This window comes from Helicoverpa armigera, chromosome 15 (genome assembly GCF_030705265.1).
Source record: "Helicoverpa armigera isolate CAAS_96S chromosome 15, ASM3070526v1, whole genome shotgun sequence".
Taxonomy (NCBI): domain Eukaryota; kingdom Metazoa; phylum Arthropoda; class Insecta; order Lepidoptera; family Noctuidae; genus Helicoverpa; species Helicoverpa armigera.
Window position 1 is genome coordinate 2,743,228 of NC_087134.1, and position 117,879 is coordinate 2,861,106.

At 36.9% G+C, this 117,879-nt stretch overlaps 7 protein-coding genes across 10 annotated transcripts; 4 read left to right on the top strand and 3 right to left on the bottom strand.

Annotated features, from left to right (window-relative positions):
* Window positions 1–5,177: 5,177 nt before the first annotated feature.
* On the bottom strand, window positions 5,178–10,093 carry LOC110371306 ((2R)-3-sulfolactate dehydrogenase (NADP(+))). Of its 3 annotated transcripts, none has more exons than XM_049845028.2 (9): window positions 9,963–10,093; window positions 8,246–8,404; window positions 7,843–8,031; window positions 7,295–7,410; window positions 6,941–7,039; window positions 6,583–6,669; window positions 6,192–6,300; window positions 5,831–5,991; window positions 5,178–5,500 (listed from the first exon to the last, which is right to left on the bottom strand). In XM_049845028.2, the coding sequence occupies exons 2-9, from the start codon at window positions 8,394–8,396 to the stop codon at window positions 5,336–5,338; spliced, it is 1,077 nt and encodes a 358-aa protein (XP_049700985.2). In that variant the 5' UTR covers window positions 8,397–8,404; window positions 9,963–10,093; the 3' UTR covers window positions 5,178–5,335. The 3 variants fall into 3 exon arrangements, with proteins under 3 accessions (XP_049700985.2, XP_063894388.1, XP_063894389.1); XM_064038318.1 differs by lacking the exon at window positions 9,963–10,093 and adding an exon at window positions 9,420–9,492; XM_064038319.1 differs by lacking the exon at window positions 9,963–10,093 and adding an exon at window positions 9,187–9,319.
* Window positions 10,094–17,142: 7,049 nt separating this feature from the next.
* LOC110371277 (uncharacterized oxidoreductase YjmC) lies at window positions 17,143–22,967 on the top strand. The gene is made up of 9 exons (XM_064038167.1): window positions 17,143–17,309; window positions 19,592–19,745; window positions 20,117–20,305; window positions 20,398–20,513; window positions 20,761–20,859; window positions 21,414–21,500; window positions 21,645–21,753; window positions 21,964–22,124; window positions 22,575–22,967. The coding sequence occupies exons 2-9, from the start codon at window positions 19,595–19,597 to the stop codon at window positions 22,737–22,739; spliced, it is 1,077 nt and encodes a 358-aa protein (XP_063894237.1). The 5' UTR covers window positions 17,143–17,309; window positions 19,592–19,594; the 3' UTR covers window positions 22,740–22,967.
* A 397-nt stretch (window positions 22,968–23,364) lies between these two features.
* LOC110371276 (uncharacterized oxidoreductase YjmC) lies at window positions 23,365–27,220 on the top strand. The gene is made up of 8 exons (XM_021327436.3): window positions 23,365–23,784; window positions 24,041–24,229; window positions 24,324–24,439; window positions 24,978–25,076; window positions 25,644–25,730; window positions 25,819–25,927; window positions 26,108–26,268; window positions 26,802–27,220. The coding sequence occupies exons 1-8, from the start codon at window positions 23,634–23,636 to the stop codon at window positions 26,967–26,969; spliced, it is 1,080 nt and encodes a 359-aa protein (XP_021183111.2). The 5' UTR covers window positions 23,365–23,633; the 3' UTR covers window positions 26,970–27,220.
* Window positions 27,221–28,062: 842 nt separating this feature from the next.
* On the top strand, window positions 28,063–94,102 carry LOC110371215 (probable beta-hexosaminidase fdl). Of its 2 annotated transcripts, XM_021327350.3 has the most exons (5): window positions 28,064–28,696; window positions 45,268–45,320; window positions 57,915–57,976; window positions 89,760–89,955; window positions 90,150–94,102. In XM_021327350.3, exons 4-5 carry the CDS (start codon window positions 89,780–89,782, stop codon window positions 91,858–91,860), a joined length of 1,887 nt encoding a protein of 628 aa, XP_021183025.2. In that variant the 5' UTR covers window positions 28,064–28,696; window positions 45,268–45,320; window positions 57,915–57,976; window positions 89,760–89,779; the 3' UTR covers window positions 91,861–94,102. The 2 variants fall into 2 exon arrangements, with proteins under 2 accessions (XP_049701001.1, XP_021183025.2); XM_049845044.2 differs by lacking the exon at window positions 57,915–57,976 and having other exon boundaries at window positions 28,063–28,696.
* On the bottom strand, window positions 55,118–78,705 carry LOC110371217 (uncharacterized). Its single transcript, XM_021327354.3, has 5 exons — window positions 78,557–78,705; window positions 77,472–77,878; window positions 70,437–70,569; window positions 56,957–57,043; window positions 55,118–55,813 (listed from the first exon to the last, which is right to left on the bottom strand). The coding sequence occupies exons 2-5, from the start codon at window positions 77,597–77,599 to the stop codon at window positions 55,709–55,711; spliced, it is 453 nt and encodes a 150-aa protein (XP_021183029.2). The 5' UTR covers window positions 77,600–77,878; window positions 78,557–78,705; the 3' UTR covers window positions 55,118–55,708.
* Window positions 94,103–94,279: 177 nt separating the features above from the next.
* Window positions 94,280–111,019, bottom strand: LOC110371214 (golgin subfamily B member 1). Its single transcript, XM_064038249.1, has 20 exons — window positions 110,971–111,019; window positions 110,333–110,458; window positions 106,170–106,384; window positions 105,662–105,890; window positions 105,289–105,386; window positions 103,748–105,170; window positions 103,221–103,676; window positions 101,665–103,131; window positions 101,251–101,592; window positions 100,410–100,739; window positions 99,451–100,041; window positions 98,983–99,372; window positions 98,437–98,910; window positions 97,088–98,268; window positions 96,487–96,741; window positions 96,311–96,404; window positions 95,935–96,197; window positions 95,700–95,816; window positions 95,136–95,252; window positions 94,280–94,771 (listed from the first exon to the last, which is right to left on the bottom strand). The coding sequence occupies exons 1-20, from the start codon at window positions 111,017–111,019 to the stop codon at window positions 94,724–94,726; spliced, it is 8,265 nt and encodes a 2,754-aa protein (XP_063894319.1). The 3' UTR covers window positions 94,280–94,723.
* Window positions 111,020–113,156: 2,137 nt separating this feature from the next.
* On the top strand, window positions 113,157–113,951 carry Datp (Diadenosine tetraphosphatase). Its single transcript, XM_021327355.3, has 3 exons — window positions 113,157–113,410; window positions 113,486–113,571; window positions 113,649–113,951. Exons 1-3 carry the CDS (start codon window positions 113,299–113,301, stop codon window positions 113,874–113,876), a joined length of 426 nt encoding a protein of 141 aa, XP_021183030.1. The 5' UTR covers window positions 113,157–113,298; the 3' UTR covers window positions 113,877–113,951.
* The last annotated feature ends 3,928 nt before the right edge of the window (window positions 113,952–117,879 follow it).

Below are 117,879 nucleotides of genomic sequence, written 5' to 3' on the forward strand. Positions count from 1 at the left end.
CATAGAGATATAAAATATTTTCCTGTATATGTTTTAACATGAAAATCTGCGAACTCGAAGCGGAAGATGTCCTGGATAGTGCGAAGTGGAAGAAGAAGATACAAGAAGATAAAGCGGACCCCGTCACAAGACGGGATAAACGTTAAGAAGAAGAAGAAGTTTTAACATGGAGCTAAAAGTTTCCATAGTTTATTAGTGAATTCTTATTTAAAAATATTCAGCAAGTAATTAGATAAGTACAACATCATTCATGAGCAATGTCAAAAACATTTCCATTGATGCCCTTGCTGTTAAATTAAAAAAAAAACTTAATGTACAGTAAAAAGTACTTCCATTTAAAATCCTCCCATTTGCTACTAATGTTCCTAATGTTCCTTCGTGCACGACTTAATTGTATGTAAAATGTTTTTTTTTTTGGGAAATGAAGCCCTGATTGTAAAGATGTCATTAGTTTTTTTTTACTTACTACATACATAAATATTAACATACTACCTACCTACACCTTGTAGTAAACACGTGGATCCGGTTCATATGTTGATACACCTAATTAAAATAAATCATTTACTGATATGTATACCTAGTTATCTGTACTAATATAATAAAGAAGAAACATTTTTTGTGTGTATCCTTAAGTTTCCGAAACTATTAAGTAAACCATTATGAAAAATTCTTTCACTGTTGAAAAGCTTCACTATTCCCGACAAAGACCATAAAACCACGAGTAACGTACATATTTTATTCCGGTATGGGCTATAGTTCCCAGTACGCGGGTGAAACCGCAGGAAAACGGCTAGTTTTTACATAAAATGAGTCACTATTACTTCAAAATTCGTTTCAGTCTCACTTTTGTCTTCAAAAAAATAAAAGCTTAAAAAAAGTTGTCACATGGCCTGAAAGAGATCTACAGTTTGGCAATTCAAAATATAAAACACTTTAATTTGATCAATTAAAAACTATGAATATTAAGGAAAAGGAAGTAGATAAAACCTCAAAATCTTATGCAAGATCTATAATTGATATCTAATAACATTGTTAGAACTAAGTTATGCAGTCAGAACTAGAAGTTTCCTCTTAATTAACGTGCCACACAACTAAACGGTTTGTAGGAATCCCAAGCGTTAATTACTTTAATGTATATTACAAAAAACATATATTACTTATGCATTTATTATTGCTAAAGTCATAATCTAAGAAAAATACAATGTAATGTATGTTTGTAGCTAAATTAAAATCACAGCTTAAAGAGGTTTCACACGGCTCTGCTTGTCGCTATGAGACTTTTTAGACTTACAAATTGATGTACTTACGTAGTCCTTATCGACGCCTTAGAGTGAAAACCTCGTAAATGCAAAAAATAAATTTTCAGGAAAAGGATTAGTATTCGATATTTTTTACGATTTATCTTCCGAGAAATGCAATAAAAAAATATTGAAAAAAAAAATGCATTTCCGAGGTTTTCATTCTAAGACGACGTTATGTGACCTTATGTCCTTATGTGTGTGATGTATATTGCTCAATAACATCTCATAAATCGCAAAAAGTTCCTAAACAGAAATTTGAATTGTAATGTCTTAAAACCTATCTAGCTTTACGTATTTTTCACGCTCGAACCTACAGTACCCTATCTTAGTTAAAAGAAGCTTTTTTACGTCTTCCTTTCTCCGAGCCTTTTTCCCAAACTATGTTGGGGTCGGCTTCCAGTCTAACCGGATGTAGTTAGGTAGCTTTTAAGCTTTTTTACGTATGTTGCTTAAATTATTCGGTGCGTTGTGTAAGCTGCTTAACTTCAAAATAAAACAGACGATCATCTAAAAATTAAACAGTCCATCAACTTATTTTAGAACATAAATAAAACACTCCAAATTACAAAAATAACAAATTTAGACATAACAAAGTCAGAAAAGGTTAATTAAGTTATGCATTTATTAAAATAATTAAGTTTTATGACTGTAGTGCCTCAAGTTCTAGATGTCTGATAGAATTGGTCTCAAAGCCTGTTAGCTAAGTACTTGTAATCAGTCTTTGTATCCAATAAAATAATCGTAAAACCAAAATAAATACTAAGATTAATTTGGAAACTTAATTTTAAGTCAGAGTTGCATGAACATGAGTTGCATGAACTGACATTTTGCATATGCAGCAAAAACACTTACGGAGTGGTGAAGTGTGGGCATTTTTGGGGCTGTTATTTGTAAAAATGCAAATTTTCAGCCTACGTTTGATAAATGTCTTTTTATCTCTATCATTCCGACGCGTAATATAACCTTTTCTCCGGTACACCAGGTGCAAATTCCCACAAAGTTACCGTACTACTAATTACTCTAGTAAATGGTAAGTAAAAGGCAAAAAGCGACAGTATAACTGACAGTGAATAAAGACCTAACGTATAAAGCCATTGCCAAGAACATGTAACGTGCGCTGAGACACGATAAATGCGTTAAGTACGCATTCGATACGCGGCGCTGTCATAGATAAAGATCACAGATGTGAGAAAATAAAACTATTTCAGCTTGAGATTGCAGCTCTATGTTATTGCCTGCTATTGGATAGAATTTTCAACCAACATAATTGTCTTCAGTTTATATAAGTAGGTACCTATATTTCCAGGACGGCCACAGCTCCGTACACAAAGGGAGCAAAAAAGGAACTTGATGGGTTTTAGTCAGTAAGAGTCTGACACTTCCTCGGGAGCGGTCAATTGATGATTTTCTACCAAAAAAAAATCTGTATATGTCTATTATAGCGATATAAAAAGAACATTCATAAAACATATTCTAGATACAAAATTTTGCTGTAGGTAGGTATATAGTTACCAACTATTTATAAAAATATTGACACCACATCGGAGAAGCGTCGAAGCCCAAAAGGAAGTTGTACTGTTTATAGCTATCAAAGCAGCAAAAAATAGTAATTTGTTTATAAGAGTTATAATTTAATTTCAAAGACTTAATTGCTTATTATTAACAATTATTTTCGGCGAGTCTATTTCTCACGGAAGTTTTAAATTAAAAATAACTGTGGATATTATTTATTTGATTTTGAGTTGGTATTTGTTTGGTATGGTGAATTTAATAAATCCTCATTATTACGCCTTTGTCGATCAAGTGTAAGGGACCGAGCCCTTCCGAAAGACAATATACCTTGCTGACCTTCAAGATATTGATATGCAAACTTGGACACAGAAGCAACAATAGGTAGAGTTAAATTATGTATTTGTTAATTAATGCGTTCGGCTAAGTATAAGTAAGTAGCAGTAAGCATATTTTTGCAGTGGGATATATGTAGCTTACTCCCAGAGTGTGGGACCATCACATTCTTAGTACTTGATATTTGATATTCTACTATTTGATATTTGATATTCAACAATTTATTTGCCATATCTTACAACAACTACCTCTACTGACAGTTCTTTTATCCGCAACTATTCCTGAAATGCTATATCTGAAAGTTCGACTTACATTTTTCATGAAACCTTAGGAGGGTTAGTTAAATCCAAGTAGGCACAATATGTGAATCCCGACATGCCGCAAGACGATATTCCAATTCTGTTTCATACTTGGTCTCTGTGCGTTGCGAGGTGCATTAAATTGCGTGGAATCTAGTCGGTCTAGTCTGGCGGCATCAAGGCGAACACCAATGTACACTGGTTCCATTCCATCTACTTAACACATTAAGGAGGAGCTCTCTCCTTCATTGTTTGTTACCCTTTAGTTGGAGACAGTGGAAAATCGCTTCTTTTTTCCCGCCATAACTCGGAAGTGGTAAAGGGGTTGCTGTCCTTTTATTATTTTGAGGTGAAAAAGTGCTGAAAACTAGCCTACTTTCAATAAATGTTTTAGATTTTTTAGTAACGTGGGTTTTATATGATGATGAAGAAATGAAGTAGTACGTGCTTCCGAATAAACATAGTTATGTCGCCTTAAACATGAAGTAAGTAATTAACCGTGTAACTTTTTGCTTCATCTGATGGTAATAATCATGTTGATATTTAGCATATCGCTGTTTCACCTCCGTCCAGGGAAAACTTCTTCTTGCTGTCTTCACCCGGATAAGAAAAATTGATTGAACAATTTTAGTGTGATTCCGCTTTAGTATTTTTAAGTATTTTTGAGGAAATTGCCATAAAATATAAATCAAAAAAAATTTATAACTTATTTCAGTTACCTAATTATAAATGTACACAGTTCTCTATAATTTAGGTATTTGTAGATGATGATGTAAATTGACTTCCCAACCATAAGTTTCTTAACATACATAACACATGATTCAGCCATACAAAAGCACCTAAGCTAAGAGAATGGCAATGTAGCTACATTTTCATTGCTCTCTATAAATCAGAAGGCATTAAAAACTTATAGCTTTAGCGTTAGTGGTGGACTTCCCATGAGAACCGAGGGCCTAACCCTGTGGTATCATTGGCTTTTCCTATGGATTTGGATTTCCATCTAGAAATGATAACTTAATTAGGAAATATGTACCTAAAAAAGATACTAGCACATCATTTGCAAGTTTTAATGGTAATCTCACTTTAACTTGTTGCTCGATGTCATGGATTTGTCATATCTATAGGTAATATAATAAGAAACAGTTCGAAAAGTGATTTTAATAACCTTCCCCATAGCGACCGGCTCCGGCCGGTGCGGTGGTGGCACGGTGTAGCGTGCTTCATCTTTTAAGTACCCAACTTTCAAAGAGCAGTCAAAATGACATCATAAAAAACCTTCCGTTTACTTTCGCTTCTTTATAAAACAAACCAAAACTGTGCAAATGACTTTAATCTGTATAATCTAAGATTATGAACAATTTAATCCGGTTCGATATACGGTCTCTTTCTGAATCGACTCATCCAATATGTTTTACGCTGATGATCTCAGCAGGGGTAGGTACTAGGTAGGTAACAATACTGTTATCTCTTAACAGGAAAAAAACAAGAAGACAAGGGCATTGTTAAGCCGCAAAACGATTATCAAAGGATCAGATAGCTGCTAGAAACTACCTAAAGGTGTATTGCATGTTATTAAACTCTTTATCGTGGCTAATTTACTGATCAGAAGATTCATTGCGTAATTTTATTAGGACACTCGCACGCAAATACAATGTTAAGAGTGTGCAAAAGGCAGGCAGTTCTTTCTCTGTAACTTAACTGCTAATCGTAGAAAATACTTAAAAAACATATATAGTTTTATTAATAGAATTCAACATTTTTCTATACGTCCTTAGATACTACCGTACCGTACTACCTTATACAAGATTACAAGATTTAATAACTTAAGTAAATACAGTATTACTTAAATATTAATTTTAGTCATCCAAAAATTTATCTAAAATCTTCTATCTAGGCAGAAACAGTTTGTATAGGTTGGACTCCGATCCTCTCAGCCATCACACGCATAGCTTCAATTTGTTTCTCTGGATAGTTGATGGTCCCTTTAGCTAATGTCGTCTTGCCAATCTTGTCTTCCTTATCTCCCGGAGCTAATACAGGCAGTGCAGGGTCCACCTGAAAAGGAAGTTAAAAAATACTCTAAAAAGACCAAATTACACTTATACTGAAAGGTTCGTGATGTCATTGATGAATTCCGACCAGGTTATCATATTCGTTCAAGGACTACATGCAAAATAATTCTGGATTAACTCATAAATAGGTAGTAATACCAGCAATTAGTCTCTTTTCTAAACTTCTAGTGTCAGGACACAAAAAATATATAGTTAGATAACGTAAACATTTACGATATTTAAATATATTTCCCAATGAAGATCCCATTGTTTTGTTACGGTCATTAACAACTTCAATTACAAATACAAAGGGTGATGATGATGATAAACATACCGGTTCCAAACTCCTATATGTGTTAAGACAATCAGCGACCCTCTCCGCAAACCCTGGAGCGAAGCATTCAGGGTCTATCGCTGCAAAGCACTGCCCCAAGTCTGGAGGTCCTTGGGTGCTGGTCAACTCCCAACCACGGATGTTGTGCGTAGATTTTGACCCTATAACGTGGAATCAACATTAGAAGAAGAACAAGTGTCTACAAACAATTCTTCAACGTCGACCAAACGAATAACAACAATATAATGACCATATTATTATTTATTATTAATCACCAATAGCTACCTGCGTATCTCTTCTTCTTACCCAGATTCCATTTATGATAAAACAATAAAATTGGACAGCTTCTCAGCATTGATACCTGATAATCCACTGCAGAACATCTCCACCATAGCACTGAGGGCATATCCTTTGTATCCACTAGTCTTTTCTTCTCCACCCAGAGGCATCAAACGACCCGTACTGAACGCCTGAAGAAATAAGAAGAAATTACCCTTCCGACCGCCGTATGTACCTCCATCCAGAGGAAAGTACTCCCTTCATCCCGATAAAAATAAAGAGTCAGGTACTTTCCCATTTAAAAATAATGTCAGTGAGGTCATTGCCATAAACCTTGACTTTGACTTTGATATTAATTGACTTTTCAATCTTAAATTGTTTCATAATATCCCATAAAAAACACCTAAGCTATAAATAAAAGCTGGCTAACCCTAAGATTGCACTTAATAAATGAGTAGGCATGAAAAACTTACAGCCTTAGCATCAGTGGTGGTCTTCCCATCAGGACCGAGGGCCCAACCCTGCGGTATTGGCTCTTCCTTATGGATTTGAACTTCAATCTGGAAATTATTATCTTATTAGGACATTAGCACATAATGTATGAGTGAGAATCCTGATAATTTGACTTTTATATGTTTGATAATAAATAACATAATATTATCAGTATTGCCGTACCTATAGATAATAAATATAAGATCCGGTAAGAGAGTTATTAGATCTATATACGTCCAGAAATTATTCGTGCTATGACCAAGCACAGGGGATTTTCCCATATTCAGCTCACTGGCATGCATGTTGGTGAGATGATTATGATTATGTGGCTATAATTACCTTCCCCATAGCAACTGTGGTAGTGGCCATATCGACCACGAGCTTGTCGCCGCCAGTAGCCGGGGCTGCCATTGCTATAGGATTTGTACCCAACGCCCTCTGAAAATTTTAAGATTTATTATAGTAGGCAGTTTGTTAAACCAGGAACTGGAACTCATAAAAAGACATTGTAGGTATATAAGCTACGAATAACAAATCAAGAATACATTATCCATAGTAGGTATATAAATGTGAGGCTGAAGTTCTCTTATTTCAACATTTAAAAATTCTAACGTCTGGAAGAGTTAAATCAATTTTTAGGTACACCAGGTAAAAACGATATATAAACTCTTTACTTGCAGTGAAATAACTTACTTGTTTCGACCTAGTAGGAACCATGATAGGCGATGAATTAGTGAATGCCATGCCTATTAGCCCCTCACGTTCCGCCTTCAGAGCCCAGTAGCCTGCCATGCCGAAGTGGTTGCTTCCTGGATATCATGACAAAAGTTGGCAACAGACACCTTCAATACCTCAGAATCAAGATTAGAGTACCTATTTAACATTATGAGTTGCAATAAATATACCCTGGCTATCTTAAAAGAATGTATCTATTGACAGAATTTTTAGATTATCTATATTCTTAGAAGATTATTCCGGGTTCTTCCTGGCAACATTTTATGATCGTTCTAAAAAACCATCTATATAGATTTAAAAGAAAGGCGTGTTAGTTACACTACTTATAATTCAAGCAAGGCTGATCCATCTAAGCTAAAAATTATAGAGAGGAAGCTGCTTAGACCCGGGAGAAGGTCATAGAATAGTTTTTGTCACCATCTGGCTACTGGAAGCAGCTCTCGGAGCGCGAGGAAAACCCATAGCGGAAGATAATTCTGAATAAAAATGGATCGTAACAAACTCACGTTTAGTAGAAACCCATCCGACTCCACAATCCTTAGCTTTCCTGATGGCTACGTCCATACAGAAGTTGCCGACGGTAGCCCCGAGAGCATTATGTCCGTCTACCCAGGCCGTCGCTCCTGACTCCTTAAGAACTTCAGGCTTGGCTGTAGGTACACACGCCCCGGATTGGCAGTCGTTTATGTAGAATTCTGTACAAAAATATAAGTAGTATATTAGTAGTCATATGTAGTGTATCAAATTCAAAAGGTGTACTTAGGTACTGCATTTTATAAAACATTTAATGGTGGCTAATTTCGTGAGCAGAAGAGTCTTCTGCTCACGCAAGAGATGTATTTTTGTCGCCAAACCATCAAAAATTTCGAAACTAGTTTCACGAAATTCCTCAAATATTCCCAAACTTACCAAGTCTATTCAAGCCATGGCTGTAATGTCCCACAGTGTCTGCGTGCATCAGCAGGTCAGCGTGGGCCTTCGCTTCCGACTCCGGAGTCCCAACTGCCTTCAGGCTGTCCTCCATGAACCGGCGCACCTCTTCTAACTTTACCTCTGGCATGGCTGTGTCTATGGCACCATTTGGAAAAAAAAGTTATAGAACACCAAGAAGTCAATATACCAAAATCAATTAACATACATACTACTACGTACTGGAGTACTTCAACGAATGTGGGATATATTTAACAAATTACAACTATGTCGGGAAAACTGGCTAGAACTGTATTATTTGAAACTAATATGTGTGAGCAAATATGAAGATAATAATGATATGATGAGTAAATGAGAAAATGTGAAGCAGTATTAAGAGCGCGTTTGTAAGATGCTAATGTTGTTGACGACTGAACAATATTAATGTATGTCTTGTGAAGAAAGTTCCCAGTAATGTAGAGCTGCTACTGAGGTTTGTATGTGGTTGATAGAAAGTGCGAGTAAATATAGGGTGTTAGTTAAACTTCCCAAAAGCACATCAAAGGAAGAGCTTGTTACCAAAACTTTTCCTTAACAACACAAAATAAATAATAACTTAATCTATCTAATTATTGCTTTATTGTTTATGATGACATTCTATCATATCATTAATAATGATTATCATCCATTACCGTAGGTAAGTGTAAGTCGCCATATAAATAAAAACTTTTTAAGTCAATTCATATATCTTATATCGAATGGCTGGACCAATTTGGTTAATTTTGGTTCTGAAATGTTCGTAGATGTCCAGAGGAGGTTTAAACGATACGAAGTTTGTTGGGTCAACTAGTAGGTAGGTAAAATAAATCTTGCTAAGTTTTCAATATTTGTTGATGTCTCTTTTAATACTACAGTATCACATTTATGAAAAAAACACTCACTTCAGGTTCGTTTTAACAACACCTTTTACACTTATAGTAGACTACGGTATCAAATTTCTTTAACACAAGACGCTAGCCACTGAACTATAGAATAGGGAAAACGCACCGTTTTATATTGTATCAAGAAAATAAACAAAAAATAACACAAATCTTCTGCACTGAACCGCAAAATTATTGGAAAAAACTTTGCACAGAAAGCTTACATTGATTGGGAAATAATTGAGTTTTCTAACCTACGCATTGTGTGTCGACCTCGACATTTTGGTGAAATACGAGGAAATCAATCAACATCAAGTACGTAATAGGTAAAACTTTTTTTGGAGTATTGTCGGGAAAATGAGGCAAAGTTATCCGGAATCAATTTGACCGTTCACTCTCCGAATTTTTGAAAAATCACCTGAATAGTGGGGTATATATGTTTTTCTTTTTTGCGAAAAGCTGTAATGATCAATGGGAAATAACCTCTAGTTGATGTTTGAACTGAGTTTCAGCAGAATTTTGTAGATGCTCAGATTTTAGTAGAATTTGGTATTGGTAATATAAGGACGCGATTTTTCACTGATTGAACGCCGAAGGAAAACATCTCGAGTAAACTTGGACTATAAAGTCTGAAGTCACCAACTCGCATATAGCAAACGAGGTGATTAACGCTCAATTCTTTTCTGTATGAGAGGAGGTCTATGCCCAGCAGTGGGACGATAAAAAGGCTGATGATGATGAATATAACGAGGTACGGTACTTTAATAAACTGTTAATGTATTTGCTGTTAATTTTACCTTTTTACAAGTTATAACCGAGAAATATAACTGATATTAAGACGAGCACTACACAAACGTATAAACAATAAACTGACAGTTATCTGAATACAGTTTACTCAAAACGGTATCTATGTAAAAACAGTGATAATTATACACTAATTATAATAGTTACGCTTTTCAGTACATAATAACACATTTGGCCAAAATCAACGACCCAGCTCATAAGGTTAAAATCTCCTGTTACATATCATACATTTATAGAAAAATCTCAACGAAAGTCGAAACATAAAAACGTAATTAGGAACAAATCATAGCATATGTATCTTGTTACAGTTATCTCACATACTTATCATTAATATAATTATGTAGGTTAGGTATACAATACACAATTGCGCATTGTTTTATTATATGGAAATAGCCTGAAATTGCCTTTTCTTTCAGTGTAATTTACCTATCTCTTGTAAGTAAAGTAAGCTACTTTTTTCCAACCCGGCCGAACCTATCTTTAGACGTCAGACTAACAAATGTTTACTTACAATTCATAAAGATTAATCTGTACTTCATATTTTGTTTACGATTCCGCTGAAACATCTTTTAAAATTAAAGAGCTTCCAAGAATTTTTTTACATAGTGAAAAATTACAAAAACATAGGTATATTAATAAACAGATTTTATCGGTTACTTTTAATATGAACTTTCATGGAAAAAGTTAATTATGCATCGTTTCTTTTACGAAAATTTTGTAATAATTTAGAGCGAGCTTGTAATAATTTTTATGACTATCTTAACGATGATTCAAAGTCCAATCAATCAATTTTAAAAAACAAAATAACAGCTGGTACTGTAGAATCAAGAAGGAATCCCGTTATCAAAGAAACAGATGTAACCTTGACAGTTTCCAGTCAAGGTGAATGTCGATATAGGTACTGTGAATAGTAACTAGAGAAACTATGAATGCTCGAACTTGGCGGACACACTGCCGTGTGTCTAGATCTACGTGACAATAAGATCGTACGCAGATAATTAGCATAAAATGATAGTACGTTGACTTTGTTGTACATTATTTTTGTTCTAGAATGTTGAAACGTCATTAAAATTTAAGAAATAATCACTACATAGGTAGTATAAAACAAAGTCGCTTTTTCTGTCCCTATGTCCCTTTGTACGCTTAAATCTTCAAAACTACGCAACTGATTTTCATGCGGTTTTTTTATAGATAGAGTGATTAAAGGGGAACGTTTATATGTATAATAACATACATTAAATAGTGTCTAATAAAATTATTAATTATTATACATTAAATAATCCTATTATCCCGTGCGAAGCCGGAGCGGATCGCTAGTAGTAGGTATATAAGATGATATTTTCCTCAAACGTAGAGATAGCAATAAAGCACATGCAAGCAACATCTCAGGATTGCAGCTTCATAGGACCTTAATCTTTTCACGTTTCGATTACGACATGCATTTTCTCGGTTTCTCACCCTAGCTTAAAAAGTTTGGATATGTTAAATATAACTCATCCTAGCAAAGACTGTCTACATGCTAAGTAGCATGCAAGTCTGTCTGGATTAAGTCATTGATTTTATCATCATCAGATTAAATGAGTTGCTTCACTTATCTTAAATGTATTCGTCAATACTTCAATTTTTAATCGTACCTACCACTTTTATTTTTAGTGTTGATGAATTAGGTACATCATCAGCCTATCGCAGTCCACTGCTGGACATAGGCCTCTCCAAGTGCACGCCACTGAGATAGATTTTCGGCTACTCGCATCCAGCTCCTGCCAGCCGTCTTGCGCAAGTCATCACTCCACCGTGCCTGAGGACGTCCTACACTACGCTTGCCGAGGCGTGGTCTCCACTCTAGAACTCGTTTACCCCAACGGTTATCGGTTCTTCGGCTAATATGGCCAGCCCACTGCCACTTCAGCTTGCTGATTCGGTGGGCTATGTCGATGACCTTGGTTCTCTGACGGATTACCTCATTTCTGATGCGATCCCTCAGAGAAATGCCAAGCATAGCCCTTTCCATAGCCCGCTGAGCGACTTTAAACTTGTGGACCAGCCGTACCGTCAGTGTCCACGTTTCGGCTCCGTAAGTCATGACAGGTAGGACGCACTGATTGAAGACTTTCGTCTTTAGGCACTGTGGGATCGACGATGTTAGGACTCGACGTAGCTTCCCAAATGCAGCCCAACCCAACTGAATTCTCCTATTCACCTCGTCCTCAAAGTTGTTTCTACCTAACTGCAATGTCTGCCCGAGGTATACATATTTCCGAACAACTTCGAGAACGGCGCCGTGTATCGCAATCGGTTCCGGTAGAACATGTTCATTGAACATGACCTTGGTTTTGTCCAAGTTCATCCGTAGGCCGATGCGTAGAGAAGATTCAGCCAGGTCGTTCAGCATTTGTTGTAGGTCCTGCAGCGTTTCTGCCATGATGACGATATCGTCAGCAAATCGCAAGTGAGAGATGTGTTCGCCATTGATGTTGATGCCACGTCCTTTCCAGTTCAGCGTCTTGAACATATCCTCCATTGCATTAGTGAACAGTTTCGGGGAAATAACATCCCCTTGTCTCACTCCTCGATGCAACGGTATGGGCCTTGTTTGCTGATTTTGTACTTGGACGGACATTGTAGCGGCTTCGTAGAGACATCTCATCACTTGGATGTATCGCCAATCTACTTGACAACGCTGCAGGGACTCCAGAACAGACCAGATTTCAACCGAGTCAAAGGCCTTCTCATAGTCCACAAATGCTAGACACAGGGGCTGATTATACTCTTCGGTCTTCTGTATAATCTGCCGCACTGTGTGGATGTGGTCTATGGTGCCGTATCCGCTCGAAACCCAGCCTGCTCCGGTGGTTGGAATTCGTCGAGTCTTCGCGCAAGTCGGTTCGTGATCACTCTTGAGAACAGCTTATATACGTGGCTTAGGAGGAAATGGGTCGATAGTTCTTCAGCTGGGTTTTGTCTCCCTTTTTGAAGAACAGGACGACAACACTCCTACTCCACGCCTCTGGAGTTCTCCCTTCAAACAGGACGGCATTAAAAAGCTTCTGGAGCTCCCCCAGTACGGGCTTTCCTCCTGCTTTTAATAGCTCTGTTGTAATGCCATCCTCGCCAGGGGCTTTTCCATTTTTGAGCTGTCTCAGAGCGATCTCGATTTCGCCACTGCTGACTTCTGGCAGGTCTTCGGTGAAATGGCGCGTTAATGTGGCTCTAGAATCCTCATTTCCGGGATCAGGTCGAGATGCATGCGATGCGTATAACCGGCCATAGAAATTTTCCACTTCCGAAAGGACTGCCGGCACCGAAGAAACGACTTCTCCACTTGTTGTGGTCAGCTTCGTCAAGTGGCTTCTTCCAAGAGATTGTACAAACACCTTTGACCCCCGATTCAGCTCAATTGCTCTTTCAATGTCAAGAGTATTGGAGCACCGGAGGTCGCGTCGTACGTGCTTGTTGATCTCTTGGTTTAGAGCCCGCTTAGCTGACGAAGTGACAGGCGGGTTTTCACGTCGTCTCTTCATAAGCCCTAATGTCTCTTCCGAAAGCTTTGATTTCTTGCCCTTACGCTGCATGTTACAGAATCTCGAACCTTCCTCCTGAGGATCCGAACCACATATTCGTGGTTCTGGTTAACGTCTGTTGTGGTTTCCACGGCGGCAAATCGGTTCTCCAAATTTGACTGGAACGTTTCAGATCCTGTCATGGTTTGGAGCAGTGTTGGTCGGAGCCTGGCCTTCATCAGACGGAAACGTTCAGCCTTGAAGTTAATATTCAGAGAGCCTCGGACAAGTCGGTGATCGCTACCGGTATTAAACCTATTGATCACGGAGACGTCTCTGAATATGTGCTTCTTGTTCGTCATGATGAAGTCAATCTCATTTTAGTCATAGTGTCGGGGCTTTGCCACGTCCACTTCCTTTGGGGCTGCTTTTGAAAAAGAGTTCATCAAAAGAGCCCCTCACGTTCGAGGAAGTTGACGAGCATTTGCCCCTATGATTCCTGCTTCCAAATCCATGGGATCCTACTGCCGATTCGCCGCAAATCTGTACTCCCACTTTAGCGTTAAAGTCCCCCATGACAACGGTGTAATGGGTCTTTGTAGTGAAGTGGAGGGCCCTTGATATATCATCAAACATATCCTCCACTTCATCGTCTGAATGTGTCGAGGTCGGTGCGTACACTTGCACTACCTTGAGGCTATACCTGTTGGTGAGCTTTAAGATAAGGTACGCTACCCTGTTCGACACACTAGACACCTCCACAACGTTATCAGCTAGGGACTTATTAACCAGAAACCCAACGCCACCTTGGGATTGTTGGTCTCCCTCTCGGAAGTACATTAGGTGACCTGATTCGAGGGTTATGGTGTCCTCCCCCTCTCTTCGAACTTCACATAACCCTAATATGTGCCACCTAATCTTCCCAAGTTCCACCTCGAGTTGCGCCAGATGCGAGTCAAGCCGTAGCGTGCGGCCATTGTACGTCGCAAGAGTCAGTTGTGTTTGGTGGCCTCCCGTAACCCGGAGATTCTTCGCACCCCCTGTCCCACCGTAACCACGGTCGCCACCGTGACCAGAAATAGCGGGACTGCCGGGAACTAGGGGCCGTGGCTTTTTTGTGCTGCTCATAGAGGTATTTAGCCTACTGCTATCACGCTGGCCAGACGGGTTGATAGAGGGTTTTTTCCGAGTTTTCCTTCTCTTGCACTGGTGTTTGGTGCATTTTATACTCCATTAGTCGACTTTTACGACACCCACTGGAAGAAGGGGTAGCGACATATGTATTCTTAAGCCGTCGCTACACGGCAGGTATTTAGTACTTAGGTATTTAGTACTTACTTAGGAATTAGGTACGCATATACCTATTTCCTCTTAAAAATTTTCCGAAAAATAATAAAAAATTTACATAGTTACTAGAAGTACTTTTTTTATTGCTCGCAGTCCCATAAATACACTAAGCTACAAGAAGTAGGTAGGTAATAGATTTATTACCTAGGTACAAATTTTAAATAATACATCTAAAGCTTTTGCTATTAATTTACCCAGTTATAGCCTACCTACTCTATCACCAGAAACACCAGACCATTACCTTCATAATATTTCCTTAATTGCTTACCACATTACAGGAGAGAACAAGTAGAACAGATAAGGAAAATAATCCGTTGAAATACATAACAGGTACCACTATAATGACCAAGTAGGTATTATATTTACGTACCTACTCCTATACCAGCGGTTCCCAAATGGGGTTCCGCGGAACCCTGAGGTTCCATGACAGGCCCTCAGGGGTTCCGCGGAAAATTCAAGATTTTCATATTTCATTTTCAATTAAATTGTTTTAAATATTGCATTCCAAAATTCCATTTAGGCATCATGTAGGTGGGTACCACTCGGGAGTGTAAGTCTCGTACTTTCGCGACAAGTGGCGGGGGAAGGGCACGGCAGCAGATAATTTAATTCCGTTTTTTACAAATTGTAGATTAACTTAATACCTCCAGGTCTTCGGCAATCGACAAAAGTATGTAGCGAGTCGGCCAAAAATCACCGCATTTTTTTTGGGCTTATTTCTATTATTATACGTTTTCATACATTTGACAGGACGGGAAATGACACGGTTTACGAGTATTTCCAGTGGCTATTTTTACCATGGATCAAAGTGTGACATTATTTCCAATTTTTGCGCCTTCGCGAATCGGAAAATTTCGCGCTCGCTTCGCTCGCGACTCCATGTTACGGGTGATGCTTTATGTTCGTTTTTGCTCAAGTATCCAACACCGAAAATTTTTGCGCTCTTCCGTCGAGGTTTCCTTTGATGTTTATTTTTTATTCCTCTGGTTCAGAAAAAGCAATAGCGCTTTCTTTGCTAGCTGCTTATTCATTTGCATTGCTTTTTTGCGTGGATATTGTACTTTTTGAGAATTTATTAATTTACAGTGGTTTTGTTTATTTTGAGTAGGTACTTAAACTAAAAAAAATTCGCGCTCGCTTCGCTCGTGATACTAGCTACCACTGAATGTCTTTCAATGCTGGCGGGTGCTTGGAACTTCTTTTTTTAGTTAAAAAAAATTGCGCTCGCTCGCCTCGCACCTGTACAAACCCAATCTATTTCTTTTTGCATTTACTTTGTCAGTCTACAAACTGAAAACTATTCATATAATACACAAAGTCAAGGGCGGCTAAATTGTTTTCTGGCCCGTGTGGCAGATAGCCATGATACGCCTGAGTATACTGAATATGTCTCCAACCATATAACCATTTGGTGCGCTACCACACGCCACGAGCCTTACCTAAGTGTATTTACGTCTTACTTAAGCTAAGGTTCCGCCGAAAAATTGTGAAACGAAAAGGGTTCCGAAGCCAAAAGAATTCGGGAACCGCTGTCCTATACTATGACCCATGTCATTTTGTCTACGGTGTCACTGTACACTCACTAACTTGCTTTAAGCCTGTAGTAGTTATTATAGGTATAGCAAATTCTATTTATTAACTCTAGAATTTCTTTTGCGTTCTATTAAAACCAAAGTGTATTTTTCCTGTAAAGAAAAAAATATTACACGTACCTATAGAACATCAATTTGCAAAATTATTAATTGTTTTAGACGCACCTTCTTATTGTGTTAGCAAATTAATTTAAGTTTCATAATATTAATAAACTGTCTTTTTTCTTTGTGTATAAAGAATAATAATAATTTAATTTAACTAATAAGTTAGTGTTTGAAGGCTAAGGAGACTGAATGAGACTGAATGAATATTTTCCTTTTAACTATTTTTCTTTCATCCCCGCTTTTCCGTTCTTGACTTGTTAATATAAGAGATAAATTGTAGTAATATTACCATCTCTGTCAAAGGAAACCCAACAACACTTAAAATGATTACAATAAATTAAAATCATGTTCAAACAGAACTAGAGTTTACCAAAAAGTCCACATCAAACTAAACGCAGTAGGAAAGCTAACAAAAATAAATTCTTTTTTAAGTTTCGTATCATCGTGAATCTAAAAAGTTGCGTTTTAATAATCAATTAACTCTTTGGTCAGGCCACAGTAGACTCAGAGATGAGCAATAATATTTACAAAAATATAGCCACGGTTTCCTGGAACATCATACCCCATACATGCACTTATAAACGTACGCCAATTTTATTAATAGTATAAATACCTAATTCTCTTTGCAAACATTATCTAACCTAACAACCGGCTTCTTAAATCAGTTTACCGGCCCGTGTCGTCGCGAGCGCACGTATTTATAACCTGTGTGTGTAACACTTGATTTAAAACGCGATTAAACCAAAAACAATACATAAAACAGGTTTATTTCGAAGAAGGGCGCCTCTTTAGTTATGTAAGTATGCTAATTTTACTCTATCGATTGACAAATAGGTTATGAGGGCGTGTTTTGTTTGTAAATATTAGATATACAGATACTTACACACACATGTACCTATGGAGGTATATTATCAGTGTTGTCATAATAATATTGGGTGATTGGGGACGGGCCTCGTTTCATAACAAGGGACCCAATTCTTGTTGCTGTTAAAGAATTAAAACAGTTAACAGAGTTCTTCGGCGTCAATTAGCAGACGATTATTTAAGTAAACAGCTCAGTTATGCGTCATAGTCTTTATTTCAAAGTGCTTAAGTTTCATATTGACAGAATCTTTTTTGCGTTTGTTTCTGGAGTCAACGACATGTCTGTCGTGCGTTTGTTTTTCTGTGAAAAGTAAAGTATTTAATACATAACTCAGTCTGCAGAATTCTGCTTGCTTTAGCAATAAATAGCCTGCCTATAAAAACAGTCTGTCATTTTTGTGTACTCTATAGGATAAACATGCAAAAACCTATGCATTATGCATCGCGTGATTTAGTGGGATTTAATGGCTTTCATATTGATTTTCCAGCCTGTACCACTAATGCTTTGAACCTTGAATTTGGTTGACGTCAACCATAACGTAATAATGATTCTTATTTCTGCAGTTACAGCAATAAAATGCACGCAGTGTTTTATTATGGCTAAACGCCATCACAATTACTTAAAAATCTATATGAATTCAAAACTAAATTGTGCATAGCAAGAACACATATTACAAACCTTGACCTAAAATCAGAATAATACAATAAACTTATAAATAAATTAGCCATTTACATATAAAGGAAGGAAAAACTGTAAAAATCTCGTACCAAAAATATAGGGAAACATGTATATTAGGTACTTACTTGCCGCACAAAATTGATGATGTCAAAAACAATTGAATCGAACTTCGGAATTCCAATGAATTTAAAAAAAATGCGTCATAGAGGAAAGACCGTATTTTGCAGCGGTCATATGGCGCGCAAGATCAATTTATGCAATTTAGATTGAGTAATTCTGCGAAACACAAAGTACATCCACAAAAATAAAACTGCGCTTTTGAAGTCGGATACCATTTTCCTCATTAAGTTTTCCTCTGAAACTGATCTAGCAAACCTCTTCTCTCATTAGGTACCTATCTCCGTACATTTTATACTCATAAATAATATTGCGCTTTTGAATTCGGATAAAATTTTCCTCATTAAGTTTTCCTCTGAAACTTATCTTATAAACTCTTATCATTCATTAGGCATCTCCTTTTATGCTTACCTACGAACCATAAATGTATAAAAACCACATACAAATAAATGTTGATGATTTAAATTGTATGTTTCTGTTACTCCATCAAAGTACGATTTGCTGAATATGTAGTTTTCCTCTTTTCAGAGACCTATTATTCTTTATGGTTTTAACGAAACATATCCTCATTCGTTTGAATATCGTCTCTCTGTTAAAATTTTTCGTAACGTTTTAAACATACTAACTATGTACATACATATGTATGTAACTGTAGAGATAACGTTAACCTGTACTACGCTCTAATTAGGTACTGGTCCCCGTAAATGAAGAGATACAAATAGTACCTAAGTTAACTTTTCGCTAAAGTCACAGTCACACTGTCCTTGGATAAGTTTAACTTTTCGCAAGAACATAAACCAGCATTCGGCATCAATCCTGTAGCATTTTCTTTCTTTTCTTCAAATGCCTTTATATTCAGGCTGCATTGGCCCATAGATATATACTTTACTTACCTTAAATACTAACAACATACATAATCTATTATACAAAATTGACACCTAAAGCACGAGGTGTTCTCGCTTGATTGACTTGAAGAGAAAATAATGAAGAATTCGAATTTATTTATTTGCTTGAAGACATAATTGCGATCCCCTCGCATACCTATAATTTACTTATGTACTCTTACATCCTTGTAACAGCTTACATTTATATTGTTTTATAATATGACGTAATTGAATGGATTGTTGTGTTCGCGACTTATCTCTTAATACAAACAAACTGATAAAAGAAATGATTTTGTCAATATTGTTTGGCTTAATGACTGATAAAGCTAAAAAATGATATCTCCCAATTACGAAAGTTGTTACCAACTAGTGATTGCACTGGTGAATCCTGAAGTGTACTTAAAAGTCTCTCGCTAGCAAAACAAGCAATCTCCGGGATTCTAATTTAAATCGCAAAAAAACTTTCATTCATGACCTACTGGAAAATGATGATGATTATATTGAAAATGCGTCTATACCTACTTGTAATTTCAGCAAATGGGTAAAGTGGCAACATCAGAAGCCCTGAGGTTCATGACGGACTGTCTGAAGGCAGTTGGGGCAGCGGCCAGGGCAGCTGAACAGCAAGCCGAGCTACTCATCCAGGCTGACAGGTTCGGTCATCCCAGTCATGGCCTTAATAGGCTAGGTGAGTACAATGCAGTCTTAATAAACTTGAGAAGAAGCTCAATCCTTACCTGTGTGATCAGACCTGTACCCAGTGGCAAGAGTGTAAATAGGTCCATAACCAGAAAGATTTTTAGGCCCCATACAGTTCAGGCTTAACTGATACCTACCAAAAAAAACCGGCCAATAGTGTGTCCGTGTACCGTTTCTCGTCCGTCACAATAAGTGTCCCCACTTAATGATGGTTGATCCTGTGGTGGAACCTGTCATGCGTGATTTTTTTCGTTCTTTGCCATCCTTGGTTCATAGCTCTCTCAAATACTATCAAACGAAACTCTTGATCCGCTCAATACGAACGTCCACAACATTACAAAATTGTTTAATAATTTCCAGAGATGTATGTAAACGACATCATAAGCGGTGCGTGCCAGCCTAACAACGAGCCAACGGTGCTGAAGGAGACCCAGTCGACAGCATGGGTGGATGCCAACAACGTACTGGGAGCGACTGCCAGCCATTTCGCTATGGACATAGCTATCAAGAAGGCCCAAGAAACCGGAGTAGGGTGGGTCTCTGTAAAAGGTAACAAAACAGAGAAAAATTAATCAGATTTCCTAAAAGTTCAACCACTGTTTCACCTTCTTGTTTCTTAACAATTCATGTATTCGTTTCAGGTTCTAATCACAACGGTATGGCAGGATTTTGGTCTCAAAAAGCAGCCGATAAAGGCATGATAGGCATGGCTTTTACAAACACGTCACCCTTGCTAGCACCTACAAGGAGTAAACAGGTCAGTTACCTACTAGTAAACTATATCCTCACTCAAGAAATGATGTGACCGGAACCGTCTCGCCAGCTAAGTAAAGAAATTGCGAAATGCGCTAGTCATTTTTAACCTCCTTCAACACCAACTGTGACATTGAGTGCCTTTAGAAAACCTATCAAAAATATTTCCCCTTTATTTAGCTAGCCTTTACCCCTTTAATTTACATTTTTTAGCCCTTTAATTTATCGAGCATTATTTTCTCCGTTTTCAGTCGGCGTTGGGCACAAATCCTCTGTCGGTAGTGGCACAAGCATCGCAGGGCGAATCCTTCTACCTCGACATGGCTACCACAGCAGTTGCAGTTGGAAAGGTAAGCGGACAAAACATTGCAACGAAGTACGAAAGTATTTTCATCATCCCCCTGCCCTTATCCCTATTTTATTTGGGATCGGAGCAGCATGTTTTCTCCTTCCATACTCTTCTATCTGCCGTCATCTCACAAGTAACATTCTTTCTTGCCATATCTACTTTCACACAATCCATCCCTCGTTTCTTTGGTCTGCCTCTTCCACTATATCCGTCCATATTCTTACTCATCATCTTTAAAGTATTTTTAAATAAAGTCATGCCAAGCTCTTTCCCTAAGTTAGGGTTCGCTTCCCGTCTACCGGATGCAACTGAGTCGGTGAACCAGAGATTTACACGAGGCGGTCTCCTACATCTGATCTCTTCAATCCAGTTACCCGGGCAACCTGAACCAACAATTTGAAGCTCCTGTTTAAAAAATAAATAATGCTCTCGGATTTCTTTTTCTTGTTGATAGATAATCTAAAAAAAAATAGCTAAGTACCTATACTCCATTGATCGTCCATTGATTGTCCTAGATTGGCATTGCAAATTTTTTTATCAAATAAAAACTTTTAGATTGAGATGCAGCGTCGGAAAGGCGAGCCGTTACCGAGCGGTTGGGCGCAGGGACCTGATGGCAAAGAAACCAAAGATGCTGAACTGGTGAGTTATTAATGTACTGATACTTAGATATATACAGATACATAAAATCTCTTCTGAAGTTAGGTGCAAAGTGTCATCAGTTTTTGATCCAACAAAAATTGTGCTTGATACTATTCGATTCCGATATCCGATTTTGATTTTCAGGGCTTCAAAACAGCATGTCTTATGCCTCTTGGCGGTGGTGAACTGACATCAGGTTACAAAGGATTTGGACTAGCCGCTATGGTTGAGCTGTTCTGTGGAGTATTATCAGGTCAGTACCAACATCAACATTGTACCAATGACATTGATGTCTAGTCGTCTCCGAATAAAGTATTAATTATGATAGCAAATACGAACAAACTTAGATGCTATTTGATGGAGCGTCCAGGTCTGACAACTGCATGATCAAACAAAAATAAGGAACAGCTAAACTATGTACTTGCAAACATAAAGTAAACCTCCATTCTCTTCAAATTTACAGGTGCTAAATATGGCCACCATGTGCGATCGTGGTCCCACGGTGGAGACGGTGGGCCAGCCAACCTGGGTCATTGCTTCGTGGCTGTCAACCCAGAGTGCTTCGCCCCAGGCTTCGGAGACCGTCTCGCTGACTGCATACAACATTGGCGGCAGTTAGAACCTGTGAGCATATTTTTATGTTTTTTAGTCTGGTGCCGTCCTGTATGGATCTACTAAGAAACGACTAGTTTGTCCTACCTTCTCGACAATTTGTACAGGTCACCTCTCAACCGAAGTAACGTATTCGAGAACGCTTACAATCTCTATTCTCCTTACTCCGGGCAGTAGCTACTACTAAAAAGAACTTAGCAGCAAATCAGATACGCAAAAGTATGCCCATGTAAGGCCATGTAGCTGTCCTTTTAAAACCTTTCAACGACTGTAGACGATTTGATCGTTGACCTCACTGCTAGCTTTACTAGACAATGTATAAAACATTTTCACAACTAGCCAGAGTTTTGTTTATTACCAACCGTTAAGATACAGTTATGTACCTCCCAAAAAGAATTGCATCGTCTTCGATCCCCTTAGTATACGCTTAGTAGTTATTTATTTCTTCCTTTTTCTTTTCAGACGGATCCCAACCTGCCAGTGCTGGCTCCAGGAGACAAGGAAAAGAAAGCAGCGGCTTTAGCAGATACTACAGGCTCGGTGTCTTATGTCAAGCAGCAAATAGAGTCCAGTGCTGCACTGGCAAAAAAACTCAACGTTAAGCCAATGGAAGTGTCACTCGATTAGTTTGTGGGACAACTTCATTTATTTTGCTATAGTCTTAGGAGTAGGTAGTGATATCCATGTTCGGTATCACTCTGCTGACGTACAGTTGCCATCGCGCATTCGGAACCTGGAAACTGTCAAAGATGTTAATTATATCAAGGTGCCTTCTAAGTTAAACATAAGTGAAAAATTGTGAAAAATGCCATATTATTTTTTTATATACAGAATATTAAATAAGTATTTACAAAAGGTTGTGTTTTGCAGTTTTCTATTTCGACCTATCATTGATGAATAGTAAGCAAATAATCAATCAACATTTTAAATAAACCTTTACCATCCATCTAGCAACGTGACTGTAGAGAATGCAGTGCGTTATAAAAAGAAAGTGCCTTTAAAATCACTACTAGGGAAAGAAGATTATGAAATAGCATTTAATATATTCCTATTACTTGAACCAGCAATAGCTCTTCTGCAGGGATGTCTCGACTTGCTGAGGCCAGATACCAGTGAACGGGAGCATGATAATCACCTTAAATTCAAACTGCGCAAAGTGAGCGCTAAACTAGCAAACTATGGACAATGGACATTCTCCATTTCAAATAGTTTCATCATAAAGGCTACACTTTCATTTTGACAACTATTTGTCAATACCATTTAATGACTGCTGAAAATCATTATTTTCATTCTATCATAAAACCAAGAAATATTGTAGCTCTATCTCTGAATTACCGAAATTGTTACTAACTAGTGTATAAACTGGTGGTGATCCTCAAAAATATACCTAAATGTCCATCGTTCAATACCAATAACCAATATCAGCTCGGAGATTCAGATCACAAATAAACTTCAATTCGGGACCAGCTACAAAAGGCTTGTTATATACAAAATGCGTCAATACTAGTAATTTCTGCAATCATGGTTAGGGTGGCAACATCAGAAGCTCTCAGGTTCATGACAGACTGTCTGAAGGCGGCTGGAGCAGCCGCGAGGGCCGCTGAACAGCAAGCCGAACTACTCATCCAGGCTGATAAATTCGGTCATCCTAGTCACGGACTTAATAGGTTAGGTGAGTACACTACAGCCTTATTTTCGTAAAACTTGTATGACTCTAACTAAATAGCTCTTGCACCCTTTAGAATACCGTGGTTTAGTTACCACCTACGAAAACAGAGCCCGAAAATTATATACCTCCGAAGGGTACATATGCAAGAGCTTCTCCCTTTTATGCCATCTTTTGTTCATGTTGGTCTCTGCGCGACGATCCCCTAGAATGTTTAATTCGCCCCTAGAAACCGTCTACATTTTTTAAAAATAATTTGCAGAGAAATACGTCAATGACATCATGAGTGGTGCGTGCGAGCCTAACAACGAGCCAACGGTGCTTCAAGAATCTCAGTCGACAGCCTGGGTTGACGCCAGAAATGTACTTGGAGCGACTGCCAGCCACTTTGCTATGGACATAGCCATAGAGAAGGCCGAAGAAACCGGAGTAGGGTGGGTCTCTGTTAAAGGTGACCAAACAGACAGAAAAACTAATTTCCTAAATGTTCAACCTTTGTTTCACCTACCAGTATCTTAACCATCTCTTCATCTTACTCGTTTTAGGTTCTAATCACAACGGTATGGCCGGCTTTTGGTCTCAAAAGGCAGCAGATAGAGGAATGATAGGCATGGCTTTTACAAACACATCGCCTCTGTTAGCACTAACGAGAAGTAAACAGGTCAGTTTCTTCTAGTAAAAAAATGTTATAGATACCTATAGTCGATCCTCTAGCTAGGTCACTGACCTCTATATTTACACACTGGACCGGCTGTTCCGTACGTTTTACAGCAATTTTTTTGTGCCCATTTGAAGCGCCAATATCGTCTAAGCGAGTGTCCACAGAACTAATTTTGACGTATAATTTTAAATGGCTGTGAGAGACGTGTTTGTTCATTGGTTTCACTGTAAAATAATTTTAGTACCACGAACACTCGCTACGTCTAACAGCGCCAAAGTGGCGATTATCAAACGGGCACAAAAGCACGTTGACAACAGCCTGTCCAGTGGTAAATATAGAGGTCAGTGAGCTAGGTCCTCAAGAAGTGTAACTTTCAACATCCCGAGTCAAACCGAGACGCTTGCTAAGTGAAGAAAAAATGCGAAATTCGCTAGTCATTAATTACCCTCCTTCCACACCAATTGAGCCATTGAGTACTTTTAGAGAACCTGTCACAATTTATAGATATTCGAACAAGCCTTATTTTCTCCGTTTTCAGTCGGCGTTGGGTACAAATCCTCTGTCGGTAGTGGCGCATGCGTCAGAAGGCGAGACCTTCTACCTCGACATGGCTACCACAGCAGTTGCTGTTGGAAAGGTAAACAGAGAAAAGGTTATAACAATACACAAAAGTATTTTGGGAATATTTTAATCCCGTTCTAGGTTTACTTTTTCTTGGATATAGATAAAGAAAAATAACTACTTTTATGATTACTTTAAGATACCTACATTATAACTAGTCTAGTTATAATGTAGTTGGTCTAGTTGTCGCAAGTGCGGCTGCTGAGCACGAGGTCTCGGGTTCGATTCCCGAGTCGGGCCGAAATCGCTTTGTGGGTTTTAGAAGACTTTCACAAAGCAGCCCGGAGCCTGGAAGTCGGTGATTGATACACCCGTGCATCGGAGAGCACGTAAATGTCGGTCCTGCGCCTGATCTCTTTCCGGTCGTGTCGGATTGCCGTCCCACCGGGTTATGAGAGTGAAGGAATAGTGAGTGCACCTGTGTCTGCGCAAATGCTTGTGCACTATAATATGTCCTGCGCAGTTGGCTAATCTCCTTACATGAGAACAGCCGCTGTAGCCGATAATCGGCTAGGAGGACATCATAACTGTCGTAAATGTTGTAATGCAGCAATGACTTTTTTAATCGAATAAAATATTCTAGATCGAGATGCAGCGTCGAAAAGGCGAGCCGTTACCGAGTGGCTGGGCACAGGGACCTGACGGCAAAGAAACTACAGACCCTGAACTGGTAAGTTATTGATGGACTGATATTTACAGATTTTTTGATCCAATAAAAATGGTGTTAGGTACCTAACTATTCCGCTTTTGTTTTCCAGGGCTTCAAAACAGCATGTCTAATGCCTCTTGGCGGTGGTGAAATGACATCAGGTTACAAAGGATTTGGACTAGCCGCTATGGTTGAGCTATTCTGTGGAGTATTAGCAGGTTAGCCCTAACATTGTAACAATTAGGTCCATATCTAGTTGACAAAGCAAGATGATACTTAAGGGTATGTCCAGATCTGGAAAGTGCACCGTGCATTTGTCTTAACATTTAGTGGAACAAAAATATGGAAGAACTAAACTAATTGCAAACATAATGAAAACCTCCATTCTCAATTGACAGGTGCAAATTACGGCCACCATGTGCGGTCGTGGTCCCACGGTGCCGACGGTGAACCGGCCAACCTGGGCCACTGCTTCGTGGCTGTCAACCCTGACTGCTTCGCCCCAGGCTTCGGAGACCGTCTCGCTGACTGCATACAACATTGGCGGCAGTTAGAACCTGTGAGCTTATTTTTATGTAGTTCGGTCTCGTGTAGTCCTGTATGAAGTAATTTCGTGTTTGTTCTGCCTTCTCGACACTTTCTTCGGGTCAATTCAGACGTCCCTTTTACCGGAGTAATCATCTCTCCCACCGGAGTAACGCGCGTCTGATTACATGTATTAGAGAAGGCTTGCATCTTACTGCAGAAGTCTTCCACATAGGTACCTATGAAATCTCTATGCTTCTTCCTCTTGGACGATCCCCACTTCTGAAACTAACTTATTAACAAGTAAATTCTTTGTAAGTAGCGCATGTCTGATACATTCAAGAATGTATATGTCGGTGTAAAACATTTGAACCCCTAGACGTATTCTGTCTGCCCGAGCTCCACGGCCTGACACTGCTGAGAGGGAAAAACAAGCAAGCTATGCGGAGTTTTGTTTATTTTAGATACTAGGACCAACAGTTACCTCGCAAAAAGGTTTTCATAATCTTCGATCTCCTGTGTGATTGTTCCTTTTTCTTTTGCTGATTATTCCTTTTTGTTTTTCAGACGGATCCCAACCTGCCAGTGCTGGCTCCAGGAGATAAGGAGAAGCAAGCAGCGGCTTTAGCAGATTCTACAGGTTCGGTCTCGTATCTCAAACAGCAGATAGAGACCAGCGCCGCGCTGGCAAAGAAACTCAACGTGAAGCCAATGGAACTTTGCTCGTTTGTGTGAAAACTTTAACTCATTTTGATTTTCTGAAGTTTTATAACTGTGTTCGGGAGCTCCCTTATGATGTACAGTTGAAAGTGTGATTACATCCTTGCCTTCCCATGTTTGGAACCAAATGTTAATTATTTTATTATGAAGGTGCCTTTATTATTTGATTATGATGAATTTATATTGATTGTTATTTTATATTGATTGTTATTTTGTATTGAGTTTATATTGTTTATTTCAGAATATTAAAATCAATATTTTTACAAAAGCTTTTGTCATTATCTTTTCCAACCCATCATATCATTGGTCCATTAGTTCAAGTAATAAGCAAATAACTAACAACACAGCCAGTTTCCGCCTCCTCGCACGGTTACAAACAATAATGTGAGATAAGTAGGTTTTGCGAAAAAATCCACAGCGACTAGTAATTTTTTTACAATCGCTACAAAGACTGTGGCTGACACCTGAGCGAATTCACAAGCCACATCTCGATGTATCAGTTAATTTAACATTACATACAGTTGTGTATTATAAGCTAATAATTTAATTTTTGACTGCTCTCAAGTCGTTTACATATACAAAACATTTTATATTTTATGTGGTAGATAATATTTTTTGGCCTGGCCTCCCCAAACATGACATTTCAAGATGGCGGTTTGCGTTAGTTCACCAAAGAGCCACATCACTTCAAATAAGCCAAGAAGGTCATGGCTATGAATGGAGGCAAGCGTAGAGGCGTTTTATCTAAAAATATTGACACAATTTGTTTTTGAACATTCAGACCAACAATCACTTCACAAATTCTGAAGATTAGGAGATAGAAATACTGTACTTGAATATTTACACTTAGAATTTCCAAGATCTGCTATATTTTTATAGATTAAGGTTTAATTAAGCAGCCACCGATTTGAAAATATAACTACTGAACATAATCCAAGTTTTAAAATTGACACCGTCAAATTAATTTTGGATTAAAAACATTCTCCCTTAAGTACATTTACCATATCCTTATCGTACTTACTTATCTAATAATAACAACAAATAATTGAAATGATTCGTCGTGTTATTTTGTTGAAAGATTGATGTAATAGCTAATTAACAATCCGTATTGTTTTTCATAATATTATGCTCTCAGACAGTAGCAGCAGGTCATCTGGCAGCTTCGCGCGGCTTTATCTATCGTTCGTTCGCCGGTCGCACACTCTACGCAATAAATAAACGATTGCACTCGCGTGCTCGTAGTGGGCGCTCGGTTATTTTCTAAATAGATTTTGTTTGTATTTTTGTAAATAATAGTGGCGACAGTGTTCATATTAAGAAAAAATCGTGTTTGATTTTTGGTAAAACATAAATATAAAAAAAACTTTCACTTTACCAAAGATTTCGTTCTCTATTTCTGCGGTAGGATCTCTGTGTCAAATGTCAAAACCTATTTTTGTTGTTTTCGATGTACTGACGTGATTTTTATTTTTATTTGTAAAATGGACATTTTTGAAAGTTAAATAAGTGAATAACGATCTTACCACTAAACAAAAACAAGTGTTAATTGGTGCAATACAAAATGAATTGTGTACACTCGAGAGTTCCTGAATAATTCCGCAATTTCTAAATCGGGGTGTTTAGTCCGTCTTCGGTTTCTTTCTATTTTACAATCTACTCGTGTAGGTGTGGAGATTTAAGTGTCTGTGTACGTTTATTCTAATTACGAGGAAACAAGTTCGTGGATTTGATTATAACCACCGGTAAGTTTGGATAATATATTTTTACAATTATTTTATACCTACATTATAGTCTTTAAACTTGGAATTCTAACTTGAAGTAGTTAAAATTCTTGATCTTACAGGGATAAATTCATATTATGTCAAATAACGACATGATTACAATGATACCAAGCAAGATTACAAGGAATTTCTTGGGTCTTTATCCCAGCATTGAACATAAATGAATAATACAGCATGTACCTACACCATAACAATGTCAGTTTATACTGAATTATTATTAACTTTGTCAGAATGGGCGTTAATGATCCATTAAATGTGAAAGTATTATAGGTTAGATATGTTTAGAAGCCAACCCCAAATAAAATTTTGAACAGGGCAGGAAGAAGATATGATTTGAAGAGAACTTTAAATGATACTTAAATTTTGTATCACAGTGTACATACAAGTGCTAACCTTCACTACCAATAAAAATAATCTTAGTCTCTGTTTAAATTAAAATTACCAGTGAAAAGGTAAGAAGTGCATCGATTAATTATTATGCCTATGAAATTACAATATTCTATCTAATTTTGGTTAACGTTGATGATATTTTTACATAGCTTTCGTTGATTGCTTCTTAAATTGTTTGTTTATGAATAATTGAAGAACTCTGTTACTCATAAAGAAATTATTTATTTATTATGTTCAACAATAACATAAACACTGTTCTGGTAACAAAAACAATGTAAAATGAGTGGGGTATACCCATCAATTTGTCATGATAAATGAAACTATTGATAATCATGTTGTATGTAAATGGAAACAAAAATAGTAAATATATTTGATGCAATATTTAGACTACATTCAGCTTTTGCTGGTCAAAGAAAAAACCAACAAACATATTTATGGCAATTCTAGGAAGTATAACTATGCCAGGCACTAAAAAAATATGAGTCATGTCTAGACTAACATATTGATAAGTAAATGAGGAAAAACTAGCCAAACCTCACGTTGAAACTCAAAACTTCATATTTTTTTCTTTATCTTGCTGTGAAAAATACAGAAATTTAAACATGTTGGACCAAGATATGTAAAAAATGTTGGTTTAATATCCTTAGAAACTGAGTTTTGTACAAGTTTTTTAACCAAGCAGTAATTATTAAAGATAATGTTCAGAACAAAGTTGCAATTAACCCGCAACTAAGTAATAGTATTCTAGCAACAAATGGGACATTCACATAATGGTATTTATGTATTCCTTAATGATAACATTGGTTATTATGCCAATAGACCTGATATTTGCCTGTCGCACTAAAGACAATGGGCCTCCAACAAGATCAAGGCCAAAGAGGCCACTAGCTTACCAATATAAAATACAATGTTGCCATGTGTAGAAAATACCTATAGCTGTTTTATTTCATGATGATATAGCACAGGCCTACTCTAGAAAGTACTATTAGAAAGTTATCATAACATTTTGAGACTGTCACAGCCCAGCTGAGTGCTGAATGTCAAATTTATGTCTTAGAGATCCGACATCCTCGGCAAATAAACAAAAGTTTTCCAGACATAAATATTAACATCTATACTTTCTTTAATCCTACGGTTACTATTGCATAATGTGTGGTACAATCCCATATTCCAATATTAGATCATCATCAGCCTATCGCAGTCCACTGCTGGACATAGGCCTCTCCAAGTGCACGCCACTGAAATAACTATGTGTTTCAATATTAGATATGTGTTCCTAATTAATGACTATTCAAATGAATGTTGTACTGATTCAATCAAACTGTTGCAATTCAAAATGTTCAGCAGCAGCATTGCGTTGTTATCTATAGTAATGTTATATAGCAAGGCCACAGAAGCCAGTTCTGATAGCTTCTACATGACACAATTATTATTAAACAATTTTGGATGAATAAACCGAATGGAATCAGTTTACTTATTAAAGCATATCTATTGAATCATCTGAGTTATGACTGATAGTATGTTATTTATTTGTTTATGTATGTTTGTTTGTGTTATTATAGTATGTTATTTGTTTAAAAGTTAAGCAGATAAGAACCTGTTTGTATGGTCATACTTTTACTTATTGTTTTTTATACTAAATATTTTTTTTTAAATATTGTCGAAACAGTATTAAGTTGGGGTACAATATACTTCAGTATTTTGAGGGGACTTTTCTTCTCCCCTGACTCTTCTCTTAATCTTAAGTCATGTGGGATCATAAACAAATCAGCAACTTCCTACAGGAGATCCCCAACTAGGTTCAATACTGCGTCATGCAAAAACATACTTTCACACATGTTGGTTATTGCATTCTGTTTGTTGACTAAATAACCCCCATGAATGTACAGTATAGTACTGAAGGCATAAAACCTATGTATCTAATTACTTACAGTTAATTTGATTAGCTTTTACATATTCGTTTAATTTGGGTTAGTAGGGGCTTTCAAAATGAGTCTTTACAAATTCAGTTATTGCTCATCAACCGAAACTCATTACTCACTCCTGAAATGATGATTTTATTATTTATGTACTGCAATTATGCAAAACTAAGGAACGTCGTTAACCTAGTAGGTAGTAACTTATAAATTGTTGAACAAAAACGATAAAATACTTTGATAGCGACCTTGGTAACCGGTGACTGCCGCGCTTCGGCGGCGCGTTACGCCAATATTAAAATACTATGTACATACATATTTATTCATGGAATCGTGCCTCAATATATAATTTCTTTGTATACCCTATTAAATTAGGGGAACAAATATAATGACCACCATAAAATGCTTTGATACCCTTAGTTTTGCAACCAGAAAAATCTACTGAACACCAGAAAAATAAAGTCTAAAAATGTAATAGTACCAGCTATTTTAGTCACGACTTCACTTTAAATTGTATTCGACCACCAAATTTAGTAAATGATCACCAACTCTTGACGACCAAATTAATGTATTATTTTTGCCTAAATAAGTCACTGTGATTGCCATAAAATGTAGGCTTATTATCAAATAAAGTATTATGATGCCATATTAAGTTATGTGTCCGGCTTGCAATGCATGCGTGAGTGTCAGTATGACGAGTGACAGGGGAAAATGGAAGAAAATGACATATTGCGCCGACCCCAAGTAAAATTGGGAACAGGGCAGGAGAAAGAAGAAGAAGAATGTGTTTCTCAATACACTCCCTCGAAAACACACTCTTATCGCACTGTTTAGAGGCATGCAATAGACAATTTTCCACCCTAGTGCAGGAAAAGGGTCCCCATAATGTAATTACATTTATTGTATCAGGCCGAACTTATTTTTTTGGAGTCAGTTTACTTAAACAGGATAGCAAGATGTAAAAACTTTGATTATCATTTTATATTAAAACGCTGGTATAATTTTGATGATCATTCACTACTTTTGGTGATCATTTACTACTTTTGGGATAACAATGATTTATTTGGACTCATTTTGCTTAAATAGGATAGCAGAATGTAAAAACTTTGGTTATCATTTTACTTTAAAATGGTGGTTTAATTTTGGTGATCATTTACTATTTTTGGCTTGCGCATGATTTATTTTGGAGTAATTTCACTTAAATGGGATAGCAAAGTGTTAAAACTTTGGTTATCATTTTACATTAAAATGCGAGTTTCATTTTGGTGATCATTTACTATTTTTGTCTGCTATTTGTTACTATTTCTGGTGATCAGTTAAACATAAGCCTTAAATTAGTTATTATGATTAGATATCCCATAAAGCAGCTGCTTATTTCTCATTTGAAAGGAGTCCAATATAATATTTAAAGGCCGGTTTGGCGCTCTGTAACGATTTTCTGATGAGACTGCTAAGGCGATTTTGATTGTTTGGGGCGGATTTAATATTTCGTTTACAAGGGACGTTAAGCGAACCAAACGGAGTTGGAATAGCGAACGACAGCAATAGAAAAGTCGTAAAAAAGCTGTCACAATAACTTAAAGTATCGTTCAGGCTCAGTTGTTTAGCATTGTTTCCGCGATCCTCGCAGGATGCATCTGATATCTCCCGTTTGTATCAAGCTAGCTGCTAGCAACGCATAGTGATACGCGCGAAGCGACTCGCTTCCTGCTTCACACGCAACTCTATTTGTTGAAGTTATCCGACGCCCAATTCGATCCCGCCATGTTTAAATACACATAGCTTGATTAATACATTTATAACTCAGAACAAAGATACTGCAAAATTTGCTTCCATGAGAAATATCTGCTGTGTTGTTTGAAACCGATATTTTTCACTGCGCGTGCGAAATCTTTGTTTAACGGTGTAAAAAAGTAACAGTAAACTGAGTGTGATCTTGTGGTCATCCGGTTACAATCGCATATTGTTGCTAGCGGTACTTCATTCACACGAAAATCAAAGTAAATCTCGTTTTAATTTATAACAAAAGATTTTTACCGAGTAAAAATTTATCGAGTGTTTTATAGTCTATTAGTCGTTAAACCGCGAAAAACTTCATGTTTTTGATAAGGGCAATTTGCAGCAACCCATTCGTTTCTGATTAAGCGGTACTTGTAGAAACTGTTTCAATACAAAAGATTGATAAATTGCGTCACTCGCTATTTATTTATTAGCAGCTACGAGGCGAACGTTGCACCGCACACTTGACCATTTAAGTGCGATGGATGTCTACGATCTGCCTGACGTTTGAGGGACCGAGAGCCGAGACCAATTTGTCTTGAATAATAATTATTAGTAGATGCTAAAAAGGACACTAATGATGGACCATATCAAATGTTTGTGGGTATCACATACTTAATGGAATCTTATCTATCTATAATCTTTTGGGGTCTTTGCCTTCTTCTTTTCTTACTTACCAGATCTTATGCAAAACGCCCATCATTAGAAGCACGCAGCAAGTATCCTATAAACCAGCAGTTAAGAAACTTCAGAACTTAATATGAAAGCGTCTAGATAAGAACTTCTGTAACAAAGACGCTTAGGAATAACCTTTTCATTTTAAATCCTCGTTTGCAAAACCCATTCCGGAAACCATAATTGTATTTGTACTAGACATCGTATTGACATCATGAACCTTCGATGTATTTCTTGTTGCGTGTTCAGCTACACTTCATTAGGTGTGACTCAAGGTTAATAAACAACTGCTCCCGATTATCCTTGGTACGTATCATGTGACTTAATTAAACGAGACTAATTTATAGAAGTTGCTTACATGTGGATTAAAATCGCGTGAGACCAGAGACATCGTAAGGAGGTCATATGTCTGAAGTACGACAACAACAGGCTGCAAAATAATTATCTAATAAAATTGCAGAGGTTTTTTTTATCTCTAACTTTAGTATGGCCTTAGTGTCGCCAGTTTTTTTAAAAACCAAAATATCTTCATAAGAAAGGAGAAAGACTCATAGGACAAAAATAACTGAGTTGTGTTTTAATGGAATTATGCATCCCCAATTTTACGCTATATAGCTCGATTCGTGGCACGAACGTCCCATTTTCGTTACCCAATTAACTAGATCGAAACAACATGATGACGAACCCATAAAATTATGAATGATGTCATCCCAAATCCAAACCGTCTCATGTTACAAAAGCGACAACGTTTCACATTATTTAAGTGGCGATTCAACGTGTTTTATCGGCAGAAGCGATGAGGGTCAGCTCACAGCCACCGATCTCCGTTCTACTGATAATTATCAGCAATTGAATGGACGACTGGTAGTTAATTGCCTGCTATCATTGACGTGGTGATTAACGCCCAGTGGCCGTCACACGAGTGACTCTCATGCAGATATAGTGTCGCGTTTATCTAAGAATAGAATTTGTCACTTGGGCACGCACGAGTTTTTGCTACCGAAGCAGTTTTCGTTGCATAATAGATTTTATATGAAGCTTATTTATTGGAAGGGGAAAGTCTTGCTTTGATTGAAGAAACAAACTGAATGTGTTACATATTTATGATTCGCTGATCATATATTAGCAAAACTGTTGTATTCACAAGTGACAGAAAATAAGAGACCCAAGATTTCACTTCTAGCAATCTTGCTGGATATCAGAGAACGAAATATTGTGATTCTGTCTATAGCAGAATGATGTCCAAAAAATACTGATACGAATTATGTCCAACAATACAGATACTACGATAATGAGTATGATGTGAATTACTTTATTGAGTCAAGAACTTATAGTTCCTTTGAATGACTTAAGTTTGAGGAAAATAATTATCATCATTGTGAAGACCAACTACGATAATTATCGTAGTTGATAGTCGATTATAATCGTTCATAGTTATAGTTATTATGGTAATTTCAGCGGTAAGTAGGTATCTATAATTTTATTTAATTACAAGCCCATTTATATTAATTGCACAAGACACAGCTTGATGAAGACATGACATAAAATAAATGAATGAAGTCGTCAATTTTATTACTTACAAATAACCACAAGATCTCTTGTAGAAACATGCGAACCTTGGTCATATTCTATTATCTTATTGGACACTGGATAAACGACAGTAAGAATATTTTTGTTCATCAAAACTTCAGCCAAAACTGGAAGTCCCTATTTCTAGAAAAAGCATGTTTGGAGACGGATTGGGGAGGCTTTTGTCCAGCAGTGAGACAGTACACATTTTCGATATTATATTAGAGAGTTATCTGAATTATAATACTATATAAGATAACACGAAAAAAGTAATAGGACCTGTTTACATTAAAACCTTTCACAGCGCCATCTATACGCGAACATTGTGAATGAGTAAGGGCGGAAAGGTGGTGTAATATTGGAAGCTTGCCAAAGTTTCTAAGTTAGGTCATTTAGTTGCGTAAAAGTTTGTACATGACGTCACTGGATGGCGCTAGTAGTTCTCTTAAGCTAATAAAAAATATTTTCGTCTCGGTACTAACTAATTAAAAGTTCTACAGCACAATTTTGCACTGTAGCACATTATATGTATCTACATAATATATATGCTATTAATTTTACCAAATCAAAATACTCGGTCAAGAAGTTGACACTGAAATAAAATATAAAATTGTTTTAATGCATGCAAAGTACCTCTATGCTTTAATCAGAAGCGATAACGATATCTACATGTTTCGCCAACATCCCAAAAAACATCCAACTATGATGCCAACAAAATATATATTAAAATAGTTATGTACAAAACTTATGCTTCTGACGCGAGCTCCCAAAATGAAACTCCTAGGTTCTTTTTATAGCGTTAACTATGTTTCATTTTCTAATTTAACTTTAACAGCGTTGCCATGTTGTTGTGGCGTTTAATGAGAACTGCAGACACTTGCCATCTAGCGAGCCTAAACTAAAAGTAGTGCTTCGACCGCAAATTATAAAAGTTGCTCTGAGTTTGGACAATCCTCTGCGGTTCCCGCCTATTGGAAAGTGACCATTGTTGAGTGCGAAGCTGCATTGAATTTTAATTGAGGAGGCGCCACTTGCGAATAATGAGCTCAAGTTCGCCATGCCAGACATACGCTCAATGTCATGTGGTATGTTATCTTTTAATACTGGCTTAGACGATTACATTGTAAAGTTTAGGTAATCCATTATTGCGTTGGTTGCGATTAACGCAATGGAAATTATCTTTTTACAATTACCCGAAAGAGCATTTAGGTGTACAGCGTTTTGGATACGATGCTTAACAGAATTCCGCATGGAAATTCGCAATTTAACATCTGCTTAGCAAACTGTATAGTGAAGCCTATACGAACTAATATTCATTTTCCTTTGCCAGGCCACAGCTTATATTAAATACGTCGTTCAACACTTAACCACGTCATGATTATTCAAAACTTGGCCCACGCTTTAAGCAAAGGCGATTAAATCATTTCCATAATGTTAAGTATAACATTTTTTATTAAATTAAGTTTTTAAAACATAATTTCGAGCAGTAGAGTCTCAAATATCTGGAAAGTTTTTATTTCGGTTCAACTATGATTGCAGTTAAAATAATCATAGTTGAACCGAAGATTTTTATTGTAACGCGATAACTTTTGTTATCATATGTTTACGTTTATAAAATGGTTATTACTTTAAATTTTATGGCAATTCTAAAGCCGTTCGTTTTCATAAGCCAAGCTTAATTTTAATTAATTAAAAAACTGCATGCTGTCACAGCTAAGTACAATTCATGGGAACCATGCTTTTTGTTGCACTTCCCTAGCGCTAGACGAAGTTAATCTTTATTATGAATAGTTAGAATAATGTATTTCACTAACTCTTGTTAGCCAGGTTAAATGTTAAAATTACTTACGAGAACTAAGTTAGAAGAATAGTTAGGTATACTAACTTAAATGAGCCCAAGTTAGAGCCTTGTTTTTGTTGCTAGCAGAATTAAGATAAAATCTCTTGAGTCGTATTAAGCATGATTACATTATCCGTATTTTTAAATATATTAGATTGCACTGACTAAATGGCCAGCACATTCAAGCTAATTCATAATTTTTCTACCGCTGCAATGAAAAGTGGTGGTTTTGATGATGTCTATATGAAAGACGTAAGCAGATTAATTCGTCGCTTTTATGACTGCTAGTAATATCCGGTAGCTCTCGATCGCAAATACGGCTCTTCAAATATAATAAAATATGCCATCTGCGCGACGTGACGGGGATACGTTACTAAATAATATCTTTAACAGCCTTTGCAATAACTCGCAATGTATTTATAGCTAGAATGTCTATATTGAGAAGTAATTAAACATTAATAACTAGTTTCGAATATTGTTGCAATGTAACAGTGTTTTTGTTTACGTCGATCTATGGCAGTTTGATAAATTCGTATGAAGTTGGTAACATTTTTTGTTTGGCTACCATAATATATTATAAATTATCTGTGGACATCATAGAAGATAAATGAAATGTCTCCTCGCACGGTCTGCATCGCGCCATATTTCATAGCGGCTGACCCTTCCAGCTCACGGCTTCGGCTAATAAGACCGCACTATGTTTTATTATCTGCACAAAATTAACGATTTGTTTTCCTACCATATTTTGGGAAAATAGCAACCCTGTGCTTAGACAAACAAATGTACCTATCAGCATTCCGTGAAACAAACAAAACTGCACACTCACCTACGTGTTCCAATTAAAACTATGAACCTAAAACACTTCATAATGAACCAAAACGATCAATATTCAATTACCCATCAATTAATCAGCATGTACGAGTAAGTTGATTGCTAAGGGAAATTAGTCCGACGTACATTTATTAGACGGCGTCGTGTCGGCAGCAATTAGGCCACGGGAACTGCGAACGATGGTAAAACTTTTAATGGCTAATTAACTGGATAAGTAACCAGCTATCAGCGAGCTTCGTACCGAGTGTGACATCCCATTTCCTATTTTTAACGTTATTTTGCTAATGATAAGCTGCGCGAAGATGGCGCCCAACTGGAAACTTTAAAGCTTGTGAAATGTACTTACTTCGCCGTGACGCTATGTTTTAGAAGCTGTTTAAAGTAAACAGATTCGTTTACGTATGAATCTACTTACTTTGTTATGTCACTGTATTGGTCGAGTATGATCAATAAATATGCTTAAGGATCATTTGCCGAACTTCCACCAATTTGAAGAAAGTAACTACGGTATTCCTCCAGTTTGCATTTGCAAAAAGTAAAATGTGATCAGGAAAATTGGATATCACCGCTAGGCTTTCAGCTCCGTACCAATATTCATAAACCTATGAATAAATCATCACAAAAAGAAGAAATTCCATGTAATTACTGAACATCATACTGGCGTCCTTTTAAACTGTTTCCAAAACGATCATACTGGTTTTGCCCTTCATCAGATGTATGTAAAATCAATTCATACAATGATAGCAGAGTACAGCTGGATGCCTTAAATGAAGCGTTCTCAAACGGCGGGAATATTTGCTTAATTTACAATTTACTTTGGTTTGGCTCGCCAGCGAGTGGGGCATTTCAATGAGGGTTTTCAAAAATGGCGTTCACCAGGTGGCAGCACCGAGTCGTCAGGTCCAGGTAACTGTCAAAGTGCTTATCTTTACTATGAATAGTGAACGATTTTAGTGTTTTTTTTATTTTATAATTAAAGCACTGCATTATTGTTTTACTATTGCGGTTGAGTAAATAAAAAAAACTAAATCATATTGTGTTAACAAATTTTTCAACAAGCTTTTCCTTAGTACCAGTGACTTTTGCACCCTCTCTCTTAGCTCAATTTTTAGTTCGGAAACCTTATTCTGACCGTAGTCCATAATAAAATCAATAACACTTCCAATATAACAGAATTTCAATAAAGAATAAGTTCGGCACCTACAATTCCATACTATTTGACAGCTGTTTGGACCTGACGCATACGAAGCGCCGCCTGGCGGCAGAAAAAATATCAAAAACCCTCATTGAATATATTTCTTTTTTTCCGAACTCGTGGCAATGGCTCTTGAGCGTTCTGCCGCTTGATTTGCAAATGGGCTGTGAAGAGCCCACGGCTTGATGCTGGCACTCTATAGCTGTTTACTCGTACAATTTTCTATATTTATTTGAGGTTTGATTTTGAAAACCGCTTAGATTTAATTATTAAATGATAGAAACAAAATACCTAGTTCATACAAAAGATATTTACTTAGCTACATTATAATACATGTCTATGCTGCGCAACTGCTGTGCAAAGGTCTGTTTTATTTATTTGTTCAATTATTTTTTTAACTTGACAATAAGGATTATGATGTCATTCAGTTCATGACTAAGATTGTTTATTTATTTTCAGTTAGCGGAACTATGATTACCTCATATTTACCTCATTACTTACGGTTTTAGTAGCCTCACAGTAGAAAACTTTTCTTCATTTTCAATATTGTTATCTGCAGTACTACTCGAGTTGTGCGATTTCAGACCCGAGTCATAAGTTTTTCACAACCTCGTCCAATGGATTGCATATCAGATTAAAGTTACAAGTTGAGTTCTGCAATCTTTCATCGTATCGAACTCGAGCCTTGGCAAGACTGCACTTTTTTACATCCAAGCTACTTAAAATAAGATGGCGCACGTTTCTTCGGAAACTTTGTAATATGATCACGTGATGTAGCAAAGTACCTAACCTATCTAGACATAGGAGCTATAAAAGACTAAAACAACCTAATTTATTTGAATTAAAATCTCCATCTACAGGCCCATGTCATACTTTTGAACGTTTTCGAAAATTCACCATACTTTAACTGTGTGTTTTCATGTCCCCTGCCATTCTGCACTGGCTTAAACAAGCCGAAGATGAGTTATAATAGTTTCCTGCGGTTATCCCCATTAGTTGACATTTGTGAGTAAACAAAACAATAAAACGTTGTTTGCTGTAGATAATTGTAGTTATCCACATACTTACTCAGTTCCTGCTTAGCCAAATTAGGCGTTGGCGCTTCCTTGTATGAACCAACCATAATAATGAGGTTGTCCTTTTTAAAAAGTTTGCTTACGTCTTAGGTCTTTAAATATTCCTCGGTACGTACTTTTATATGAACAGGAACCTGAACTAAATTTCTTTGTAAATTAGTTAAAACACCGAAAAAGTTCTCAAAGGCGTTTTTTGTATGCACTTATGCAAGAAACGCCTCAAACAATACAAAAACATTAGATTGAAACATTCAGTTGTTCTCAGAATTGTTATTTGTGTTGTAATTATTATCTAGCGTTTTGTCATGCTCTAGACGCAAGAAATGACGACAGTATGTAAAACCGGGAAATTGTATGATGATTGTTTTCTTATCTTTTTTCTTCGGCTTAGTACCCGATTATTATGGTTATAAAAATTTTAGAAAGCTCGTGAGCCTACTGCCTATTGTTGTCATACTCTTTAATTACCCGTAATGTTTGAAAAATCGTGATCCGACATCAGATCAGGACATCTACATGCGTCATGTAGGTCATCTGTGATCAGTACGGTCTGCTTACCTCAGTAATCATTTAAGTATTTAAAACAAACGGCTTCTAGTTCTCATTGTATTCTTGTCAAAGATTTTCTTAGCTAGTAGAATATTTCGAAGCTCGTAAATAAGTCGGTAAGTATGTCATGATAATGCAACAAAGTTTCTTTCGCTATTCTTCTAAACTACTAGCAACTTTGTATTCAAAATGCATTCGAAAGCAAACTAGCTTTGCGTCGTCTCTCCATTACATAATTATTTTAATGAGGCAGAGGTCATTACGGAGCTACTCTCGATGGGATGAGCGTAACAAGGATCTAGCTGTAGATAGATAAACTAGAATTGTGATGAGATCAATTGCTTTCAGTTCATAATCTTTGATTAAAATTATTTGAATCTGTTTTTGTCGCAGTTCTGTGGTTTTTTGGCCACTATATTACCAAATGACAACCTATGTGCCTCATCAAAACTAAAAAAATATTTTTTGTTTACATCCAAATAAAAAGCTTACAAAACATGCGAATAAATTATGAGCCCAGCAAATTCCTTAATGTTAAATTAAAAATGTTATGCCAGCCAGTTTAACATCGCAAACCAAATAACACGAGTAAATAAACTGAGCAAAATTAAATGCAGTTTAACAAAAAACAATATACGTGTACGCCATGAAAAGTAGTACTTATGTTCCGAGCGAAAGCAGCCGCGTCTGCCTGTAAATAAGGATGCTTAAAAACATACAATGCATGCCCGTGGACTGGCCTGGGCGAACGAGCATTACATGCTACGAAGATCCCCTTAGTTTGCTTTTCAGATTGGGCAACAAGGCTGCACCAACCTTACCGTTTTTGTCGATGAATCCCAATATTTTAAGCATGGAAGCAGAAACTTTAAAAAATCATGCATCAGTCAGTGACCTTCTCGCGTCAGTGAATGTCAACTAACGGAAATAATAGCCTTTATAAATAATGAACAATCAGCTTACAATCTCTCCATTGTGTGGTGTTTTCCATTAAATAGACACGAGAATAAATAGGACATGAAAAAACTGTAAAAAAGAACTGTATTTGGTAGTCGATGTTATGGTGTACCAACGCTAGTATTTTACATTTTTAATCACCTATCGATCGGTTTAAGAAAACCTCGTTAATCACGGCTACCATCGTTAGCAGTCATTCGTACACAGCCAAACTCATAAACTACGCCGGTCATATTCAGAACCCGCGCTCTATTATTTTTCTTTTTATTTTCTACCGTGATTCTCCAAACAATTTTTTCAACCTTCTAAATTCGTAAGTGCATTTTTGTATGCACTAGTCTCGGTGCAGACGCTTATTGCCAATTTTCTATACCGATGCACCGGAGATACCGGACAACGGACATCGGATCGAAAATTGAGAACGGCTTTTACCTGTATTGTGTAAACAAAACTTTATTACTGTATTTTTGGAACGATGAATGTTCCATTGGTAATACAAACGTGATGTAATTTGTTTGTTTTGATTTTTAATAGGATAGTCAAAGCTGAAATACAATAGGAAAACGTGAGAAAGAGAAACTTTATCAATTGTTTTACTAACAATTCAGTTTTACAATATTATTTATTCATCCAGTTGTATATTATGGAAGATGATTTCACATAGGCTTTATGCGTTAGAAAAATAACAACGAGTACCTCACCTTCTATCTATCTATCTTTTAATTATTTCAGAAGAACCAAGTTACAACCTTACCTGAAAAACTTTTCATATGTATTATGATTTGCTTCATAAAAGTTCGGTTAATTAGTTTTTTGATAAGGTAATCGGTAAACGCGTTATAAATTGCAAACATGTGTGATAAGATTTTGTTAATGACTGCTTAATCGTATGTGAAATTGCTCGCTGTCGTAAAATCCGTAACATGTTGCATGACTTCTCTTATAGAAGACTGGACTGTTAATTTAGGCACTTGCCAATGTAGATTTTATGAATATCCTTGATGCGTATAGGTCGAAAAAGGCATGTCAGCATAATAATTCGTCATTAAAACTTACTATAATACTTACCCAAATTACGTTGGGTAAGTTATGGATAGACTGTATATATCTTGATTATATGTATGTATGTTATGGGGTTTCCGTACGACAGACAAATTGAAAATTGCTTATTACATCCATGGTTTCTGGGCCACTGATTCCCTTTCAGGAACTGTATTAAGGAAAATTTGTAATTTATTTATAAAAAACCTTCAATATCAACGAATGTTTAGATGTAATTTATTGTGTGAATAATCTTGGTTAGCTGTTGCTAAACTTTAATTTTAAGTTAATAGCCTACTAGTAATGTTTGCTTTTGGTTCCACACGAGAACTTTTGGCGTTTCACTTATAATAAATGACTTCATAACATTCTGTAGATAACATGTAGGCTATAATTCATGTGCAGAAAATTTTAAGAATGCTTATCAGTCATTTTAATTACTTGCAAACTTGACTGATTGTCTTACGCAAACAGCAATGGCATGTATGACCTAAAAGTCAACGAACCTCATTTTGGTATTATTTTAACAATTCAACTTCTGTATCCTTTGTTAAAAAAAAAACATTTTTGAACGTAAATAATAGATGTAGATCTTGTTTAAACAAGACGGATATTATGTCTATGTCTGCTATCATTTTCCTAATTATACATCGGGATAGGACTCTGAAGGAGTATTGTTTTAGGCTCTAAGGTTGTGCGTCATGGTCCCTAAAGATGCTATCTTATGATATGGACCTCTAAATACATGTGTAAGACGAATTTTAAGATGAGAGTTACTGGGCTGGGCACATAACTTTCAGCTAGAAATACCTATGTATCTACTTACAGTTGTATATAGAATCTATGTCGCAAGACACAGAACAGACCTTTCAGCACTTCGTAAAATTCTACAACCACACGCGAAAACCTTAGAACCTCTGATTCTCGCATAGAATCACATGCTCCGTAAAAATAGATTCGCTATTTGATTCAAAAAGACTCCTCAACTATGTTCGTGTGTTTTCGTAACTTGTCAGTCTCCTAAGTTTACCTTAAATACTAGGTTTTCTTAGAAATATTTGTTCACAAACCCGTTAAGCAGCTTCAACGGTTATTTGCCTTAAAGGCTTTCATGACAGAGGAATTCTTGAAGCAGCTCCGCTAAATTTCCGGAGCCTGTTATGTTTCAGGGGCCTTGCAACACTGCATCTTGAAGTGTTAATTTTTTTCAAGATTATGAAACTTTTGAGGTTTAATATTTTATAATAACAAGATTATTGTAAGATATTTAGGTATACTTGTGATTTATCGTTTCGTGCCAATTGCCATCTCATAGACTCAATCAATAATTCATTTACGACTTGTTTATCTATAAGAAATCATTTTTTTTACTCGCACTTTCAACATAACAACAATTTCAGCACAGTAGGTAACAATTAACACTTTCGCTTTGATAAACACATATAATTACGATGCCTGGAATGCGCGAAAGAACCGTGAAACCTAGCATCATTATCTGTGCCAGGTTCTTTTCAGTTCATTGACGCATTTTGAGATATCTATCACGTTATTGTCACAAAGAGAAGCAATGGCAGTATACTTTCGCAATTTATCAAGATTATGTGTTTCGAAATTACGTGTAAATGAGATACGCCAAAAATAGCTCGTGAAGAGACGAAATATTTTTTATATTTCGCATTCTTATTGAAAGCCTCGTAAAGCCTTCTTTTTAAACGTTGTTTAGAAGATAAATTGGTGCAATATTTTTGTAAGTATACAATTGTAGCTTGCGCTATTCTTTAAAAAAATGCTGAATGATTGATAAAAAGAATTCACATGCATATTAATTCAAAAGTGCATGCTCAGTTATTTATTAATAACTATATAAAAAAAAAGAAAGTGGTTGACAAACAAGATGGGCATGGCAAGCGCGATGCATTTTACAAGCCACAAACTTTATCCTCACGACAATATTTGAAAGTTAAAGGGAGACACATAACTCCAATACTCGGTTCAAACAAGCGATATATTATTAAAACTATCCGAGTAATATATCCTTGACAGAAATATCTTACAATTTGAATACTGCATCGTACTTTATGATCGTGAATTGAGTGGTGGGTCGTGGGATGCAATTTACAGAGACCAAGTTTTATTTTAACGTTGCTATCGCTGTTTCTTTACAATGCAATGTTCTCGAGGCCATTTAAAAGAGGAAATATTTATTTTTCTCAGATTTATGTAAGTATGCATTATGTGGAATATCAATTGAATATTATTTAGCCACGGATTTGTTATAAACTCTAGTGATTTGTCACTTTAATGAATTAGGTATGTTTATCAAAAGATGGTGATGTATATAAAGCACGATAGAAAGTAGCGTGTGGTCATCCTTTTCATTTATGTATAGGCAGATGACATCAAGTTCCCGTGATTGTTATTATCAGTAAAAATAAAATAAAAAATAATGACACCTATTAGGTCACCCGTGGGAAATAACTACTTGATATTCCTTTGCTTAAGGTTAGCCATAGGTAACTAAGCTGATGATTAATCATTAGTAGAAACGTTGATGCATCTTTTAAAACTGTCCCGATTTAATTGTCTCCCAGTGTATTCAGTCTATTAACGTGCAGACGGTTTCAATAACAGTGTACACTTTGCTGTTTTACAATTTACCCATACATTAGTCGTCTGTAGACGTTTCTTTAACGCTTTCTTTCTTTTCTTTTCAGATATACTTGAGATGAACATCGGAATGCGAATTCAGTTACATTTAACATAGTTGGTAAGTACCCTCATCCAATTACCCAATCTAAAATTGAGTTACACATGGTTCTATTTCTGGCATTCTAGAGTTAGGTTCCGAATTCGCCCCTTTTGTGTGATAGGTACTAAAGGTCAGACTGTGTTAGTACGGCTGTATTTGGGAAGCTTTATTACCTAACATCAAGCATGTTACATCGTAGTTATACGGATAAGAGCCTGCCCTTTTCTGCATCGACTGTAAAGGATACCTCACAACGGACTGCCTTTAAAAAGTCCAGCTGCGAATTGAATCCTTTCTACGCTCAGCTCACTTGATGCGTTTGCGATTTCATCGTGTCCAATTTCATGATTATTTCTATTAGCTTGTACGGTTTCTCTCTTCTCTGTTCTTTCTCCTCGTTGCAATGCAAATTAACATCGTCACCCACTTAGCTGCTCGCCTGCGTAAAGTTTGAAGGCCTCTTCAACGGCAACCCGCCCAAAATCTGAAAACTACCAAATAGCAACTCATTTCTTTTCTGTGATTTAAATTTATTTATTTTATTTATTTATTTATTTATTTAGGGATAAAAAACAGTTACATAATAAAACTTATCGGATAAATTATATTAAAACTAAGTTAACAATCATGCAACCCATACCATTATCCACAAGTTAACAAAAGAAAAGAAAAAGAAAGTATGAAAACTGATTACACTGACAAAATTAAACAGTAAAAATTTTGGGGTTGAAACTTTATTCCCCACGGCAACTTGCCATTATTTCTATATACTTTATTTAAGTTAGATTTTAGAGTATAAACAAGAATAATTCTACCACCACTGTGGGTATCGTCGTTATAACTGAACGTTAAAAACCCTAAAAGTGTTTCTAAACTTGATCTTTACGAGATAAATATTCATAAAAGTCGTTTGCTAACCATCGTTATCCTTCACCGTGGCTAATTAAAACTGACAGACAGTACTTGCCACTCGGCATACTCAAAAAGCAAACTACTCTTTCTGTCCGAGCCACTCGAGTTTTTCTGCTAGGAGACAGGTCCTTTTGTTTTTTACAACGTTTTTATAAAGCACTAACTATATAAATATAAAAGTGCAATTTAATAAGGACGGTCTTCCGATAGACTTACTTGAAAGTGGACGCTAATAGGATTGATAAAAGGATTTTTTTTCTTTGATGTTATAAGTAACTAGCAAGGGAAAAATTAAGTTTTTGCAAAAAGTATTTCTGTGAAGCTAAATTGCAAATATTCGTGCCAATATAATCAGTGGGTATCGATTTGTGTTTCAACTTTAAAATTGTCAATCGAATAACGGTATCACTGAATAAAAAAGTCAATGTAACAGTAACGTCAACAACCGCTTTAATAAAACCTCATTCTGCAGAATACATATGTATTTATTACGCCAGGTAACACTCGAATGTTTCGCAAAGTTTGGCGATTCTTAAGCACTTGGCGCCAATCCGAGTGGAATGCAGTGTAGCCAACCAACCAATCGATACCGATATAATCGAGAACCTCTTAAATATGTATCGAGTCAGGTGTTGGCAGGGATGCGAATTTAAACAAGCCTGCGGTCTTTTATGACGAGGCAGTGGCATTTTGCTGATAGGGTTTCGATAAATTTTCAAGTACCTCGTCTCTTTACCATGAGTAAATAGGTCTTATTGTGTATGGTGTAGTAATACTTATGCAACAGCTAGTAGCAAACATGCACATGTAAAATGATAACTGTACTTGTGCAAATATGAGTGACCTGCCAGCTGGGTTGTGTGTGCAACAAACTAGTTACACACTAATCTGTTCAAGTAGATGCTGTTAAATGTCACACTTGCGAGTTATTTCAGTACTGTGAACCCATTTGAAAGATACTACATTATTTTAGAAACATTTGTGATCAATCAAGTCAGTCACACACGACTGTCCGTCAATGGACTGAATAATTATCGTGGTAAGTCACGAAGACTGAGATGAACACTAGATGGCCTACTTACGAGTGAGGAGTCTCATTGATGTGTTCCAAGGTTATCGTCAGCTTCGTGATCGTCAAGATTAGGGACATTAAATGCAATGTTTTTTCTATTTCTATATAATGCATTTGTTTCTCTAGCCCAAAGGTTTCGAAACGGTACGTGATAGGAAACTCTTTGGTTGATTCTGATTTCCAGCTTGCTAGACGTATTTATTGCTTCTTGGCGCACATCATTATTTTCAATAAATCAATATATTACAGACATACCTAAAATTACATTAGTCAGACCATTCACAAAATTAGTTTAGTAGCTCTATCGATTACCACTACATTAATGTTATCTCCGTAATAGATATTGATATATTCGCGAACTGCAATTAGTAGCAACATTAACATTTGGTGTATTTTGATACCACTTAGATGTAGTTAATTCATTAACCACATTCATGAGCCTGATAATAACCATTTACGTAACTCAATATGAGGACGGAAGCTGCATATTATCGTAATATAATAATGATACTAAAATATGTATTAAATCATATACTAGCACTGTTTATGTTATAGTACTTCGTTTCAATATTTCAGTAATGCGTTGACCGCAATCGAAAATATTGTGTTTGTTGGCTAACTTATGTGAGCTGTGTCAATTGATATGTCATTAATGACAACATGTGGTGCACTGGTCACCACAAATATGGCCCAGTATGGGTAGCTTAAAATACTATAATTCACTTCATATTTATCAATTTTTACTGTTCCCTACAGTTAAAAAGTGATAACAATGTACTATGTGTTCGTCATAATAGCTGGTCTCACTATGAAACTACACTAGTAATGAGTTGATCCAAAGATTCGGAAATAAAGAAGTAGATTTAGAACTGAAGACCAAAAAGAGCAACTCCTAGCGTTAGAACATCTTACGCACGAATTATACTCATAACTTCACAATTTTTTGAGCGCTTCCTCATCTCGACCGACATTCCCCAAAGCCTGTCTCCAAAATCATGCAGTGTATCGAGCCGGTAGTTCCCAGATACGGATCGGATCATCCACTACATCCCCTGTCTGGTATTGTGTAGCTCCTAACAGCGTTGCAAGTTCCAAAACCGGCTGCATTCGGATTAGTAACCATGTACTGCCAAATGGGAACGCGGTATGTTTTCCTTTCTTTCAAAATTTGACATGGAACTATTTTGGTGACAGGAGCGTAAGTTTTTAACAGAAAGTTTGAGTGTAGCATGCGCAAACTCAACTTTTTCCGATTGAGTATACCTTCCATGACCTATTTTATTTTTTTTCGGAGTCGATACCTTTTGGGTAAACTACTAAACTTTTTCTAACTATTGTGATCGGGATCCAGTACACTGCCAATCATAAATTCAAACTAAATTACATTGTAAAGTACCTATAGCTACCATGGGAAGACCGACCTACATAATATTATAAGCAGAAACGCAAAGAAAGTTGTCAAGGGTCCTACTAGCGTAATAATATAACTCGGGAACGCATAGAAGGGATGATAACATGGAATTTTCCGTCAGGTAATGTTGCAACTTTGTAAAGGTTTCGGGTAGTTATGTACACGCTCTGTCGTATAGAAAGAAAGTCTGAGTTTAGACAAACTTTGGGACATCTCATCGCCAAGATGAGCCGGTTTGAGAACCCTTTCCAACTGACTCGAGTATCACAGAATAACGACAAGTTTATCAGCGAATTTATAAGATTTACAAAAGTACTATATGCTATGTTTTTATCTGTATACGTAGAAAAATTACATAACCCAACCTTGTTTTCTCCATTCAATTATTTTTTAATATTTTAGCATACTTGTAGGCACAAAAGTTGTAAAATGTCAAGGCGCTCTATAGATTGTCTGCGGAGTGTCGGATGCTGGCCATTGTTGTAGCTCGTGCTTGACTCTGGAGGGCTTCGAGAGGGATCATGGCTGCCACTCGTGTCTGCCGTCATGTGAATGGAAAAAAATATGAATAAAATTTTAGTTTTAACTTCAAACTAAATAATGAAGCGTGGCGAGACGGCTACAGAGCTAGGTACTCAAATATGGTAGTGTGAAGTTAAGATTGAGATTATTTCGTATAACCGACTTCAAGGTAGTAATTAAGAAACTTAATTGGTAGATAGCTACATTTTTAAAATCCGATTTTGTTCGTCCGAATCTTAAAACTTGCATCAATTATAAATACAGCTGCCTACAATAATCAAACGTACACCAAGAACTTTACAAGACGTAGTCTTCACCCATTATAAAAGAGTAAACAACAGGTGATGATTTACGATTCATTCTAATTAACCCACAATTTTTTTATTTCTTTAATTCTCTAGTAGGTACTTGGGTTTCCCCAGCCTGCATCTTCATTACTGACGTACAAATAATTCCTAGAATTGATGATAATGGTCTCTGTCAAGGTCATCTTGACTATTTTTATACTGAAATCCATTGTTTTTTGCTGGTTCATAAACTAAACATTAAAATAGTGTTCAGACCTGATAAAAATGCTATCAGTAGCGACGCAATACCTCTTAAATATAAGGAAAATCGATTCTTACTATCTGCAAGTAAGAGACAAATGGAAATAACGTTCCGAGAACAAAGAGATAATGTAATCTAATTCCACATTACAAAACAAATTGTTTTTGTTTCATACTTGCTGTTTCCCGCGGTTCTGTTTCTTCGTGTGACAACTAGACTAACTTAACTCTCCATCTTGAAAAAAAAACATATGCTAGCTAATCAAGCTACTACAAATTCCCTTTCTTGAATAGATTTTCAACTATCACTATCTCTATCGTCTGTACTATTATGACCCTTTCTTCTGTTTTCCTCTTCCGTTCTCCCAAGTTATTTATGGTCAGAGCAATACATATTGCGCTATATATATAGAATACATATTCTTCTTCTCATCCTCTCTGTCAACCGCCAGGCTAACATACACTCCCTTCTTATTTTACATCATCTTTGAGACATTATCATCTTTTATTTATTCATAATATGTGGTTTTCATATAATATTTTCGGGCTTAAACATGAGAGTAACAAACACACACATTCTCTTTCAGTATTAGTTATATTGAAATATTTATAGGTATCATGTCCATTCGATTTCGTTAATCGATTCAAACGATATAAGCATAAAACATGAAATATTCGCCGCCTGTCATACCCGCCAATATTGTTCAGTATTTACATGAAAGCATTTCAAATTGAAATGGCGGTTTTTTAAATATTCAATTCGGATATTGAAAAAAAAGTTTTTTAATTTATACGTTGAAAAGTTAGGACATGTCACACTGTTGTCGATTAATTGGTATTGAATGTACTGGTAGATTAATTAACTTACCTGTTTGTTTGTACACGGTGACATTCGATATCAAGTAACAATATAAATAGTTTTCCTATATCACGATGTTTCCCTCTGCGTCTGGTTTAGTAGTTTAGGCTCTGTAAAAACTTTTTGCCGGTGTAATAGAGTCCAGCGAAAGCTAGGCTGTTGATAGGCTTATTTTCACGCACTAAATAAATGTGAATAGAGTATGTAAACAAAATATGTAAAATTTTGGAGTATTTGATTTATCGAGTGGCTATAACTTGACACAATTCTACAAATTGTGCAAAATGAAGCACAATTTCACTATTTTATTTTCTAGACCATTAATAAATCAACACTCTTTTCAATACAAAAGTTTTCATCGTCTTTTCAGTGTAATACAAATAAATAGTATAAAAAAGTAGTGTGCATCGGTCGGCGAGTGGTGAACAAACGCTAACCACACCAGGTACCGTGGTAAAGGAGGCATTAGTAAATTAAACGCAGCTCTCTCAATATTGTGCGAGCCAAGTGTGCTCCGCTAAACAATACTATATTATGTGGTAAGTGTAGCGCAATTGCGTTACGCGTCTTCGTATTTAATATAAGAAACAAGAAAACAGTGACAGAAAATTTCATTCAGTTGATGGTCTAATTGTGAATGAGTCTGGTTAATGAAATTCTTATCCAAATGAGACAAAACAGGCTTTTGTAGTCTACATTATATTTGATTGTATGCCCTAATGATCCCAATGATTGATTTTTATATAATTATCGGAAGTATTTGCCTTTCATAAATTATCACTTATAATACCACAAGAGACCTGAAAAACTTGACGACTTTATTTGTTTGCAGGGAACCTTGAGGGAAATGCCAGATAATTTTGAAGCTCGTGTGGTATTCGGGGGATTATTTTTCCGTCCCAAATGTCGGCCACAACCTGTCAGTTTGACGTAGCAACGACCAGAGAAAATATTCAAAAAAAATTATCAGTATAATACCATGTAGGTTGTACCACGTGACGTCGAATGGTGCAATTCTATTGGTCGATATTTGGGTCGGAAAAATAATCCGATTAATCATTTTACATTTCATCGAACAAAATCCGATCTAGAATGCTCATAAGAATTCACCTGTACGACGTATGACTGATTAGTGAATACTTTGGTCCGTGGTTTATCTGTTTAAGAGGTTAGAAACACCAACAGGTCTTCGTCTCGACATATAAGTACCGTATAAACATGTAGAATTGTAGACCTATGTGTACTCTTTATGTATATGTATAATTAGATGAATTCTCAAGCATAATCAGCTTAATTGCCGAATCACGCGTGATCAAGCAAATACCAAGGAGTAAGTCTAAATCAAGTGTACCGATTACGGATTACTATCTATACCTACAAATATATACTACCTAATAATTCCATGTAAACAACAAAATCCTACTTAGTATCTAATCAAGATACTAGGACTTTATTGATTTATTTCTCCAAACATTAACATAAAAGTACTCGGTGCACATGAAATCCAGTTTTACATATTTTTTTCAGGAAATAGGGACGTCAACTAACAGCCATTATAAGCCATTAAAAAGAATGATTTTTTAAATAATAATACAATACTTGTTTTCGTCATTATTTTTAATTTATTTGTTAAACATACGCTGTGTTTTAATACAATTTCATATTTAAGTAAAATATAACACGTAATACAGTTAAATCATAAAATAAAAACACATTTTTAAATCTTTTACCCACAGGTTTGCTAAATACCTATACAAATCTGATTACTGACAAAATTTTTGGGTTTACATAAACTTAAACTACAAAATTCGTGTTCATTCATTTCATTATACACTTAACTTAGGACTATATGCTGAAGTGAAAAGCATCTGGCAATATTATTAAATAGATAATAATAATTCGAAAAATAAACCTATATAATACTTCTACCTAATTTGCATCCTAAATGCACCAAAAGTGCTATATCTACATACTTTAGCTTCCGGTGCGTAAAGTACCATATTAATAGCCAATCTAAAACTGCAATATATTTTCAAATCTGTCCATTAACTCCTGAGATAAGTGCATTCAAGCAAACACACACATTCTTCAGCTTTATAATATTTAGTAAGTCTATTACCATTTAATTAGGTGTAGATGATGTATACGATTTTATATAACACTAATTATAAGGGATCTAAAACATACATGAATATGTTTTTCAGTTCCTCATCTAGTGAAACTAAGATAATGTAAATAAATAGTATGACAGTTTCGTTTACCTATACCATAGATAACTACAACAATGTATAAAATTACTCTACGTAAATTATTTACAGCTTCATGTAAAAAGCTCGTGTCAGAATTAATTTATTATTGTTTATAAATAATCTATAGATAGAATTTAATTCTGTTATTCACACAATATGCATATAACTATGAAACCAATAATATAGGGTAACTGGTAATTAGTGACCGATGCTTAAACATGTGATTCTGCTCAACAGTAGTATTAGAAGTAGAGTACAAACGACTTTCTAAAATAAACTTTTTTACACGCTTATTAGTTAAATCACAATCTGTCACTAGTTATACCACAAACATCACCAGTCACCCTATATTTACGTAAAGTTATTTTGAAATCACCTGTAATGGTTTCTTTATCCTTCCTCCATTGATCTATAAATTAAATCCACATACAGTTGATGATTAAAAGCTCATAATATTTATAAGTTATTGTGCGCACTCACCCTAAGGTTTAGTCTAAATCTAGTCTTAATTATTAGCTATTAAAATAGCAGTGAATTTTAGCAGTAGAATGTCGATGTCAAGCTTTGAAACTCTACTTTTCAGAGACACCAAACAGTTTTTTTTAATATTATTTTAGAATTCTGCTGTTATCGCACTAGTTAAACGACATAAAATATAATCAAATCAATCTATAGAACAAATAGCATGTTGTTGCATAACATACTTACAAAATGAATTTAAATTATACCCCCTAAGTTAATTGATTACATAATTATGTATTACCTACTAAAGTTCAGATTAATTATGTGTTACGCTTAAACTATTCATAAGACACCGTCTGAACTTGACTCATACTGTTTATAATAAGGCTTATATTTAGACCGTTGTCTTTCTTCTAGATATAAGTCAAATCGGCCATATTAAACAGAGTTCCTACAAAAACTCTCAAAGTCCTGATACAGTTGTGATATCAATTATTATTACTTACCTGGTAGAAAATCATATCCACCAATTTATAACTGGATTCTGAACACTTATTTATTAACCATCAAATTCGCGTTACTAGAATTTGGCCTAGTTTTCATTTTTGATATTGTTTAATGAACCTTATTTTAGTTAAGTTAAAGAACACAGCTGACACCCAACCTCTTTACGTATTTATTAAAAACAAAAGAATTAATGTATTTAATCAACATACGATCCTGTGTTTCGGAGGACACGTTTAACTAAGTTCCCGGTTATCATTGAACATCTTTGACAATCGTTACTTGTAGTCAGAAGCCAGTAAGTGTGACAACCAGTCTTACCTATTGGGTTGCCGGGTCACTGGGTTGAGGAGGTCAGATGGGCAGTCGGTCCTTCTAAAATACTGGTACTCAGCTGCATCGGTTAGACTAGTAGCCAACCCCATCATGCTATGGAAAATGGCTGAGGAGGTGATAAAACATCATAGTATGTGAAGGTGTAAGCAATTCTTAGCTAACCTGAATAATTCAATACATAGGATCAACATAACAACGTATATACTCGGACAGTATATAAGTATTTTTTCTAATAAAGCAGATTACCTACTGTAGGCATGCGATAGTGTGAACATCTCCATTGAAACCTACACTTTTGCCTTTTACAATAGCCGTCACAGCTTCACAAAGGATGAGACTGGCTCTGAAAAATAGCTTATGAAATTGTCCCACGTGACTACGCGACGTGGAAGCGAAGCGAAGCTATGTAACCACAGCTGAAGGGCTGACCAGTAATCAGGTTTTAAGACCATTGTCGATTAAGAAAAGTAGTTGCGTTAGAAAAAGTTATCAAAATCACATAAGAAATAATAGGGAAACTTTCTTGACTCTAGTGCAAAAGTAATCTAGATCAATATCGTTAATAAATATCCCATACGAAATAAATCTTCGTGTCGCTTGTCATTCGCTGTCCACGTAGGACAATGAGCCAAGGGCCTAAGCCGTGCGAGCATTCTTTGAGTTTAGAACGTCAGATCTCTTTCATGGCAGCACAATACTAACTAGCTGCAATCTTAATGCCATTTTGATACGGATTTCCTCGGAAAGTAACGAAAAACACACTTTTTTCATTAAATATTTTACTTCATTAATCTATTCGTTTCTGAGAAACGGTTCGATTTGTAATGGAATTCGGGGTTATTGAGAAGATATTTTATAGGAATCTGTTTCCACCAAAATGGAAACATAAACAATAGATACTTTCATTCTTTTTTTTACCAGTAGATTTTCAAGCAAATTATAACACAATTTTCAATAAAGAAATAGGCGCCTCAATATTCTCATTTCATTATAATAATGTATTGGTCGGAACTGGCTATCAACAAAAGAGCTACGTCAAACAAAACATCATCAAATAACACGACAACTATTGAAAACTAATTCAATTCAAAATTAGGTTAATTGCTACGACACGGTTGGGTACCAACTGACGCTTTGGATTAAGCAAACTAATCTTTTAATCAATATGTTTAATTACGAATAACACAAACGTGCATTGGTGCAAATTATGTATTTTTTTAAACTTAGATACTAAGACACTGGTTCCTTAAAAATAAAATATTTGGTGGGGTATAAAACTGATGGACTAGCACAAGATTCTTGACTTATGATTACGTCATCGACGCCATTTTAATTAGCACCACATCGGCTTATATGGAGCTAATTAGAGTTTCGACACGTGCTCAAAAACGTAATATTGAACAGAAAATCTCATGCTAGTACTCAGCTAAAATCCTCTAAGGTGCCTCTACTATATTCTCAAGGCATTTATCTTGGTGCTTCTTAGGCATAAGTCTAAGGCCATATGATGTGGTGCTGGTGTGACCCAGCCTTATAACTTGGTATCTCTGAGTAGCACAGCTGCTTCGTATGAAGGTAGCTCGTTGTCGCAACGCACTCCAGCTTGACATCGGACACACGGTTCCGTCACCACCTCCTGAAATGCAGGATTTATTATGAAAAGCACGCAAAAGATAACTTAGCGGAAAAAAATATTTTTCTTCTAAGTGGTCGTAATTTCTGACAGTTGAACTAAAACAATGCCACTGATTCGTAGATAAAATGGTTTGCGTCAAACTATAAATGCGCAAGAAATAGTATACATTTTCATAAGAATAAAGTATCCGCTTGATATGCAAGCCATAAAGTGCAATGGGCCGTGAACCAGTTGTAAACTAAGTATAATGCAGTCCTTGATCTAAGGCGTGTATTACATTACAATATTATGCTGATAAAACACAACGCCTATTTTCATGAAAATTGTCAGCGCAGTTGCATGAAGACAATGCAATACGCTAGTATTATTATATCATCATCTAAAACCGTACGCTCGGTTTCAATGAAGGCTAATTAATAGTGCCAAGACAACAGCTGAACTCGACCAAGTGTATATAGGTCACAGTAACTCAATCCCTTCATTAGATCGCTCATAAAGAGACCAAAAACAAAAATATTTTGACGTCACAACTCACAAACTAAAAATCCATAGTTTCCATGTGAACTGGTATCGTGATTCGTGACCTGAATTGGGTCATGGTCGCCTATGAATAAAGAAACAAATGAAAGCCACGTAATATAAGCAGGCAGTTTTCCGTGACCAGCACAAATCGTTTTAGAACACCGTTTGACCTCCAACACCCACTTAAGTCAGACGTCAGGGTTCGAACACCCTTCAGTAATAAAACCTCTATTTGGAACGTTTTCTAAATAAAAGAAAAAACAAAAAATAAAGCATTGATCGGAACTGAGTCTAAAGTTGCTATTTTCGTATCTGTTCCACTGTCTCCATCTATAAATGGAACGCCATTACCGGTTTTGGTGCGAATTCCGCCGTTTTACATGGATTGATCGAATGCATTCGGTTTGAATCCAAACGTGGAATGGATTGATTACATACAGCCCATCCGCTCAATTAATGTTACTATCTGCGGATTACACGATTGCGGATTTATATTAATGAAATAGAAATTTCGTGAGCACGTGTGCTGTTACGCAAACGGCTGATCGGATTTTGCTGAGACTCAGCAATTGTGTAGCTCGTTGTATAGTTCCCTTAGAGTTATTTTGAAGAACTACTCACCTGTAGTGAAGGACAGTCCTTTATGTTTGGGGGTCCTTCAACGACGGTCTCGTAAGCTGGAGGTGGCCCCGGCAGCTCCATTTGTTCCTGAACAAGAAAATTATATTAATACAACAACATGTAGAATTTCCCCAAAGAGTTAGAATTACGTCAGTAATATACGATCGACCTTCATTAATTTTATAAACAGCTCACAATTTCCTTGTACAATTCTGCCAAAACCAACATCATATAGGTAGATATTATTAATTGATGTAATTACTTAATAGTTACAGTCAATCACACTAAAATAATCTAATTTAAGTGAAGTACCTTCTGTCTCATATACTAATTATCATTAATTATAGGACGATACTCAACCTACAAATTAATAAACTCGAGAATTATAAATAGCATGTACCTATTTTAGTTTTAAAAATGATGATGATAAGTACTCTAGTTTGATACTTCAAATTCAAATACTTGACCAAAACACACTCAAAGATACCATAACAACTCTAGTTTACTTTAACGACACAAACAAGAAAATTAATTACATTTCCAAATGAAAATACGAAGGTTTGAAGCCCTAAAACAATAGAGAGCAAATTGAACAACCAGCGGGTTGGCCAACCTAGAAAGTAACCACTAGTACATAGGAGGTACGTTACGTTTTTGTTTTGGTAACAACCCCACGCCGTTGCTATGGTAACGTGGAATTATTTTTAAGTAACGATATTTTGGTAATACAGATTTCCATAAAGGACAGTTAATCAATTACAGCTCCTATGAAAATCTTCGAAAGAAAGAAATTCGAAGACGTCATACGAATCGTAACTTGGTCAAATATTACATTAGATACATGTACCCAATATAGCTTGTTATATGCCATTAATGTGTATAAAAGTTTCAGTCCTAACATACCCTTAAATGATAGAACATATTTTAAAAGATTTAAACAATATATTCCTCTTTTCAGATGCACGTGCGAAGACTATCCACGAACCACATTGACGTTGTATGATATACATAAATGTAATGGTAAGTGTCCTTAAAAAACTTGGAAAAATCAAACAGGTATAGCAATGGCATGCTGACACCTTCTTGAATAAAAAATATGGTATTGTGGAATTAGTCATGTCTACTGTTTATTATGATCACGTCCTAAACAACGCGTTGTTGACGATATCTAGCAAAAATATCCGTCACACTGGGTATCGTTCTAATCGATTATAAACGAGGTTAAAGCAATTTATGATTTTTTCTAGGAATATGCATAATTCTAAGATATTTTCCCCTAGCTCCTGTTTAAAGAAAAATAAGGAATTTTCCTGCAACCCTCTAGTAGCGGACATGATAAAATTAATAAGTTATTGGATCTGCTCGAGTTACTGCAAAAAATCCAATGGCAGACTCTAGACTTGGGTGTGACGTCACATCGTAGCATACCGCAGATATCACTGAAAGTTCGCGCTAAATATAGCGGTTCACACTAATAAATTTCACGCTAGAGTAGACATATTGTACACAAATAGATCTCATCGCTTTTAACTATGAATATTCCCAATAAAGGGAACAAAATGATCGACGATGACGCACCATTTAATACAATTGGAATCTGATATAGTAAAGTTATTTGTGTACACATTAATGTTCGGTGGATCGTGAAATATTCCTAATTTTGTGGTCCGACGTTTTCGAGTAATGGAGTGCTCTGTCTGTGACAGTCATTGATGAAATGATTAATTTTGTTAATGTGTTTTATGTGTAGCTATTCAGTCGAAAATTTGTGGTGAAATTAACAACGTGTTTACATAACTCTGCTAATGTTTATGTGTACTGCAAATATCGTCACAGTTTTCCTCTGCAAAGATTTTCAGGATAACAGAACGAATTATTCGCCGTCGATGTCGTCAATATCGACTTGTATATAAACGATACTGGCTGGAACTCAACTCGAGTCGCATGGCACGTCGTAATCGAATGCGGCTCGGTATTCGTTGGAAGTAGCTCAAGACTCTCAACAGCATGTAAGCTGTGGGTTCTAATTATTCCTACGTTAGTCTGTAGGATTGGAAAACGCGCTGCATTTGCAGTTAATTGAGCAAACATCTCGATTGCAGACGTAATCGCGTTTTGCATTCAACAAAAATCAATACTGACTGATTAGTCTTCATTAGTAAGCCGCTAAGCCAAGGAAGTAGTAACAAAGAAAAGCATACCGCGAGTGGATTCAGAAAGCATTAGGGGATCAGAATTATGTTATAAAACATTATCCTCCTCAGCCGTCGGCTTAAACCAGTAACGAATTGAGACAATATCAACCAACGAGATTAAAGATCTACAGTCCTTATTCCAAAAAATATATTGCCAAAAAAATAACGTGGAGCGACTAGAAAATCGGATACGATCGCTCATTTAGGTAGTCGAGCATGTAAAACCGCGCTCAGTTCGGCTCGCTAGCCCGAAACCAATTATCGCAAATGCGATTTTTATTTCAAGCCAGTCGACGTCGGCCATTAAATCCGGTGAGAACGAGGCTCTAGTCCCGCGGGGTCGCTCTCTCGAGCTCGCATTGTGATTGGCCTAAACAAAATAAGACATATCGATGTAATGTGATATCTGACGTTGTGAGTGCCAATGATAAAATCTCGTATTGGTTTTCAATACGTGAAAGGAAAGTAAGTTTAGTATGTACTAACAGTTTAGTATTATTTTAGTAAACGCAAATTCAATGAGGAAAAGTAGAGACAACTTGAAAAGCACTTAAAATTATGACAGAACGGAGACCATATTCCAAACTGTCATTCTTATTTCATGGAAATTATATACTTTGACTTCACTTATTTTCTATTAAAAACTTGTGCAAAAACAAATTTACAAGTGCACGCCACACGGAATTTTTAACGGAAAAGTTCGAATAAGTTTGTAACTTTCCAAGTTGCGGTACGGTTTTTTATTCCGACTGTACCGCTCATATTTGTACATTTGATGTTATGTGCACTCATAAACAAGAGTAGTAATAGAGCTAGGAACGCAAACAAGTGTAATTACCTGATGATAATCAGTATTGATTGTATCTTTGTACATCAAAAGCTGTAATTGTAGAGTAGACCACGTTACCTATTGATCCAGCTTGAATAATGAAGCACAGTCCAAAAAAAATATATCCTATCCCGTTATCTACTGTAGATTCAATATGAAGATGATTTTGATTCTCGGAATCTAAGCAATCTCAGCTACCGATTGCATATATTTTTACATCGGTTTTTTGTATCTTTTATGGCTGAACTCGTCTTCTGTTTTACCAGACTGTATAATATCATCATCTGCCTAGCCTTTTCCCCAGCAGATGATATTGGTGTACTTATGTGTGGTGTATATTTGTGCGTCTATTTCCCATATGGAAAAGCTAAGGATAGAAGGACAGGACCAGCCAGATACGATCGACACATACTTCAATAAAAAACGACTTAAAAGTATTTAGGTTCCAATAAACAGTTAGCTTCTTCAAACAGTAAATTGGAAGTTAAATTCAAGAGGATAGCAAATAGCTGAAAGTTAAAGCACATTTGGTGTGACCATCCAATCGGGCTGTTTATTTGTGCACACTCAAATACTTGACAGTTTTAACTGCCCTTATTAAACTGCATCCACAGAGGACGGTTATTTATTTGATTTTCCGGCGGTTTGTAAAGCAACACATACATTAAAGTAGCATATTAAAGAGCATTGTTCAATAAAATGATATGTTATGTCATGTATTTCCGCAAAGTAACCCCTAATTACATAATTTATCTAAATGTTATTCATTTAACAATAAAAATCTTAGTCTAAAACTACACTCTAAAGAAGAACGAATTCGTTCTGAAACTCTTCAACAAATAAGACCGATATATCGCTATAGAGATCAGATTAGATTAATCTGATTTGGCATCTATTGCGTGGACCTATTTATAAACTTCAATCGTTCTACAAACAAGAGAGTATCTCTGTCTGGCGCAGCGTCTAATAAAAATATTTGTTCTATGAAACCGTATTGGAACAACAAACCAGCTCCTATAATATTCCTGGTGGGACTTTTTTGTGGTAGCAAATCATCAAATGCCCTCTTCCGCTATACAGCGTTAAAGAGTGCCAGACAGTCACTCTTACCGACTAAAACCCATCATGATCCCTCTGGAGTCCATTGTGTACCAGGGCCGCGGTAACTCGCGCTAACAATCCCGCAGCCTTACCCAATAACTTATGTATTGGCTAACTAAGTCTGTAAGTACTGTATGTTGTATTTATATGGTATTGCTCTTAATATTGACTTGTGCGAAACAGCTTTTTTCATATTTTTTATAAAAGGAACCAATTAAATTCAGTATTTTAAAATTCACCTTTATAAGAAGTTATTCTCATATCAAGATATATAGGTACATATTTCCTTTGATAAAAAAGAAACAAACATAATTAACTCGTTACGTGGAAATATGGTTAAAATAAAACTATGGTAGGATACTTCTAAGAAAAGCACTCTTATTAACGGCATACACAGAAATGTAATTAATTAAAGTTCTTTGTAAAGGGACTTCATGGACATAGTTATTTATGATGTAGGTAACTACATAGCTTATACATATGTACAAGTACATATATTACACCTTTTACTCGTGTATTACATTCTACTAAGATAATTAAATTGATTAGAAAAGTGCTTGTCACTAAGCAAAATAACGGTATCACTAAGGTGTCATGCTGTCTAAATATCTTATATATCTATATGTATATTTTAATGAAAGGTTACACGAATAGTCATCAACAAAAATGACACTATAGTCATTGACGTAATTTCGTAATTAAGTAAGTATGGGCAATAACTAATACTTGAGTGAATGTACTGTACAGAAAAAATACTTCTACATTCTATATAACAATAATACTTTTCATTATTCTTATTACAGTAATTAACTTTTCACTGATCGTAAGTGCAATGCAAAACAATACGTGTGTTTAACAAATAGTATTCATCCGAATACATCGTTATAACACTTCTAATCAAATCAAAATTCTAATTTAAATTTTACACACACAACGAAAATAACAGGATACATGAAATAGTAACGTTATCGTTGCTATATCATCACCGTACCTATGTCATACGCAACTCGTTTCTATACTAGAATACACGACATCGAATAGCAGAATTCAGATCACTGAGTTACATACGAGAAAACGGTACTTGCCTTATTTTTATTATTATGTAGGTCGATGGTGCAAAACCTATCTATACATTGGTATGAATATTATAAAGCTGAATCGTTTGTTTGCTTGAAAGCGCTAATTTCATATAATTGGGATGCCTTCAAATTATCAAACGTTAAATAAGAATAATCGTTTATTAATTATAAAACGAAAAAGTTTGTTGTCTTAGCACACTGCAAACTTATAATCGGCCGATAAATTGTTCGGGTTCATAAATACGAAAATGTATGAATGATCAGGTATTTCGCCGGTATCTGACCGACTGAAAACTTTGAATTAAATGAAGATTTTCTTGTCAACTGTCGGCTGACAGTCTGCAGGGTATTCTAAAAGTCTTTCACATCATTTTAGAAATAAATTATTTCATGGTACTTATTGTGTGCAATATTTGCAACTCTATCCATGAAATGATATCAAATTGAATAGCTCTGCAACTTCACCAGGTGCCACCAACTAGCAGTCGGATGTAAATAAGTAAACAGATTAACAGTGCCAGAATTGTGAACGTTTTGACTGAGTTATGGCTTTGTGGCAACTTGGACTCCCAGGGATAACATGCCAGTTGCAACTGAGAGTTAACTAGTCACTGATATTAACTGTTACTATACTGCTGTGGGATTTCAGACTTTGTTTTTAGGTAGTGTAGGGTCGTTTTCGTGTGAGAATGTTTAGATGACTGAATTTCGTACATTTAGGTTAGGTAGCAAAAATTTTATCTACCGTATGTTTATTTTTAGGTAATAACTAGTAATGCGATCGGTTATGATCGTTTTTAAATAACACCCGCGGCCATGTGAATTGACCTTATTCGTGAATATGTGAGAAGACACAACCTTTTTGTATTTAAATGTAGTTTACAAAATATTTAACATCAACATTTTTCATTGTCTCACTTTATACTGTAAAAAAGAACATAGTTAAGTTGCATTTCACACCACTGTCCACCACGACAGCTGTTGTCTCGCGAGAGATGTCAGGGGAGAAAGGTGTATTTATATAATTGCACTCATGGGCATTCCGGGGTCATAACTTTCGGCGAACAAAACTGAAACTATCTAGTTACACTAATATTGTAAAGTGGAAAAATATGTAATTTGTTTGTAATGAATAAACTAAAAAACTACTGGACTGATTTAACAATTCTTTCACTGTTGGAAGGCCAAGTAACATAGGTTATATTTACGGTACGGGCAGCAGTTCTCACGGGATGCGAGTGAAACCACGGGATGCGGGTGAAACCACGGGAAAACGGGTAGTCTCGTATATTTGTAAAAGTTACGCGTCGTCTACCTGATTGAATTTCAATGATGCATTAGAAAAGTCTGCGTTGAGAAGTCTTACGATTATTGACGCTTTATACTTTACTACGCTTTTATGGTCCATAGTTCCGTAGTCCGGCTACGCTACTACGAGACGGCTACGGGCTACGAACTGTGAACAGGGTGAAACTATTCACCGCGTGAACTCTCAATAAACATTACAGCGCATGTAAATGCTCACATATCAGATTATATAGGGGGGTGCAATAATTTACGGCAATTTGTTAGCAATAAAAGAGATATGTAGTATATAAAGGGTTGTTATCACACAACGCACGTAGTCGCAAAATATCGCTTTCGAAATGTATGTCTTTAGAAATATAGTCTTATTGCGTTCGAAAAGATCGAATGTGTTATGGAGATTTAAATGTTTCTCATAACAAAGATATAGTGGAGTACAAAGTTCAACAAGAAGGTTTCTGATCTCATGACCTTGATTTTCTTAAACATTGCGAACCGGGTACTGTCATTGAACATCCTTGGCAGTCGTTACGGGTAGTCAGAAGCCAGTAAGTCTGACACCAGTCTAACCAAGGGGTATCGGGTTGCCCGTAGAACTGGGTTGAGGAGGTCAGATAGGCAGTCGCTTCTTGTAAAGCACTGGTACTCAGCTGAATCCGGTTAGACCGGAAACCGACCCCAACATGATTGGGAAAAAGGCTCGGAGGATGATGTACTGACCAACTTTACTTGGTGCAATGTAGCACGGTCAACATTCCTTCAGCTCAAAAAATAACACGTCCTCACACATTCAAACTGAAAATAACTCCAAGGTTGCAACAATAGCTACTAACAAAATACATTGTTTTGCTAACTAAAGGTTTTTAATACATATTTCTTCAGGAAACAAACACCTTTCCGGAAAATAGATTAACATTTCCGTTACATTATTTATATCTGTGACAAGGACTATGGAAATGCATGCACAAAGCGAATAAGCTACTCACTTCAACAAAGAAAATGTTGTTATTGAAAAGGAGTTTTAATTACTTCAGATTATTATTTTATTTTTAGTTAAGATTGCATTACAAATTCTCTATTGTCTAAGCAACTGTAAATAATATTACGCCATGCCATCTTTTTTAAGAGTCGATATTCAATCAGTATTTTAATACAAGTAATGATTTCAGAGACAAAGTTGCGAGGAAAAGCTAGTACCTTAATAAACAATAAATTATTTTAACGATGTACTCAAATTACGAAGTTTTCTCGACTGTTACAATTCATTGTTTCGTCTGTAGACAATAAGACACAGTTTAAATCAAATAACAGCTTTTGGAAACTTCTAAATTATTAAATTATAGGTTTGCCCTACTTTTGCAAGTTGAATATTCTTAATGTTTATTGGTCTTTATTTTGATTTCGCATTTATAAACAGGATGTCCGACGGCGCAAAGTTTAGCGGTAAAGTTTTACTGATCACTCAAAGTTGTAAAAGAATTAACGAGATAAGAAACAACGCTTTAGTATTCTGAAGCACATCAGTCGTACAATAACAATCATGTAAGATTTCCTCGTGTAACGATAACTTTAGCTACCGTCCCGCGAGACCAGATCATCCGCAGAATCGCTGATAAAAATCGCATTAGCCTTAATTGGGCACGCAGCGATTAGTTCGCGTGTACTGGCACCACGCACTTTACGACCAACCTTTATTGTACCGCAAACACAATAAACGTACGTACACGAAAATAATCTACTTTATGCCAACATAGATCAACAGATGAGAAATTAAACGACACTCGTAAAGGCTCGATATAAAAATGCCCGTTCGGTTTATTGCGAAATGGGCCAAAATTAAATTAGCCATGATGGTCTTATTTACTCTTTCGCCTTTTTATGGGCATTATCATTAATTGATGTTTGTGCTTGACGATGCAAGTCCTTTTAAATGTACATTATTCTCATTTCACTTTTAACTCGATTATATATATTATACATTATTCTCATTTCACTTTTAACTCGATCTTATACATTGACCACCGGTCCACAGAAAAAAATCGATATTTATGTAATTTTCATACAGTGAAAAAGGTCCTGAATCTGCAAAAAATATGCACGTATCAATTTACGAGTTTGTTCAGCGTCCAACATACAGGTAGTAGAGAAGTCATAGCGTGACGGTATGACCTTAAGCCTGTCACGTGCCATGAGCGAGTGTTCCAAAACATGCGACGTCAATGGTACCGAACCGTCAGGCAACATCTGTCAGTGTTTGGACAAAACTCTTCAAAGGATTGACTTTTGTCTGACTAATATTGTCATTTATAAGCTTAGCTTTTACTGACGGGTTACACTTGACTCATTGCTTGAAAGTTTGAGAAATAGTGTGCCTTTTTATTTTCATTAGTTACTGGTCGTTTTCCTGCAACCGCATTTTATGGGAACTACAGCCAAACAAAAAAAAATATTCCTCTTTATTATATTAGTGTAGGTACATATAGAATCCAGTAATTAATTAAGCCGCAGTATTTCTTGTAAGTTCCTTAAATAATGATGTTGGTCGGTACTAAGTATTTCAATGGGGCAGTAGTTAACGAGCAATGAAGACGTATCTACGAGATCGAGTCGTAATTCCTAAGCGACAATAACAATATATTCCGATTGACGATTTATTGTACATATATCGATGAGACCCGCTTGTAGATCGGTAATCTACTTAGTAAGAGTTGTGTAAATATTTGAATACATAATTAAAGGCATCACTAAATCCAATGTTACATAACGTTACTTCTATAAATTCACTTGAATTGTTTTGTTACATTATCATCAATTTCAACAGAATTTGGACCTCCCTATTTAGCACAGTTGCAGATAATAAAACATGTAGGCTGAACATATCACTAGCATAAGATAAAAATGTACAATTAGTGGCTAAATATCACAACACGTCGAAACAACGTATTATTTCGATAATACATTGCGGGCTGTGGTCACATCACACATAATTTGACGTTTTAGAAATGATACCACAGATACAATATACATGAATTTATACAAAGCGATACTCATAATTAACCTAGTATTAGTGGTTGGCCAGGGATGATACAACGGTAAAGTATGTCATCTAATTGAACCAAATCTAAAGTATTTATTTATAACGAAATCACTTTTGCGTTATGCGTGATACTTGTGGTTTTTACCCGTGGTCTGTCTCGTATTGAATAAGAAAAGGACAATTCAACCATCAAATGAAATGCCTGTGCACTGTTATAAGTATGTCCTGCGCAGCTCCCTATATAAGAACAGCCACAGTGGCCAAAAGCGGCCTTGGACGCCATTAAGAAAAAGACCCATCTTTAAGTCATTACAACAAATAACAAAAAATCAAAAGCCAACTTAAAGGAAATCGAATAAAATACTTCAAACGAATCAAGACGCTTAACTCGAAAATCCGATAGAAAAACCGTTTATTGGAGGGCCTATTGACGGTGTGGCGGCAAACGGAATCGGAACCGGAACAACAATCCCGCGCCGGAACCGTCTCCGGCAACCGGGTGAACGCATTACGCGCACCGCCTTGCTATTCACTGTACGTAGTTCTCTGAGCCCCATTCACGTCACGACACTTGTTAAGTTGCCGAAACTGGACAGCCGTCAAGTCATCTTTCATTTGTTTTTATTTTTGTTTTTTGCCGTAGAGAATTTTGTGTAAGAACTTAGAGTTTAGCTGTTAAAATTCAGCAATTACATATAATTGAATGTAATCATATTACTCGAACTCGAAGCATACTCTTATGCAGATTTCTCAAAGTCAGTAACATAAGTTTAAAACTCCTAGTAAAAACTGAAGGCGTTTTACAAAATACTGTGCTAGTTCTTTAAAAAAACCGTCGTTATCAGTGAAATGCTTTAACCGTAGACAAGAAGGTTATCTTAGCAGTTAAGTAGGTACGCATATAACCACAAATTCTTGCGATAGCCAACACAGTTACACATGGCCATTAAAAATATTTTTGCTAACGATGTGCATATTTTTGTAAGGAAAAATATTGGAGTTATAATAAATAGTAGTATTGTAGAGGAGGCTGACTCAGCTGGTATTCAGCTGCATTCGGTTGGACTAGAAGCCGACGCCAACATAAATGGGAAAACACTGGGCAAAAATTACTAACTTAATATTGTGTACGTATTCTACCTATTTAATCAATTAACACTAAATATTTCAAGGAACTATGCATCGCGTACAAGTTATGTGAAATGATAATTTCAATAGGCTTTCAAGTTCTCCATTTAGGTATCTGTAATTAATTTAATATTGCGTTTGCTATTTATAACATATCAAACGCACGTTAATTACGTTACCACAGTTATTTATTTAAAATCGGCTTACATATTCAATGGCATTCATTGAATTTCCACAAATTATTCAATAAGTTTTAGCGTATTTTGGAACTCAAATAATATATTTGTATCTACCATGCAAATGCATCTACCATGTTATCTCTGCATCACCCAAAGGTTGACTGGAAAGAATTCCTACAGCATAAAGTCCGTCTTAGTGCAAGAACTATATTTTCATAGAGCTTGAATAAATAAATAAATACTGAAATGTTAAGGCACAAGTATAATAGAAAATTACAACTGACCTTAAAGTATAAAAAGTTTATATCTCCACTTTAAATTTTGTTCAAACTCCAATAAATATGTAATGAAAGTAGCGTGTTAAACTTAACAATACTTGTCTCGGCAATATTCCGATTCACCTTTCCCTGAAGGTAATAGCTATTATTATTTGTACCAACTTTCTGGTAAGTTCTTTTACAAACACGGCATTAGTTTAAAATTAAGTACTTTTAAAGAATTTAGTTTCAAAGGTTAACTTGAACCTTATTGTTTGAAATCGACTCTTCATCACCAAATTCAGTATAGTTCAAAAATATTTTTTTATTCTTTTGATTGCCAAAATCATTTCAAATGTCCCATGATTCACTATATTAAGCTCTGAAAGGTTGGCTTGAAATACGCTTCATTGCACTATATTTCGTCAAAGTACCGTCCACTGGTAGACAAACACTGCTATGGCGATGTGCAAACGGTGCTCTCTATTTACCCTCCCTATATAAATTAGCAGTGCACTTATTTATGCAATTAATATGATATTTTACGTACTTCTGTGCATTCAATTACCACTGCCTGCTTATTAGGATTGGACCCTTTATTAATTAGGTACATAAGTATCTTTATTGTAGGGAAAGCACCCCATCTGGTTTCTATATGGTGGTACCCAGAAAAGGGGTGTAGTCTTAGTTTGCTGTGAATCTTTTCTTCTTAAAAGTTACTCCTAACCTCACACAATCTAAAAGTTATTAGTTGAAAATTCCGTGTTATATTTTCCTTTTTCGTAAGCTTCCAACCAGCTTCCAAAGTCTTGAAACAATAACCGTTCACTCCAATCATATTGGCATTCGAACAGTGGCCATCAAAGTACGTATACATTGAGTTGTCAGTTCGCATTGTGTTGCTGATCTCGCATACATTCACGGCGTTGGACTGCCAATGTATTGGCTTGAAGGTGCACCTCTACGGGTGATGCTTCACAAAGGAATTTTGGTGCGGAGATGTAATAATAGGGAAAGCCGTCTATTGCAATCTGATGTTTGAGTGATATATGAAAAATAGGTGCTTGTATTGTGCGTAACCTTCTGATGGATTTTTGAAATGAATTTCGTAAGTCCTACGACGATTTATCTGAAAACTGTGCCCTAATTAAAAGTCGGGACGTTTTACTTAAAATACTTCCACTAAATATATTAATCTTCAAAATATTATTACATGAATAGTTTAAAACAACTAACAGTTTCATCGAAATAGATCATAAAGCTACTGCCGCTGCTAAAATATTCAAGCAACAATTTTCTTCATGTCTATAATTTCACAAAGTTTTCAACTCCGTCTACCCCACACCTCGCTATGAAAATAGTAAATCATTATGAATACTATACGACTCGTAAACTAGTCTAATTAACTAACACGCTACGTTCAGTAAAAAGTTCATTTTAAAGGAGTTTAGCAGAAGTTTGTTTTACAGTTTGTGGTGTTAAACCGGTGTAGAACTTACTAGACGCGACGGGGTTGTTTACAGCGATAGTATGCTGACGCAAACACAATAAAGTCGTGGAAACTAAAGGTATCATCAAACCTAATAAAGCTAACTTTAGTATTATCTGGATTTAAACTGGATTTTGCAAGACCGAATACGTCTATTTATGGGTAGATAAAATCAATTTTACAATATTCCACAACTCTTTTTTGCAACTTATTCGTTTGGTGTACCGGTGTAGAACTTACTAGACGCGACGGGGTTGTTTACAGCGATAGTATGCTGACGCAAACACAATAAAGTCGTGGAAACTAAAGGTATCATCAAACCTAATAAAGCTAACTTTAGTATTATCTGGATTTAAACTGGATTTTGCAAGACCGAATACGTCTATTTATGGGTAGATAAAATCAATTTTACAATATTCCACAACTCTTTTTTGCAACTTATTCGTTTGGTGTAAGAGAGTTCTGCTCGTGTCACATCGCCGTACCATCGGACTATCAAAGTGAGGAAATTGAGAGAGCACTCTTTGAGACACTTCAATTTTAATTTGTGCTCTAACTGTTAGTTACTGTTATTTATACAAATATTCTATATTTTTACCGATATTCTATGCACGGTTTTATTTGATTTCACACCAAAATTACATTCAACACACGTTCTGATAATGTAATTTAACATTTTATGTCTAACGTTTTGTTTATCTCCTAAACTGATAAGAAGGGTCAATGGCATCAGAGTTGCAAGAGCCGTCCGAAAAAACAGAAGTTTTGAAACACAATAGGCTAAAGAAGGAATATGTATGGATGGAGTTTCCGAGCCCCTTATATAATGAGGAAACATTTGATGAGCTGCTAATAAAAAAATATGTAAAAGGGTCACTGACCTGTATTAGCCTGGAGTCCCGACTGACGGTGTATACTCCGTGGCAGTCGGTGGTGTCCTCAGGTTTGTCTGATGATGGAGACTTGCGCCAGCACGCAGCACATACTGCTACCAACACGCCACATAGCGTTACACTGTTGAAAAAATATTTGTTATTTCGATAGCATTCTTATTTCGAGGATTGGGTCGTTCTAAAAGGGACTTCAGTTTGATCTGAGATCCTCAATCAACATGCTTTACAAATGTTTTCAGTGCTTTGAATTCGGACAGTAACGACTTGCAACAGGTTACATTGCAGTTCAATAATAGCCCGGAATGGGATAGAACCTTGATTACCTCAGAAGCACTATCATGGATTGTTGATTTATTGATGCCTCCACAGAGGTTGATTAGAGTCAGTCAATCTGCACTAGTGGCATTAAAATTACTATGTAAGTACCTACTGTACATAAGGCTTCATTGTAGATAAAATGATTATGATGATTTGCCTTAGAGAATCAAATATGTACTTATGTCAAATGCAATAACTCAATAAGCAGTAAATAAATCTGTAAAATCTTAAACTGTGTTTAAGTCCTACTCAAGAGACGTTTTGCATTGTACAGAGCTAAAACAAAGTCTTCAGCTGCAAAAAACTTTAGTTCATCAAGAAAAAAACTTTCAAAAGTCTACGAGGAAGAGTTTCCTTAATATTGCGCGATCCTCAGCTACTGGCGATAATAACAAAAACTTTCTTTCTAAGTCCAAATCTTACAAACTACAATGTTGTGCCTTTGTAAGACATCTTTATAGTGAGTACCTATTAAAAAAGTTATTCGTCTCAATAATGATAGTAAAATCATTTTCGATTTCACAATACATTCTGCAACTTTCATTTGTTCTTCGCGGAAATGCAAGCGCGCTCTGAGTATAAAATCTGCTCCTTAATAAATAAACTTTATTCCTAACAAAGATCGGTATTTCAAGCAATAAGGTAATCTTACTTATTCTAACAAGAATCTAAAATAAAAACTACAAGTCAACTTTATTGACTTAAAACATTTCAACGATGAACTACCTGGAACGTCTCCCAAGAAAAGGGTTTAGAATATTCCAGATGGCTCCCATTTAAAATATCGCTCCGATAGACCCGGTACAAAAGACCGGTAAGAATAAAATATGTCTTAGCTTCGAAACTTATCGTGACTTCAAATTCCTTCCGCGAAGGTTTTGTCTAAAGTGGGTCACAGATTAAATATTTTGTAAGCTATCAACCTCCCCCTCCTTGCTTGGCTTGCGTCCCTCCGCTCATTACTTTTAAGCAGATAAGCAACGATAGTCAATAACTTGTCACTCTGCTATATGTGCTAAAATTTAACAACGCCATGTTCATATTTTAGGGCTGTGCTGTAATTTTTTATGGGGTTATTTGTAGCACACATTTGCACAGCTTGGAGAATTTTGTTTACGAAAACCAAAACCTCTGTCTATGACTCACAAATAAATATTCCCTTTAAATTGAGATCACTAAACAATAGCACAATCCTACGCCAAATTTAAATCTGTAACATCTACCATCTAATTATGAGTCGAGAAATTAAATTTTTCAATATCTCCACTGGTAAATTAATTCCGACATCGGTAGATTACAGGGGTAGATAAATCGGGCGCGATCAGCCCGCGATGCCTTAATTAACATCACTATCTAAACTGTATTATGTTTGTGTAGCTGTGTGTGTGTGTTTACCTATGTGTGTGTAATCTGTGGGCTTCATTGCATGGTTGCGTTACAAGACTTTTGTAAAAAAATGTCAAAGCTTGCGTTGATTAGATTTGTTATCTTGTTGGTACATTTTCTGACGTTCTGAAAAGTTTATGTGTACATACATTATACATGTATAGGAATGTCTTTCAAACTTTTTTATATGTATGTATATTCAAAAATATAAACTGAGTAGCATCGTATCGTCTAGATACACTCACCGTTGATTTTTACGCGAATAGGATCCTAATAGTAAAAATGTAATAATAAGGTGCTAAAATATAACTGGCAAAATGTTAAAAGATACAAGCACACACACAACTCTGCCTCACCCTCACGAGAAAGCAACCGCCATGTTATATGTCAACCCTTATAATCACATAAACCGCGATAACTAATAAAATAGTTCCACATCAAACTATGCCAAATAGTTTCGTAAATTATTAGTTATAATTAACTTAAACTATAAACAATGCTGGAACTATAGTAGGTATTCAATTTAGAAGCGTTCAACTTCCTTGCGAACCTTCCCGAAATAACTTTTAGTTGAGGCTCACTTCGCCGACCTTGTGCTATGTATGGCTTCTTATATTAATGTTATATTATGTTCTAAATTATTAAAAAATAGAGGCAATTGATACGACGACTCCTTGTAGGCTTTTGTGTTTTGATCAATACTTGAAAATTGTTTCTAGGAAACTAAGTGATGGTCTTATCATGATATTAGTGAAGCAAACTAGGCATAGTTTGTTTGAATGTCCCATTAACTTACACTACGTAAGTCTAGTTAGAACTAATTAGTTTAATCAGTTCAATCATCAAGATCATACTTATCGCGAACTCCACTCAAGAAATAGCTACAGTTCCCCACCAAACTAACGATATCGTAATATTGTTTCATTACGTTAAATGATACAAATTAATTGCAACAATTATCCTCTTAAGCTGCAATAAATTGTTGGTCTTCGCGCCCCGAGCTAGGGAACTACAGAATGGATCCGTTAAGCATACACACTACGTTTATCTTAATCGCCTTTATGGCTTTTACGCAGCAATAAGAGTTTCACGTATTTTTTCCCACTTTTAGCTTTAGTGTACCGGGGGAATACTTGTCAAATGTACGGGAGGCATCCATCTTTAACGCACATTTTGAATATATACTGCTCTATTAGCTGGTTTCCGCGGTTCCGTCCGCGTTCTTAAGGGATGCATCCTTAAATATATTTATGTGGTTGCTCATTTTCAAGTAGAAGGCATGGGCTTCAAAAAGGTGTAAGCCAAGTGACTGTGTGTCAATGAATCAATCATATAATTATATTTTCCTAATACCTGCTATTTAATCTCCGCATAAAGTTTAGTATAGTTAGATATTTGAGTATTTTATGTATTCCAGCAGATGTTTGTCAGTAACAGCCTGAATTCAGGTTTTGTGCCAACTTTATGGCATAGCTCATCTCCTATCTAATATTCTGAGAGGAACTAGTATTTTGAACATGGATATTGTGAAATGCGGGCATACTAAACGGTTAACAGCTTAACTTCCCCTGTAAAACTGTCAATAAGGAAATATATCATCATATAACAGTTTCCTAGAAGTGGGTGTTCTTAGGTGATCTGGTGAAATAATAATAATCTTGAATTTTAATGAACCGATACTGAAACCAATTGAAAGCCTTGATTATCTTCGCTCGTGCCTTAAAACGTGGAATTAAATTAAAATCCATACATTTGCACACGTAACAGGTAAAATATTAATACATAATATATTTACTGCTTAAATATATTCGCTATAGGACTAAACCAACCCGAAACATGGTAGTTTTTAAACGTAACGTTTAGCTGAAGCTTTATTTAGAAATATAGTGAAACCGAGCAACTGCCTATAAATATCAGTTACCTACATTCGGCAGCCAATATCCAGGTCAGTTAAAATATCTTTCATAGTACCGATACTATAAATACCTAAAACTGACCTATGAACTCGTAGTGTTACTCCAATATACACTCTTTTGCAAAAAAAACGGGCACCTATGCGAAATCTTAGTTTTAAGGACTTTACGTGTATTTCAAAAGGTTTTAATGATTGTAGTATGTTTCTAGCATCAAAAGGGTTAGCCGAGCATGCGTGAGAGTGTATTCTAAATTTGAATTTTGTACAATTGCTAAGAAATTGGTTAAACCTTGTTTTGGACTAATTGCTAGCAGAAAGTTCGTCGGTGTTTTGAAAAGTTTTCGAAGTGATTTTCAGGAAAATGATAATGCAGTTTTAATTAATGATTAATGTACTTTTTTGTTAGATCAAAACATTTTTTTTTTAAACTATGCGTGTTTGATAAAATTTTCACCTGCTCTAAATGGGCTGTACTGATGATTGGTGGCAATGTAAAGAGTTTCGGTATTTTAGTGTAAAGCGTTCTATTGTTTAAATAATGTACCCAAGTGTTTTAAAATATCGCTTTTTCATAAATAAACGCTATTCAAAAGAGTATCAGTACCTTTGGCTGCGACAAAACTAATTTAAAGTAAGCAGTGCCGATCACAACTCGTCTCCTATCGGACTTTGACATTTAAAAAATACCAAATTTTGTGATAAATGTTAAAATTAACCATATAAAAAATAATGAGGAGGGTTAAAGTTATCTAAAAAGTCAAATTATTGCCGCGTTGAAGCTCTCGATAACTCCATAGGTATCGGGTTACTTAACGGCGCTTTAGCTGAAAGGGAGTCAAGAATTCAAAATTATTGGCCAAACGTACCTATATTTCTTAAGAAATGAGCAGATTGCCAATTATTGTTATGATTTAAGCAGGAAAGTGCTGTAGATGCCAGAAAATCTCATTGTAGGCAAGTTTATTTAATAAAATGTCCGTGGGATGAAAACACGCTATTTGAACGCTCAGACTCATAGATCTTCAGAGGTCTACGGAGTTTCCCAAGAGACGAGGTTGTTTAAAAATCATTGATTACGAGACCTTAAGACCTCGTGCTCACAGTCTAGGCGCTATTTTCTGTATTTTGTAGAATTTCAAGACTTTTAAAAATGTCAAAGTCTGATAGGAGACGAGTTGTGATCGGTACTGCTTACTTTAAATTGGTTTTGTTGCAGCTCAAAGTACTGATACTCTTCTAAATAGCATTTCATTATGAAATAGCGATATTTTAAAACACGTGGGTACACTATCTAAACAATAGAACGCGTTACACTAAAATACCGAAACTCTTAACATTGCCATCAGTCATCAGTATAGCCCATTTAGAGCAGGTGAAAATTTTATCAAATACGCATAGTTTTTCAAAAAATTTTTGATCTAACAAAAAAGTACATTAATCATTAATTAAAACTGCATTATCATTTTCCTGAAAATCACTTCGAAAACTTTTCAAAACACCGACGAACTTTCTGCTAGCAATTAGTCCAAAACAAGGTTTAACCAATTTCTTAGCAATTGTACAAAATTCAAATTTAGAATACACTCTCACGCATGCTCGACTAACTCTTTTGATGCTAGAAACATACTACAATCATTAAAACCTTTTGAAATACACGTAAAGTCCTTAAAACTAAGATTTCGCATAGGTGCCCGTTTTTTTTGCAAAAGAGTTTATTTTTTATCATTCATCATTTTCATTAAGAACAAGACGTTGGTGCTTGATATAATTCTGTAGATTGTTACAGCCTTTTTATCGTCCCTCTGCTGGGCTCCTCTCACACGGAGAAGGATTGAGCAATAATCACCACGCTTGCACAATCCGGGTTGGTGATTTCAGACTATATAGTCCAGGTTTACTCAAGATGTCCTTATTATCAGCTATTGGTGTCCAAGATATACATACAAACTTAGAAAAGTTGCATTGGTACCTGAACTGGAATCAAACTCACACCCTCATACTCGAGAGGTTGGTTCTTTTTTTAGCCATTTAGCCACCACGGCTTAGTTCTGTAGAACGGGTTTAAAAATAGAATTCATTCGATCACTTAGATGAAATGGCAGTTATAAGGTCTCGCTTAGATATCGAGTCAAGTCGATACCCGTCAAACGTCAAATTATAGACGTTTGACATCCAACTGTAACTAAGTTGGGGAAGTCCCTTGCGCGACACATCATAAACTATGTTTGGGAATAATGATATTCGTGTGGACTGTAAATTATGTCAAGTTAAGTATTGTCTTAAGGATTCGTTAAACTAGAGTATATGCTACTGGACTATGTTGTGTCGCTCTAGAATTAGTCTCTTAATTAGAACTTTTTTACGGCATTGGATTAAAAAAAAAATCTTGAAGTTGTAGGTATAGCCCAGTCTAGACGGTTGTATTTTTCCAAATGTCACAAAGAAACACAAGGTAACCTCAATAAATAATGAAGTAAGTACTTTATAACCCCAGATATTATTTACGAGAAGTCCGCTTAATCCAAAAAGATACTCTTACATAAAAGTGTAATTCTGAAAGTCACGGGTCCCACCTGGCGGGGTACATCAAAATGATACACAGTTATCCCGCTTACCCCTTTATTTCGGCCTTTCATAAATCCGTGGCAACAGTTTAATTTGCCTAAGCGATAAAATGTAAATAATTTTTAACGTGTTTAATACTACATCATCATCTTTGACACTGTTGCCGTCAAGCCCCTGTGCTGTGAGAAAACGTACGCCTACCAATTAAACTACTTGTCAAACTTTTAGGTCTCCAAACTTCCATTACTTTCCATCGCCACTTTTATACATGCATCTATTTTACCGTTACTTAGCTAAGAGCATTCATATAGTTTTCCATTACATCATCGTATATCATTGTTCATAAAAATGTGTGAAATGAACAAAAATTCAAGATCCATTATCGAAGATTTGAAATATGGTGGTGATGTCTCGTTATCACCATAAAGTTGTTACGAGGTACTCTTAACCCAGGCTTTACTACTCATACCCAGGTTATAGTTTAAATTACGGTTCAATCGCAATGAGTGAAGCTTTTATGACCTGAATGTTATTCTGACCTCGACTCATATAGGTTTTGATGTTGGTCTTTATTTAAGTTGTAACTTCGCACCGCTAATTAATAATTAAAATAGTACAGAGAGATATTAAAATGTACGCCTGCTGCACTTTAGGCCGGTCAGTAGTATTTTGCAGAGTGGCCTATATTTTTGTAAACCGGGTACCTAGTACCTACCCATATGGCTAAAGTTTTACGTGATATATATCACGTACACGTTGTCGTTATCACCAACATACTTGTATTACATTACACTTCTACGTGATTAAGCTGCTGTAAATCATCCATGTAATAAACCCACCTGACGAAAAATATGTTTATATTGTACGAGGAGGCCTCCGTGTGTACGACGTCGGGTTGCGTGTGATTGTAATAGTGCCTCGCGTGAGACACGGCCGCCACCGCGGCTAGTCGCTGCGAGCTGCCCATGGCCCAGCCGAGCGGGCTCCGCTGAGCGCTGGCAGCCCCCGCGCCCGCCACCAGACACCAGCGGCGCCAGCGAGCCACAACCGAACCACGCGGAGCCGCCTACGCGACTGCCGCCTCGAATTTCGTGCGTTCTTTATTTGAAAACTTTATTCGAAGTTCCTTTTTTTTCTTTTATGGCTCTCACACCATCACCGTTATTATTTTCAGCCTGTATTCATTGAGTTCTCGAGGAGTTTATCAGCTAGGCTTAGTTTTGAGCGACGAGTGACTGTGGCACATCTGTAACAATATTTGGCGGATGTAGATTCTATTTGTGAAAAGTTCTGTGTGACGAGTTCTGACATTTTCACCGAAATTCTCCGAAAACTTTTCAACTTTCCTGTGAATGGTTATAGCCGAAACATGTAGCAGTATTTAATAAAGTTGAGTTGCTCTTTTATTGCGATAGGACCTACGGTGAAACTATTTATATTTAGTATTATTTATGTGACCGTCTACGCGCTACGCGGCGTAGTAGTTTCGTAGCCGTACATGCAATTTTAATAAATTATATATACACTTTTAATAATAGACACTGAAGTTTTTCCTTTTAATTAATATATCTAATGGATTTCAATGATTTATTTTATAGCACCTATTAAAATAAATTTATTATTTGTTAATCGCTTGTTTTTTTTATCGTGCTTTTAACAGTTACATTTATTTGTACTCTCATGTACATTTTAAAGTGTTATTAAAATGTTTAAGTATTATCAGAAAATCAATTGATAAATCCTACACAGTTAATTTTATCTTTTAAAAGTAAGAATACATGTCCAAAATATACGATAAGATATTACCAAACAAGTTTACTTGCATTTTAAAATAAATAATCAACACTATCCTCAGTTTAACTGAAAACTCCATAAATAAACACCGCGTTTCTTCACACAATTAACTCAAAAACTGATAACATACCTTACAAAGTTCGTCAAACTGTCTATAACCATGTATCGAGAACTTGTTATTTATCAATAGCACTGCAGTTCACAATAATTCAATTTGAACACGGAACACATCGATCGCGAACGAAGTTTTCGCTGCCGGGGCGGACGCGACACGCACCCCCGACGTCAAACGTGAAATGAAGCCTTCGCTTCCAACCCCAGCGTTGGCAAAACCTCGCCAATACTGGCCAATGTTGGCGCCCAACATTCCTCGTAAACTTACCCCAACTGTTATTATCGGTTTTCCAACTACATCTGTGTGCGGTTTGTTTGCACTGGAAATAGCTATTTCGGTGATGTGCTACGTTAATTTTGTGTGTTGATTGTACGTACTTATTGAACTCGGTTTTATAGTTTTGTGAACTTTACATAAGTGTGAAGTGTTATTTACGGATGTGGTATGCAATCTCTTACAATACAAGGATTGCATGCTATGGGAGAGTTATAATAATTACTACAGGCTTATCCCAATAACTAAGCAGGTATGTAGGGCCCAAATTATAATCATCTTTTTTCACGGATATAAATATTGAAGTATTAATAGCATCGTTCCATGTGCAATAAAACTCAAAGAAGTTTTTCAACACAGACTTAGCGGAAACGCGACGACAAAAGTTAAAACAAAAAACATTCCAAATGCCAATTAAGTCCAATGTTGGGTCCAATACTAATGACATTAGCGGTCCAATATTGGGTCTTTCCCGTCACTCCCTCGACCGTGTTCGTCCCGTCACGCCGCCAACAGGTTCGTACATTTCATTTATTGTTATTTGTCACGCGAATTTACACCTTATGTCCAACGTGTTTTCCTCCACAAGGCCACTCGTTGACATTTCATTTTTTTTTTGTTTATTTTTTATCTGTACCTCTGCGCGGGAAATGTAATGTCATGAACAATAATAGATGATAAATTATATTTAAATGAAGATAGATCTTTTGCATCGGTACGATTTCTGAATTTAGAATGATGCATTGCTGTTACTGAAAATATTATTTACTAGAAACAACACGTGTGCAACATCGACGAATATTTTATTAATTTATTGATTAACGCAGGCCAAGAAAAATATTTTTCACACATTTTTCTTGAAACTTGATATGAAACGACGAAGTTATAAAACCTGTCAAAACAGCTTTAATTAAGTTCAAACAAGTTTAACCTTTACTGCGCGGGTAAACTGAGTTCAAACTGAGCCGTCCTATAGCTATTTAACCGGTCAACTTAATAAAGATAAGTCTTTACGGTTAGCGTGGATGTCAATCGCGTTTATTGATTTTTATGGGCGTCATGTCGAACTCCATCATTGGTTATCTACACCATGACATTAATGAGTAGGTTGTATTTGTTCTAATGTTTGGTGAATTTTCGGAATTTTCCCCTACTCTTTTGATGAAAAATTTATTGTAAAAAGTCTACTTATAATTTTTTTAAATCAACTATATATCTGCGAGTAAGAATATTTATGCACTTTTACTCCATTTTTTACATGTAAGTTCGTATTTATATACTGGTAAGATATAATTTATTTACATTTAAGGGATTGACGGATGCGTCTGAAATTCTTCACGTAACTCATTTTGAGACGACCCACACTCGCGTTTACTAGGGTAACACGAGTCCCAGGAGACGTAACCAAACCGATACAGGCACAAGATGACGTTTAAAACCTACGTGATGCTGCTTGAATACGCATGGCATCTTTAGCAAACCAACAACCTATTCTAAATAAATTATAACGAACCCCTCAAATTCATCACTCGAGAACATTAGGAAAATATATCATTTTTGGTATATAGAAATATAAATAAAATTCAAAGGGTAATGGATCATTTAATCCCACAAGACTACCCCAGGTACAGCATATACCCCTTCTAAACTTTCTCTAGAGTTCCACCTTTTGCATCTAGTCCAAAAACTTTGCCCGCTAACTATTGAGGTACTCCACAAATGTACAATACCTCTGCCGATCTGTGGTTTCCATTCGAAGAACAAGACCTTACTTACTACGGTGCACTGTCCTACTTTATACGATCCCCACTTAATTCTGTAAGGTGATGCATGAAGCATAAATAATGCAGTTTTAATATGTTCTGACGATATCAAAATCTGCAAAGATGCTTCGGAATATTTCGAAGTACGTGGAAAAGTGTTATAGACAAGCCAAACAGATAGGAAATGAACACTCATTTAGTTAGTTATTTATTTCCAGGTATTTTGCTATTATACAATACTTTTTTCATTTTTATCGGTTTAGGTACTCGTTTGTTAGTAGATTTCCAGAACTTCACCTAAGTCCAGCTACACAAAACCTATATCAATAAGAGCACAATGATGTTATTCTCAAAATTCTAACGAACCGTCGAGATACAGATATGTATTCAAACGTCCGTACCTCCCCACTGGTCAGTCTTATGTTAATTGAAACGCGAAACTGACGCATTCATTAAAACACAAAAGATACATACATACAGATAGGTAGACGTATGTATTGCTGTCCATAATGATGCGTTGGATACTTTAGTAAATATTTTCATTAATAAATAACTTCAGAAAGAAAAACAACTTTTCTTCCTGTTCATTCGCTTTAGAAAAGAAAAAATCACTCATTCCTACGACAGGTTCTATCGTAATTAATATATAATTATAATTATTAATTTGCAACTTTTTAATTAGATTAATCGGTTTTACATTGTAAGCACATTTCTTATATCAAAAAGAATTGTGCGAAATTACATTCATGTTATGTTATTTATTATAATTTAGACTGCTACTGGGTGTACAACGAATTCATTAAAATAAAGTGCAACATACTAAAATTAGGACCACAATCACAAAACCTATTCGTATTCAAAACATTTTATATCGATAACTAACCGATTGTGGTCGAATCGATTCGACATGTTAACTTTGCTTATCTCATCATCACCGCAAAAAAGCAATAGAAGAAATAACAGTAGTAATATGCCACAAGTTTCCACTTGATTCCTTTGCAGAAGTTCTTATGACGATTCTGAACAATGAAGGTCTATTTATCAAGAGAGACTCTTTGTAGCCAAAATTCCAAGTAAACTCATCTATATGACGTCATCTGTCATGTCCGAGCCTCGCGCCCTTGATGCAGCCAATAAAAAACTAAGAAGACTCATGAGTCTTCAGACTGTTGAATAACAAGACTGCTTGATAGCAATAAACTAGCTTCTTATAGGTCTTAAACTTAACTAGCCAATAATTAATTTAGAAAAAACAAGCATGGTAACAAAACATCATGCAATCACTTAACCATCAATTGTATCTTTGCATATCGACTTCTTTCTCTAGAAATACCTTCAAGTACACCATAGCCACGTTTTGAGTGGAACTTCTGCATCTCTATACCTTCACTGCGAGTTAGGGCTGGCCGCACCCTTATAATGTTTTATGTAACGACACGGGGAACACAAAGGCTTGGCGCTGATGTGACTACATAAATCTCGTATTACCGCAATCTACGCTCAGATAATGTAATAGCTAGGTCGGCTGCTATTTTATCTAATACACCTTTTGAACTATCAAAGGCGTAGTTTAAACCTACCGAAATGATTTGAAGAGTGTCATTATTGTACTTCAAGCGTCTATGCTTTTTTTTTTAACGACGTCAAAAATCATCAAATGACCCCTCCCGCTGTGGGTTAGCAGCGGTGAGGGAGAGTCAGACTCTTACTGACTAAAAACCGTCGTGTTCCGTAGTAGACCTTTTATGTACCAGAGCCGCGGTATCTCTTTCGAACAATCCAGCAGCCCCAGGCGTCTATACTCAGCTTTTGATCTGTGACCCAGGGCTCTACTTTTACCATGAACCCGTATTACAGTTACTTACTCATTTATTCTTTGTAGGGGATGCATTTATTTTATAACAAACTCTGGTAATAGAAGAAAAATATGCAATGTATTTTATTTAAATAACAGTACAGGAGTTCCTATAAACAAATAACGATTCGTGTTGCTAATATGGATAGTAGTTTTTGATGTTAGCCTCAAATAGGTAATAAGTTACCGGACACGAAGGGGCATTAAACTTTTACAAGTACTAGGAACTAGTGTTAGTTATACCAGAAAGTATTGTTGACTTTAAAATTACCGGTAAAAACAGGATACTTTGTACCGGAATACGCTTTCAGAAGATACAATATTTAGTATTTTGGTATTTTTAATTTAGCAGAGTACCCAAATCTATACTAATATTATAAAGCTGAAGAGTTTGTTTGTTTGTTTGAACTACTGGTCCGATTTGAAAAATTCTTTCGGTGTTAGATAGCCCATTTATCGAGGAAGGCTATAGGCTACTTTTTATCCGGGTTCGTGCAGAGGTTTCCACGGGATGCGGATGAAACCGCTGGCAGAAGCTAGTTATGTCATAATTTTCAAAAAACGTGATATGTTATCTAGACATCTCAGAAAATTCAGACTCTTGAACATAAGCGTTCCATTGCGCTCTATCGCCCAGTTTTCTTCTCATAGACAAACAAGTAAAATCTGTCGGTATATAGAAATTAGATAAAGATAACAAGAGCATACATTACTAAGTACATAATGTAGTACGGTTTACATAATGCATGTCAACGACTGGGGCCGACGACACCCGTGCGTCACGCGAGCCAATTTGCTGGGTTCAAGCAGGGCTGTCAGGTATCATAATAGGTAACACTATACAGGTATTAAATGACTCCCATAGAAATAGTTACTACATGCGTTTTGGGTAACTGTGACACATATTTACTCTTTATTAGAATACAGGGTACGTTTTATACGGAAAGTGCACTGTTTTTTAAAAGGCAGGGAGATGGACTATAAATTCTTTTAGCACTTTACTGTAACTTTGTCTTAATGTTGTCAATCTTCAAATGACATTCTATTCTTAATTGTTTTAGGTTAAACTTAACAAACTGGGGCTAATTTCACAATTTACCTCCCCACTCAGAAACATTTAATGATTACTTAAGTCACTCCTTAGTGACGGAATGTCATACAAATCCTTCCCTTTAAAGTTATTAGTAAACGTTTTTAATCCATTACAAAATTTTACAGATTACTCGCTAACCCTATCGTCAGCGGATTCATTACACATTCACAAGTTTATCACAGATCTAACACGACTTGTCGTTCACAATACGTCTAATAACCCCAAATAGATTCACTATTCACACCGACGCGACGATTGGAATCGCGAGCGCCGACATAATCCGCCTCTTCATAAAACGCGCGTCAATTAATAACTATTGATTCAGCAATCACCAAAATATAATACTTGTAATTGGTAAATCGGAATGAACGTAATATACAATCTCATACCGATTTTCAAATCAGTCTATCGATGTTATTATGTTTATTCAGATGGCTCAACTTTAATATCAGTGCATGCGTGGTGATCAAATAGCCTCCGCTTGGTCAAAGATTGGGGCAAAAACTATTTTTTCTTTATCCGGCATTTCGGTAAAATGATCATTGTTAATAAATTAGTATGTTTATGAGCTAGTTTCCGCCAACTTTTCCAGAAATCCCCAAACAAGCACAAAGGGTCAGTAGTAGTAGACGGTATGAATGTGTATACAGTCGTACGAGATCATTGCAAAAATAATGATGGCACCATCAAAAGCTTCTTTGTCCCTTACATAGAGAGATTTTGTTAAACTTCAAAGCTCTATAATATGGCCTAAAATAACTTTAACGAGACGACATGATAAAAAGGGGTGGAAGTACAAGTATATACGTCATATCCAAAACTTACTTTGACTAATCCTTACAGAGTTGTGTAAAGGGAAATTTGACTATGAAGTATTGCAGATACAAAGGCCCTACCCTTTTGAACGTTCCAAAAACCACTGGAACTTTTTGGAAGTTACCGATGCTTCAAGAAAAACTTCGACTATTTCGCTTAACTCTTCTTCAGTTTTTTTCTCCTATAAGTATCTGTTTGTAGATAAATTAAATTTAGCTGATATTTATTTAGGTCCACAGTGTCGATCATGTGCAAGCCACCTTACCGCACGAAACTGTTTGTAAATAAGCATGAACACGTACAAGGTATATTAGTTTTTGCACGTGTCTCCAATGCACTGGTCTAACATGTGTGCTTTACGTGTAATCTCCGGAGCTAGACAAGCCACAACATCGCTGGTTTGCTGTCAAAGAACTAAACAGTCTGTGGTACCTAACAATAGAATTTACTGAGGACTTAATTGGAACTGGGTGCCTCAAGTTTCTCTTCTTAGAACGTGTGTTCTATTCTGCTAAATGTTGAAAAATTGATGCTAAGTCAGATGTAAATAAGTTTTTCACGAATCATCCATAATACCGTACAACAAACTCACTCCCGCAATTCTAATAAGTGCAGTAATAAAGAGGAGTTGTCTTTACTATAAGAACGAATGTATTCATGACGTAGTAGCAATAAAGGCTTGGCTTGATCGATGCTATTGAATTATAGAGGAGTCGGTGACGGCCGGCCGTTGGGCCACGTTTCCCTGACGTCGCCGCTGCCGCAGCCGTCACGCGATTGGCCGACACAGACAGCTATTATTCTACTTGGACACGACTACGAAGCTCTACGATACACTATTTTTACCTGGACTACCAAAAATATTCATTAGGTAATAAACTTCATTTTTCATTCTTCTATTTTAGTATGTTTGCTTTTCGAAACGTTTATTTAAAAATACAGGAGGTTATTGCTTCAAATATGAGATGACTTTGCTTCAAGCAAAATGTCATCGACCGTATATCCCCTTGAACTTTATGCTTTATGCTTGAAGTTTACTTCATTACAATTTGATCGTATTGCCAAACTTGTATTCCCTATCTGAGAAACAGCTAAAACAAGCGTTTGAATATATTGAGTGGCAAGTGGTACGCAGGTGGTGGTTCCCTAGAGAGGAGCAGGCTGCTCCCTGCCTATCAATGACGTAGTAATAACAAAGCAACTTCGCAAGGGGTACTTGTATGGCTTTCTGTTGCCCTGGTACCTGTGCATCAATTCAAGACGTCAAGGGCTTATTGACTTCAATAAAAAATACGAAAATAGGGGAAAACATGATTTTTATCAAGTACTGCATGATTTTATCACTCATTTTTGAGATACATCAACAAAACCTCAGCCTCATGTTTTACATTGCTTTGCCATAAATGTTCGTTACAAACGGCCGTAGCGGCCTCTTCAACATCCTCGTGAAACTTACTTTCCAGCTACCGTTGCATACTTTATGCACGCCTGGTAACTTTCTCACAAAATGCTGTGAATTCCCCATTATAATAGGGAATGAAAAGGGGTTGATGTATTCATGGAAACTTTAACTTAAAAGAGTCTTCAGACCCCGAGAACCCAAAAAATACTTCACTTTATACCTACCTGTGTGTAACCTTAAATATTTAGGAAGGGAACGAGAACCGCTTTCAGATTTTCAACTTAATCCAAAATTGTGCAATCTACACCTGACAACACGTAGGTCAACATCCACCAACTGTAGATAGCACAGGCAATTATCATTGAATAAAGAATGTACTCACATGATACCTAACGAAAATAGAACAGTTCACGAACAAACTTAATAATGTCCATTCTGTACATAATTTCGTACAGATTATTTCCCTATTACAGGAAATTGAATTAAGTGCTGCAAACGTGTGTCAGACACTGGATAATATAACCCTTATCATGATGGAGTAAGGTCGAAGATTGAATACTTGTTGGTACTTGTAAGTTAGCAGAGCGGGACCCGAGCGTGCCGGGGTCAGTGAATTCGGATATCAAATATGCAACTTCGTAGACTCTCCCAAACCACTTATACCAATTGCAAATGTTGAAAATGTTGCAACGATCCCGAAAGTTGTAATAGTCTGGGCAATACATTATGGAGGAATGCAAATATAGCATGCATCGTCATTTTGCGACAGAATACTCTATGAAATTATTCAAAGTGCCTCTTCAAGAACTGATGTGCATTAAGTAACCACTGAGTGAAATATCTATTTGATTTTTTCAAAAAAAATATGATGTGTTTTATGCATCATCGGATTAGATTTTTATGAGGTAGGACAATGCACAATTATCTATTTATCTAATATTTTTTTTATTTATCAGTTCTTATTGTTTTTCTACGATAGAGTGGGTTTATCGCCCAATTCATGCATAGAATAGTGAGAACCTTTTGGCAGATCAGGATGACACGATAAAAATTAAAAAGACATATAAAATCTTAAAACTTTCTCACTTTGGCAATAAACTATGAGGAACAAGCAGCGCGTACAAAAAGCGTTTAACATGGATTGTTGAGCCACGAGTATAATTAACCACTGCAAAGTGTGGTATAATTACATACCCTTCACGTGAAACCGTTGCACCGAGCTAAACGCCTGAAACAGATCGTTGCGTGCACGAATTACATGACATAAAGAATAGTAGAAAAACGCCAGTTTATCCACGAGACGGTTTTTGCCGAAGTAAGAAGTAGAACGAAAGTAACGTATAGTGTACGCGCTAGAATACGCAAGTTCAAAGTAAAAGTGCATTTGGATTCACTTCTTGAAGATGGAGCAATGAAAAACAGTTTAAAAAAGGCAATAAACCAGTGGATAACGTTTTCTGACTGATTCTGTTTAGTATAAAGAGTTCCAATGCAACGAAGAGAAGATACTAGTGCTATATTACGAATTGGCCCTCCAATTTTGCACCCGAGGAAGCCATACATAGGCAGATGCGTACATAAAATCCACTACAAATGTGCTTTTGAATAAGTTCTAACTGGACCGTATTTCATTCGGCGTCCACAAGCCAAACTATTCAATCCGGAACTCCATACAAGAGGATTCGGAATTCAGATACACCATAGACATGAGTCTGTAAAAGAAAATTAAACCAATTGGTCTGTTGGGATTGCCATACCAAAGCTGATTTTAGATGTTATTCCTATTGCAAAGTGTTGCTTATCATGTTAGTGAAATGATGATAATGTTGCTTTGCAAGAGTAATATTAATATATCAATGGCACTATTTTTGTCTGTTGAATGGCATTAGACTTCTAACAACACTTCTCTTTTTATCACTTTAAGGAAAAGGCAAAATGTATTGAGTGTTTTTATTTCAACGCGTTTTTTTTTTCCTTGATAAGCAAAGGTCAAATGTTTTTGTATTCAAATATTGACTCTTGGAAAATCCGTTTAATTTAAACTATTTTAGGTATAATTTCCCACAAAACACTGTTATCTGAAAGCCACAGTCTAATTAGTGGGGAAACTGAAGGAAAATAGAATAATAGTGCGTTGTTTCTAAGTATGTTTAATTAATTCAATAACATGTTCTATAGAACATATTTTGCCAACATAAGCGCACAAATAAGTTAATTAGTTTTTTGCGCCGAAGGCCGCGATGGCTCAAAACAGTTTTACATAAACAATTTTTATTTTTATACACTCTTAATTTTGGAAACAATGTAGTTTATTTATAAGTACAAATTCTACGGCTGGTGCCTATCATTAATCGTAGTTTCGTCGTAACCGCTAAAGCAGCTATGATTGCATATGTTTTGAATATTGACGCATCATTTATGCGTTAGTTAACGCATCGTTGTTGACAAATAATTGCTTTTTGCACAACAATGACGAAGGTTTATTTATCACTAGACTGGGTGATTTTATTTTGAGAGAAGAAATATTTAAAACAGAACGCTACTACTCATCGTGGAACCACGGTAATGATTTCATCTGCTTTGTAAATGTAAGACAAGAATGATCAATATTATAACTCCCTATTCTTCGAGTACATAAAGCTTATATAAAACTCGACGTAAAGAAATGGCGTGTCTATCAATAAGACGTGATTGTTATATCCTACAATAGATTAGGTATATACCGTAAAATAGAATAGCTTATGTACGACATCTTGAGCAGACAATATCAAGAAGCAAGCTGTATAACGCCCCAGTGAGGAGTGACCTAAAAGCGAACGTCTGGCGCCTTTTACTCGCCTCGCTTCGAATAGACACCTCGCTGTCTCGTAAAACGAATGCCGATGCCGTCGAGGATTGTTTTAACTGCATCAACTAGTTTCACGACTACGTACCTATTGTTATTGTGCCTTCTACAAGTTCTTAAACATGCAGTTTTTAATCCTGAGGAAGTACGAGGGATGATCTTCTTGCTTTATGTGCTCGTGACTCGGTTATTCATTTGGTTTTTATTGCACTTCTGCTGATGAAAATTTTCCTTTGGAACGTGTGCGCTTCTTGAGTAATTGATTTAGCGACAAAGTTATCAAGTTTCTTTATTTTCGTCAGTGTGGTGCTTTATTTTTGGAAAAGTAAAAATTGGTTACGTATATGTAGTTACAATATCCTTTTAAAATATTTGCTTTATTCTATTTTTACTCAATCAGTAGAGAAAATATTACTTAAGCGGAAAGGATGTTGCGAAAATCCTTGCCATTTTGCCTTGGGCTATGATGAGAGGTTTTTTTACGGATCTTCGATGGGAATAAAATTGATATAACCAGTCATTTACAAAGACAGTATGTGAGATAAATACAGAATACTATAAACAGTGGAATTTTATTGCCAAGTGTGATAGGTCTAGATCGAACAAACCCAGTCTGACAGGCTTTCTGCCAAACAGCTACGGTTATTGACCTCATCATAATTATGTTAAAAATGTATTTGATATCTGTTTATTAGCAAATCTCAGAGGTGCTGCACCTGTTTTATTTTCCTACAGTTTCTAAAAGTCAAGCATGGTCAAGCCTTATCTTTTTATTAGTTACTTTTTTCTAAACGAAGTCTGACGTGGTGCAGGTGCAAAGAACGACCCAATAGGCGAAATGTCCACACTCTTGCTGTGGATTAGCGTCATCGTGGTCACTTACAGTGTTCATTCAATTCTTCGAAGTCAGTTTTTCCATAAAACCCTCAACCTAATTTCAATTGTATTGTATTGTAACAGCCTTTTTATCGTCCCACTGCTGGGCACAGGCCTCCTCTCACACGGAGAAGGATTGAGCATTAATCACCACGCTTGCTCAATACGGGTTGGTGACCTAATTTCAATATCCTATTAAAATCTTTCAGTTGCTACCTAAAGTTCTATTTTCAGCAATGACGTAATAATATGATTAAACAGGAAAAATACTTATTCCATGTAATGTTTGTTCCAGGTCCGTAGCTAGGATCGGGAATGAAGTGGTGGGGCGAGACGCTAGGGCGCGGCGCGTCGGCGCAGTTGTCCCGAGTGGCCCGCATGCGGCGCGCGCTGCTCCTGTTGGCCGCGGCGGCGTGCACGGCGGCCGCCCTGCTGTATTGGCGACAGCAGAGCGACGACCGCGCGCACCGCCCGCTGCACGCGTTATATGCGTAAGTTCTATAATATTCCCTAGTGTGGACTACAAAAGAGTACGTTAATGGCATAGGAAAAATAACGTTTCCTGATTCTTCAGTCGCATCGCAATACTCCACCATGGAGAAGTACATAGTTGTAGTTGATGCCAGTACAGCTTAGGCAACCAACGAGATCATTAACTCATTTAAATTTTTTTCTTCTTCCACAGAGGTGTCGAACCACAATGGAGCTGGGTGTGCCGCAACTTACGGTGCGAGAGGCTACTCGCGTCGGAGACGTCGACGCTACAGTCACTGCCGACGTGCAACATGCTGTGCGACAGCACGCAGCTGTGGCCGCAGCCCACCGGGCCCGTCAGCCTCGCCACCGCCGTGCAGCCCGTGCGCGCCGACGGCTTCAAGCTGCAGATCATCGCGTCGCCGTCGCGTGACGTGTCCGACCACCTCTCCGAGGCCTTCGAGCTGATGCGCGAGGACATGCGAGCACTGGAGCGCAGCGCCGGCGACCACCGGCCGGCCGACTACGGCGCCCCGCGCGACGTGCACGTGCGCGTCGCCATCAACGGCAGCGCCGACCCGCGCATGCGCCTCGACACCGACGAGAGCTACAAGCTCACGCTGCGCCCCAGCAGGAGGACTCTAGTGGCCGACATCACCGCGCACTCCTTCTGTGGCGCCCGACACGGGTTTGAAACCCTATCGCAGATAGTGTGGTTGGATCCTTACGCCGGCTCCTTACTTATATTGGAGGCCGCCACGGTGGTAGATGCGCCGAGGTTCTCTTATCGCGGGTTGCTCCTTGACACCGCTCGCAACTTTTTCCCTACGGACGAGATATTACGAACGATAGACGCGATGGCGGCGTGCAAGCTGAACACGTTCCACTGGCACGTGAGCGACTCGCAGTCGTTCCCGCTGCGGCTGGACAGCGCGCCGCAGCTGGCGCAGCACGGCGCGTACGGGCCGGGCGCCGTGTACTCGCCGGACGACGTGCGGGCCGTGGTGCGTCACGCCAAGCTGCGCGGCGTGCGCGTGCTGCTGGAGGTGGACGCGCCGGCGCACGTGGGCCGCGCGTGGGGCTGGGGGCCCAGCGCCGGCCTGGGCCACCTCGCGCACTGCATCGAGCTCGAGCCCTGGAGCGCCTACTGCGGCGAGCCGCCCTGCGGACAGCTCAACCCGCGCAACCCCAACGTGTACGAGCTGCTGCAGCGCATCTACGCCGAGATCATCCAGCTCACGGAGGTGGACGACCTGTTCCACCTGGGCGGCGACGAGGTGTCGGAGCGGTGCTGGGCGCAGCACTTCAACGACACCGACCCCATGGAGCTGTGGCTGGAGTTCACGCGGCGGGCGCTGCACGCGCTGGAGCTGGCCAACGGCGGGCGGGCGCCGGAGCTGGTGCTGCTGTGGTCGTCGCGGCTGACGCGCTCGCCGTACCTGGAGCGGCTGGACTCGCGGCACCTGGGCGTGCAGGTGTGGGGCTCGTCGCGCTGGCCGGAGTCGCGCGCCGTGCTGGACGCCGGGTTCCGCGCGGTGCTGTCGCACGTGGACGCGTGGTACCTGGACTGCGGCTTCGGGTCGTGGCGCGACAGCTCGGACGGGCACTGCGGGCCGTACCGCTCGTGGCAGCAGGTGTACGAGCACCGGCCGTGGGCGGAGGAGGCGGGCGCGGGCTGGCGCGTGCAGGGCGGGGCCGCGTGCCAGTGGTCGGAGCAGCTGGCGGCGGGCGGGCTGCACGCGCGCGTGTGGCCGCGCGCGGCGGCGCTGGCGGAGCGGCTGTGGGCGGACCGCGCGGAGGCGGCGGCGCCGGACGTGTACCTGCGCCTCGACACGCAGCGCGCGCGGCTGCTGGCGCGAGGGGTCAGGGCGGCGCCGCTGTGGCCGCGCTGGTGCTCGCACAACCCGCACGCCTGCCTCTAGCGCGGGGGGGACCACCTACACAACTAGGTACATAATAAAACGTGTTACATAGCTAGGCTGATGATGTATGTGATAAGAGACTGTAACTTATTCAAATGTATCGATGTAAGACGAAATGTCGTACCGAGTGTTCGCGAACGCAACAGATCTGTTCCGCTGTGGATCGTAATATAGAATCACTTAGGTGTTTGAATTAATTCGCATTTTATAAAATGTTGAGCTTCTCTTTTCTATAAAAGTTGCTTTGTTTCTGTAATCAATCGTTTTTTAATAAAAGTTACATTTTGTGTAGATGAATCTTAAATCGATTATTGAAGTTTGTAAGTGAAATTATCAATAAGTTAAAATTAAGTGAAATTGTTTAAATTGAATATTATTCGGTCAGGGCTAGTGAACTCTGGTAAGGTCCGTAATGGGTCTGTTCACTGTAGTTGCAATGAAACAATCCAGAGAATTAATAATAACACTTCTACTGGGCTTAAAACCCAGTAGCTATAAACTCACTAAAAATAAGTTGCCAACTTGTTAATTTTGTTAGTAATAAGGATAACATTTTTAGGCATTGACTAAAACAATAACACAAGGAAAGATATTGAGTTGTAGATAACCGACAATTGACGAATCAGAAACATTTGCATAATTTTCATGTTGACTCAGTCACAATCCTGGATGAACATATTTTATTAATAAAAAAATGGCATAGGGCGTAATAACACGCAACTCAGTTTCACCAACTGTGTTCACCAACAATAACAAGAAAACGCAATCTTACTAAACGCACACGCTACTCACAATCATTAAGTAGATACTGAAAATTGTTTTATTATTATAGAAAGTTAATAGATGCATAGAAAATGTAATATTTGAATGTTTGTGTTATTGGTGAATGTTAAACTTAGTAACGTAACTTGTGAATCTGTTTCTTTAATAAAGGCGCGTCTAGACGTGCTACGATTTTGGGCAATATGTGGCTGCATCACAGTGGCCGGCAACATTGCAAGCAATACAAGACTATGCATGCAGGATTGCAGTAATGTACCGGAGCATTATTTGTCAATCATTCTTTTCATTCTTCGGTATGGCCGTATTTGCATAGCCCTTTTAAGACTCGGCGGACATATTACAACACCTCACTCAGCCATAGATTGTTCGGAGTCCGTGTACGTATGATGAGGCAATTTTTTTGCCAACAATGCAGCCACAAATTGTACACAAAAATGTAGGTAGCCCGTTTTGACGCGCCTTAACACTAGTTGGTCTCCGCGACCACGATGAAAACATTTTGATATATGCAATCTAAAGTTTATATAAAGGACCCTGTCTACATATAACTCAACAAAACTTAAAACCAATAATATTTAAATTTGATTTTATAAACCTGATACTTATACAAATAATAAGTACTTTCACTTACTGTTTTATATTACATCGTGGATCTTTCGGTCACTTACCTGTTTATTGTAAGATCCAAACTCATCAGAAATCTACTATATTTTTACATTATACACATTTAATAATTATTTTTCTAATTTCCTTTTTAAACTGCAATCATAATTTAATTTACTATTGAGATTTTTTGTAAATAGATCGATTATTTTGTATATTACGATTACAGTTATGGTTTATTTATTATGTAGTGATACGATTGATATTGATACGATTTTTGTTCTGACTGGCTCGTTAACATTTTGCGTGACTGAGAAAATAAGGATCAAGGCACACTGACATAGTAAAAACTTTATTTACTCTATGTTTAAAGTTGATATTATAATTCGTACGCTGTGTAATATTTAGGCTATTAATACGTTGTCGTCGTTGTTGCTTCTGGTCGTCAGTGCACTTTGAGCCTTATCGGCAGTGGATGTAAATCTCACATAATGTGTCAACATTTAATATTAGGTAATTAGGTACTGAACATAAACTACACAGCCGCAAACGTAGCATTTAGAGACGATGCTAACCCGCTCCGGTCACGAAGGTAGCGCAGTGGTCACGCCTGCATGCTATTGTTCGACGCAGCATGTCATTCAGAATAACTAGATAATAGTAATGTAAGTTCGCCAGTAACAATCGTCACGAGACAGACGTTAAGTTGAACGCATTGTGTCAATGAGCGAGACTTCATTCCCCCGTTAAATGTGATGAGTAAACTGGCACAATTTTGTACATTTTGTATGTAATGTTTGGTGCTATAGTGATTTTCGTGGTGTACTTCTATGAATTAAAGAAAAGATGAAAATAATGGTTTTTATTTGATTTTGGACTATTTGTGAAACCCAAAGTAGCTGGAACAAAGTAGCTATCCCACTGCAAATTCACATGCATTAGCTAGTTGGTCAAACGCTTAGTTAGGCTTAGGTTTAAAATAGGGAAACACATTTTACATAGGGTGCCAATTGCCTGATTGATATAAACAAGGTTTAAAAAAAGCAATAAATTAATTTATTTATTAACAAATTTCGTTTACAAATCAAATTTCATAAAACTACTTCCACATGATAAACATGTTAACAGTATGGAAACTCGTCATACTTGTCGTTACAATTGTTCTTTGTAAAATGAACGTTTTTATGAAATTTGAATAGAACAATGAGGCAAATGAAAGTAGTTTGGAAAAAAACGAGACGTTGGCTATTATTTTTAAAACACTTAAAAAATAAAGAAGTTCTCAATCAGAGTTAAAAATAACGGCCATTCAGGCGGTATGTATAAAAATTATACAATAAAATGTATTAACACAATCCTATACATTAATAAAATATTAAATTATCTTAAAAAAGCTCCTGACGGAAGAGGCATTTGACTAAGTTTCCGTACTGTCAAACATTTATAAATACACTAATTTATTTAGATATAAGTAGTGCTACTTCTTCCTAAAAATATTACTCAGTCTTCTGCTTCGTGGGGTTCCCTAAAACAAAATTTTATATTTAAATACACATCACATTATTTGGACATTAACATTAAAAAAACAACCTGTAATCCTACAAATATAATAAATGTGAAAGTTTGTGAGAATGAATGGATGTATGTTTGTTATTATTTGCAAAAACGGCTGGACCGATTTGGTTGAAATTTAGTATGTAGATAGGTGATACTCTGGACGAACACAGGCTACTTTTTATCAACACACCACGGGGGTTATTCCCGCTCGGTAACAACCTGGATTAACTACTTATAAAATTTCATCTCAATTAGTCAGCTGTTATACCGTGAAATGGTAAAGAAGCAAATAAGATTACTATCTAAAAGCTTTATTTATATGTAATACTCACTTCGGCGGTATCGTTCTTGGAGGATCGGAACAGCGACCGGATCCGGGACGGAGTGCTAGTCTTGCGAGACGGCTGCGGCTCCGCTTCCACGCGCAGCGACTCGCGGAGCTCGGAGTCCTGACAACAACGGATATTGCATGAAATGGTAAGTCCAACACTTAGTTTTGCATTGTTACATTTTCTGTATAGAATAGCCGACCCCGACATAGTTGGGAAAAGGCTCGGGAGGTTATGAAGTCAAACAAATATCCTCTAGACTAGAATTACTTCTAATACTGTGTTTGAAGATCGCAATACGTAATCATGACATGTCGATAGATGAACGTTCCTGAAATACCGATAGCTGGTTCGTGTCACCGTTAAAATATTTGAAAATTACAAAAATCGGACTTCAGAAATGAAGTCAGCATACATAAAAAAATATATATTAATTCATTTAATAGCTCTTGTCGGTTGCAGCCCCTTCTAATTTCGCCTATCGAGTGCCGCCAATTCATATCAGAAGTTGATAAAAAACAATAATTTATTTATATTATGTACATACTATTATGTAAATGTACTCACAGTAGCGGATAACCTGCCAGCCTGCTTGCTGGGCGTGGGCGGGCCGGGCTTCTTGTACGCCGTGATGCCGACCTCCTTGCGCTGCGGCTTCGTCTCCGCGCCCGCCAGCCCGATACACTGACACATTACAACATTTGTTTAGCTAAACATCTTCAGAATTGCGTGTACTTCACAAGTTCTTCACCTAGACATATGTATATGTAAAGTAACAAGAATCAAAATTGTTGTATTGTACCTTTATATCCTCCTCATCGACGGCATGTGTGAACTGTGTCTCGGCAGGGTAGGAGCTCTTGAGATGCGGCGGACACAGCGAGTTGCGCCAGCGCAGCTCGGACAGGCGCTGTCCGGGGGCGCCGGACTCGCGGTGTCCGGACACTGAGGACTTCCGATGTCCGGACACAGCCGACTCGCGCCGCGGTGTGGCGGCCAGCTCCTTCAGCCAACGGTTGTCGAACACCTCGCCTTCTTCGTCCGACATGTGTAGACCGCGACCCTCTGGAAATGGATATTGATTATAAAGATACATAATGGTACATTTTACACTTTAAAGTTATTTATCTTTTTTCAAATAACGAAATGTTATTGGTGTCAATTTTGCTTGTAATTACCTCGTCTAGTGGCGTTGTTGTTGACAGGAAGAGATCGCAGCGAGTGCGAGTCGGACGGACGTGCCGGCTCCTCTTGGAACGGGACGAGGCCGGACTGCAAACCAAATATAGGTTAAGTTTTATGTTGATCACATCTAATGTGTAGTAGTGAGTATCAAGGGCGGGAGAGTACGTACGGAGTGCACGTGCTGCAGCGACATGAGCGAGCCGGAGCGCTGCTTGCGGCGCAGCCAGTCGGCCTCGTCGCGCTGCAGCAGCAGGCGCTCGCCCACGCTCCACAGCTCGGACGTGAGGCCGCGGATGTGCTGCTCGTAGGCGCGCGCCGACTGCGCCAGCCTCGCCCGAGCCGCCGCCAGCTCCCGCTCCAGCGCCGCCACCTCCAGGCGCTGCTTCTCCTTGTACGCCGCGATCTGCTCCGTGTACAGCTGCTTCTGCAAGTACACGCACTGTCAGCCCGCGCTCGCCTCGCAAAGCATGCAAGCATCTCACTCGTGCACCAGGCCATGCATACATAAACATATACAAATATATTACCTTGGCATCGGCTTCTAACTATAAGGCAAAACTACCAAAACCATCTCTCAATGAACACTAAGCGTAAAAACTAAAAATAAAACAAAAGCAAAACATTAAAACAATTTATTGAAAACAACATAAATATATTGACTTCACAAGTCATAACAGTAATCGGCTTAGCCGTCAGTCGTCCATCATGAGGTAGCACCACCACACGACCTGGTATAGCAATATCAACAACAGTACGGGGAGGATACTGACCATTTTGGACTTCATTCTGTTGAGTTTGTCCTCGTACTCGGCGCGGACCTCCATGACGGTGAGCTGGGTGTCGTCCCGGCCCTCGCCCCGCGCCGCCCGCGCCGCGTCGCCCAGCAGGCGCTGGAAGGTGGCGTCCAGCTCGTCCAGCTGCACGTCCAGCGCGGCGTTGTGGAAGCTGGCGCCGGCCAGCGACGCGCGGGCGCTGTCGCTGAGGAAGGCGTGCTGCAGCCTCTCGGCCGACACCGTCCGCGCCACGCAGCGCTCGTGCCAGCGCTGCAGGCTCAGCGCGCACTCCGCCAGGTCCTGCGCCGCGGCCGCGCAGCCCCGCTCCAGCGAGCACAGCGCGGCGGCCGACAGCTGCCCCTGCAGGCTCAGCACCTCGCGCCGCACGGTGCGCTGCACGGACACCACCTTGCTCAGCTTCTGCGTGTACGTCTCCTTCACAGCACTGAATGCTTGGAAGCTGGTGGACAGCTCTGTCAAAAACTTCTTCAGGTTTATTATTTCCGACTCGTTGATCCTGTTCACTTCGGCCAACCTGTCTCGTTCCTTTTGTAAAGCCACCTGCTTCTCTGAACACTTCCTCAGATGTCTGTCCGTGGTCTCCAGGAAGTTCTCCAGATCTTCCATGGTGATGGTGCCAGCGCTGAGGCTGCGTTTCACTTCGCTATCGTAGTTGGAGTTGCCGAAGTTAGTGAGCTCCTTGAGTACAGTGTTGGTCTTTATTTCTGCGATTCTCTTGAGAATGATCGCTTGGTACTTCGCCGACACTTTAATGATTTGCGTGGCTCTGTTCTCGGTGACGCTCATTTTGTTCACTTGTTTCTTGAGGTCAGCGATCTCGTCATTTTTCTGTTGCACAAGTTTCTTGAGCTGAGTGGAGAGCTGGTGGCAGTTCTCCTTGCTAACCTCGAGCTCCTTGGTGACGTCGAGGAGTTTAGTTTCGGACTCGGCCATCAGCGTCTTGAGGTATGTGACGTCACTGTTGAGAGTCGTGATCGTGCGGTTCTTGTCCTGGATGATCTTTTCTAAGTCTGAGATGGTCTTTAAGCTCTCCGTGGAAGAGTGTGTCATGTCTGATGATGAGTTATCTACCTGGTGTTGGAGGTCGCGGTGCTCCTTGTCAGCGTGACCTGAGTGCTTGTGGCTGGACGTTCTCTCTTGGCTTTGCGCTGCTGCAACTGCGAAAAGTACATGTTATTTATAAAAGACATTTGCACCACAATTATAATTTCCTGTAACGTAGTTTGGTTAAATAGCTAAGTTGTTCAGTCAGTTGTTTAGATTACATAAGACTCAGAAACAAATAATAACTTTAAAGATAAACCTCAAAAACATTAAGTACATACATGTATCTCTATGTCCAATAGCCTTTATAAGCTCTGCGTTCTCCTTCTTCAGAATATGCAATGCTTCTCTCTCAATATTCATTTCCTCTAAATTCTGTTTCAACGACTTAATAATCTTAGTTTTTTCTTCTATTTCTCTCTCGCATACATCCTTGGCTGCTTTTTCATCCTGTAACTCTTTAGTTATAGAGCCAATAACCACATCTTTTTCTTTACTTATTTTAGATACGATCGCATCTTTAGCTTTAGATTCCTCTTCACATAGTTTTACTTTTGCTTTCAACGTGTCGAGTTCTTTTTGCAGCACAATGATTTCTTTCTGTCGCTCTTCGAGTTGTACCTCAGCTTTATCGTGGTACTCCTGTAGGATCGCGCATTTGTTGTTCAAGTATAGTTTATCGTGGCTGACGTCATCACCCAGTTTCTTGTGCTGGTCTTGAGCTTCTTTCAGGAGTTGCTCCAATCTTGATATTTCTGAAAAGCGAAAATAGATTATTATGCTCTATAACTACTAATGATATAAGTAGTGGTATTTTTTTTACATACCATTTTTGTTCTTTTCAATAATCTTCACTAAAGTCTGCTTCTCATTATTCAATTTCGTTATTTCTTCTTTTTGAGCAGAAATAGTCGTGTCTAAATGGCTGACCTTAGTTTTAAATTCATTAACATCAGTCAGCAGGACTATTTTCTCTTCTTCCAATGTATTTTTATCTTGTTCGAATACATTAACTTGTTCTTGAAGTAATTTAGCTTTTTCTTCAATTTCTTTGATTATATCTGTTTTTTCTTTCAATGTAACTTCTAAGTTTGTATTGGTTTCTGTTTGTTCTTGTAAAGCTTTATTTAGGTTATCCATTTCAATACGTAATTCTGTATCAAAGGCGGCCTCTTTCAACTGAAGGTCGCTATTTCGTTTTTCTAACGACACCATATCTGAAAATAACACAAGTTTTAATATTTGAATATAATTTTACCTCTAAGCATTTGCCTAACTAAAATGTATCCACTTACCATGTTTATATTTCTGTATTGTACCTTCCAGAGTAATCTTATCGTCTTGCAATTGCTTTAATTCAACAGTTTTCTTTTGCAACTCTGATATAATTTCTTTGATTCCTGACACTAAATTTTCTTTTATTTGTTTGAGGTCTTTGTCACGTCTTAATTCTGCAATTTCTTGGTACACTGATTCTAATTCTTTTTCTTTCTCGATTAACTTTGTTTCTAAATTCTTCACCTCATTTCCTAATTCTCCTTTTTCGACGCTTACTTCCTTTTCAATCTTATCTTTTTCGAGTCGGACTTCTGCTAATTCTTTAAAGAGTGTCTCTAAAGTTGCCTCTTTTTCCTGTAACTTGGTTTCAAAATCTTTCTTGTTGTTTTCAAGTAATTCGTTAATGGATTTATTTTCGTCTTGTAATACCTCGTTGGCTCGGACTTGTTCGGCTACAGCGTTATTAAGAGTGACTTTCTGATCCTCCATGATAGATTCAGTGACGGTGACCATGTTCTTAAGTATCTGCCTCTCAGACTCAAAGTCTTTGATCAATTTTTGTTGCTTTTGTACTTCAGCTTTGACTTCTTCTTCCAAACCTTTAATCACTGTAATAAAGAGGTGTAATAAAAGGTCTACTAAAGGATTATGTTTTAAAAACCCAGCTTCCAAGTGAATTAAGTAAATTGACAATGCAAAAATATGAATGTACCAAACATGTGTCCTTGGGGAACACCCTCACTTGAAGAGAACTAAATACTCGAATAAACTGTCATCTTTTGTCTGAGTATTATATATATTATGAACTAAACTTTTTTAAGGATGTAGATTTACTAAAGATTTTAATTATAAAGAAAAAAAATACACTTTATTTAACAGTTACTGACAGTGTCGAAAGCTTACGAGATTTCAATGCTGAGGTGGTAACAAAATACAAGCTTTAAAAAAAATTAAAGTGATTTGGTATACTGCTTACCTTCACATTTCTCCTCAACAGTTTGCAAGGCCCGATCTTTTTCTTTCCTAACAGTTTCCAGCTCTAAAGACTTATCTTTCAAATAATTAGTCAGCTTAGTGATCATAACATTTAAGTTGTCCAGCTGACATTCGTAGGTACTCTTCAGTTTATCCGTTAAATCTTCATTATCAATTAGTTTTTCCTTCAGAGAATGTACTTTAAGCTCCAATTGCAGTTTAACATCATTGAGATCGTTGGTAAGAGACTGATTATCTTGTTGCAAGACATGCATTTCTCTCGCTTGTTTCTCAATCGTCGCGTTATAAGACTCATTTTGTTTTGATAATTCTACAAATAAATATAATAATACTAATATTATGGAGAAGCGCAATCATTTTTAGCAAAGTAGACGATTGAATATAGGCGAAGCTAACCCTAGGGCTAGTACAGGCTAGGAAAAGGCTAAGGTGAAATAGAATAGAAAATTAGATAATAGTTTGAAGAATTCAAAGTATCCAATTGAATTATCCACAAGTCGCGTGGGGTTGTTAGTCAAACGAGGACATATAAATGTTTAAGAACATTGCAGGTCTCACAGTCCTCTGCAAATATGATTGCTGCAAAGTTCACAAAGAATTACTGCACAGACCACATAGCTGAAAAGACTATAGAGAAGGAACATCGAAGACGAGAGAAGGACATGCAAGATGTAAAGAAAAAGTATTGATTTGAAGTTCCCAACTTTGACATGGTGAAACATTTTAATAGATGTTAAACAAGAATCAACTCAAAAAGATCTTATTTCAAGATTAAAATTTTTGGTTTAAAAGCTGTAGAGTGTACATCATGAGACACTTACCAATCTTATTGTCACTAACGACTTGCTGCAGCCGTTTGACCTCTGCTTGCAACTCTAAGAGTAGCATCTCCTTCTGCTTCAACTTTTCCGTGAGCTCAGCCAGCGAGGTGTTCCCATGTTCCAGTGCCTTCTCCAGATTATGCCTCATCACTAATTCCGTGGTCAATACATCAGCAATGTTCATCAGCGTCTCACACTTATCACTGGCTTTGTACCTATTGTCGGATTGTAGTATCTTTTGTAATGCCTTGTTGGCTATTCCCTCTTTTTGTAGGCCTTTCACCAATTTTTCTAGACCAATGTTCAGAGCTGTTGTTATTTGAGTGTTTATTTCTTCTTGTTCTGAAATGCAACATTTTGTAATACGGTATATGTATGTATGTAGTTTGTGAGTTCATAAAATAATGTACTTACTTTTAAAATCTATTTGTAAACTATTCATGTCTTGAGTAACCTTCTCAAGTTCCGTTTGTACAATATCAACCTTGGATTTATAATTTTCATTTAATTCACATAATTTTGTGATCAACTGATCTTTCTCTGTTTCGATTTCATCATGAGCCGACTTTTCAACGCCCAATGATTTGACGAGTCCTTCTTTTTCGCTCAGTAATAACTCTTTATCAGCCACCAGAACTTCTTGAATCGTTTTTATTTCATGTAAGTCGTGTTTCAGAGATTCATTTTGGCTAATCAAAGTTTTATTTTCTTTGAGGAGCACCTCGTTAGAAGACTTCTCTGCTGTCAAGTTCTGAATCAACTGCAGTTTCTCTCCTCTTAGAACCTCGTTAGCTTCCCGTTCTAGCACGCACTGTTTGTCTAGCAGACAGTGCTTTTCAATCAAATGGTCAATTTCCTTGCTCATTTCTTCTTTATTATTTTCAACTTCGATTATCTTTTGCTCTATGAGATGTTTCTCCATTAGAAGATTTTCCTTTTCCTTCTCCGCTAGTTCTTTAGCGGATTTCTCTTCGACGAGCTGCTGCGTGAGACATTCTTTATTTTCTAGTAAAGTTTCAGTCGCAGCCACCTGTTTCAATAACTTCTTTTCGAGAGCTGTTGTTTGAGACGCGAGCGCATTTCTTTCTTCTTCATAAATCCTTCTAACTGACCGCTCTTCTGCAATTTGCTGTGTTAATATAACCTTTTCGTTTAGAAGCTCCTTTTTATCTGCAACAAGAACCTTAATTTCTTCATTTTGATGTTCCTTTTCTGTTTGAAGACTGTCTCTGGCAGCCTTTTCCTCTGTAAGCTGATTTTGCAGAAGTTCTTTTTCTTTCATGCTGACAGCATTAGTGATCTCTTCATGATTTAAAGTCTCTACGAGTTTGACGACTTCTTCTCTGTTCTTGTTCTCAGCTTCTTTCATTTGTTGAGCCATTGTTTCAAGGTTTTTGCTCAATAGATCTCTTTCATTTTTAAGATCAGCTAGAGTTCGCTGCATCGCTGCAACTTCATGTGTTAATTTGCTTACTAGTTCTTCTTTTGCCTCAATACTTTGTTTAGTCTCAACTTTGTATATCTCTAGAGTTAGTGTAATATTTTCGTAATCTTTCCTGATAGATTCAAGTTGAACAGTCTGTTCTTTAAATTGTTGTTCTAACTTGTCGATGATACAGTCCTTTTCTTTGACTAAAACCTCATGATTACTGTTATCCTCCTCTATGGCAAAGTGCAGCTGTTCATTTTCCTTCCGCATTGCTTCTATTGTTTGTTTCTTACAATCATTGGCCTGCTTGACTTCTTGTTCTAAGTCATGATTCAATGATTGTAATTCATTGATCTTCTTTTGTAAATCTTTTGTCTCAACAGTTTTCTGGTGAGCTATATCTCTGACAAGTTGATCTTCTTTGGACAACCTCTCTCCTAGTAGTCGAATTTCTGAAATAATTAAATTGTTAGTTACAAGATACAATTAAAAGAACTTTTACTCAATTTAAATACATATTGTCCTATTCGTGATACATTACCTTTACATTTTCCTTCAATGGTTTTCATCGCCAATTCATGTTCCATTTTCAACTTGGCAATTTCGCGGTTCTTGTCGGAAATCTCCTCATTAAGTAGAGAAGTGACATTTTCGAGGTTACTGCATTGATTCTGATATTCTTTTTCAATTTTGTTTTTGAAAGAAATCTCTTCATTCAACTTTTGAGTCAATGCATCTCTTTCCTTGTTGATTAGAGTTATATTTTCTCTATCAATGTCTAAAGCCCTCTTGAGGCTTTCAATTTCATTATTGAGCGTATGAATTTGATGATCCTTGTTTTTAATAGATTTCCTAGAATTAGAACTCAGTTCTTTAATGGTCTTTTCGGTATCACTTAGTTTGCCCATAATTTTAGACATTTCTGAGTTGCAAGTGGTCTCAAGTGCTGAATATTTTTGTTTTTCTTTAGTCATGTTCTGATCCAAACTTCGGATTGCTGAAAGGAAATATTGTATTAGGATATTATCAAGTAAACTACCAGTTCCTTAAAACCATTGAAATACTTACCTTTCTTGTTTTCGTCAATAGTTTTGGTGAGCTTCTCACATTCTGCCTGCAGCTGTGATATCTGTTTATTCTTCGCGACTAGATCGTTCTCTAGTTTAGCTTTTTCTGTATTTATGACTTCTATTTGACTTTGCAAAGATTTCTTCTTACCAGTCAAAGTAGCGATCTTATGATTATTATAATCAATTGTTTCAGCTTGAGAAGAGAGCTGCTCCTCCAAAGATTTCTTAGTAGTTTCAAAAGTACTGTTAAGTATTTCTATACTATTATTCTTGTGTGTGATCTCATTGGACATCTTCATCAATTCTTGGTTCAGTTTCTCATTATCTGATTTCAACTTGTCGTTCGTATCTCTGGCTTCTTTCAAGCATAAGTCCAAGGACTCGATAGTCCGCTCTTTTCCTGTCAGTTCTATCTTTACTTTAGAACACTCCACATTAAGCTTGTTCAACTCTTCCGACAAGTGGAGCTTAGCCGCCTGCAGTCTCTGTAGTTCTTCCTGATAACCGATCTTATGATGTATCTCATCTTGTAACTGTGTCTGCAATGAGTTTATAATAGCATTTTTCTCATCTAAGTCAAACTTGAGCTTTTTAGTTTCCTCATTATAAGTATTTTTGAGATTGTCCATATCCTTGAGTAATTCTTCGAATCTAGTAGCCTGCTTCTTTATTTCACCATCCAGTTGTGTTTTGCATTGCTCTAATTCTCTGCAATGATCTTGCAAGCTGGACACTAAATTCTTGAAATGATCAGCTTCTTTTAATACTGTTGAAATATTATGTTCGAGACTCTTTTGCATTGCATTCATTTCGTCATTTTTATCTTGTAACTTGTTCTCCACTTCCCGTTTCTGTTCGCTCAGCTGACGCACGTTGATATGGTATTTATTTGAGATCTCTTTCTCGTTTCTCAAATCCATTTGCAGTGTTTCAATCATCTCGCCTTTTTCAAAAATACTGTTTTGTAACTCAACAAGTTCATTGTTTCTATTTAATACTTTTTCATTGAGCTTCATCATTTGGTTCTCGTAACTATCTCTCATGGTCAACCTCGCTTGTTTCTCAGTCTCCAGTTCAGCTTTCAGCCCAGTTATGATGTTCTCTAACTTGGTTGTCTCGTTAGTAAGACTTTGCAGAAGTGATAATTTTTCCTCCTGCAATGTTTTAATTTCTTGCATTTTATTTTCAATCATCAGCCGTGAGTTGTCATTGTTATCTTTTATCTTTTGTTCAAGTTCATTTATTTCGTTATTCAATCTGCTAATGTCATCATTGTATTGGGATTTCAGATTATTCTTCTCCTCAACTTCTTCATTGAAGCGATGTTTGAGATCGAGGATGTCACTATCTCGTTCTGAGATCTGTTTTTCGTAGTTTTGTTTATCTTTTTCTGTTTTCTGGTTTAATTCATTCATGTCGTGCTATAATGAAGAGAGATCATTCAGTGATAACATAGTTATAATTCCATGCAGGCCTAGACAAGATACAGTATTGTATAGATACATTATGTATTCATATTTCAAACGTTTAGTGACTTACCTCTAGCCTTTGAAGCTGCTGTTTGAGAGCCTCAACTTTGGCTTTTTCCTCCCCAAGTTGAACTTCTACGACATTCGCACACGCTTCACTACATACAGCTGCAATAAGAGTCAACATTTACACCCGTTATTAAGTTAAGCCTATACGTTATAGCTATATCCCTCAATACTTTCCACAAGATACAAGCAGCGCTTAGGTTGTGGCTCAATATTATTATAAGCACAATGTAAAAGATACTTTTACTAAATAAACATTATTTAATATTATTTTTTGTCCTCAATTCCCAATTCAATTGTTCCATCTCGAAAGCGTAAAAAATACTTTCATATTTATAGTGAAGTCTTGTAAAAAAGCAATTATTTAGTAAACTTACAAATATTATGCGTCAAGGACTGTATGCTGGCGTCGGGGTCGTCACACTCGAGCTGGCTGGAGTCGAGGCCGTTGCGGCGGTTGTGCTGGCGCAGCTCGTTGACGAGCTCCTTGAGCGAGTGCGCGTGTCGGCGCTCGGCCTCCAGCTCCTCCGACAGCGAGGCCGCGCGGTCGCTCTCGCGCTGGCTGAGAGACAGCCATTTGTCCCGGTCTTGCTTTAGTTCGTCTACCTACATGGAGGATACGATATTCTTATTGAATATAAATATGTAGTATTTTTTTATGTTTTTTTGTTATGTATTCCCATATGTATTTGCCGATGTCAACCTATATTAATGTCATGCAAGTTAAATGGCATGATAACTGCCAAACTCTTCTAAGAGACAGACAATCTATCAGCCATAATCAAAACTCAGGAAGACAATCACAAAAACAACAATATCACTATCACACGTAGGTATATAATTCTAAGAAAAAAAACCCATAATAAACTACATTACGCGTTATACCTTAGTTTTATAAGTGTCCCTCTCATAGACGGCGTCATCGAGCAACTCCTGGGTGCGAACGAGGCGCTCTTCCAAGTCCTGTAGCTGCCTCTGCAGCTTGCCCGCCGCCTCGGCCTCGGCCTCCGCCCCGCGAGACTCCTGCTCCTGTGCGCCGCACAGCGACAACTTCGCCTTGAGGTTCACTATGTCCAACTTGTATTGTTCCTTGTCTTTTGCTGTTAGGATAATTGTTTATGTTAAAATCAGTTTTTAAACCTTTTGTGATGTCGGTTAAAAAAATTACTGATTCCGGCAATAGTATTGCCCCCACGCGATTGCGCAAGATACAAATTGTCCGAGCAACATCATACTACTGAGGATGAACGAGGCATCAAATAACCTCCTTCAAAAAGGCAAAGTTATTTGTGACTTGAACTGTCTGTTTCAACCATAAAAGGCTCATTGTAAATACGAAATCTATAGATACGTACTCTGTGAAACCAACTTAATTTGGTTACCGGCTTGCACTTTTCTATGTTTTCAAATAATTCATAGGATCTTCTATATACGAATACTACAAGAGTAGCCATCACAAGAAGTTCAAATATTATTATTTTACTTCCGCAACATAAAAAATACGTAATAAGTACTTCAAAGTTTCGAGGACAAACAAAAGGCACCACTTGAATAAAACATAAAGTACCTACTAAGTTGAATTGATCAATGACAAATGACCTTATTTTTCTTACGCAGTATAGTACAAGCATTTTATATTCTGGTACCACTTCTTTATATTCATGTCAGGAACAAAATAAAAACAGACATTGCCTCCTCTATTTTACCTTAACCAAGTTATTGAAAATATAATATTTCATCCTCCAACCCACTTTCCTAAATCGTTTATGGCACGATTGTATTAGAGATAACTAAAGTTCTCTGCAGTCCTTAGGGAACTACTCCTCGCACCTGGATAAAAAGTACCCTAAGTGTTTTTTCAGATCTGTGTATGAAACTTTATTTAAATCAGTTCAGTAATTTAAGTGTGAAAGCTGAACACACACAGAGGACAGACAGACTAACTCTTGCATTTATATAGTAAATAGTCAACGTAAATTCAGGATTATTTAGCATGTTTAAAAAATAAAACAACAGTAACAAAGAACAAAGACCATAAATTAATCAGTATAACAGACCAAGTAAACAACTCAATACAATGACGCATCACCGCCAGCACACGCACACATACAAACAACGTGTCACCGAGTCTTCGACAGCAACTACAACAACGGCAGCGGCGACTATATAAAGGCCAGCCGAGGCCTACCAGATTCATTCGCTAACTAGACGGATCCGAGTGCGATAGCCCCGCAGTCCACTCGTATTCAGTAAGCACCCTCTTATTCGATAGCCTAGCAGTCTTTAAGAGTGTGTCTAGGGAGACTAAGTTGCGATACCACGTGTCCTTCTTAACTCTCACTGTAGGATTGTAGTTACATTATTAAAGTGCAAAGTATAACTTTTGTAAACACTGTGAAGATACAATAAATCCACATAACTACAAAGGTGCCTTTAATTCTACAACCACAACTCCTATATTGGCGCCCAACTTTATAAAATAGCCCACAAAATAAATGTATGTTGACCTATATTAGCGCCAAACGTTATTTTGTCGACTACAACTCCTATATTGGCGCCCAACTTTATAAAATAGCCCACAGGATAAAATATATGTTGACCTACATTAGCGCCAAACGTTATCTTGTCGACTACAACACCTATATTGGCGCACAACTACATATTTTTCAAGATACCCACAAGAAGGTTGAGAAATTAATTTGAAGTATACTCACATATTATTGGAACTACCCACATATGTGTGCACGAAATAATAAGTGAGGTGTCTACCTACACACAAATAATATAAAATATCAAAATCAGAACCGATTACGTTGGAACAGATGCAAGTCAATATGCTGTAGGAGCAGCTTTGGTGCAGGGGGAGGGTGACAATGAACACCCAGTCGAATATAATAAGTCGGTTACTTACTCCTGCTGAATGCAACTATACAGTGACAGAAAACGAATTACACCAATTATGAGAAGGCTTGCTCAATATTTAGAGAATAATCTAGAAGCAAATCGACTTAAGGCTAATAGCAAACGAAGACAAGATCCAGGATATAGTATCGGTGACCTAGTGCTGGTAGAGACTCATCCTATCAGTAATATTGAAAATCAGTATTCAGCAAAGTTGGCTCCACGTCGAGATGGTCCTTATGTTATATTGAAGAAATATGGTACCTCTACATATGAAGTAGCGCATCCTGATACACCTACAAAACCTATTGGGAAGTACCATACCTCAGCATTAACAAAATTCAATTTGAGAGATGACAACATGCCTAAACCTATCAAACCAATTCGTCGTTCCTGGTACTCCTGTCGGGACGACTTCAGAGTACCACAGACCAAGTAAACAACTCAATACAATGACGCATCACCGCCAGCACAACATACAAACAACGTGTCACCGAGTCTTCGACAGCAACTACAACAAACTATATAAAGGCCAGCCGAGGCCTACCAGATTCATTCGCTAACTAGACGGATCCGAGTGCGATCAGTCCACTCGTATTCAGTAAGCACCCTCTTATTCGATAGCCTAGCAGTCTTTAAGAAGACTAAGTTGCGATACCACGTGTCCTTCTTAACTCTCACTGTAGGATTGTAGTTACATTATTAAAGTGCAAAGTATAACTTTTGTAAACACTGTGAAGATACAATAAATCCACATAACTACAAAGGTGCCTTTAATTCTACAACCACAACTCCTATATCAGTGTATTTATATTTCAAAGTCCTCAAGTGTCCTTGGCCATACAGTCATAACATACCACAGTTGTTGAGCCCCAATAATACTTTGAGAAGGTTGAGAAGCATCAGTCATTCAATTTCAGAACTTAAGCTCAAGTTAATAAAGTTGATATTTGTTGAGTTTAGTTTATAATTAAGTAGTACCCCAGACACATTTGGATTCAATTATGAGAGGTACACAGTACTCATATATTTACATCTGATGTCATATAGTTAAAGTCTTATTCAAAACCCAATAATACATATTTTTAGATCTGTGGAAGATAATTTGATCTTGTATTTGTGGTGGTGTTATACTTTGAAAGAAATATGGTACAATCGAAAAACAGGTATGAAGTAGCTGCAACGTACACATGACTGGAAGTGCACCATGTTTTTAATGGGTTACAAGTATCATCATAGCTAAGCATATATATCATAAATATCCTAATTTGCAAATATTCCAATTTCACAAGGGTCCTTGAGCTGGGACAGCCTATCATAAAAATTCTCACACATATGCGTAGGAACAATGAGGTGGCTCAAGATTCTGGTCTCGAACTTCAGAGTACTCAACTTGCTGCACATTGTAGAATTAAGCTGATGCCACAAGGTAAACCTCAACTTCTAATACGACTTGGGACACTTCCGCCAGTACCAGGGTGTCACCGAGTCTTCGACAGCAAACACAACAACGGCACGGAACAAGGCCAGCCGAGGCCTACCTTCATTCAGCTAACTAGCAGTCCACTCGTATTCAGTACCAGCACCCTCTTATTCGATAGCCTAGCAGTCTTTAAGAGTGTGTCTAGGGAGACTTACTCGTACCACGTGTCCTTCTTATTCTCTCACTGTCTATTGTAGTTACATGTATTAAAGTGACAAAATAACTTGTAAACCACATGTGGGGTGTAAAAGTGCCTAATCAGTGCCAATTCAATACCCATAGTGTCCTTATATTGAGTCCCATACCAAGTTGAAGGGAATACTTCAGTCATTCAATTTCTCTTAAGCTCAAGTTAATAAAGTTGATATTTGTTGAGTTTAATTATCCCAGAGGATTCAATTTAATGAGAGGTACACAGTACTCATCTATATTTATCTGATGTCATATTAGTTAAAGTCTTATTCAAAACCCAATCATAGTAATTTTTTATTCACCTATCTTGTATTTGTATCCTCTTTTATATTTTTAATCACAAACGTGAGGATTTGTACTTCTCTCCATCTTCAACAGCCATGAAAGCTAACATTTTTAAAAATAGAAAACATTGAAATCTAAAAAAAATTTTAAAGTAAAAATCATCAACTCTAATCAATAAACAACTTACTCAATTTCTCCAATCGTAAATTAGTCCTGGCCAATTTTCCTTCATTAACTCGTAATCGTGCGCAGCGGCGCGCAGTCTCTGTAGCGGCATGCAGTTTTAAACATGCCATCTCTTCACCACATGCATCTGAAAAATTAAAGTTAACATGTTTTTTATTTCTTTATGGTTTTAATATACTAATTATTTTATGTTACAAGCAAAATAATATATAATTTAAACTTTATTTCTACACTTTTACCTATACATAAGTATTGGTATTTTATTGATAATACAAACTATCTAACTAAGTACTAACTTTGTGTTTTAAATAAATAAATATATATATCAAAAAAGAAATTTGATAAATATCAGAAAAATAATTTAAGTTGTTAAGAGAAATAATAATAATGAAAAAAGGGTAAAACTAATTTGCAAATATTCCTTTGTAGTAATTTCACAAAGGGTCCTTGACCCTCCCCTATATAACAGCTGCTATGTCCAACCAGACAGCTGTTGCCTAATTATCATAAAAAATTCTCACACATTTTCTATGCTAGAAATCAATTTAGGAACAATGTCTTTCACATTTTATAGGTGTCTAATAAATGCTCAAGCTTAAGCTTTAGCTTAAGTTACTTATTAGTATGGTCTCAAGTTACCTGGTGATAACATACCACTGCCAATAATACTTTGAGAAGGTTGCATCATCCCGCCGTGTTGATATTTGTTGAGTTTAGTTTATAATAAGTAGGGGATTCACATCCATGTCATATAGTTAAAGGCTTTCACCTATCTTAATCACAAACGTGAGGAACTTCAGTATTCGTAATCAATCAACTTACTCAATTTCTCCAATCGTCGTCCCCACCAACCCCTGAAAAATTAAACATTGTTCATACTAATTATTTTATGTTACAAGCAAAATAATATATAATTTAAACTTTATTTAACTACACTTTTACCTATACATAATATCATGGTAGTAAATTATCTAGTGATTTTATTGTTTTTGAGTTCTTAGCAACAAACTATCTAACTAAGTACTAACTTTGTGTTTTAAATAAATAAAGAAGCAATGATGCCACAAGGTAAACCTCATCCTCATTGGACGCCTCAATGTAATCCAAGTTTGATCAAATTTAAATTCTCGGATACGTTCTCCACTCTTTATATCCACATCCTTAGAACACACCTCAACACCTCATATGGACGCCTCAACTGTTCCATTTTCAAATTTAAATTCTGGATAGACGACGACTTGGATTCGTCTAAGTTCAAATTCTCATGTAAATGAGATATTATGTTTATTAACGATTCTATGTTAACGGAACGTTCATCTTGGTTGCTTTCGACAAAATAGCAGTTTATCTACAATACACAAAAGAAAGAACAAGCACTGAATAAAAAGTAACGTAAAAACAATAACCATCAACGACATTTCAAAAAACATCTGCTACTTACCCAGTTGCTAATGATATGCTTCCATTTTTGTAACATGGTACACAAACTATTTTACTTCTACCGAATAATTATTTTTAAGCCTTGGTTTCAATCCCATGTGAATAGAACGAAAATACTAATAAACAAACAATTTCATAACAGTCGTTTCAATTCGATGAAATGTTGTTAACCACCGTTGCAGTTTGAATTCCCAATTTTTTTTTTCAACCGTTGTGTGACTAAATGTCAATGTCAGACGTTATGAAAAAGTAGTCAAGTGGGTAGTAGTGTTGTTACCACAGATTGTTACCAGCCCAGACAAGATCAAGACTTGTAAAATTACAGAAAGAATAATATATTCTAAAACAAATATTTTCCGGTCAATATTTGTTTTATTTATCAGGGCCATGATTGAATAAAAATAATTGATCACACACTTCTACAAAATACTCCAAACAACCGGTGAGGTGACATTGCATGACACATGATGACAGCTAGGGACACGGTATCGGAGCAAAAGTATCGATACCGTACTCATGAGTAGTATCGATAACAAAGTATCGTACTCATTAAAGTATCGAAACAAAAGTATCGATACTTCAAGGTATCGAGTACTTTTTTAGATCATTTGCTAGGTCAATATTAGTTAGTAAATAATGTCAGTTTTAGTTCAGTTCAGCAGGACATAAAAAACAAATGCTATTGGTACACTTTAATAGAAAAATAGAAAATGGGATGAATGAAACAAATCGAAAATGTAGCAAAAGGAAACAATATTAAGTTATTTGAGGTATACTAAAAACTAGCAGTGTCCCACTGTTTCACCCGCGTAGTAGATTATAGATCCCATTCCTCCTCCGTAGTCAATTAAAAATAGAAGTTTGTTGAGCCTTTTTGGAGATAAGCGGTTTCGAATTTTTGTGATGGTACTTCCTGCTTTAGAAAATAATCGTTCTGAAGGTACTGACGTCGCAGGGATTGATATTATATTCATTATCGTGCCAATTATATAATTTTGGGAATACTACTTTCATATCTTCCCATTGTTTTAAGTAGTAGCTTAATTCATCCTTCATTTCAGGCTGTGATGAAGATGAAGAACTTGCTTTATTATTTTGTGTTTTAGTGTGTGCCAACTTCTTATGGTGGCTCCAGAAATCAAATGTCGCTTCTTTTTTTAAGACAGAATGTCTTAAAAAGTTTTCAACGAGTGAGCTAGAAGGCGCTTTAAATATAAATATATAATAAATTCTTTATTCGATACGATACCTGGGAAAAAGTACTTATTGAGTAAAAGTATCGAATGTAAAGTATCGAGTACAAAAGTATCGGTATCGAACTGGAATGTACTCGATACCACAAAGCATCGATACTTTTTTCGTGTCCCTAATGACAGCTGGCATGTAAGTTGTCATTTGTCAAGTACATGTTTACATTTTCTCTCGATTTCTTTTATTAAATTAGAATTGTATTTTTTTGTTAATTAATACTTAAAATATTTGAATATAAATGGGACTACACTAACCATTTATCTCTGATTACTCACAATGTCTGCAAAGCGAGCTGCTGGTTTAGTTATTTTCAGGAATGTGAATCAGGCAGTGCAGTTTCTAATGTTACAAACTTCCTATGGGGAACATCATTGGACTCCACCTAAGGGTAAGTGGAAAGTGACTGCAAAGGTAATACAAATTCCTGAACTTGTTTTTGTTATAAGATATAAACATGTTCCAGGCCATGTAGATCCTGGCGAGTCCGACTGGATAACGGCTTTGAGGGAGACTAAAGAAGAGGCCGGCTTATCAGAAGAACATTTAGAAGTAAGTCCACAAGTACTGTAAAACACCTTCACTTGGAAACAATTAACATATTTATATATAATTAAATAACTTTACAGATTTACAAAGATGTGTCAAAAACACTGAACTACAATGTAAATGGTAAGCCAAAGGTGGTTGTGTACTGGCTGGCAAAATTGCGTGACCCAGAGACAAAAGTTCAGCTGTCTGATGAGCATCAAAACCTTAAATGGCTTCCTTTAAAAGAGGCACAGGAAATATCTGGCTATGAAGACATGAAGCAACTTTTGACAGATTTTAATGAAAAGGCAAAGTTGTTACTGTAAACAGTGTTCCTACAATGTTATCTTGATAAGTAGTAGTTTATATTTAAGAAGTTAAATAAATAAATCATTGTTTTATTGGCCCTTTTTACTGCTCAGAGTATAATTTCCTTATTCACAGTGTTTAATCCATGGACATACTTACCAATGAATAGCACAGATAGGTATAAACTACGTATGAAGAACAACAATATGCCTATTACAATGCCATTTTAAAATAGATCTTCAAGTTGTTTCTGTTCATTGACATACAATGGTTTCTATAGTTATTCATGTCCACATACCCAGTTAGGGTAATACACTCCTCCCATAGACCCATTTATGCCCCTCCTCTATATTATGCTCCCTTAACTTTCTCCAATGTTTTATTCCCTTATGTACTACCCCCATATATACTACCCTATATACCCTCTTTTACTACACCTATGTACTCCCCTATATGTATAAACCCTTATGAACTTCCCCTATATACTGCTTTATGTCCTCCCCCTTTGTACCTACTCCCTCACCTGATTTTACTTAGTGAATGTATGTGAATTTTCAGCTATACTAGATAGATGTACCAACACAACACACAATCTGTTTTTAAGGGCTGGATTCGCCCCTGTAGGTATAGGATTTGTTACTGACTACATTTTTTTCCTCCCATACCTAACTAAAAAACGACTACATACGGAAAAAAATACGATAATTACTAAAAAAGGTACTTAAAATTCTTTAACTCTATAAATAGGTACCTACCTATCTACCAAACAACTTTTTTTTTACATAAGTAGGATGTTTATAATAGTGGAATCCTTACAAACGAGAGTTATAGGAACCGGTTTAAAGATACACAACTGCGGGCGTGGCCTCACGTGATTAATTTTATTACCTTCGAAATTATTTTTTACGTCGTAGGTACCTACTACTGATTTTGTAGGTTTGTATTTATTTCAGTAAGTATAGTAATCACACGGAAAATAAATAAAAACAACAATTTTATCGTAGCATATCTCGTTTTGAATACTACATGCATGGATTTACTTACACTAATTTCGTCGTAAATAACGACTGCTTATAAGATTATCTTAAACTTAAAAGTTATATAAAAAGATTGTAATATTGCATCAATAATAGCTTAAATACGCTGTAGTAGTATCTAAGTTGTAGTAGTAATAAGTATACATACACGTGTAATCCTATCAATATAACCCAAATTATTATTATAATAAAGTCAGTCTTAAATCATCATTCGGTCGTTTAACTCATCTCCTGGCATGCGCCTTACATGGCGACCCTGCCCGAGAGATCCACGCGGCGAATATGACACTCTCCGTATATGGAGTGGAATTTTTTCTTCTAAGTACAATTAATGAACTGAATTAAGCTATGGCGTTCTATCTTGTGCTGCGCTACTGTGCATTCGTGTTCGTAATTTCCGAAAACTTGATTAAAAGTAAAATCTGTGAAGATGGGTGGTTCTCAAACTAAAGAGGAGACCATGATCGTGCAGACAGCACTGGGAAGTAACAAGGCAGCAGCTGAACAAGTGCATTATCAGCTCAGCACCAGTAACATTTTGCTGTGCATCATCGTGCTAGTACTCCTGCTGGGTTCCCTGTACTGCGTGTACCGGACGTACAGGCGCTGTCATATAAAGTGGATTACCACGGAGATAAATAGAAATACCTTGCGAAGGTCATTCTTTCGGCAACCACAACTTCCGGCAGCTGGTAATGAGGAAGAGGCGACTCAACCCAGGGCGTATTATAAAGTGTAACCGGTTAATCAGTGCCTAAAAGTGGTGTTTACGTGCGTATATTACCTATGTCCAAAAGTGCGTTGTTAAAAGTGCGTTAAAAGTGTCTATTAATCGGATGGTTATGACTTTCGTCTACGTCTTTATATTTTAAGTCATGTATTCAGTTTAGTATGCTTAATCGTCATTTAATCTAGTAATAATTATTAATATAATACATGTCAGTTAAAATGTATCTTGTGCTATGTAAGTGATTATAATCGCTATGTACTACGTTTGGTGGTAAGTTATGAATATTTCTTTAGAACAGTTATATGAGAAATTGAAACAAGTTCGAGCATATTTAATTAAAATCGGACCAAGTAGACGTGAAGGTAGAATTTTAGAAACTAAGCTGAAAGAGGCAAATAATATATTACGTGAATATTCTAAATGGTTATTAGACTTTGAAAATAAAGTTACGGAAGGTACGATTAAATCTGATGATTTTCCATTGTATGAAAACTATCGTAAGAATTTTGATTTGTTATATCAGGAAATTAAAATATTGTGTCAACCTGTGGTAAAACCTCAAACGTCGAGCAATATGGATAGTTTCAATTTAAAAACCGCTCTGAGTTTACTACCTGTTATCTCAGATGATGAGACAAGCGTAAAACAATTGATAGACAATATTCGGTATTATGATTCTTTGTTAACCAAACCGGAATGCAAAAATAATTTAATTAAATTCATATTAAAGAGTAGATTGTCTCAATCTGCTAAATTACGCCTTAAAGATGATTATTCGAGTGTTGAGGCATTGATTAAAGACATGCAAACAGAGTTATTGCCAAAAAAGGCCGCTAATGCGATTCAAAATAAATTGCAAAAAACACGTCAAAATGATATGCCCATTTCTGACTATGGGAAGTTAATAACAGAGTTGTTTGTTGATCTCACGATATCGCAAGCCGACGGAAACACTGAATGCTATAACATCTTAAAACCTATAAATGAAAAACAAGCGATTAAACAGTTTTCCGACGGGTTACGAAATCGCCGAATCAGTACGATAATTTCCGCTCGAAATTACAGTTCCCTGAAAGATGCCATACAAGCTGCTCAAGATGAGGAGACTTCATCTTCAGCCGCAGGAGAGGTGATGGGTATGTCCAATAATTACTCTAGGCATTATCATAATAACTTTAGGTACCCACGAGGCAATGGACGTAATCGGCGAGCGTTTGCTCAACGAGGGCACTACTATGGAAACTCACAGCGATCGAGTTCATGGAGGCAGTCGAACTCGCGTGGCCAAGGATACCGAGGACGTTATAATCGAGGTACGTTTCGTAATAATTATTATCGTGGAAATCGAGGGATAAACAGAAACACGGTTAATGTAGTTAATGAAGATTCGAAACCAATTTCAGATGAACCCCGACTTGACAAGTTTTTTCGAGAATAACCAAAGTCATTCAATTTTAGCCAATAGTAGTAGTAATTGTTTTATTCATTTATTGATTGCGTCATGCAATAAAACTTATTCATTCTTAGTTGATTCGGGCGCTTCATTATCAGCCGTAACTTATAAACATGCGATCGAATTCAGTATTCCAATACATAACGAGAATGTAATTATAAACGGATTAGGTGGCGAAGTGCAAACCATTGGATATGTTTATGTTCCATTAACCATTAATGGACATGTTTTTGACCACAAGTTTTTTGTTTTCAATTCGTTACCAGTTTCGTCGAATGGAATTCTAGGTAGAGACTTCTTGAACAGATTTGGAGCGTGTTTGGATTTCAAGCATAATGTTTTATCTTTAAACTTAGGGTTGAACGAAACAATTTATTTGCCTTTGACTAACAACAATAACATTAATGTTTTAGAAATTCCGCCGCGTTGCGAATCCATACATTACATTCAAACTGAATTTCAATCCGATTGCATAATCTGCTCACAAGAATTAGAAGATGGTGTTTATTTAGCCAGCTCGGTAGCGACTCCTAAAAATGGAAAGATACCTATAAAGATTTTGAATGTGACTGAACAATCTGTAACATTGTCAGGAGTGCAACCTACTATTTACGATCTTAACGATTATAATATTTGCAGTTTTGAGAAAAATGAGAAAAATGCTGACCGAGTAAAAAGATTATTTTCCTTATTGAAATTAAATGATTTAAATGACTTAGAATTTCAGAGTATTCAGAACATTTGTGCAAAATATTCAGATATTTTTTATTTAGAAGGCGATAGATTGACAGCCACTGATA

Excerpts from the sequence above, each read along its gene's own strand:
- LOC110371306 (XM_064038318.1), bottom strand. The coding sequence starts at position 9,477 with ATGTTGATTGATTTCCTCGTATTTCACCAAAATGTCGAGGTCGACACA. Across the intron at positions 6,670-6,940 it reads CCACAGTTGCTATGGGGAAG|ATTGAAGTTCAAATCCATAA; the intron begins GTAATTATAGCC and ends AATAATTTCCAG. Across the intron at positions 6,301-6,582 it reads CCACCACTGATGCTAAGGCT|GCGTTCAGTACGGGTCGTTT; the intron begins GTAAGTTTTTCA and ends TTATTTCTTCAG.
- LOC110371277 (XM_064038167.1), top strand. The coding sequence starts at position 19,595 with ATGGGTAAAGTGGCAACATCAGAAGCCCTGAGGTTCATGACGGACTGT. Across the intron at positions 20,306-20,397 it reads AGGGTGGGTCTCTGTAAAAG|GTTCTAATCACAACGGTATG; the intron begins GTAACAAAACAG and ends TATTCGTTTCAG. Across the intron at positions 20,514-20,760 it reads CACCTACAAGGAGTAAACAG|TCGGCGTTGGGCACAAATCC; the intron begins GTCAGTTACCTA and ends CTCCGTTTTCAG.
- LOC110371276 (XM_021327436.3), top strand. The coding sequence starts at position 23,634 with ATGGTTAGGGTGGCAACATCAGAAGCTCTCAGGTTCATGACAGACTGT. Across the intron at positions 23,785-24,040 it reads TCACGGACTTAATAGGTTAG|AGAAATACGTCAATGACATC; the intron begins GTGAGTACACTA and ends AATAATTTGCAG. Across the intron at positions 24,230-24,323 it reads AGGGTGGGTCTCTGTTAAAG|GTTCTAATCACAACGGTATG; the intron begins GTGACCAAACAG and ends TACTCGTTTTAG.
- LOC110371217 (XM_021327354.3), bottom strand. The coding sequence starts at position 77,599 with ATGGGCAGCTCGCAGCGACTAGCCGCGGTGGCGGCCGTGTCTCACGCG. Across the intron at positions 70,570-77,471 it reads ATAAACATATTTTTCGTCAG|TGTAACGCTATGTGGCGTGT; the intron begins GTGGGTTTATTA and ends TTTTTTCAACAG. Across the intron at positions 57,044-70,436 it reads GGGACTCCAGGCTAATACAG|GAACAAATGGAGCTGCCGGG; the intron begins GTCAGTGACCCT and ends TTTCTTGTTCAG.
- LOC110371214 (XM_064038249.1), bottom strand. The coding sequence starts at position 111,019 with ATGATGCAACCTTCTCAAAGTATTATTGGCAGTGGTATGTTATCACCA. Across the intron at positions 106,385-110,332 it reads TTTACGATTGGAGAAATTGA|CAAAAGACAAGGAACAATAC; the intron begins GTAAGTTGTTTA and ends TTATCCTAACAG. Across the intron at positions 95,817-95,934 it reads TCGATGAGGAGGATATAAAG|TGTATCGGGCTGGCGGGCGC; the intron begins GTACAATACAAC and ends GTAATGTGTCAG.
- LOC110371215 (XM_049845044.2), top strand. The coding sequence starts at position 89,780 with ATGAAGTGGTGGGGCGAGACGCTAGGGCGCGGCGCGTCGGCGCAGTTG. Across the intron at positions 89,956-90,149 it reads CCGCTGCACGCGTTATATGC|AGGTGTCGAACCACAATGGA; the intron begins GTAAGTTCTATA and ends CTTCTTCCACAG.
- Datp (XM_021327355.3), top strand. The coding sequence starts at position 113,299 with ATGTCTGCAAAGCGAGCTGCTGGTTTAGTTATTTTCAGGAATGTGAAT. Across the intron at positions 113,411-113,485 it reads TCATTGGACTCCACCTAAGG|GCCATGTAGATCCTGGCGAG; the intron begins GTAAGTGGAAAG and ends AACATGTTCCAG. Across the intron at positions 113,572-113,648 it reads TATCAGAAGAACATTTAGAA|ATTTACAAAGATGTGTCAAA; the intron begins GTAAGTCCACAA and ends ATAACTTTACAG.